Raw genomic sequence first — 142,842 nt, 5'->3', positions numbered from 1 at the left:
TCATTCGAGAGCAAGTGTCAAAATGGCCGCACTGCTTTATTCATATTCCACATAATGCAATATTAATCAGAATACCGTGTTTTGACTAGTGGGGTTCCATAGAACATATTATTCTAAAGACAATTTAGGGGTTGTCTTCCCCTTTAAAAACAAGAGCTGTAAAGTCATCCTTTACTTAATGATGATTAAAAAAAATAATTGTGGTGACAATTTTGAAGGATAAACTTCAGATGCACAAACACCTGTGGAGCTTCTTTGGACACATTATGACTTGACATTTTCAGGGGCGTTCCACTATAATTTGGCAAACACCAACTGTATATATATTTAGAATATTGCATATTTAGAATATTGCATAATTTCATGGTGGTTAGGGTATGTATTTATATTATTTATATTATTATTTATATATATTTGTTGTTGCTGCACAGTGCACACACAGACATTTCTTTTCAAGCTGAGTCCACAAAAAGAGCCTATAGGCATGAAGTAAGCAACAATTTGAATCTATTCGAGGGTCTTTGTCGACAGGCAGTAGCGACTGTCAGCATAGCAATGACAGCCTATAAGCAGCCTGCATGGCACCACATGCTGACGATCTAGAAACCTCAACCTCCAGTTAGGTAACACATTGCTCACAGCTTCCTGGAACACATTTCTCATCAGAAGCCAGGGACATACATTACACGAAGGCAATGCAACATTAGAATATAACTTATGATAGTTAGTATTTATATTGTTTCCATGTTGCCTTTTATAGGACAAGGATCCATTCCTTGAATTCAAATCAACTGAAAAATGTATATACATTACGTGTAGTATAATGCACTCATATATATATGTACATCGTGGTGCGGCGTGGCTCCATGGTAGAGCGGTAGCCTCACAAATCACAGGTTGTGGGTTCCATCCCATGCCATTGTGACCATGTTGAAATATCCTTGAACAAGATACTGAATCCCCTAGTTGCTCCAGATGTTGTTGTCAGTAGGTGAAGGAGTAGTCAATTGTAAAGCGCTTTGAGGGCTTATAAGGTGGAAAAGCGCTATATAAGTGAAGCACCATTTACTATTACATATACATATATGGCTCTAGCATGACTCGTCATTATTTTATGTGTTCTTGTTTACACAAGATTGCCTGAACAATTTGAACAGCTCCTCCCCCAAAAACATTGTTTTTTCTGCAGACATATAAATTGGAGCAGGTTACAAGCAAAACATCATACAACTGAAGAGGATGAGTCATCACTGTGGGACAAGCACAAAGCTGGGCAGCGCCAGTAGTGAGCCTTTGGCTGCTGTTGCCAACCTCCATTCCAGATGAATGCCTTTGAGTTGATGTGTTATCTAGCCATTAAATGCCTATGAATTGAATGAAATTAGAAGGTGTTTCATCTCTTTTTCCCAACAGATTTCCTCACCCCTCCATGCAACAAAACAAGGTCACGATAATAGCAACGGAAAGGGCAACGGGAGGGGCATCTGATGGAAGACGGGTGGGAGGGAGGGAGAGCAGGATGTGACCACTAACTCCATCTAAGCCTGCAAACAAAGCACCTCTTTGAGGCTGACGCATCAATGCCCTTCACAATGCTTTCACTTACATTCGCACGGCTATATTTGTGCAAAAGAAAAGCTCAGTAAACTAAATCTTTTCACATGCAAGGGGCAAGAGCTTGCTCTGTTTTCCTGACTTGACTTGAACTACAGGAGCTTGGATAAACAGGTCAGGAGGAAAGTAGGTCGGTGTGTGCGGGAAGGCAGAAGAGAGGTAAAGGAGAGCTCACGAGAGAGTGGGGCACTGGGGGGGCAACATGCTCATGAATGGATCGATGGAGGTTAGGATCCATTTGTGTCATTCTTGTTGATCTCCTGTGACAAAGATGCTCTTGATCAACAGAGCGGAAAACTTTGATCTCACGTTACCTGCAGAGTGGAGAAAATACATCAGGGGTTATCATTAAATAACAAGAGAGAGCTCAAATAAATAAAGCTACCAATACTGATAAATATATAAGAAAAATGTCTTTTGGATCACCCTTGGTGAGAATTTCACTTTAGAGGTTCTGATGAATCAGATGGCAAAAAAAAGTCAAGCCGTTCTTTACATTTTGTCAAATGAGCAGTTTTGAAATTGTATCACTTTTGTTTGCCTGATGGAGGAGGATGACACATTTACACATGCTGTGTGCGCTTCAGTCTCATTGAAACTGGTCTGAGGCAGCCAGCAGCATGAATAGCAGAACCGCAACAGGGAGTGGCGTGGCCCACATATGACCATATAAACCCCCCCTCCACTGTTACCACCAACTTCACAGCCATTCACCGAGCCTCTCTTGGGTCAGGCATGCACGCACACTCGCATGAACACGTGAGAGCACAGAAGCCCTCGTTGACCTGCTGCCTGTAGCGTCCTTTCAAAGTGATGTAAGAGGAACGTGCATGTCTTATGAAACTGTTTTAGTGTGAGTATGGCTGTGTGTGCTTTTTGTCATTTCCCCTCCCCCAAAAGTGTGCCAACCAAGGTTATTTTAGTTAACTAAAACTAACGAAAAAAGCAAACCTAAAATTTAAAAAACTATTTTGTTGACGGAATAAAATAAAAACGAAAATGCTTTTAAAAAAACGAAAACTAACTGAAACTACATTTTATCTTTACAAAACTAACTATATAGCAAAAATGTGCTTCATTTAGTCTTTGGTCATGCATTTAATGCATGAGCCTTTGGGGATAATTTTAAATGTGATTTTAAGTAGATTAATTTTGATATTAACCGGAATAAGGACATTTGAAAGTGTGTCACACAAAAGTGCAGCAGCCAATAGAAAAGCACCTTCAGATGACGTTGTTTCAAAGTAAAACTAAGCATTTATAAAATAACTAAAACTAATAAAAACCACCACCTTGAAAACTAATTAAAACTAACAAATTTTAAAAACCAAAACTCAAAACGAAATAAAAACTAACTAAAATGAAAAATTCTAAAACTATAATAACCCTGGTGCCAACATACTGTATTATGAAAATGTGACTTTTTAATTGCTTGAATAGTAATTAAAAGTTGAGTTTTCAGTACCAGGTGGCCCATCAAGTGTGTAATTAAGCAACCTACTTAAATAAATAAATAAATAAAATAAAATAAAGAGAGATGCGGCCGGCACGGTGGCTGACTGGTTAGCACATCCGTCTCCCAGTGAAGAGGACCTGAGTCCGGCCTTCGGCCTTCCTGGGTGGAGTTTACATGTTGTCCCCGTGCTTGCGTGGGTTTCCTCCCACATTCCAAAGACATACATGGCAGGTTAATTGAACACTCCAAATTGTCCATAGGTGTGATTGGGAGTGTGATGGTTGTTTGTCCCTGCTAAGATGAGAAGCACCAGCCAAAGACATGCATGAATCTGCAGTAGCAGACAGTCAAGAGTGTTTGAGGCCGAATGACTAATGATGGAGGCCCAGAGGGCACAAAGAGCGAGTGGGAAACGTGGAGTGTCAACAAAGAGCCGACTGTGTCTTTCACCCCCGTGGGCTTCCTTCCTCTTAGGCCACAAGGCCATTGGCTAACAGCAGCCTACGGGGGAAAAAAACATTTGCCAAGCATGCAGCTCCAAACCAACACACACGTACACGTACATACACCCGCACCTCCCTTCTCCGACAATGGCCCAACATACAGATTGCATGTGAGAAGTGATGAAAGAAAGGGTAAGAGGTACAACTTCACAAAAATGCCACAAATTCTGTTGTGTGTTGTGTTTCCATTGCTTCTTGAGTGCTGCTCCAACTGTGCCCTTCAAAGCCTTCCGTAATCTCACCACGGGATGGATGGCACCAGTATGTGCGACACTTGAAAAGAGGACATGTCAGGACACATGCGATAAGGAATCACAATGTTTGAATGTGATATTTTGGGAGGGTTTCACTCATAGTATAGAACACTGTAAATAAATCATCAACCTAGGCATGCATGTTCAGGGTTGCAGATGAGTTGAGTCTATCCGAGCTCATTGCAGGCAAAAGGCAAACTGCATACTGGCCTGGTCAGCAGTCAATAATAATAGTCATCATAATAATTTATTAGATATATATATTTAGTCACACACCATGACTAGAATGATATTAAAGACAAGAATAAATCAGGTAAAGCAATAATACGTTTCATATCTTTGACAACTTTGATTTACTGCATTGCTACATGCCTTTCCTTACATTATCTTACAAGTCTACACATCTATACAAGTCAGGTTTCAAGTGGAGCCCATCCCAGCTGTTGGCAGGAGGCGGGCTACACCGTGGACTGGTCCTTATTGCCAATAGCAGGCAAGGCAAGGAAAGAGCATATTTCATACACAGGGAAACTAGTTCAATGTGCTTCACACAACCAAAAGAATAACATAGTTTTGTTTTTGTTTTTTTATAATACTTTAACAAACAGAACAACTGCAGACATTCACAGAGTACAAAGAACAAAAATAGCTCATTAATATTACTAAAATAATGTACATTGCCAAACGTTAACCAAAAGATTTAAAAACATTTAAAAGCAAAGGAAATAAATACAAAGCAGCTTTCTGAAACTATTTTAAAAATGCTTAAAATACCTTGATTAAATGAATGCGGGTCTGGATTTAAAACCATTTATACTTAGGGCTGACTTCACTTTTCAATGACAAGTTATTCCATTTGCATGCAACATAACAGCTAAATGCTGCTTCACCATGTTTGCTTTGAAACCTGGGCTCCATTAATTGACCTGAGTAGGGCACATATAGATAGACAACCATTCACATTTTGACCTAAGAACAATTTAGAGCCTTCAGTGGTGCATGTTTTGAAAGGAAAGCGGAGTATAAAGATAAAAATAAAAAATAAATCCCCAAACTCAAAACTACTCATCCACCGTTCCATCACTACACTGCTATGACACGCAATAATAATGATGCAGCCAAAAGATTCTCAGAATAAATATTCATGAGACTTATTTGTGACTCTACTCATGATGGACATTTTGACTAAAAACAACACAGCTCTTGTGTTGGACCTCATTAGAGAGTATGATTGATTGATTGATTGATTGATTGATTGATTGATTGATTGATTGATTGATTGATTGATTGATTGATTGATTGATTGATTGATTGATTGATTGATTGATTGATTGATTCTAAGATCAACTTTTGTGGAAAAAATAATAATTCTGTGTATTACTGTATTTAAAAAAATATTACTGTATTATTCACATCATAGTTAAACTAAGCTGTTTTTTTTTATTAATATATATATTTTTTTTTAAATCCAATTAAAAAGAAGCATAACTAAAGGTTTTATGATACATCGTGACGCCCCATTTCCTGGTAATGCTCACTGAGAGCATGAAAGTAAAAATGAATCTTGTTTTGTTGCTTTGTTTTGATTGTGTTATTTGTTCAGCTTGACAACATCTACTGGAGTGAATACATACTTCCAGTAGAAAGGGGAAAGACTTGTTGTGTAGGTTGCAAAGATATTACACAATAAGCTTGCGCTGCGACTGTAGTTAAAGTTGAGCAACATAGCCACCTGTGTTACCCTGAGATCAGGGCTGGGTGAGTGTGGAATGTTTGTTTTGATTCCAACAGGGCCCCGGTAAGGTGTAATGTGTGTCTGTGTGTGCGTTCATGCATGTATACGTGTATGTGTGTGTGCGTGTACATGAGGGGAGTGTTAACTCATGGCAAATCAGCCTCACTTGCCAATGTTTTTGTTTTCAATTCCTCATCCTGTGACTGAAAATTAGGTCACATGTCGTGTGTTTCAGCCAGAGTAGAGTCACAAAAGACATTTGTAAAGATATTTTTAAAGCAGTCGAATTTAGCTCATAGCGCTATGGAAAAGGCCTTATTCATTTAAGTCAGTCGACCTTTGCGAGGCAAATGCGCATGATTCAATACAAAATGACTTTATTTCCCTGAGCTCCATGGAAATGGCAATTGGTCAGTGCTTGCTGTTGACTTTGGAAGCGCGCCAGCCCGAGTGACCTTGCGGAAAGTCACAGTCATACGTGTTATTGGTGCATACAGTGCGTGTGGGTGGGCTGTCAATATGGTGTTAAGAATGCGCAAGGTGTGGTAAGAGCAACACTTGTGTCATGATGACAAAGCTCATCGTACACGTGTTACTTTCAAAATCACTGTGCACGGAATGCGGCGGCCATACATGCAGCAACAGAGGGCCAATGGCGTGTCATGCAAGTTTGTTTATAACAAGCTTTCACGGTTATTTGCAAGTCACCATGGAATTCTATTAAACAAGGTCAAGAATAAGTCAACATAACATTAACATAACATTAACAGACCCAAGCCTTTATCTGGATTCATAGCAACCTTACATGTGCATGTAGATTGTTCTTTGGTCAAATGTTGTTTGGATAAAAGTCCATTAAGTTATTAAGTCAAGAGAAGAAATAAACAACAACTTCTATTGGTCCATTCATGGTTCAACAACACGTGTTGGGAATTTTGTTATTCAGCTCCTTGTTAGAGAAAAGCAAGTTTACTTTTCTCAAGAATGATATTTTTAGCAAATCTTTTGTGTTCATCACTTCATCACAATTCTAAACGAGTTTTCTGCATTTTTATGGATTCCTCTTTGTCATAGAATCTTACCAATTTGTTCTTTAGGATATCTGAGGATACATGTTTAACTTCAACTGGTAGTTAACTAGAACAGATGTTCTTTGCAGCTTTAACAGTCAGGATTCCTAAGATTTGGTTGTGCTGTCAAGATATGACAATTGTTTAGTTACGTGACCGCACTTTGACAGAATGACTTGTCAGCATTATCAATGCAGGTCGCAATTCTTAAAAGGTGGACATAATATCATCTGAAATCGTCACTTTTAAGATGGTAGCCTATGTTTGTTCAATCATTTCCATGGTAGCTTCACCGTGCACCATTTTCAAGCAACAGATACCAGTTGCACACAATAGCATTAGCTAACAGCATAAGTGTTAGCTTCTGATTAGCAGCTCATACTGGAACGTTTGGGGAAGACATAATTGCGGGGTATCAGGTTTTGTTGATTTCTCTGCTACATGCAAGTTAGACGTTGTAGTGACGGAACTTTGGGACAATGGGGAGTTCCAGGTAGGAATGTTGGTTTTGACGGACTGGACGGAAGTAGTTTGTCTTGTTGGCTTCCCTCCCGCATGTAAGTGAAGTGTGTCGTTACATTGAGAGCTGATGTTAATAAAGCCATCTAGAATTGCATTAATGTTTTTTTCTTTAATTAATCATGAAAAGAATCGTGTTTCTTCGTCTCCCTAAACATATCTTACTTTATCATCCGCCATTTATTGTGACTACAAACGTGCGTGTGACGTAGTATCGGTCAAAACGTGCAACGTATATCCGGTCTTGTAGTCTCTTATTCACAAAACCTGTTTCCATCGCCAAAATGAGCATTTTCCTTTTTTCGATACGCTTCAAAAACCACCCCCTCCAAGCGTAAAAACTTTTTTGCGAATTTTAGGCCTTTTTTCAAATTTCTGGCGTTTCCATTCAGTTTCTTTTTCGCAATTCTTGAAAATTCAAATAAAAATAGGTGGATGGAAACCCACCCATTGTTGTCTTTTTCATGCTCAAATTGTAGTTTACACAGCAGGTTGCACATGGGCTGCATTCGTTTGTGGTAAATGTCGGAGTATAAGCGTGGACTACACTCGGGGTCCTAAAATAGTGGTGACGAAGTGATGACGGAAGCATGATTAACTCATTCGCTGCCATTGACGGCTATAAACGTCAAAAATTCATTTGAACTATTTCTATTAGTTTACATTTTTTTGCCACTTTTGTTAACAAGAGTATGAAAACCTAGAAAAAAATGATTGTACATTTAGAACAGATATAAAATTTGTGATTAATCGTGAGTTAACTAGTGAAGCCATGCGATTAATTACAATTAAAAATTGTAATCGCCTGACGAGAGCAATATTAAAAATTATGGGTGTTAGGCATTTTCATTTACATTTTCAGTTACAAAAATCTAGGTTTTCATACTTTTGTTAACAAAAGTATTTAAAAAAAAAGTTTAACTAATAGATATAGTTAAAATGATTTTTTGACGTTTATTACAGTCAATGGCAGTGAATGAGATAAAATAAAATGACGTACTAACCGACTGTCAATTACATTTTGGAAAATGCCCACCTCTGTTACCCTGTACTATAATCATTATTATTCATAAAGACGGTTGTGTTATATCAAATTTAATTGTGCAAGTCTGCCTAATATGGTGAGTGGAAATACAAGGTAGTGCGGAAAAGTAATTCATATTACATTGTGCCAATCTTTTGGCTTACATTTCTCAAAATCTTTATTGGCTCTTGCATTTTCAGCTGATATGGCACTTTACATGCAATACAGTACTAAAAAAAAAAAAAGTTAAATTTATAGAACTTCAAACTTAAAAAAAAAAACAGTCAATCTACTCTGCATTTTCACGTGGCATCAAACCATGCATGGTGGAAGCAGAAGGCAAAATGTAGGTCAACTCCTCCCAATTTCGTCAGAAAGCCCCCACCTTTTCGTTTCACTTGTCCACAAAGTAACTTTTAAAGCCCCAAAGCCTTGAGTGAACCCACCCACGGTAAAACAGCGGTTTGTGGGGTAACAGGGAAAAGAGGTGAAGTGGGCGTGGCCCATGGAGGCAAAACGAGGCTGCAGCAAAGCAGGCCAAATGTTCAAATATGGCCCTCCTAGAATGGCTCTGTCCCCTGGACACCTTCCTCTCCTCCCCTTCCATTTTTTCCACCCTGATGTACTTGAGAGGAAATCTGCTCTGAGCTCCAGGAATCCTGACCATATACAGCGCCAGCTGGATCACAAAACAGCAGACTCGACTGCAGTCACGTGTGCCGCTTGGCTTTGCTTCCAACAGCCGACAGCAGGAATGTCATGTCGTTGTGGCGAGCCCTCTCCAGAGCAGCCGTTATCAATCAACACTACAGGTTGTGTTTTCCCCACTGTTAGTGCAGCGCCATTACAGAAACAAGGGCGCCTTTTAAGGAACCACTAACAAAGGTGGGGGTTTTGGGGGGGTTCTGGAGCATCAGAGAGAGCAAATGAACAGAATCACAGGGAGGAACGAAACAATGATGGCATGAGTTTTATTTTCTCCCCAGACTGGAATGCAAGGCCGATATTTGGGGGGTCTGGCAGCAGCTGAGTGCGCGGCCACGGGCGGGTGTATGACTACAACCTTCCGTTATGAAAGCAGTTAGGGCAGTGTGTCACATGTTGGCCGAATTACACTTTTGATCCATTGATTCAGGTGATGTCTTCATTTTAAGCATCTTTTTAAAGTTCTGAAAGTGGTTGCAGTCAGTCAAAAGTCAACATTATTTTGTGATAGGATCATAAACGGAACAATAGCCAATCAGGAAACGACCTTAAGTTTGTGCTGTTGCTGGACAAGACTAAAGGAACAATTAGTTTAGCTAAGGGTTTGTATAATAACATCTTGTCTCATAATGTGTCGTTCACCATGTTAAAAATGACATGAAGAAAAGTTAGCAACCACAACATAGCTATCAGATAAGCTTACAGTTAGCTACCTAGCTTCTTCTATTTCTACTTTTAACAAAACTCAATCTTCTTTACCTTGTATTTTTCGGCATTCTGGATGTCCTGCAGCACCACGTCGCCTCTCACAGGTCAGTCTTGGTACTGTAACCCCCAGACGTGTTTTGGTTGAAGAGAATCACAATTGTTGTGGGTGTCTGGTGTGCTGTGTTGTGGCGCTTTGAGTACACCACGCACTAAGAAGAGTGACACACTTACCACATTTTTTTCCCCATAATGAGGGGTCTCTCACATTTAGAAATCAGCTAGATGGTAAATATTGGCACATATGCACTAACTCTCTTTTGTGCGTGATGTTCTTTCAGGGAAACAAAATCATAAATACATATTCTTGAAATACATGCCCATGTGGATTATATTATTATTGTTATATTGCATTATTGATATTAGACACAATCATCATAACAATGGCGGACCCTTGTTTTTAATTTACATTTCCTTTAGCTCTCGTGCTATTAAAAGCAACAGATCAACTTCAGAATGTGTCATCTTTTAGGACTGGTTATGTAAAGTACTGTGCAAAGGTTTTAGGCCACTATTAGGTCAAGTCTAAATATAATGTATCAGTCTCTCCAGATGAGACTCCCTTAACACTGGAGCAGGAGCGATGGGCGCAGAATTGGGTTATTTACAATAACATGCTGTAAATAATGAGACTATATACAGCATACGTATTGTGTTTATCATCATTAATGTTATTTACTGACTGGCTGTTACATTATCATACTTTCGCAATTCGGTTTAGCTTGGTTGCTTTGTGGGTTATTGACTACTGAAATAATAGACATTTAATAATGCCATCTGTAACACTTTGATCTGTACTATATAATATTTTACTCTATTAAAATGATTTTGTGGGAAAGCTAAACTGAAACCACAAAGCTAATGCTAGACCAGGGGTCACCAGGCTTTTTGAAACAGAGAGCTACTTCTTCGGTACTGATTAATGCCAAGTTTGGAGTTTTTACCCTTAATCAATTATTATTATTAATTGTGAAACATATAGTCATCTTTGCGAAGACAATGATCACGTTAATAATTTCTCACAATGATCTGACAACATTGCAAACAGACAAAAATCAATATGCAACACTTTATTACTGTTCATCTTTGCAGTGCAAATGACATAACAAATAATCATGTCAGAATTCGACAAACTTCACCAAACGCCCTCCTGTAACAGAAAAAAGACAGACACTATACTGTACCATCTGCATATGATGAAAAAAGACAAGCAGTGGTTGATTAATAACTTCTGTCATAAAAAATAATCAGTAATGTCGCCAGATAAAACATCAAACTAGCGTTTCCCTCAACTGTTAGCCTTCTTCGAGAAAGCGCATGCTTGCATTCATCTTCCTCCTTCCACTGGCCACGCCCACAACCCACTCATCCGATCACAGGTCTGATCTTATAAAACTCGGGCAATAGTCCATGTGGCACCAATTCAGGATGACTACAATACATTTTTTGCAAATCAGTCACTCTTGTATTTTTTAAACTGCATACGTATCAACTGTAGGGAGTAGCGACCCTGCAGTTTGGTCATGTATATTGGCGGTAAAAGTTTTACATTTACTTGAAATTTCATATATATCAGCAAAGGGTTAAAGGCCACCCTCTGCCTCAGGCAGTGTTACATGACTCTGTTTCACCAGTCCAACATAATCACTCGTGACCTTTGACTCTTTTCCGACAATCAAACGAAGCCAAGCAGTCACATGACTGCACACAACATCTCAGAAACAAAGTTTTCAAATATGTCTATGATCATTTATGTGAAGCAAAACAGATACAGTAGCATGTGGCTCATTCACAAGAGATAACGATCTACTGTGTTGAGCTTACAAACTGGGAACAATTATTTATCTGTGCTTGCCTAAAAATATTACATTTCAGCCTACAAGAACTCCATTTCGAGCTTGTGATGTTTCACGAGTTTAACAAAAGAAGGCTAAAATTTAAAAGTCCTTTGTGGCCTTAATTCATGTTATTTTATGAGGATATGACTGATCATCAGCCTATCCCAGCTGGCTTCGGGCAGTAGGCGGAGTACGCCTTGAACTGGTTGCCAGCCAATCGCAAGCCAACTGATCATCATTTTAGTTATAATTATGCTATAACATAATTATGTTGGAATTTTTATGCCGTACGTGAATTTGCTAATTCCTAATTTATTTGAAATTCATGCACTCATTAAAAATGATAATAATTCAGTAGTTACTCAATATGCGAGTAGTTATATAATAAATAAGTAATTCCTTGGAGGACTCATCTTTACTTTCATTTGAGTCACATTATTCAAAGAAAAGGATCACGAGTAGCTGGCAATCTGTTCCATGAATAGTTTACCAGTAATGGGACATTGTGACTTCCTTGGAATGATGTACAAGTGATCATTTGAAAATGTGAAGACTGACAATGATTCTGAGATTTATAGAAATAATCAGTTTCCTATTTATTACGGCAAATCATAAACATGATCAGTGTGTTTTCATAAGTGAATATTATTAATGAGGTAATTGAGCAAATGTGTCATCTGAGAAGTGTGTATCAAACTGGTTAACCTTCTCGTTAAGTAGTTGAATTGTGTTCTAAAGTAACAGTACTGTACTCTTAGTTGAGTACAATATTTGGCTTCTCAGCCTATGCCAGGTACTTTCCACAGCTTTAAGTTTATGTACTCAAAGACTGAACAATGATATTGGAAAAAGTGAAACATGCACGTGCACATTCAGGCCTTCCTGGTAGGATCTCTGGCAAGATGATTCACACAACAAGGAAATTAAATCACAGGTTTAACTAGGAACTCAAGTCAAGTGAAAATATTCAGAATAAGGATGAAGCTGAGATGAGGTGATGAATCATCCTCTTCATCTTTGCCTGTGAACTGAAAAATTTCAGAAGAACAAACTTTATGAGTCATTTCATATAGTGTGTCCTGCGTGCTTATTTTGCATCATGAGGAGCTGTAGCATCTCTAAACCAGAGCATACGGCCAGGCCGGCTGGTCATCCCACATTGTGCAGGAGGACTTGAGGTTTACACAAGAAAGGGGATACAGTGGGAGGGGAGGGCAGATAGTGTGAATTTGATTGACAACCAAGATGTCAAATTGGCCTTTGCGTTGAAATGTCACTTGGGAATACAAAAGTTTGTTCAAACACAAACACGCCCACCAGCCCGGAGTGTGTCACAGCTTGACGATATGTGCCACGTAGCCACGTGGACCTACTTTCTTATCCAGTTCCATCCGGTTTGGTACAGGGCAGGCGAGAAAGCGAGCGGTCAAGCCTCAGGTGAGTGAGACCTGAGAGGCTCTCGACATCTCAGTCCATCTTGTGTGAGACTGTTTCTGGCTTCGGGTTTCACAAGCATAACATTTCCTAAGAAGGTCAAAGGTTAATGTTGATCGGGAGCAGCTGCTGCAGCAATGGAAACACAACCGGACATAAGAATTTGCACAGCTCATACTGTACCAGGGGTGTCAAACTCATATTAGCACAGGGGCCACAAGGAGAAAAATATATCACCAAGTGGGCCAGACCGGTAAAATCATGGTATATAACGTAAAAGCAATGCAAGTCGTCAGTTCTACACAGATTTTCGCTATTTGCAGGCCAGCCCTAAATAGCGGGGCTCAACTATAAATATATTGTTCCAAAAAATATCACGAATGCAAATGGAACACGGCAACAGTTTATATGTTATATCTTCCTGTTTTGCACATACAGTATATTGTTCCCAGAATGCATTGTGTGACACAGTTAATGAAGTTATAGGACGTTAATCCATGGCATATGTCTTTGTGTTACCAGTAGCTGAATGTGTGTCATATTCAGCACGCTTATGTTGATTTTTGGTGGTAGGCAAATTCGTCATCGCTGACTGTTTACGGGGGGTTGGTGGTTGTTTTGGTGAAAGTGGGAGGTTTTTAGGCATGTGTGTGTGTGTGAAAAGGTATTTTGATTAGTGCGCTTAAGAGGTATTTTAGTGAGTATGGAAATGTTTTTGGTAAGTATGAAAGTTTTTTTTGCTATAAGATTTCATGGTGGACATGAGGCATTGTTTAGGTTTGTGAATGGTGAATGTTATTTTTGGCCTATACAAGATGGATGGCCATTCTCGTCATCCAACTTGCATGGTCTGTCTCGACGACACCTTTGAATGAATCCACAACACAAAACAAAGAATTTTACTGGTAGTCTCAGCCCGAGGGGAATTCTCATGAACAGTCAGTGTCGAATTATGCGAAGACATGCTTTTCTTTTGTTTGTAAAATAAACCTGGTATGCAAGTTCAGACGCCAATAACAGAAGGGCAGGTTCCTGTAATGCTCAGCCTTGTACAGAGTGAAACCACCAAAATGGCCTTTGGGGTGATAAATGTGGGCAAATGTGTTCAGACATGGGAGGACACATGCCAGACTCACTCACAACATGTGAAAATGTGTGATATGGGGAGACCATATAAAATCATTTGCTTTTATAGTTTTACCCCTAACATACACTTATAACACATTTAAATTGAAAAAATCACACTTAAATGTACTAAAACACACTTCTGAAAGTATTCAATTAGCACCTGTTTTCACTCCCTTGTAGAGGTGATCAAGTCTGCTGCTTTGAGCTATTTGTCACTCCCTTGTTGAAGTTGGCTGTAAAACTGATACACCAAATTCAACGTTTTATATTTAAAAACCAAAATGTTCAACTGTGTCACTAGCTTAATGCTAGCATAGTATAATGCAAAATGCCGTAGGAAGGCTAAAGGGAATTAGCATACTGTAGATATACACAAATTTACAGTTTTCGATCAAATATGCAGTAAGCAGTGTTATTTCAACACTGTTAGGACAAAAGGTTGTACTGTCAGAGTACATGTTCTTGAGTGTTGGGGACTGGGGTAGATGTTGGGCATAACCTGAATACCACTAACTTGAATGTTAAACTGACCACACCCTCATTTCTGGTGAAGGAGAAACTTTCCAATTTTCCAGCGCGCTGTCGACATTTCAATAGCGATAAATAAAAATTGGTGCTGTTGGAATGACGTGGCTCAGTGGTAGAGTGGTCCTCTTGCAACCAACCCTGAAAGCATAAGTTGGATCCCAGGCCAGGGTGACTACATTAAGTATCCTTGAGCAAAATACTGAAACCCCAGATGCTTCTGATGCTGTGTCAAGTAGTCAAAATGTAAATGTAATTGTAGGGCCTTTTGGGAGGAAAAATGCAACATAAATGAAGTGTCAATTACCAGAGTAAAGTGTGGTTTGGGTTAAATTTTTAACACTGACACTACACTAATAAATGTTTAAACTAGGGATGCACGATGATGCTATTTTCAACCGATACGATAAACCAATAATTTAGAACATGCTGATGTCGATAACCAATAAGTAAGTCGATAATTGTTTGCAAAATTAACTTGAATACAAATATACTTTTGAATCCTACTATATGTGCAAATACATTGAAACATTGTGTAAAGCACCATACAGCTGAATTGTATTGATATCTCTGCTTCAAAGACAACCAGTAACTAATTTTGAGTCCCCCCCCCCCCCCCCAAAAAAAACAACAACAACAAAAAAAACAGCGAGGGTAACATTTTGGGGAGTGTTGTGGAATTTTCAGTCGTTAGGTGAAATGAATAAAAAATTTGTCTTTTGGATTTCTTTATGTTTGAAGTTTCAAATGTACACACGTCTTACAGAGCAGTCTACAAGAAGTGATCTGTGAGAGTGTGCGCAGTAAATGATTATAGGAAGGTTTTTATGCAGCCTGGTTAGGTTTTGGTAGGCGGAAGGGAGGGTCAGCTAGACGGGAAAGCAAGCAGTCTGTTCTGAGCAGGCTTATCAGTCAAGGTCACTTCGATGTTGCTTCAAGTACAAGAAGTGAAAAGCCCATTGTTAAAGAAAATACAGGTGTCCACAATACAGTATAAACTTGTTATGGTAATACAGTACGTGTTAAATAGTTATTTTCCATAACAGGACAATAAAAAAAGCCCACACTGGCAACTGCCATGTCACCATGATGCATCTTCTGTCAACAAGATGTCGCACACATTATGACGTCACAAATTTACAACGCTACCATAGATAGGGGAGGGGTTGAGGAGTTTGGCACAACTTGAGCCACAACCACAGCAGATGGACCAACGTGGCATGTCTAATATTATTGGCGGATTTCTTTATTATCTGGTTTATCTGTTTGACGTCAAATTAGTCGATAATTGCCAATAATTATCGGCCACCGATATTATCGTGCATACTTAGTTTAAACACCAGAGTTAAGAGTAGTTTGGCAGAATGAAATGTTTAACACTGATACCAGTGTAGAGTACTTTCAACACTACTCAGTGTTTACCAGTGTAGATTTTTAACACTATACAGTGTTGGAGTAACACTGGTTTAGTGTAAAAAATTAACGTAAAGTGACAAATTTACACTCATTGGTGTGGACACATATAAACACTTTTCTAGTGTTGGATTTAATACTCTCAGTGTTAATCTAACTACAGTGATTTTTCTGTGTATAGTCAAGTCAAGTCATCTTTATTTATATAGCGCTTTCCAACAGCCTTAGCTGTTACAAAGCGCTTTACTGAAACACAACATAAAACAAACACAACATAAAACATTAACAGCAATACCTACATAAACTTTTTTTTTTAAATTGAATAAATTAAAGAAAAACAGCACACACAAATAGAACATAGAACAATACTCACCGGCAATTTCTCTGTTCTGTGGTAATAACAACATATTGCAAGAATAAAATGTGGTACTTTGTTACTTTGTGAAATTGTATCCTCTTCTTTAACCTCTTCATGATGTTGGTGTATAAGCCACAGGCCTGGATTCTTCATGGGCCTCCTCCATGCATGGCAGCTTTATGGCCAGCAAGCTCTCAGACAATTGTATCTCATGCTTCACGTGATTATATCGAGCTGGTAAACTCCCCTCAAGTTCCTGCATCCTCCTCAAGTGTCCCTCTGAAGCAGTCGCGTGCGATTTTGTGAAAGTGCATTTTGAGGAAACACAATGAAGATATTGAAAAGGATTTTGCTGGAGTAATCAGTGAGTTAACAACACAATCCGTGTACACAGTGGAGCTTTTTGGGGCTTACAGAAGATCATCCACCAGAGCACATTGCTTCACAGCCACAAATATTCTTGCGGTCAACGTGCTTGCTTTAACCTTTTTTACAGCAGATAATCTGACACGGCATTAGTGGGAAAGTGACAGGCTGAAGTGATACGACTGTTAATTACACATGGAGACGAATCCGGGCAGAGGTGATTTTCACATCATCAATAATTATGATGTGATATATTTTGGATCGTAAGCCGTTCCTTTCCTTTTCCATGCATTTTCTCTTCTCATCATTCTGATTTATTAATTTTTTTCTTCTTGTATAATATGCTGTGTGTTTGTCATATGGACCTGAGTCTAATCAATAAACTTGAATTTAATTGACACAAGTTGAATTTGGTTTCATTAAACTAAATACTTCTGGACCTAATTGGACATAAAGTACCTTAATGTTTATTTGTACTTTTTTTTGCACCAAACAATTGACTTACTTTTTCCATATAGTTTGAAATATCAGTTTTATGTTTTTATTTGTATTTGTTCAGGTTTCACAATCCAACACTTGTGTCCCCTGCATCAACTATAAATCAACACATACCAGTTAAATCTCATTTGCATCCTGCTACGAGAAGGTGGTTAAATTTCCCTTGAGCAACAGGTCCTCAAACTGGACTAGCTGCAATTTGACCAACACACACACACAATATGTTATGATCCCCTAAGCTTCTGGGAAAAAACACTGACTGTGTGTGTGTGTGTGTGTGTGCGTGTGTGTGTGTGTGTGTGTGTGTGTGTGTGTGTGTGTGCTTGCCTTTGTGCCACGTGAGTTGCTGGTTAAGTAGGTCAGTCAGTAAGTCAGGAGTGGCAGGCGAGCAGAGCACAAACACAAGCTAACTCCATTACCTCACACTGTGGATTAGTGTCAACAGGCCCATCCATCTGTCTCCAGCCGGCCGGGTTCAAGTGACTGTAAGTGGAGCAGCCTATGGACTCACGTACCGGGCCCCATTTCTAAGCCCGCAAATTTAGGCAGATTTCCCAAGCCATCTATTTACTCACAAATAGATGCACTCAGTGTGAAGTGTGGGTCTGTTTTAATTGAACACAAATCTGACATACTCGCAGGAAGTCACGACTCATTCTGTTGGATGAATGGCAACAGGTTGACTGTACCCTCTGCTGTTTAACGGAAGAGCAGTTAATTGTTTTGTCTGTCACTATACTGTACATCACTGACAAAGATAGATGAACAAAGATTTAATTGTAACTATTTTTGGGCCAAATGAAGTGTCAATTGGATGACTTCACTACTGATGATATCTCACGGCCCCCCGAGGGCAATCGCTGCTGTAAGCCATGCACGTGGACACGACAAGGTGTGTCTATAGCAGGCCAGTAAGACAACACCCATAGTCTCTCAATGTTGATATTGTAGCGCAAACAGGCAATATACAAAAGGTGGACTTCCTGTTTCTTCCACAGGTCATTGGAGAGCGAGCTGAATAACAATAAAAGTCAAAGAGAAAGCAATAACCTCATAAACAGTGTCCTATTGCAATCTATCCGCTTTGTCCGATAAAGCACTAAACAATTAAATAACAACTATGACAGAGTGAGGGTTTGGCAGACTCAACTCAAACTATATCCATAGAGCACTTTAAAACAACCACTGCTGTTTTCTTAAAATGTAACTTAGTGGCAACAGATACAATGAAAACAGCAGAGGCCCCGATATTGAACCCTGTGGACCACCATACGTTCCGTTCTACATGTGAATTCATATTGCCCCTATTCGCCCGACCACTTTCTTTATTGACTTGACATAGTTAGTATGAAGGGATTAAAAAATCCATCCATCCATCCATCATCTACCGCTTATCCGGGGTCGTGTCGCGGGAGCAGCAGCTTTAGCAGGGAAGCCCAAACTTCCCTCTCCCCAGCCACTTCAGCCAGCTCCTCCGACGGGATCCCAAGGACATGACCGAAACATCTCTCCAGGAAGGCGTCCAGGAGGCATCCGAACCAGATGCCCGAGCCACCTCACCTGGTGGAGTACGGAGAACGCGGAGGAGTAGCGGCTCGACGTCCCTCCCGGATGACCGAGCTTCTCACCCTATCTCTAAGGGAGAGCCCGGGCACTCTGCGGAGGAAACTCATTTTGGCCGCTTGTATCCGGGATCTTGTTCTTTCAGTCACGACCCACAGCTCGTGACCATAGGTGAGGGTAGGAACGTAGATCGACTAGTAAATCGAGAGCTTTGCCTTTTGGCTCAGCTCCTTCTTTACCACAATAGACCGATACAGAGTCCACATCACTGCAGACGCAGCACCGATCCGCCTGTCGATCTCCCGCTCCAACCTACCCCAACTCGTGAACAAGACCCCAAGATACTCATCCCCGACCCGGAGAGGGCACGCCACCCTTTTCCGACTGAGGACCATGGTCTCGGATTTGGAGGATTACAAAATATATTAACAAAATCACACGATGTACCATCACAACAGTCACAACTCGACTATTGAGCACATTCCCTGCAATCAATGATGGCCAAGTGGGGCATCTCATCACGAATCATACGACTCGGGGGGGTGCCTTGACCTCCGCCAAACCCCTGAGACTAACTCACCAAACCCCTGAGGGTTCGATCAAACCCAGGTTAAGAACCACTGAATATCAAGATATGGCACAACATTGGTAAATGAGGTTATGGTGATAGACAGTTTTGGGCCCGCACTTGACATGTGGGTACCTCACATGTTAGGCCACGTTAAATTTTACAGGGCACACAAATGAATTAGATTTTATTTATTGACAGTAACAACTATATCTCAAAATAATAACTAGAGATGAAGCACTACTTAAAATTCTATGGCTGATTAAAGCGTATTAGTGTGCATTCCTAAAACAACCCTAAAAGTGAGTGACACAATTATGAAACCGGAGCGGTCGGAAAAAGGATTTCTCAGTAGTGCCTCCCATTGCCCCACCTACTGCTCGCCACTCAGTCATTCCTCCTCTAATCCAAACACCTGAAGGGGGGAGCAAGGAGGGTGAGCTGCAGGCCCCATGTGAGTGGTTGCTCACATGCGGTCAGCGCACAACGTGTTACTGTAACACCCTCACTCAGCCCCGAACCGCCGGTTACACAAAGCTTGGCGCTACAGACGAGCGTTTATGCAAACACGCCGCATCAAGGGCACACAACAGTGCAAGTGGAGCGTTTACAATACCACCTGTTGTTTATGTTTGCTGGGTTAACAGCATGTAACTAAAAGCTCCTGCGTGGTCAATAGCACATAATAAGATCCTAGTGGTTTGAAGTGTTTTGATGAATCGTCATTGCCATAGCGACCCAGAATCAGTTAGTGTATGCTATGGTTGTGCTGTCTGTGGTCATGGTTGCATTAGTTGTGGCATATTCACATAACCTAACTATTGGCACAGGTAGTGTAGCACCAATTTATGAGCTCCGCGGGCATGTGTGGGGCATGTCTTCGTTTTTCATTCATAAATATAATATAATCGGCTGCGTTCACATGACCCACAAGAGCACAAATCTCTTTTGTTGTTTTTTCAAATGCACCACTCTGCGCCCGCTTGAAAGTGTCTGCGAAAATACCTAAACTTGGTCTAGCCTGCCGCTATGGACATTTGCGGTTGTAATTTTTGACGACCTATCTAGTAGACTAGGAAACGTCGTCGGAGAATTCCCTGATGTCAGATGTCGTCACAATATGCCCCCTCACTCAAAATGGCACCCCCCACACTGAGGATGCCGCCCTCTATGCAGTGTGTGATCTCTGTGCAGTTAGGGGCGGCTTTGGTTTTAAATTATGAAACTTAATAGTTCTCCTTTAAAGTGGAAGTCAACCTTAAACATTTCTTGACAATAATATGTTATATGTGACTTCCCTAGTCTAAACATGACATTCTGACTAATATTACATTTGTGGAATATGAGTTATGAAGGAAAATCCAGCTGTTTTTATCCATCTGAGGGTGCGGCCATTTTGCCACTTGTTGTTGACTGAAGATGACATCACAGTTGCTAAGGGCTCAGGCAACAACCAAACACAGTTTACCTGTTTTCCGAAGCTGCACTGTGATTGGTTGTTACCTGAGCAATTGCGATGTCATTTTCGCTCAACAGCAAGTGGCAAAATGGCCGCACCCTCAGATGGATAAAAACGGCTGGATTTTGCTGCTTATCTCATATTCCAGTGACGCATTATTAACCAGAATGCCATATTTACACTAGTGGGGCTGCATAGAACATATTATTGCCCCCCCCCCCCCACACCCAAAAAAAGGTTGACTTCCCTTTTAAACTGTTAGGTCCTTGTCAGAGTTTGGTCCGCATTGACGGCAGTAAGTCGAATTTGTTTCCAGTGAGAGTTGGACGCCGCCAAGGCTGCCCTTTGTCACCGATTCTGTTCATAACTTTTATGGACAGAATTATTAGGAGCAGCCGAAGCGTTGAGGGGTTCCGGTTTGGTGGCCTCAACATTGCATCTTTGCTTTTTGCAGATGATGTGGTGCTGTTGGCTTCTTTAAGCCGTGATCTCCAACTCTCACTGGAGCGGTTCGCGGGCAAGTATGAAGTGGTTGGAATGAAGATCAGCACTTCCAAATCCGAGATCATGATCCTGGGTGGTCGGGGATGAGATCCTGCCCCAAGTGGAGGAGTTCAAGTATCTTGGGGTCTTGTTCACGAGTGAGGGTAGGTTAGAGCGGGAGATCGAAAGGCAGATCTGTGCAGCGTCTGCAGTGATGCGGACTCTGTATCGATACGTTGTGGTGAAGAAAGAGCGGCGCCGAAGGGCAAAGCTCTCGATTTACTGGTCAATCTACATTCCTACCCTGACCTATGGTCACAAGCTGTGGGTCGTGATCGAAAGAACAAGATCAATACATACAATCGATACAAGCGGCCAAAATGAGTTTCCTCCGCAGGGTTTCCGGGCTCTCCCTTAGAGATAGGGTGCGAAGCTCGGTCATCCGGGAGGGACTCGGAGTAGAGACGCTGCTCCTCCACGTTGAGAGGAACCAGTTGAATGGCTCGGGCATCTGGTTTGGATGCCTCCTGGACGCCTCCCTGAAGAGGCATTCCGGGCATGTCCCACGGGCGGCAGGCCCCGGGGACGACCCAGGTCACGCTGGAGAGACTATGTCTCTCGACTGGCCTTGGAACGCCTTGGGATCCCGCTGGAGGAGCTGGTTGAAGTTTCCCTCCTAAAGCTGCTGCGTCCTCGACCCGACCTCGGATAAGCGGTAGAAGATGGATGCATGGATAGACTTCCCCTTTACTATAAGTAAGAAAAAAACGTTTTAAAGTCTATATTGGAAGTGTGTGCTGTGTTTCAGAAACAACACAAGATAGTTAAACACCCACACGCTGTGACAAAACATGACATTAAACCATGATTTTGCTCAGGAAAGCTTGGTTGACTGAATCTCTCTCACCACTCGCTCATGACTAAAACACACACAAAAGAAAAAGTGTATATAGAAAATGTTTTGGGTGAAATGTGAAGTCATTAGCCTATACATTAGAAGGGTTGTTCGTTTGCATTAAAGAGATGCTAGAAACGTTTATTTTCTATTAGCATCGAGCTGGCGATTAGTTTTGAGGTTGTGATTAGCATCGAGCTAACAATTATCGCGTTTGATTGCAAACGTTAGCGTAATAGTGTATTCTTTATCATACAGCAAACAATTGGGACACAAACTTTTATTGTATTTTATTTCACAACACCATGTAAGTCTTTTTTTGCCTTCTTGAGTCATCTCCCCGGTGAATAAAGTGACAAAATTGATTGAAAGAGTTATCTGTCTAGCTACAGCTGGGACGTAGCGAGGGCAGAATAACTTCACTCTCAGTCGTGAGCAAGTAGATGCTATAATGGTTGAATTTTTGTCCAATGTGTTGAAAATGAGAGGCATTTGAGAGCCTGTTACATTCTCGGAAAACTGTTAGCGAGGTCATGTGAGCTCGTGAGCACGCTTTCAAATTTTTTGTGACCTCCTTAAATGTTTTTCAGCCATTAACTTTTCGAAGAAGCGCTCCCATTTCCAAAAAGGCATGCTCTTTTAAAGGAACTCGTGAAACCCCCAGCCCCGCCCCTTTTTCAATCACTTCCAAATAAGTCATATTTTAATCACTGAAAGCTTCAGTTCAACAATAAAGTAGTTGCATTTAGCTGATGTAAAACTTTCACATGTTAATCAAACAGGCTCCAACAGAGGCAACACAATGAACCGGCATGCAATAAAAATAAGCTGCGGTGTTGAATGTTGACTGGAAACAAGAAAGAAAAACAAAAAATGCTATCAGGAAGCACTGAAATAAATTAACGGTTATATGGTATGTGCAGCAGTTGGCAGAGCCAAGGTGGGGTTCTCAGTAAAAAAAAAAGGGGGGGGGGGGGCTGGGAAGCACAGCACGTGAAGGCTGGGAGTGTGTTGTCTAAGAGCCATGTGCTGAGGCCAAGCGTGTGAGTGACACAGGCCGTTCACTCACCCTATGCATTGGGGAGGCTCACTCTTTCACTTGCCACACACGCACACTCATTCACGCACACACACACACACATGCAGTAGAAATTCAACCATAAAGATATTGTGCACGAGCCAGCCTGCTTGGCTAAAATTAGACAAGCCAGCTAGAAACGTACAAAGCACAGAACACACGCCTAAAAAAAAATTACGGTCAATCATAATAAGAGAGCAACACGATGAAATGTACTGTAGTTCCTTATTTAGTTGCAGGGAGCCTTGAAAATAAGTTTTACAACCACATATTGGGACTTTTTCTGTTTCATTGTATTTATTATTTATGTATTTATTTATTTACATTCATTTTAATGTGTGTTCCATACAAAATATGTATTTTATGAACAAATGGGGGAAACCATAATAGAACATTGCCATTAAGTTCATGTAATTGGAAGGTAAAATCAAATCAAACTTTATTTATATAGCACTTTTTATACATTAAAATGCAACTCGATCAAGGTGCTGAACAATTAAAACATCCATAGTACAACGTTATATTATTTTTTAATATTCTTCCCAATTTTCTGTCATTAGTTGATTTATATATCAAAGACATTACGTCCACCCATTCATTTTGTATACCACTTATCTTCATTAGAGTCATGGGTCAGCTGGCGCTTGTCCCTGCTGACTTCGGGACGGGCGACCAGTCCAGAGTGTAATCTGCCTTTCTCACCTGAGAAAGGCTCCAGCACTCCATGACCCAAAACAGGATAAGTGGGATGGAAAAAAAATGAAGGATGAATATACCTGTGCATTATTTGTAATAATCTAAATCATGATGAGATATATTGATTAAAAATAAATATTGATTCTGTCAAGTGAAACTGGTAGATGTTCACACAATTCATAAACATAAGAGTTATTGTTAGTGTGGACATACTCAAAAGGTGCCACTGTTTTGGTTAGCAACTGAGTGCAGATGGGTTTCACAAGCAGCTATGTCTTTCCTTGTGTGTCATAATAAGGTATATGAACTGTGGTAATTACAGTCAGCACCCATTTTTCTTCCTGAGTGGCAAAAAGCAGGGCGTGTATCATGTCATGAATTGAGACTTGGAGAGGAGGCCGCAGTTTGAGAACATTTAGTATGCTGGCATTTATTTCAGAGCATAAAGCTGATAAAAGGTATGTAGGCTACACAGGCACATACACGTGAGTAAATGTATGAGTTCTGCGTAGAGGAGGGGCGGAGGCTCACATCCAACCCGTCATGCAAACATTCAACTGTACATACATAATAGTATGGCGCAAGCACTCAGTTTATACACGATTGTGAGGTATGCGTGCACGTGCGTGCGTGTCCGCTTAGAAGACATTCAAATGAAAGTCCTGTTGGATTTCTCATTGTGTGTGACGCACATGTGTTTGAATACGAGTGTGACCTTCAGCTTCCTCTTCTAGGAATGGGGAAGAAGTCTGTGTTTATCAACTGCGTGCACATGCAAACAGAGCGCTGACCTGGTTTCCAAGCACATTTCTACAGCCAGTGGGCACAAGTGAAACATCTACAGTAAACCGAGGCTTCAAAACAAAACATTAAATCCGACACAGGACGCAAACATATGCACACAGAGACTCATCTGGCTGTTTACTGTAAACGCAGCTGAAGGTCTTCTTGGGAGTTGAGGTGGAGGGCAGCTGTCTGTCTTCTGTTTTTACAAGTGAATATTGAAAAGAGATTAGGTTTAGGAGGAAAATGGTGAACTGTGAGACAGACTTCTAACCACTATGGCACCGCGTTGTGCCTGATTACATCCAGTTATGAGCAAACAAAGTAGAAGAAGGAACTCAGGTACAATCTTACTATCACACAACATGACTACAATGAGTTTATGAGGCATAACGGATGAGGTAGTAATCATTTTGAGATTTCAAATGATGACTTCCTACACTTTTAGGTCAACAGAGGTGAGCGTCATGGATTTTACTGACAGCTGAACTCCATCAATCCTCATTAGAAACCTGCGTGAGCAATTTCCTCGACAAATCCAGATAAGACCTTGAAAGTCTCGCCATGTCTGCAGGGCCCACCACACCAAAGACAAAGAGGGCATGGCGGATACAACATGCACTTTGCACACATGGCGAAAACCTCACTCGCATACATAATGCATGAGAAAGTGTGCGATGAGTGCAGTGTTCTGTTTCTTCTTAAGAAACGCTGACCTGTGTATCCCAACCAACAGTGAAACCGTTGCGAAACCTCTGTCCCTCTCCTGAGTAGGAATTTTTTTTTTTTTATATATATATTAGCACGTACGATGGAAAGTCATTCCACAAAGAGAGTAGGATATCAATGCTCATATGGCTTTCCATATATGTATACATGACAGTTCATTTAGAAAAGAAAAAATAAAAGAAAGAAGCAACTTTACATTTGGGTACAGTGGCTAAAATAATGCTCCCCTGAAAGTAAGGACACTATATAAACGACTCATTTAATATTTGATTGCGTTTCCAAACCGAAAGTTACCAAGGTGACTGCAACCAAGATGCTGCCTCCAGCTGGCGACTGGATATCGGTACAGCCGTTTTAAACAAGCCTGCAAGTGGGTTAAATTTAACTATTTACCACCATCTAGTGGACTTTTTTCTGAAAGCGCAGCAGGAATTTATCTATACTGTAGTCATTTATTACAGTACATACCGTGCTTTGCTTTTTATTGTCATTGTTCTGTGTGTTTTTTTCTGTGCGCAATCACTTCACTTGCACAAATTTAATACTATGCGATGCAAAATGTGCATAAAAGTAATGTGCCCTGTGTTTTTGTTGATAGCAGTGCAGGCATGTAGGAGAGACCAGGGCTAGTTGTATCACTTTTTACAGTTTTATATATTTCTTGGAATCAATACATCATATATAAATGCAAATACAAAATGTATACCAGATGAAAGACCAAAGTCTTAAGCATATTTTTGTATTTGTGTTATTTTCATATTTTGTGTCAGTGCACATTTATAAGCCATCAAATAGAGGGAGTGAACATGTGACAAGTTTCTCCACCAATGGATAAGTTGTCACACTCTATGGCAGAGGTGGGCATCGAGGGCCGGAGTCCTGCAGGTTTTGCATGTTGCCCTTCTCTAACACAGCTGATATATGATCAGCTCATCAGCAAGCTTTGCATAAGCCTGATAACGATGCTGTTGATTGGAATCAGCTTGTGTTGGAAATGAGAAACCTCCAAAACCTGCAGGAGTCCGGCCCTCGAGGACCGAGATTTGCCCACCTCTGCTCTATGGTGTAAGATGTCTTACTAGATTTTGCAACTAATGATACAAGGACAAAATTATCGTTGTTCTCCTGTTTTGTTATGTTTTACAGCCAGAGAAATTATTTGTCACTGATCTTGAAAATTTACCGTAGTCATTGAGCAAACTTTAAACATTAAGTATTATGAACTAGATTAAAGTCCGTAGGAACTACTGGCATGGTTGTCACAGCTCTCAGCCTCAAATGCCTGTTTTGCTTCCCTTGAACTGGAAATTTGAGATTAAACTGAACTTAAAATAAAGCATTTTGGTTCATGGATGGATGGTTCGTCGTGAAACTTAAACCAGTCCTGACATGTGGCCATACTGTAGTTCCAACAACAACTGGAAAATCAATTTTTAAACAATGAAACAAAACCTGGGAAACTATTTTCCTCACACTTCAGACTATCATCTGAAGAACAATTCTGGCGTACGAAAACAGAGTTGCCAGAGGTGCAATTTTCATTGGCCCATTCTTTGCATATGTGACAAACAAACCCCAAAATGACTGAGACAAGTTGCCCCAAACTACCATGTTGGCTAATACTTGCTCTGGTTTAAAGTTATCTTAAGACAGAGCAGTGACTGAGGCACGACAAGATGCCTGAATATCTTCTCTTAACGAGTCCACATGGTTTGCTGCAAGAATTTGTCTATGTGCGACGCCTGTTTCAAAATATATGATGTTGAAATATTTTACTTTGGGTTGTGCAAAACAGATAATTGGCACTCATCTCAGCTCACAATGTGCTTTTCTCTTCGAAGACAGGACACAGGTCTCCCCGATTTAATCCAATTTGTTCAAAGTGTGTAATGTGCCTGTAACAGCCGGTGTGAGTGTGCTCTTCACAACAAAACAAAATAAAAATGAAAATTTACATAATTATTGAGATTAACTACAAGGTATGTGAAATGGGTTTAAGGCAGGGTTTGCCAATACAAGATATAGATTGGGATATGTCTTTTTTAAACATTGTTTATTAGTTTGTTTTACAGAGTAGACATTCTCTTTTAATAGACAGGATGTTTACTAATGCAGTCAACCCTAGCAAACCATATTGAGTCCTTGCCCAAGTTATATTATGTCACACTTGTACAGTAAGCATGTGACCCATCTCACTAGAAAATTCCTGTCAGCATCAAGTGACGTCATTGAAATGATAACATGTACAACTTGTTTTCAGGCATTAGTCAACATACTTGAGCAGCAGTTTCATTCAGGATTTACACGACTGAACCACTTCCATTAAATATATCGGTTAAAGAATTTGTTAAACATTCAAAATAATCTCAATATCACTACAAAACAGTAACATTTAAAATATGGCACCCATTTTTTGGCTTAGACTTTAGAATTGGCTACCAGGTACGCAGGCAACATTGATCAAACAAAAGGTGCAATCAAAATAGGATTAACGTGAACAACAGCGGGATTAAAACATCAAACAACGAAACATATAAACATTGAAAGGTGCCATATTGAAAACATGTTCCTCTTAAAAGCCTCATGCTGTAGGTACAGTATGCGCATCCCGTCCTGTCCATCAAAGTCTCTATTGCTGCCATGGTTACCAGACTGGGGAATGCCGACCTTCCGGTCAGGGCTGTCAGCCAAATATGCCAAATCTCCCGGCAACAGCGGGTGCAGTGAAACTGGCCAGGGAACATGCTGCTTTTCCGGGTAACTACGTCGCCACCCACTTGTCAGCTGGCATTGGTGCGGTGACGTGGGCATAGCACACCTTGATAGGATCATAACGCGCCACAGATGACTTCTGTGCTCGTCACGCACTGCAGCATTTGTAGGCCACATACATTATGCGGATACCTGATGATGGGAATTGAGAAGCTGTATCCCACAAAGACAATCTACCTTTACAAAGTTAATAATGCTCTGTTTTGTTGTGCCTAATGAAGTGTGTAAATGTGGATATTCCAACGCAGTTCAGTCCTCCAGGAAGTCACAATACATCAGGTATTTAAAGGTTCAGTCCCCTTTGTAGTGACAATCATTCATAAAGTGCTTTTTTTCTTCTTCTTCTTTTTTGCTACATCTTCTTTGCTACCATAAGAGCTTCACATTTTCTCCACTCGGTTACCAGGTTTGTCTTTTCTCTTGGTTTATAGTGGTTCTATTTTGTGTAGCGCCCAAGACTGGAAGTGGCTCTCAGTGGTTTCTTCTGGCCTTTGTGGAAGCGCCGCAGGACAAAATCAAAGTTTGACGTCGTTGACATAGCGTAGAAGACGTTTGCTTTGTCTGGTATGAGCAACTCTGAAAACACACGCAGAATGTGAGTTAGTGATCAAAAATACACCAAACCCATCTTTCTTCTACAGAAACGTGCTATTTGTGCCGTTTTCAGTTGTGGATACAGAGATCACACTAATCCATTATTTATACAACTAAAAACTTTCAAATTGAATGAATTGATGGAGTTTCACCACCTTAAAATAATGTATAAAGCCCAACATGAAACTTTACCAGTTAATATACAAATGTTATTCGATTTTTATTTTAAAGGGAAAGTGAGTGAACAGACATTTTTTCCAAACCTAAATACAGAACAAAACAAAAAGAATTATGCTTTTCAACTCAAGGTGTCAGTTTGTGGAACAATCTGGATTGTAAAACAAAATCTTCTCAGTCTAAGTATTTTTTTTTTTAATCTATAAAAGCACAATTACTGGAAAAATATATATAGCACAAGGACATGCTGTTCAATTAATTTATAATTGTTACACCATGTTGACTGCTCGCTGTCATTCATTTTGTGTGTGTGTGTGTGTGTGTCTTTGCTATATTGTAAGGCCCATACACGTTTGTTTTTCCAGGTTTAACTACCATTGTGGGGACCGACTTGTAATTGTGGGGACATTTTGGTTGTCCCCACACGTTCAGACCACTTGTTGAGGGTCAAGCCTTGGTTTTAGAGTTTAGGTTTGAATTGGGTTATGGTTGAGGTTAGAGTAAGGAATGAGGATAGGCAATCATTTTTGATGGTTGGGGTTAATGGAAGGGGCTAGGAAATGCATCATGTCAATGAGATGGCCCCACAAAGATAGTAAAACAAACCTGTGTGTGTGTGCGTGTGTTGATCAGGGGCAGATACAACAAGTTTCTTTCATTTCTTTTATTTTAAAGAGTGAAATAAATTTTTTAATTGAATTGAATTGGTCAAAAGGACAACATTTGGTGATTACAATCACCTTATAATCATATAATTGCAATATCCTTAATTAAGATTACCCAAATCACCTCAGTAATATGAAGTAGGTGGCACTACTGTAAACACTAATCTCAAATTAACTTCACCTGACTTCAAAATGAAGTCTTGCCTTTGTAAAGACAGAATTGTTGCCGTAAAGTCTTCAAGTGTGAGTTCTGACCTCTCTCCTGCGAGATGACCTGTGTTAGAGTGAATTCCTGCCAGTTCATGTGATCCAGGTGATGTTTCTCTAAAACCCGCTGAATCACATGTGCTGTTTTGTCCTGGCTGGTCAACTATGAAAACGAAGACGCACACAGAACAAAGACTCAAATAGATGATATGCATGACCCATTTTGTGTAAACATCAACCATGCATGACATTTGAATGACCTTCAAGCACAATACGATTCAACGATTATTAAGCCTTAATAATGTAAAAAGAATTTTTAAAAAAAGGGAAAAAAACTCACCAAGACACTCTTGTACATGTTGCCATTGTTGTGGCCCAGGTCCACGCTGACCCTCACAATGCAAGAGTCGGCGCTTTGCCGGTTGTAGACAGGCAGGGAGGTCATGGACACGGAGCGTTTGTGCTGGCAGGCCGCCGAGGGCGGAGGAGTGACACAAGAAGTGGCAGAGAAGCAGAGCGAGTCCGAAGACGAGCCGGAGGGAGTTTGGGAGTCTGGAGACGAGGTCGTCGAGGAGCATGGAGAGGAGGATGATGAAGATGAAGAGGAGGAAGATGAAGAGAAGACCTCTGACACATTGTTGCAAGAACTGTGGAAGGACTGCAGGAAATAAAATCAGAAAGAGCAACGTTTCATGTATTATTATTAAGAGGTATCAAAATTAGTGCATTCATTTTGAGTTACTTTAAAGTTCCTTTTACGACACTCATTTTTTAACGTGCGATTAATGGCCACAGTAATACTAAATTACAGTAATAAATGTAATAATAATGCATATATTTGTGGAGACTGGGTTCAAGTTCTATTTTACAATTTTAAAAATGTGCAAAATTTCACAAGTCACTGTTTTTTTTTCTTTTCTTTTTTTTATTTTTTTTTTTCAGGAGAGCTCAGTATTGTTCATTCGATTTGACATCATCATTGCTCTCCTTTAAAAAAAAAAAGTATTTATTTTTTTAAATATATATACATATATATACACACATATATATATATATATTTTTTTTTTTTGTTTTGTATGTGGTTGAGCATTTGCATGTGCGTGCATGCGTGCGTGTGTGTATTCATCAGTTCACCTAAAGCCCATTAAAAAAAAAATCCCATACTAATAATATAATATAATAATAAATTGCCAAATGCAGAAACATCAATGTAAGTTATCACGATGTGGTGGCTCTCGCTAACAGACAGAATTAAGTAACCAGAATTAGGTTAAAAAATTCTATATACGTAGACCATGTTTCTATAAATTTTGATATTTGGTTTTTATTTGAGGCAGATATTTTTTCCATTAAAATGTGATTTATGAGGAGGTTAGACCATTGGTCGATATTCAGAGTTTGTTATTTTTCCAGTTAACAAGAATTGTTTTTTTTGCGATAGTTAGGGCTACAAGTGTAGATTGAAATTGTTTATGTGGTAAGTCAGTTGTTGTTAGGTCACCTAGCAAACACAAGTTTGGAGATAAAGGTATCCTACAGTCCAAAATAGCGGAAAGTTTTTCTAAGACTTTAGTCCAGAAATACATAACCGGAGTACATAACCATAAAGCATGAACATAAGTGTCTGTAGTGTTTTGTAAACATTGGAGACAAATGTCGGAGTCTGAGAGTCCCATTTTCTTCATCATATATTGAGTAATGTATGTTCTGTGAATAATTTTATATTGGATAAGTTGTAAATTTGTGTGTTTTGTCATTTTAAATGCGTTTTCACAAACTTGAATCCAAAAGTCAGATTCCGGAGCTATAGACAAGTCTGTCTCCCATTTCGAGATGGGTAAAGACATTTTATCAGTATATGAAAGTAACTTATATATTTTTGAAAGTTTTGTTGTTGTCGGAGAAAGCTTGTTAATATCTTTAGCTAAAACAGGCGGTTGGAGCGTACCCCGAAGTGTTGGAATTTTTTTCTTTATCATATTTTTAACTTGTAGATAATGTAACTTAAGTCACTTTATGTTAAAGATTAGAGAGCTCTTAATATGAAAAGAAAAATGCACTGAGCTGTCACCGTCTAACAAATGCAATTATGTCATCTAGTGGCAGAAAAATGACCTCAACACAAATCAATATCACACTCGTTTTTTACAGTATAGTACATTTTTTAAATTATAACTCAATTTTATAAACTATTATGAAATTACTGAATCAATGACTAAAAGATGCAGTCATATTTCTTTCTATTTGATTAATAATAAGTTAACTATTAAAGTCATGCCATTAATTCCGATTACAAATTGTAATCACCTGACACAATAATATCGGCAACTTCTTTAAAACAAAGCAAAAAAGAAACCTGCAGTCTGATGGAACAGGCGGCGTTTGGAGAGGACAGATCTTCCAACTCCGAAGCACTCGATCCCGAAGACGAAATACTGATCTGGTCAGCTGGAAGCTTTTTGGATCCATCGCTCATTGTCAAGAGACTAAAAAAAGACCTTGCGTCAAGATTATGTGAGGCCTTACAAATCTTGTGTCATGAAGACATTTTTATGGCACTGTGTGAATGTGTGTGCGTGTATTAATTTGTCTGGCCTCATACGGTCACATGATACTCACGAGGAAAGTTTCTTAGTGAGTGTTCTGTGGCTCCAAGTAGTTGGCGAACACACATCCACGGGAGGTTCCAACTGTCTTGAAAGTTCATAACTGTAAAATACAAATTAGAAAAATGGATGAGATGTAGATTGATGACAAAATTGAGTCACATGCCTGAGGCCGGTAAAACTGATGGTAAGATTTAGTGCTTATCGAGAATTGTCTGGTCTTGGTGGATGTTTGCATTTCTAACACTAAGAAAAATATAAACACAATTTATGAGTCAAATATCTGAGACTTTTCCCATCCCAAAAAGCCTATTTCTCTCAAATATTGTTCACAATTCTGTTAGTGAACACTTCTTTGCTGAGATAATCCATTCCCCGGCAATCAAATAAGCATCATATTTTCTTGTATTTAGAGGTAGCATGCAATTGGCTTGGTGACTGCAGGAAGGAATGTCCACCAGTACTGTTGCATGTGAATTCAATGATCATTTCTCTGTCATATGCTATCTCCAAAGGCTATTTTCAAACAATTTGGTGGTACATTCAACCAGCCTCTCAGCAGCACACCACGTGTAAAACACCAACCCAGGCACCTTGACCTCAAAGATTGTCTGAACCATCTGGACAGGTGCTGCAACAGTTTGCATGGCTGTCATCCTTATTTTAGTTTTTCATAATATGTAACTACTGACGTTCAAGCAAGTGTTTCCTCTTGTGAATGATTGCTTCACTTATGTTATTTGAACTTTGGCAAGAAAAACAATTCACCTTTCTTGATCAGTGAGCAGTTTATGTCCTTGCATCCAAGCGGCAATTCTGCGGTAATGAGGCAGGTTGAACTGAGTACAGGACACTTGCAGCTCACGGATTTGTGACAGAACCTCAAACTCCTGCAGGAACAGAAATGTTTTGATAAACAATGCCAACAAAAATGCTCATTTGGTATCCTTACTGGAACAACAATTATGTTAGCCACTAGGAATGTAACGATAATGGCAATATCGTGATATCGCAATATTGAAGTTGCCACAATATCGTCGTCATGTCATGATATTAAAAGCAGAACATTGTGAAAAAAAGAAAAAAAGCAAGGTTGTATTCCATTTGTGCTGTTCTGGCACCCTCTGGTGGGTTGTGTATTAATGCAGTTTAATTTTAATTAGGAATGTTTTGGCCACTGTGGCGGTTATCACTCCTATAAATCAGTCATAACAGCAAATATTTTTCAACATCTCAGTAAAAAAAAAAAATATATATATTACTTTTGGCCCACTGCAGCCCAACACAACATTGTGAATTACATAGACCATGATGCTTTGGGCCACTGAGCCAATAGGCGCACATGACATTGACATGGTCAAGCCTATTTCTATGTCACTGCTGTTATTATGTACAAAAACCCAACATTGTGTTTTTCCCAATATCAGCTTTTTAAATTTTTTTTAATAAATTCATTTATTTATTTATTTTGCAATATCATGAGTTTTTACACAGTATCATGACTTTTTTATTTTATTTCACCAACCGTCCCACAATATTGTGATATTTAACGTATCGTGATGTCTGGATATCGTTACATCCCTATTAGCCACATTGTACAGTACTTAAGTGTTGTGTGTAAAACAAATGAACAAGATATTTTGGAGGTGTAACAACTCACCCTCCTCCTCTTCTCAAAATTTATGAGACCAACCTGTGAAAAAAAATGAATTTTTACAAGGTTGTGCGTAGCTGCAATAATAAATGATTAATCCAATCAAATAAATAAAGCAAACATGTACAACTTCCTTCATTTTAAGCAGCGTAAAGAATATGAGAACATAAATCAATCAGTTTAATTCTGGTGCAGTGGACACACAACACAGAAATGTACTTTCTTAAAGGTAATCAGAACCTTTTTTTTTTAAATAGCACAGGTATTTATAGAAATGCATATAAATGATTAAGTATTTTTGCTCGTCTACATGAGTAAAAGTGGAAACTTGACTTTCAGAATTCTCCTTTAACAGCGTATATTTGTCTTGAGCTATAAAAAGCAGTGTGGGAATGAGTTTTCCACCCTATTTTTGTTTTGCTTTGTTCTGTTGCGCTAGCTACTGACTGACTGTATATACTGTAATTGCCCCACCGAGGAGATAATAACCTTAAATCATTTCATACTTCCATGTAATAGAAAACAAAATAAATGATGATGTAAAGGAATGGAGCAAATGTAATGAATGACATTTAAATATTTAAATATTGGTCATAGCAAGTTATTCTCATGTTGCACTTTACCTCCACTGTGTCAGGCAGAGCTGTGTCTAGCATGGTGAGGACGGTCAGGTAGGTGCCCAAGTAAGGCACCACGCCACTGGACGTATTCTGCATAGAGACAACAAGTGGTTTATTGGGCTACAGTAAATCTGTGGCTTGTAATCAGATACACTGTAACTTTTTCATTTCATGTGTGTCCTACTTTCGTTCAAGGTATATTGCTGTGCGTTAGTAGCACAGCTGGCTCATGTTTCATCCCAGGAGTCTGTGCAAGATGACTCAGAAAGCACTCTGCTCCAGTCTATTATTACTGGCCTATAATCCTGATGGATCGCGGGCCACTTGAAACTTGCTTAGCACTGAGCAGGGCCAAAGATACTTTTGGGTCTCGGCCATGTTAGACACACTGCACACTGATGGGAAATCATCTTCCGCGTGGAGCAGTATAATTATCAGCGTGATTTTTGCGTGGGCCATTTTCAAAACAGATCCTGCCATCAAAGATGACATTACAACATGTGACAATGCATACCTTAAAATACATTTGTAAAACTTTGAAAGTTGTGAGGCAAAGCTGTCTGGATATGAAACTGCTTGGATATTTTGGGAGAAATATTATCCGTAGTCATTTGACCTCCGACCACTCCAAGAAGTTCATAGGGTGGCTATGTTCACTAGAATGTGAAGTAAACAAAATGATAGCAAAGTAAAATTAGATTTAGATGGGTGCATAAATGTTGATAACATGCCTGCACGCAACTATGTCAACTATAATTTCAGTTTATAGAGTAAGCTCTGACCTCCAAACATGTCGGGAATGACTTTTGCCGGGTACACATTAACTTGAAAATCCTGTTTAATTGTTTTCCTTTTAAAGCACAGGTGTCAAAGTCCGAGGTTTTTCCAGGTTTCCCTCGTCCAACACACCGGATTCAATGACCAGTATCATTATCAGGCTCCTGCAGGGCTTGCTAATGAGCTGATCGTTTGAATCAGCTGTGTTGGGACGAGGGGAACCTAAAACACATGCAGGACTCTGGTCCTTAAGGATCGTCCTTTGACACCAGTGTCTTAGAAGGAGCGAGACCACGTTCATTTCCTTCAAATGCAATATGTATAGATCATCGAGTGCATAAGTGTGCAACAGTGACCTCAGTGTAATTAGTCGTTTCAGAGTAATGCTATTGAGCATAGATATGGTGATGCCACTGAACTGAAAACATGATCCTTCACAATAACTAAAAGAGAAAAGTCAATGTGCTCCGAACAACAGGAAGTTTCCCGTCATTCATTTACAGTTACATACTAAGTATGTATGGTTTCAATGTACTGTATGCCTCGCCTCTAACGTAATGCTTTGAAAAGCCTCAGTTAAGATCACTAAAGATCATTTTTCAAGGAATGTAGGTGGACTTGCTCTGATAAACATTAACTTTAAAAAAAAATGTAGGTAGGTCAAAAAGGCTGTTCTTCTTGAACAATAGCACAGTATTTAAAAAAAAGCTATTTACCGTACTGAGCAGAAAATTTCAGGGAGTTTTTATTTGCTGTAGTCATACCAGTGTTTGTACAAGATAAGTTTGCTACATACTTTCTAGAATTAATTAAATGATTTCATGAGAACGAAGCACACCCACAACCCTAATGAGGATTAGTACAGATGGACGGACGGACTCATTTGGATTGCTGGAGCAATCCAAGCTGACGTTGAGTGAGAGTGGCGGGGCACACACTGGACTGGTTGCCAGCCAAACACAGAATAATATCTTTCATTACACTCATTATTATTAGCATTTTCATCATTATTCAAATTTACTTTAGTCTGTTTAAAAATATATTTTTTTTTTTACAAGGTTTTAATTGCAAGAATAATGTCAGAGAGAAAAGCAATGCTGCCGTGAAATCACCTTAATTGAGGCCCACTGATAAGAACTATATATATATATATATATATATATATATTAGAGCTGTCAAACTATTACACATCTTAAAATTTTGATTACAGTAATTTCTGGACTGTAAGCCGCTACTTTTTTCACTTGCATTCGACCCTGCAGCTAATACAAAGGTGCGGCTTATCCATCAGATCACAAGGGGGCGCACTATAAAGGAAGCGCAAGAGCGTCAGGCAGAGCAAAACAAACCAAGTGAGCCCAAATACAGTAGGAGAAAATTTGCACTCTCATTATGGAAAAGAAAGTCGTGAGAACCCAGTGCGGTAACATTAAAACACCTGCGGCTTACAATCGGGTGCGGCTTATGTGTGTTATAAACTTTTAGTATTCCCCAAATTTAGCTAGCGTGGCTTATGGACAGGTGCGCCTTATAGTCCAGAAATGACTGTACTGTATGATTAAACCCTTAATTAAAAATACTTATCACCATTTTTTGCTCGTCAAATTTGAAAAGCACCTGTCATGTATTAATTCTTTTAACATTAAATGTTATGAGGATGTCTTCAACATTTTTTGATCCACTGCACACTCTCATCCTCCTCTTTTTGTTTATGTTTATGACAATGACATCACAGTTGCTCAGGGCTCAGGTAACGACCAATCACGGCTCACCTGTTTTCTTCATATTCCACAATAGACAAGTGGGGCTGCATAGAACATATTGTAAAGAGGAATTTTGACTTAACTTCCAGAGAGGAAAGTCGGCTAGGGTCTGCAGATTTTTGCCAACAATGGCATAATTTTTCTATTTTTAGTGAAGTGGGGAGGAAGGGTCAATTGAGTGATGCTTGTTTTTCAATTTTGGTCTCACCTCCACCAAGAGTTCTCTATTTGTCAGAAGACAGTTTTCATCAGGAAAGGTTTCACAGAGGTTGTCAAATGTAACCATGCTGTCCCTGCAAAAACAACAGTGAGTTTGTCAGTGATTAGCGCCACACCGAATACAGTAGTTGATTTAATGACGAATTGGTATACTTTATAATAGTTGAGAGCACTTTAACCAAGATCAAGTGTTATGTCACAGAGAAAACACTTTTAAGTTCATCTTTTATTATCCATGACATTTTACTAGCTTGGTGCAATGGTCACTGATGTGCTGTGTTATGTGGGTCATCCAAAAGCAGGTCATTTGCTGACACTGCTCTTGATGAAGGTTCACCACCCTCATTAAAAGAAAAATGATGATACACAACATGACTTAAAAGATAGTAGCGGAGGCGACCTGTAAATTGTTGTCTTCAAAGGGAATGAAATCTGACTTGACCTGCTAACTGCAGCCCAGGTCTTTCTCAGTCTGTAGACCGCATTGGACTGAAGAGCAGACAGGATTGCTTTGAGAGATGAAAAGTTCTTCAAATGGTGGCACTCCTGCAGAGAAATACAAAAGTTACTGGATATGTTGACACGCCTTTTAATATGGTGCATACAAAATGCATATAAGATGCGTTTGCAGCCCTTCACTTTTTTCACATTTTATACTACATGTTTACAAACATATTCAAAAATTACAATCTCAAGTCGTTTTAATATGAAGCCACAAGGTTGGCAAATCTTTTTTGGGGCAGTTTTGCCATTCATCTTTGCAGCGTCATCAGGCTGGATGCGAAGCATTAGTTCATAGCACTTTTTAAAAATCCTTTTTCAATATATATTGTTTAAATGAATGTATTCTATTTTGAAATAATGCCGTAAAAGAAAATGTGGAATACGTTCCAGATGCACAGTAAATGTTGGCTCACTCTCATTACATCCTTTTTTTGCCAAATACTTTTTGGAGCATGAAAATAAACATCTGCCTGGGAATTAGGACATTTTCTAACAAAAGAGACTCTATTATGTCATAACCAGTTTGCCTGTTTAACTCATTCACTGCCGTTGACGGCTATTGACGTCAAAAATTCATTTGAACTATTTCTATTAGTTTAACATTTGTTCCACTCTTGTTAACAAGAGTATGAAAACCTAGAAGAAGAAGAAATATTGTACATCTAGAACAGATATAAAATGTATAATTAATCGGGAGTTAACTATTGAAGTCATGCGATAAAAAAATAATCGCCTGATGTGATTAAAAAAGAAAAGAAAAGATTATTAAAAATTAGGAGCGTCAGGCGATTACATTTTTTAATCGTGATTAATTGCATGACTAACTCACGATTAATCACAAATTTTATATCTGTTTTAAGAGTACAATTAAAACATTGTAGGTTTTAATACTCTTGTTAACAAAAGGGTAAGAAAAATGTTATAGAAATAACTAATAGAAATAGTTTAAATGAATATTTGACGTCTATAACCGTCAATGGCAGTGAATGAGTTAACTCAGCGTGTCGTACATTAATTTTGATGTGTGGCCATAAAAAGAAAATTGGTCATTGAAAAAGTGCAATGAAAAGTATTACCATCAAGTAAACTTCCCAGAATAGACCCAAAACCCAAATACGGTATGATTACTTGTACATGCAACCAGTTGTTGGAATCAAGAGTAAAAGTATTCACCTGTGCTACTCTGACCCACTTCTCCACGATCCGAGCTCGTTGCGGTGGTGTAGCACATTCAGGGCGGCAGAGCAGGGATATGATGACCAGGTTGGTGATGGCGTTAAACTGTGCAATGGTTGCCCTGATGGTGGGGGACATGTTCTCCTTCTTGTCCCTTTGTGACCACATGCAGCCCAAACACTGGTAAGGAGCCACTTTGACAAATAAAGCCTGGCAACAAATGGAAAAAAAGAAGAAAAAAAAAGACATCCAAAACTAAATATTAACAAAGGTTTGAAAGTTATCAAAAAAGTTCAGGCAAATTTTCTAAAGTAGATTATTTATTGTCTTCATGAATGCAGGGATTTAATATTTAAGTAATTAAATTTATTTACTTTTGCAATGTTACACAAAAAATCATCACAATTTATCAAATGAAACAATTCACTATGTAACTGACTGACATGTTGCGTGACAATAGTGTTTAAGAAAGACATAAATTTGTTTACAGAAAGTGGTCTCTGTTAAGAAGACATTTGTATTTGTTTTTTTTAAAAAATACACAAAGTACTCACTGTGAAGAAGACACCAGTTTTAATATTTTGTTTCAGTGATGTACAAAAAGGAAGTATTTTCTCAATGAAAAAACATCAATTTATGTCTTGTGTAGTTTTATCGTAGATTATCATGGATTTATTACCTGACCAATACATCGATAATCACGGTATCGTTATATCGTGAGATAATTGTTATCGAGAGCCTTGTATCGCATATCGTATCGTATTGTGAGGTACCCAGAGGTTCCCTCCCCTACTAGTACTTTTGATATAAACAATTTCCCCCCAAAAGGAGACAGATAATAAAAATATATATAAAAAAGACCTATATATTCTAATATAGCATTTTTTTAATTGCATGAAATCAATGGCAAATTGATAACTTGAAAAAAGGTTGGGTATCAACCCGCTACTGATATTTGGTTCCGGTACTGATATCTGAGTTTTGGTCCATCCCTAATGAAAATATTAGGCACAATACGAAGCTGTGCATTTTTAGTAACTTTGAGTATCCAAGATGCATTGTATTTGCCCCGATCATCTCCGCTCACTTACAGAATCCATGCGGGTGAGTTGCTCTGCGATGGCTCTTGCCGAGAAATCCATAATGTCCCCTTGATCTTGTGCGTGTTCACATCCTAAATCCTCGTCACCTGAAAGCTGCTCATGTTGTTGCACATCTGCCTGACAAGGGCTCGCACGTGTCTCAGAATCTGATGAATGAGCAACAGGGCAAAATGAATATATGCATCATGAAAATCTAATGATATGCTCGACAGTACATGTTGGAGCAGCACCTTCTTTCTGGAACCTCCGGAGCAATTTTTCAGTTTGCCCGGCCAACGAACAGAAGTTGGGCTGACGGTGAAGTTGTTCGTGCACGGCAGAGCTGATTCGAAGGTGATCCAAAAGAAGTTGCAGGCCAGAGTGCAGCGGAGGATCCCTCAAGTCCTCACTGTACTCATCCAACCATGTCTGGACGAAGGCCAACAGAGGACTGGGGAGGCAGCGGGAAAATCATTACACATTCTTCCGGAGAGGTTAAAGACTAACATGCATATCCATATTAGACTGGACATACTCTCATTCTGTAACTATGAACAATGATTTTCAGGATTAACACAAAATTGATTTTTTTTTTTTAATCCACCTACCCTAGGTTGCATTCACCGTTTTCCAATTCTGATGCTGCACCGTCTCTGTAGGAGGACACAAATGATATGCAATTATCTTTTCTTCAAGATGTTTTTGTCTGTCCATACGTTATAGCAATTCTCCTCCCGCACTTGAGTCACACAAATCGCATTGTTGGCCTGTCGTTACGTAATTGTTGTTGTTGTTTTGTGAGCATTTCAATAATTATCACCTGCAGCTGCACCTACTTAATATTACTTTGAGGCAGCCATTTAAAAATGACAACAATAATGAGTATGCAGTATGACAAGTGTCAGCTTTTTTTCATGGTCTTCAAGATCAATGACTGAAAAAAGTTAAACGATATGTACAGTAGCTGAATTTATATATTGGTCACATTTCAGCAGGTCTTGTTGTTTCAAATGTGTTTCTTTGCTTTTTATTCCCCAATTAATCACTGTAACTAAATTTCTCTAAACATCTCATTCATCATGAAATATAATCTATGTAGACTGCAAATTAAAAAAAAATGTAAAAAGTGATTATACCTTTGAAAGATGAGCTCTAGCAGCTTTTCCGTACTGGTGAAGGTTCTGTATGTGGAAAGGAAGATCCTGGCGTAGTCCTGTTCCACACTGTCGGCGTCAAGGAGGTGACTCGCGAGCATTTGCAGACGGGCAGCCTTCAGGCGCCGCACTTTGTTGGTTCGGTACTGGACGAAAGCGCATGATGGATTCAAGTTGGGGTCGGGCGAGGACAGTTCGGGCACCCGGTGCAGTGTGATCCCATAGATGGCACCATCCTCTGATTCTTCACCCCACTCCTGCACTGGGTTCTGCGGATTGGGGGAGGATTCACTTCAGGATGATAATGAAGTTGAGCAAGCTTATCTATATAAAATATATATATATATATGAAACTGATCCACTATAACCACACAATGTTTGTTTCATATTAGAGGACCAACAATTCAATGATTAATAGGCAATTAATCAATTATCAAATTAATAAATAATTATTTTGATAATGGACTATATGCCACGGAGGAGGCGGGACTTCAGACTTCCGGGTTTTCACCCATAAACTTTGTTTCGGTTTCCGGTTTGCGACGTGTGGGCCACGTCCCAGTACATGCGCTTCCGCCTTTGTGCCCCTCGGTTGCGTGTTCCCATCGACGGGTGCGAGGCTGCGAGTGTGTAGTGTCTGTCTCAGTGTCCGAAGCATTTCAGATAGCCGAGACGCGGTTGGGGGGCGCAAGGGGTGGGGTGCGAGTGTTGGAACGCAGCCAGCAGTGGCCAGAAACGGCGCTGACGTGTAAGTCGGAAGTCGGAAGTCGTGGCATCTACCCCATAGATGATAAACTTTGTATAATGTCAAAGTGTTCAAAAATCCTCAGAATTTCTGCCTAAATATTCAGTGATTTCTGTAGTCCTCCATCTGCCTTTATTTTGGGAAAGAATGATCAACTTTTGCCTATTTTCTGGCATGTTATGTGCCAAACCAGCAAATTAAATATTCATTATTTTTATTTTATTATTTTTTATAATATCCTGCATTGTCAATTAGGGATAGACCAATAATCGGCCTGGCCGTATATTGGGCATTTTAAGGAATATCGGTATTGGCCTTTGGGGGGGAGGGCTTAACAGAGCTATGGTATTTACTTCTTTAAGTTTCCATTTAACTTTTTAAGACGTATTGATAATGTTGGGACTTCCCTAAACATTTTTTTTAGAAATTTCAAATGAAGTATATTCTCTAAAAATATATATATTTTTTAAATCTACATTTTGAAAAGTCTGAAAAATTGTCCAGTAAGCATTAATGCTTTAAGACATTACAACAAAGTTAGGATTGGCATTTGTATTTTAAAAAATATTGATGCAAAAAAAAATATCAACCCTTTTTTACTGAAAAGTAATATCGGCTTCAAATATTGGCCTCCTTGACTACGAATAATCGGCATTGGTATCTGCCCTGAAAAAAATTGATCTATCTCTATTGTCAATTTGAAATAATGTCCTGTTTTTTAATATAGGGAGGGAAATTAAAATGTGCTTTTAATGTACAAAATACTCGACAGACTAATTGATTATTAAAATAATTGTTTGCATTAGTGGCAGCCCGATTTCATATTAGCTTTAGAGTCTGTGCATGTGCTGAAGTGTTGGTTCCAGACTCCAGAGTTTAGAATTACCTAAAATTTTCAAGAATCCTTTAGTGGTTGACGCAAATGTTTATGGGCAAATACAGGATTAGTAAAAGTTTCAGGTATCTAATAACACATAGAAAAAGGACACCAAAATAATGTCTAAATGTCAGTGAGACAAAATACTGCATGCAACAAAAATCTAAGCCCATTATTAAATGTGTAGTTTCAGAAAAGCTATAGTAGCCTACATTAAAATATATACAGCTCAGTATACGTACTGTATATAGTTCATTGTTGTAGATAAGGTTTTCAGTATTTGGTTAGACATGTATGAAGGTAGGTAGTAAGGTTAACATGCATGCGTGACCTCCCTTTACTCTTGAGCAGGAATCTGCCTCTCTTGTACGTAGATGGATGGATCCCTCAGAGTGATATCTTAGAAATATGTCACTAGAAAAACTACGGTAGCTAGCTTATGTTGACCCAAGAAATATGCACAGTACGTACATAGCTGTAAAGTATGTGCAACGTTATCTACCTCAGTGATTAGGAACTAATCAATTTGTGGGTTGTATATCAATGTCTTCTTGAAACACGCTGGATAGCAAACGTTCATATTCACGGAAGAGGTCCGAACAGTTTGTACCACAGCATCACCAGACAATACGCATCAGACAAAAGGGTCAGCGTAACTGAGCACACTGTTCGGGTTGTATTTGTTTGAAGTCTATGTGCAGAAAAATGACAAAGCACTTTTGCAACATCATTTAGATTTACTGGTCGATTTATTAAATGGGATCCATAAAAACAAACTATTAGTCAATAAAAACATAGCAGAAACAGAAAAAAATGGTTACCGGTATAGTATTCTGGATATATTACGCTCAAGATGATTACAGTGATGGAATAGCTCATGTGCATAGTCACTAGGGGTGTGCCAAAAAATCTATTCTCATAAGAATCGCGATTCTCATTTAGTATGATTCAGAATCGATTTTAAATGTCCCAAAATCGATTTTATTTAAATTATTTTATACTGTCTTCCTTTTGTTTGTGTGTGCCTTTATTGGGAGCGCTGTCCATGTTGTACCCAATTTGGCCACTTAGGGGCAGTGTGGTTCCACGCGATCTGATACACTGTTTAGTTGTAGCCACATTAGAGAGTAGAAGGAAAAAGTCAGGTTCAAGTTATTCCAATAAAAGTTGTTTTTTTGCAGCGTGGGGCCGTTCTTTTGAGTGATAAAAGTGCCGCGAGTAGAGCACTGATTAGCATTAGCGAGTCAGACTGGAGTAGATCATTACGATTCCTTGAACATCTTTAAATTGAAGCAAAAATCATTGTCAATCACATTATTTTGAATCAAAAATCGTTCTTTTAATCAAAAATCGATTCCAAACCGAATCACACACCCAAAAATCGGAATCGAATTGAATTGTGAGACATTCAAAGATTCCCACCCCTAATAGTCACCTCCTTTAATCCCACTTGAGCGAGAGTGAATTAGTATCAGACTTCGGACAACTTCACTCAGTTTACCTGAGGAACAAATGATGGTGCAGGTGAGTTCTATAAAACCCTGACCTATATTCTACTAGTTGAGTAAACCCATTTAAAACAACATAAATCTGTCTTCACACACTGTTTTGCATTTGTCCTAAAAAAAAACCCTCATCTACAACACACAAAAAAAAAAAACACTTGCAGTGTTCTACAATTAAAATCAATTCATCAAAGGTTTTAAAATGCGTTATATAACCCTGGCGCCAATAACAATTTGTGCATGACTCCCAACTAATCCATGTGGTGCACATGTCCCGCCTCACAAATCTATACAGCTGCACGCAACAGATGAGTAAACATGCAATGTTATTTATTATGCTCCACTAGTCTGTATTGACCCACACAAAACCTTCGAATGCTCAAGTTGTTCTTAATCTATCATCATCGCCATGCAAAGACTTACAAATAGATCAAAAGTTGAGAAGAAATGCCCCGTGACACTAGTATCACTCACACACACACGCTCGCATGCACACGTACACCCATTGTCTCTCGTAGAAACGAGTGGTTTGTTTGCAGAACAGAGAGGAAACATTGTGAGCTACGTGCATTGTCCGTGATGCGCTGGTAGCGCTAAGCACAGCAGTCAAATGGAAATGAAGCGTAATACATTGACTTTAATCAACAATCATTGCGTTGACCTTCTTGCACGCATTCCCAAGGTCATCTCGGCCTCATTAACTCATTCACTGCTATTGACGGCTATAGACGTCATAAATTCATTTTGAATATTTCTATTAGTTTAACATTGTTTTCCACTTTTGTTAACAAGAGTATGAAAACCTAGAAAAACATTTTTTTTGTACATTTAGAACAGATATAAAATGTGTGATTAATCGTGAGTTAACTAGTAGTCATGCGATTAATTACAATTAAAATTTTGAATCACCTGACACTTCTAATTTTTAATAATCTTTTCTTTGAAAAAAATCTTTAAAAAAAATATTGTAATTATTTTTCCAATTTTTTAATAATCTTTTTTTTTTTTAAGAAAAGATTATTAAAAAATAAGGGTGTCAGGCGATTACCATTTTTTATCGTAATTAATAGCATGACTTCACTAGTTAACTCATGATTAATCACAAATTTTATATCTGTTCTAATACAATTTTAAAAAATCTAGGTTTTCATACTCTTGTTAACAAAAGTGGGGAAAATGTTGAACTAATAGTTATAGTTCAAATGAATTGTTGACGTCTATAGCCGTCAATGGCAGTAAATGAGTTAATGGACCTCAAGCAGTTTGCACCTTTTGCAAGGGGTGTAAAAAAAAATAAAAAAAATCCAGAACTGGTGTCAGTCACTAAACACCCATTTAAAACCCAAACTATTTCCCGTTCAATGTGGGCAAGACATCCAACCAGCACATACACAAAGTGACCCTACAAGACTTAAGAGTTGTGACAGGACAACTCGTGGCTGCACACAATGCCCTGAGGATTCAACTGTTCCCGGATGAGAAGAACATTTATTTTTAACTTATAGTAACCTCCCAACTCACTTGACCTGGCCTCCTCTGATTTTTTTTTCTTTTTCTCAATCTCAATGGGAGTCAGATCCGTTTTGAAGGTGTGGACGACATCAAGATGGCTGATGGGGATGGAGCTGAGGAGGATCCGACAAGAATGCTTCCAGGGTTGCATGAAGGCGTGGCACAGAAATGTGTTTGACTCCAGGGCGCTTACTTGGTGGATGAAACTTGTACTTTGAAAAGACACCAGTCGTGGAACTTTTCCAGCAAACCTTGTATGTACGGCAGCAATGAATGTCATCAGTACTTCTTTACAAAGGTAACAGTGCAGTGAGACTCTTAAGCATTTTTTAAATGCAAATACCCCCAGACCACTGACTCATCTCGAGAAATTACAAATGGAGTCCCATTTGTAAAGACAGCACACAGCTTTATTTAACTGAGCATTTAGATATTTTAAACCCTATAGTATGTGAACACAACTTGTTGCGGTTGTATTGCGATTTATGTTAAATGTTCACTATGCACACAGGTGTGGACTCGAGTCATGTAACTTGGACTCGAGTCACGAATTTGACTACTTTAGATTCGACTTGACAAAATGTTAAAAGACTTGCAATGCGACTTGGACTTCACCAACAATGACTTGTGACTTCACTCAGACTTGAGCCCTTTGACTTGAAAAGACTTGCTTCTTCCATCAAAACAAAAAGATTAAAATGCATATTAACGAGTAAGCTCCTCTCAGTGTGTGCGCGCGTGTGTGCGAGCTGGGCTGACAGCGCCATCATTTAGACATGACAGGGAGGCCGCAAAAACGCAAACACACGTCGCCTACGCTAAGGCAAAGTTCAAAATAAAGCCGACTAAATAATACATTGACACCAATGCAACAGCCTTGGCAGATTTTACTTTGAAGTCTGCCTGCATGGTGGCGTGAACGCTAGCTTAACTACTTACCTTTTACATTTTGGCTTGCATTATTGACGTTTTTATTGAAATGACATATTTTCTACCACCATTATCATAATGCCACCCCGAAAGTATATTAAATAGCAAATTTAGGACGCGAAAAACTGCTAAAGTTAATTACGCCGTCATTGCACGATACAGTACAAGTCTCCGGCGTTTGTGGCTAGTAGTTAACTGTTAGCATTAGCATCGGGTGCTGCAACAGTAGTTTGACAGCTGTTGCTTAGCTCGCTGGCTTTTCTTATTGTGGACCTATGCTACTTTGGAATCCACTCTCCCTGTTTAACACCTGGGCGTTATTTGACCATTTTTTGGCTTTTTGTTGGTTCTGACCAAGCCATTTCAAAATAAAATAACGTCCAGGGGTTAAACGAAGGGAATGTGCCCTAAATTGCATTTAGATGTATTTTTCATTAATAAAAAAAAATATATATAAATAGAACGGTGCCTTCATTTATAATTATTTTATAAAACACAAGCTTTAAAAACAAAAAAACATAAAAAATGTCCAGTATGGCCATTTGGATTTTAGGAACACAACTTCAAGTGCATTACAAGTGCAATATAACGTAAGGCAGGATACCATTTTATTTTATACATGGACCATGTACAAAATAATTATGTATCCTGCCTTATATTGCACGTAAAGTTGTGTTCTTAAATCCTAATTGCCATATTAGACATTTTATACAGTGGAACCTCGGAGTTTGAACGTCTCGAAACTCGTACAATTCGGACATCAAACAAAAAATCGGAGTAAAAATGCCTCGGAGTTTGAACTCATTTTCGGAGTTCAAACACCCAAACAAAGCAAGCTAAGCCGAACGTACCTTGAAAACAGGTAGCCGAGTGAAGCCGAGCAATGCCAAAAGCTCACATTGTGGTACAGACGTTACACTGCTCATTTCCAGTCAGATTGTGAATACTCCCGGAGGTGCTGCAGACTCGCGAGTGCATTTTGATTTTTCCACGACAATTTTCTTTGCCATGGGCTCAAAGAAAGTCAACAGTGCCAGTGGAAGCAAATAAAAAAATACAGTGCTACGAACAACAGTGGAATTAGGAAGGAGATTATCGCGCAGTTGTAACTACCGTGATTACTTCTATAAATAGTGGCACGAGGACCCCCCTTAGCTGTTCAACAACGTGCCTGACGTTAAGAAACGCACGTAAGGACCGCTTAGTAATCTAACAATATGCCCAATGTAAAATACACAAACTCAGCACTGAACTAAAGTTAGCATTAACATAGCATTTATCATCCACTGATGCCATCACACCACAACAGGTAAGTTAAGGTATTTTTATTGTTTAAATACTGTACTGTACTGTAAATGTAAAAAACATAAATAGAAATTGAAATAGGAATTTTCTGTTTTTGGAGCTTGGGAACGGATTAATTGCATTTACATTATTTCCTACGGTGAAAAATGTTTCGGAGGTTTAACAATTTTGACTTTGAACACTTTGCAGGAACAAATTAGTTTCAAACTCTGAGATACCACTGTATATATTTTTTTAAATGTAATAGGCAAAATTTTGTAAAATAAATTAAGACAAAGTTCTATTTATCTGATTTCATTATTTTTTCTTTTTACCAATCCAATCCGTGACTTTTGTGATCCGTTGCACCACTAGTTGTTTGGGTACAAAAACTATGAGGTGGTTAACAAAAAATGCATTGCAGTATGTCAAAGATTACATCACTGACGAAGAGGCAACAACTTCAAACTTCGTTCAACATCTGAAGTTGCACAAAGAACGGTAAGTAAGCTAATGTCAGTTGTTTATCGGCTAATTATCGTTGCTAGCTGCGTACTTAATGGGACTGTCAATTCACTGGTAACACATTGCAAACACAGAAATCTGTTCTGGGTTTACTCACTGAGTCCCTGACTCCTACTTTGATGCTCACCCCAAATAATATAATCTATGATGTTGTTAAAATGACTCGAAAGGACTTGAAACTCAAAAGTGTAGGACTTGTGAATCGCTTGAGACTTGTCAGTCTTGACTCGGGACTTGACGGCAAAGACTTGAGATTTACTCCCACCTCTGCTATGCTGTGGAAAGTAAGTTTATGTCTGTCTTGTAAAGTCTTATATAACCTGTTGCTTATTCACAATGCACTGCACATATATTTAAATAGTGTATACATACAGTACAGTATGTGTACCTATACTCATGCAGATGGGATTTAATTAAACCACTCAAAATTATGGCTTGCATTGTAGTAGTAGTTTCATATTTGTGATGTTTTGAGTAGGGTTTTAGTAACCTTTTCACTTAAGAATAAATAATATGACTCTTTCCCCAATCCCTGACGTGTCAAACGAACACATTTGGAACATAAATGATTTTATGTTCATGAGCTTCAAGGGTATAAAAGGACATTTTGCAGCGCTCTTTGACTGGCTGTTTTGCTTTCAATCTTTCAATGACAATAAACATGTCTTACCATTGTGAGCTCCCATTTTCCCATCTCGCTTGGTTTCTTACGGAGAACGACTTTCCATCTTCTCTGGACTTGAAATGAACTTCCAGTTGACGAGACGGTCCCTTTAGGGCTGCATGCTTGCTTACGGTAAAACTTTGACAAAGTAGCCTACCGGGTCACATTAGCGCTTTTTATTAAACATATAAATTTGTTAGAGAAAAGTAGAAAGTGTTGACTACATTATAGGAGAGCATTAAAAACGCCAAGCGCTTGGTGTGGCTGGTAGGGAGTTGCCGAAACTGGCTACAAGGATCTCGACTGGACACACCGGCTGCTGCGGCGCGACTCACTGCTTTTTTATATAGGGGGAGGGGGCCATATTTGGGGAGAGGCGGGATACACGCTAGTCGCCAACCAATTGCTGTCTTTTCTCATTCCTCAGTTAAACCCACTCCCTAATCACAGTACAGTACTATCTGTAGTGCACATAATAATTTTGGTTTGGTTCTCAAAAGAGAAGGAAGATGTGTTTTTTTCCCACAAATTCAAGACATAGGTATAGGGTTTAGGCTACTGGTGAACATAATGAACAAAGTGTAGCCTTTATTCTTTCTTTCTTTTTTCTTTTAATCGAATCTGGCTCTCTTAAGGAAGTGTTTTTTTAGTTTTGATAGTTGTGCTGGACCAGAATTGCTCAGCTTGGAATTACAAATCATGCAGTAAGGACACTGACTGCCAGTCCCAACACTCATCACATCTATAAATTTATAGAGTACATTAAAACAATCACCGCTGTTTTCTTAAGATGGAACCCAGGGGCAGCAGAGGCCCCAGAATTGAACCCTTTGAAACACCACACAATCCATTATGCATGTGAATTCATATTGTACATCTCCGTCCGACCACTTACTTTTTTTTGCTCAAAATAGTATGAATAGATTACAACTAAAGGAATCACACGACATAACATCACAACAGTCACAAGTCAACTACTGAGCGCACCAAGCACAGATAGGCAAAAGTAAAGTAAAGTAAAGTACAGACATATGCTTTCAAATGCAGGGTGTAAAAGAAAAAAAAGTTGTAAAAAGAAAAAAAAGTTAGTAGAAAATTAAATACTCAAGCATTGAGTAAGTACAAAATGATACCTGAATAGTCTAGTTAGAACAATAAGGAAGGATTTGTACTTTGTGTAGTAGGGGAGACCAGGGCTAGTTGTATCACTTTTTATGATTTTATCTATTTCTTGGAATCAATACATCATATATAAGCAAAATGTATACCAGATGAAAGACCAAAGTCTTAGGTATACTTTTTGTATTCATGTCATTTTCATACTTTGTGTCAGTGCACAGTTATAAGCCATCAAATAGAGGGAGTGAACATGTGACATGTTGCCCCACCAATGGGTAAATTGTCACACTATATGGGGTAAGATGTCACACTGGATTTTGCAACTAATAAAACAAGGACAAATTATCTTTTTTTTCTCCTATTTTGTTTTTGTGTTTTGTTTTTACAGCCAGAGAAATTGTTTGTCATTGATCTTGAAAAATTACCATAGTCATTAAACAAATTTTAAACATCAAATATTATGAAATAGATTAAAGTCCTTAGGAACTGCTGGCATTCATAGCTCTCAGCCTCAAATGCCAGTTTTGCTTCCCTTGAACTGGAAATTTTAGATTAAATAGAATTTTTTTAAATGAAGCATTTTGGTTAATGGATTGATAGATGGTTCATCATGAAACTTAAAACAGTCCTGACGTGGGCATACTGTAGTTCCAACAAACGGAAAATCAATTTTTAAACAGTGAAACAAAACCTAGCAAACTAATTTCCTCACTCTTCAGACTCATCATCTGAAGGGTAATTCTGGCATATGAAAACTGAGTTGCCAGAGGGGCATTTTTCATTGGCCCATTCTTTGCATATGTGACAACAAATCCCAAAATGACTGAGACAAATTGCCCCAAACTACAATGTTGGCTAATTATTGCTCTGGTTTAAAGTTAGCTTAAAACAGAGCAGTGACTGAGGCATGACAAGATGCCTAAATGTCACCTCTAACGAGTACACAATTTGCTGCTAGAATTTGTCTATATACGACACCTGTTTCAAAATATATGAAGCTGAAACATTTTACTTTGGGTTGTGCAAAACAGGTAACTGGCACTCATGTCAGCTCACAATGAGCTATTCTCATCTCTACACAACCCCTGACTATTTTTACAAAGAAAAGTAGTATTCCACTTTTTCGTTGCGTCCTGTGGTGGAGAAGAAAATTACAATGTGACAACTTACCCGGTCTCCCCAACCCCACTGCTGTAAGATAGCAAATCTAACATCATCTTATCCATTTTTGTATGGTGTTGGGAAGCACCACAAATGGTCAGAACATAAAAGGTACTAAGCTTCCTGTTGGTTGTAGTTTAATTTTTGAAACGGGACCTCCTTGGCCTCTAAGAGTTCTATCAATGTTTCACCTCCACATTGTTCATTTAGACCGGACATGAACCATACAGACAGGTTAACAATCCTAACCCTAACCCTAACCCTAACCCTAACCCTAACCCTAACCCTAACCCTAAGGAAAAATTATCTTAGTAAATATTACGAAATTAACCATATTGCACTCATCTGATTGTTTTCATACTTGTATTTTTTTCCCCATTTATCTTATTACTAGATTATGCAAAATCATTTTTTTTTTTTAAATAAAACAAATTATGAAAGCCCAGTTCAGGGCCTTTGATGTTGGTTAGTTGTCATCTTAAAATGTGGAAAATGCTTATTTTAATCCTCACAGTACTTACAACTGGCTGTTAACACTCAATGCCAAAACTGCTTGATCAAATAAGATAATTAAGTAATAAGTATCTTAAAATAAGCACAATGGTCTTGCCTGATGATTTCATTTTAAGTAAAAAATAACTTGTCAAATCAAAATAAGCACATTTAGGTTAAATTTAAGAAATTATATCTTACTTAAGATTTCAGTTTTTGCAGTGTACTGATCATTGCTTAAACTGGGTTGTCTGCCATTAAACGAACGACGAGACAACATGTGCCATGCAAAGAGGCAACGCAAATATAAGTTTAGGGGTGCTGACAGTGCTGAGGTTCCGGCCAAGAAAGATAAATGTAGTTGTTTTGTACATTTTAACGCAATCTCATTACCATGTTTATGAAAGAGAAGCATAACACTTTTTGGTCATGGGCATCCAATCTTTAGCTTATTAGTAGCGCCTTGGCTTTAATATTAACACACACATACAGCTAGAGCTAGCTTCTCCCATTCCAATTCAAACAGAGGATAGTGGTGCTCATCCCTGACCACCTGAAATGTTTCCTAGCTAGAAAAACAGTGTCAGCTAACTCCTACCTAACAACATAATTGCTGTAATTTTGTTATAATTTCAACAAAGTCCTGCATGCTAACACACTTCTCTAGCTTGTTTAATAAAAACAACAAATAACCTTTTCAATTTTAGGGGTGCTAGCATTAAATTTAGGGGCGCTTGTGCACCCCAAATATGGGCTAGAAATGCCCATGACATACAGTGGCCTATTATATTTCATATTGCTAACTACTGATGGGTAACTAAAAGGAGACACACTGTAACGGAGCACATCCTAACTGTTTAATGAAGAACATGATTGCGTATTCTGTTGCAAGGCTTTCCCATAAAGGCCACGATCAGATTTTTTGTTTGTTTAGAAAAGTAAATAAATTACCTTTATATAACAATATCGTTCCGAATCTTGAAGGCTATTCAAACTGTGTGCTCAACTGCGAGAGCCCAGTATAGTACAGTATGTCCTTAACTGCATGACCCACTGTATTTGCATATGAATAACATCTTTTAACAGTAAGACGGGGACTTGAGCCATGGCACTGAGGACTCAAGTCAACTCAAGTCAGTTTGAGGACAAAACTAAATGACTTGAGAGAGACTCATCATAAACCTGGGAGACTTGGGAATCGACTTGAGACATGACTTGATTGACCCGATTTTTGTTCCTTTTATGTTTGTTTGAAATATGAAATAAATTATACCATTAGTTTTTTAGATAACGTTTTATAGGTCTTTCTTATGATAACAACATAAGGTGACTTATCACATGATTTGTCGTGAAATGTGCATGACTTGAAGGTTGCTACTTGAGATTTTCTTGAGACTTGCACATATGACTTGATCCCATCTTTGTTTTTCATTAATGGATTCTTGGAATTCAAAGCCCTCAGAGGAAGACGAGCACAGATGTTACAAGGTGTCAAGGAATGCAGACAAGCAGTTCTTTATCAACACAAGAGGCAGATACTTGTTACAAAGTACTTGCGTTCATATGACTGTGCCCAATCATGCTTGTTAGTGGCTCCCATATGCCTAAAAAAAGTTTGCAACAGTTCAAGAATGGCAGCATAAACACTTTTTTCTACAGGTATTCTTTTTTCCCCCCCTCGCAGGTACAAATCACGACTTTTACAGATAAAATTTTAAATTGTATTTAATTATGTTTTTTTTAAGGTGCAATTTTTTGTCTGTTTTTTTATACAGGTACAAATCACGACTTCTATATACTTCTATATACTTTATATACTATATATATATATAAAATTAATTTTAATTATTTAAAAAAAATAAAGGTATAATTTTTTTGTTTGTTTTTTTATACAGGTGCAAATCACGACTTACAGATACAAATCTATATTTTTTTCTGCAGGTACATTTATTTATTTTTTTTACAACAATTACATTTTATTACTTACTAGTTAGTTACTTTTGCACCATATTTACCTCTATATATTTGTAGTATTTTAAAATAAATGAATATATATTCACAGTTAAATTTGCTGAAAAGAGCAAGTTTTCACAAAGAGAAGTGAAAAGAGCATCTACCGGTACACATCATTAGAATATCACCAATATTATTTTTTTTTAATTATTTGTTGAGTATCTTAATCTGTTATGTTTTGCTGAGAGGACAAATGGATGAAATGCAGATAGCGATCATTTATCATATGACAATGTGGTCATGTGGGCGCAAACTAGAAAAACAACATTCTCAATAATACTTCAGTAAAATGTGTTCCTTCAGTCCCCCTATGCATGTTTACCATTGAATTTGTAATACCATCCATCCATTTTCTGATCAGCTTTCCCTGAAATTTATGACGGATTTAGTCAAAGTGAGGCATTGTTAAAAGGTTTCTTCTCTCAGGTGATAGCTAGCACTTGAAACTGCCTTCATTATTGCCCTTTGATATTTAAATATTTGACATAGATATTCACTTCGATATTACCCACATGCTGTTTGTTATCCTTTGGGTTGCCAGGAAACGGTGGCTCATATCAAGTGCATACCAGCCCGTTGTAAGGGCTCCACTCAGGCGTTCTCCATGGAGATTGGAGCGAAAGCCACCCCTCACTGGCCAGCAGGCCTTATTAATCACTCAAGACCGATGACGCACAATTGCTGAGAAAACAACCTTTTGTGAGGTGACTCCTGAATTATCAGTCAGAGTGCAAACACAACCAAATGAATTCATAGATCCTGCAGCACACATGAGGCTAACACTTGTTCGTAACCCTGAATGGCGTCAGCACTGCTACAACAATCGATTCCAAAGCAGAGAAACAATACAGTGTAGACTCTACACTGTAGAGGCTGTAAAAAGTTCGAGGCCATAAATAGTCACTGAGCTTTCCTTCGAGCACCATTGGGATGACATATTCTTACAGCTGCCAAACAAGTTTCATAGCGCACTGTTCATAACCTGGAAAAATCGTACATTGGGAACTTGGGACCGAGGACTCCCTGTAAAATTCCCTGCATAAATTTATAACTAATTTACTGCCATAGAAAGGAAAGGCAAACGGATGTCTCAGTAATCAACCAGCAAAAGTAAACATAAGTTTGAAAGTCAATACCTCTGTATCACTGGGAATATGATACCTTGGTTGCAAGCTGATAGGCTTTTGATTGAAAACTATAATCACTATATAGTTATTTTACATATACATATATATATATATATATATATATATATATATATATATATATATACACACACACACACACACATACGGCTTGTGTATTTTGTTTCTAAGCAAATGCTGATTTTTGAAGTACATTGCTGTATTATATTGGAGAAAACAGCAGTTATTTTGGCATTTCATTGAAATCGCACATGAAAGTTGCTTTTAAACCGGGACCATGTATTGTAACAGTTTAACCATAAACTTCTGCTGAAAATAAAACGGGCAAATATCCGCAGTTATATTAGGAGGAAAACCCAAACCTAAATAAAAAAAGGACTTGCAAACTGTTAACTTGACTAATAGGCAACATACTCCGCTTTGTACTAATATAAGGGCTCAGATGTATGCTGTCAGACATGGACGAAGGATGCATAGTTCAGCTTGAAATATTGACGGATTGGCGATGACGAAAGTGTGTCCCGATTGTTGATTGCCGAATGACAGACACTCAAAATTCATCTACGCGCCCACCTTTGATAATGATAACGACAGAGATTAAATGAATGTACAAAACTAGTGCACTTTTATTTCAAAAACATTTGCAATTCAAGCCATACAAAGAAGCAGTCAGAAAAATGACCTTAAACGCAGTACAAAATAGGTTTCAACACATCAGACGTAACATGCAGCGTGTACACAGCCTCACCTTGGTCGTACAATGGCTTTGGAGTTAAAAAAAATATATAAAAATCCTAAGTCATGGAAGATCCTACATTTTCAAAGAAAAACTTAACTGTCAAAACTAAATATCACACAAATACAGATTGCTTTACAGTTTACCTTCATGTACTTATTAAATATGGAAAAATATACATGAGCTTTTACCTGCAAAAAAAGTATTAATAAAATGGATGTTTACTACACTGCAATATACAATAGGCTTAGACATTGTTAAATGAACAAAGCTGTATAATAAATAAATGTGTGATATACTGTACGTCTGCTTTCCTTAACATAAACCCTCTTTTAGACTGCTCATATATATAGATTTAAATATATATATATATTTTTTTAAATGTGATTAAAACCTGAGGGTTCCGAGAAGCATCAGGACCTTTTCTTGTGCTCTTTTGATCGATCGATTCCATTTGCCAAATCACACATGAATGCCATCGCTGCTGGCAGGGAGGACATGCTCTACTGAGCTGGTGCATTCTTGTTCTTCTTGTTCAGGACTTTGCGGAGGCTCTCGGGCATGAGGTATGGCCTCTCCGGACTGCCATCATTCCTCTCAAGATCCTCCACTGACGAGAGAAAGAAAAGATGTTTACTTCAGACATCATGGAACCGCATTACTTGAATGTGTTTATCATTCATAAAACTATCTCTAAGACTACTTCAAAACAGCACATTTGATCTTCGAATCCTGTTGCCATTAATTCTGCTTTATTATATCAAGTACAATGGCAAACATGTGAAAAGTTGTGAGGTGTTGCCATCAAACTAGGTAGATTCACAGTAAAAACTGAAATGCAGACAGTACAAGGCAAACCAAGCTTCTAGGTCATCAATTGTTAGTACAGGTCAAACATTTTAAAGCTTCTAATTCTCAATTCTAAACCTTTACATTCAAAGATGCATTCAGACGATCATCAAATTAGGAAAGTAGGCACATAAGTGGTGTCAAATGGCTACTGGCCGGCAGCAGGAATACATTACAGCCAATCACATACCCCAAAAGCTTTTATCCATCACATTGAACACTCCAGAAAAATGGAGACATTCCACACAAATCATTTGGAGACGCGTTGACAGTACCAATATTCTGCCGTCTTAAGATGACTTCCTTGGTCAATAAACTTCCCTGTTTCGGATACTTGCCACTTCTGAGCGTGCCCGTGAGACATGAGGCTCAAACCGAGACCCGTCTCTTAAGTTTCAAAGTCAAATCTAATCTTTGTCTATGAAAGATGTGTCCTCCTCCTTAAATTGTTTCTCCCCATTGATTTCTTCATCCTGTAGATGAGCAGAAGATGGTGGACCGTCCGCCTTGTTCTTCCAGAGAACCTCGCGGAGAGTAGTGGACATGTAATAAGGCCTCGCTGCTGAGCCATCATTACGCTCCAGGTCTTCACCTTGATTTGTGTGGGAGTTTGTGTGTAAATGTGTGCGTGTTAGTGAATGGATGAGACGTTTAGTTATGAAGTCAAGGTGAGAAAGAAGGTGTTAAAATTGGCAGAAAGTAAAGTAGATGGAAGTGCGTTGAGGGACGTGAGTGGAAGGAGGGAAGAGACAAAAAGAGAAAGTCAAATAGCAGGCAAGCAAGCAAAAAAGTTACCACAATCACTTTTCAGAAAAATACATTTTGAAGACTTAGTAAGCCACAGAATGTTATTTTTTTGAAATGATAGCTTCATTAATTGCTCTCTTGTTAAGACACCCATTTTCATGCAGACAGCCCAACACCAAAAGCAAAGCAATAATTCAAGGATGAAGTTCTGATCAAGTCCCGAACAACTTCCAAAACCTTTTTTCTATTCAAAATACAGTATTTGCAAAACTTGGTGTTTAATGTAGTTTTATGTGATGAACGATTGTTAAGTGACCAGTGAGGAGGTTCTACTCACAGAAGCAGAGGAAAAGTGTGTCCACGCACATAGCGTACACACTGAAGAATCCATGGGCAATGAGATAGGAGCCAACCACCACAGTCTAGTCAAAATACAGGCATAAAAAAAATAAAACAAGAGTTATACATGGTGAGAAAGCTCCTGCATCATAATTTATTGATGATTATGTAATGATCAATTGTATTTATAAATGACTCACCAGGATCGGTACCCAGTAGTAGTGGAGATGTGGGGCGGTATTCTCAAAGGCCTTCACTCTCCCAGAGAAGAAGAAAAAAGCAAAGACCCCTGTAATGGGAGAAGCAAACAAGTTTAGCAGTCCAAATGCCACAATGGTGTCATTGTCTTTTCATCAAGATCAATGAGTTCTGATTTTGTGACGTCAAACTAAAAGTTATACAATCAGCGTATGTTTGCACAGTCATTGCTGTGGTTTGTAAGAGTGAAGGCCTCAGGCAAATTTCTAATCAAGCATGAAGAACACAGACGACAAACACTCACCCACGAGTCCAACAATGAGCAGTTTGCCCAAAAACAAGAGGAAATCTGTCACTTTGTCCAGCACAGCCACCCTAGGAAATACAATTAAGTTTTTTAGAACCACAAACTGCATTCAATTTGATTTATATACACACACAATAGAAGAAAAACAAAACAAAAACCTGATCATATTCCTCATGAGCAGGAAGAAGGCATCTCTGGCAGACGTGCAGAAGTTTTTGCCATATATTGCCACCTAGTGGTCAAATGCAAAAAAACAAGTCTTAGCAGAAAGGCTAGGTTCCAGGAGTTGGATCAAATTAAAATGCAGACAACTCACCATAATGTAGGCGTTTCTGTTGAGGAACTTGATGCATTTCTCCAGGCACCAAAAGCAGCACTTGAGACAGCACATGAGGAATCTGGTACACTTATTATGGGCTCCTGGAAGGGAAACAATAAAATGTGTGCCATTAAGAACATGGAATCTGTGTACTTTCTGAGCGAGGCATTTGCAATATCTCTATCCTTTTTAACGGATGCCTCCCATGCAAAAGTCTTACTTTGTTTTAATTAACCGGGTCAGAGTAGTGGCTTTGATGTAGTAAAAAGTACAATTAAACTCCAAATTACTTCATTTAGAAAGATACAAAAACATGGGGAAAAAAAGACTGTAGTAAACTATAACGCTATAGTGCTAATAACAATAATTTTATTTACCGGTAGATTAATCTTCTTTTTCACATCATGTCAAAAATAAACAAACATTGGCATATCTTATGGTTTTATGACGGTCATGCTCTGCAGCAGGTGTCAAACTCAAGAATTGTGCGCTGTAGATCTGGCCAGTCACATCATTTATCATCACAGCAAATCTTGTCCATTAACTTTCATGATTCTTGGTAAAATCTCCCCAAATTTAAAATTTTCTTATGGAATAAATAATCTTCAAATATTGCAGGACCCCTTTTTACAGTAACTAGGACAACTTTAATCCTTGACTTCTGATTTTAAAACAAGTTATTTGAGGGAAACCGTAACTACAATGTGGCCTGCAACAAAAATGAGTCTGAAACCCAGTTTAGAGTCTATCCCAGGAGTCACCAAATGGTGCCCTGTTCGAAAACTAGCTCACTAGTGATTGGACATTGTGATTTTCCAGTGATGTTGTACAAGTGAACATTGGCAGATATTTATGCGAATAAAGTGCTGCATATTCTCATCTCTTTCCTAATGACTGGGGAGGGGGAAAATCACCGTTAGTGTCTTCAAACAATGTTTTAAAATCTAAAGTAGTGACTAGTCTACATAATATTAAAATGTCTACAAAAACTGCCCAACCTTTAAGTTTATGGTCCAGATACTCCAGCAGAACTCTAATGATCTGGATGATTGAAAGGATCAAAGAGCCAAATGCCAGGGTTCCTGTATGATACCTAAAACAATACACAAGTTATTCAAGCCACATCTGGTCTGTCAAATGAAGGAAGATGCGCTATAAAACCACACCTGAGAGATCTCCCAAGAGAAGAAAATATGGGGAAGGAAGGCATGTCGTCTGGCTTGACAAAAGCCCAGTAGTAGGAGGCAAAGGCCCCCGCCAAGGTCATCTGTCCCAGCGCTGTGACAAAGTTGGCGCACCAAAAGAAGAGGAAGACGTTGTAGAACTGCAATCCGATCAGGTATTTGTGGTAAACCGTCTCTCCCCCATAGAAGGCAAAAAGGCACTCCGAGTCGGGGCACTGCGCTTTCATGCTTGTGGTTGTGTAGTTCTGCGCAGATCAAACCATTAGATTAATTGGCCACAAAGGAAGACATGATGTTCCAACATTTTACAAACAAGCTGACTATAAACCGAGAGATGGTTGGACGCTTCATTATAAAGTTCACAAAAGTCGACAACTCACAGCTGGATCGCATGTTTTCCTTGAGTGCTCACATGCCGTCTCGTTGAACACTTTGTAGATGGGTTCATTTGAAGTCGACAGGAAACTGAACAGTTATGTCAAGGACAACCATTATGAAGAGAATAATTGCTACAAATGAGGCAATGACGCTCCGTTATGGAGCAACTACTTGAGGTGTGACAAAAAAAAAAAAAGATACACAGCTGTGGTGGCCCAGTAGGCGATGACTATAGCCAGAAGGAGAAACGTGAACAGTGGGTAGAGGAGGGAACACATCACATGTCCAATCGTCCTGTGAACACAACATCACCATCACTTCTTCTTTAAATTATTTACCAAGTCCCTGGTAGCTAAATGTTCTGCGCCATTGTTTTTCAAGACATTGCAAGCTACAGTTCAAAAGTGATCTCTTACTTGCTGGCTTCTTTGATGAGTGCAATGGCAATTAGGATCCTTTTCCTGAGGAAGATGAGTAGAAGGATGATGATAACTTCTACTATGGCGAGAATGATCACTAAAAGGACAAAGAGCAGCGGTGAGAAACGGCAGGATTGGAGAACATCCATTCATTTACTATACAGTAGATTTGAGCTCACAAAAAAAAAAAAAAAAAAAAAGTACAGTTTGAAATGGTCAATTCTGATCTTGTGTTTCCATTGCAAGCCAAATAGCAGCAACCAGGAGTCCTGCAGGTTTCTCTCTCCCAACACAAGCTGATTCCAATCAACAGGATCGTTATCAGGCTTGTGCAGAGCTTGCTGATTATATAGCAGCTGTGTTGGAGAAGGGAAACATCCAAAACCTGCAGGACTCCGGCCCTCGAGGACCGAGTGCGCCCACCCCTGGGCTAGGTAATAGCGTGACATACAGTACCACAACAACAGGATACATTACAAGGAAGGCTGTCTATTAATTTGCGTTGGATACATTTATCGTGGAATGTGGCTACAGAAGCAAAAAGGAGTTTGTTCTTCGAATTCCAATTATATGGTGACAGAAGTGAAGGGCGTCTTTAAACCAATCAATCGACCGTGCTATAAACAGCCCGACATTGAGCTATGCAAATAAAATAAAAAAAAGTGAACATATACAGTAAGCTATCCTTTACCAACAAAAAAGGTAGAGATACTGAGGGATAATCGAAAAACTAGACTGACTGTGGATGTTGTGATTAGTTCCCCAGCTGATAGTTCTATACACCACGCTGCATACTTTGTATGCAGAACACTGACAATGTGCACTTCTCGGTGGAAACAGGGCTTCCTAAAAGTGGATGATTGCAAGATTATGTTCAACTTACTGAAGGCCAGCCATGTCTGTCTGATCTGCAGGTAGACTGAGAAGTCTGTCTGAAAGCCAAGATCTTGCAGGGTCACATCAGCACCAGGCGTTCCCTTCAGGGCAGCGTACTCCATGTAGCAGTGGAAGATACCTAAATAAATATTGTGTTTTTTAAAAATTATTATTTTGGCAAAAATTAGTTATCTATCATGCAATTTTAACAACTAAATCATACCAACAGCTGTCTCTAATATTCTGGTTACCTCATTTACCTACAAAAGATCATTTTTACGACGGTGTTTAAAATATTATGGGTTGCATGACGCAACTCTTGTATGTGATATTAAACTGTAACTAGAATTCATCAAATGTATAACCAAGTATTTATTTTAAAAAAACATGGATGGGTTTAGTATTCAATAAAATACTAATTTTCAAAAGAAGCAAAAACATACAGTTCCTTTATAAACGCACAGCCCCGGATGTTCAAAAGGGAAGGAAAAACTAAAGAAGTGAAACGTGGGAAATTTGTTGTGTTTGATGAGACCAAGACTGAACTTTTTGGACAGAATTGCAAAAGGTGCAAACGCAGCACTGCTCTTCACTAAAAAAAATACCACAGTGAAAACATGGTCGTCAGCATCATGCTTTTGGCCGTTCCACCCCCTGCTGTAATGTGGACCTTAGACAAGGTGGAGAAAATTATGAGCGGTTCCAAATAGCGTTGGCGCAAAAGCGTCAAGCTTCTACTAGAACGCAAACAAATGTCAGAAATAACCTACTAGAATAGCTGTAATTTATTTGGGCTTAATCAGAGGCACATTACGCCGACACCCTTGAAGCACGTTCAAATGTGAATGGTTACTTCTGAACAGTCACATCCCCACTAGATGGTGAGCACATTTGCACAACTACATGTTTTTTTTTGTTTTACTTCAACTTTCAATAAGATTTTTGTCATGGAGTTGTATTGTAGGACACATGAACAAAGAAATTATATCACAAAAACCAAACATTTGAACAAGGGTGAGAAGACTTTCAATATCTCCATTCCATTGTCAGTATAAGTGCATTTGTGACTTGCCGTGGTAGGTTTATGTATCATGATTGCTAATGGTATAGGCTACTGGATTTTTTATTACTGTATTTATTTGGTGTGGAATTTTAGTTATTCCCCCCAAAAATTGTAACTGCATAAATACATATATTTATGCACACAGTCAATATATCCATGAAAGGAATTTATCCCTAATTTGCTGGAATGTAGATGTTTCTGGGGTTGGTGAAAGATTCTGGTTGGTAACCCGGTGGGTAGTAGGTGATGTCTGGTCGGTGCTGTATTTCACTTTTCTTTCTTTGATCCTTCCTCGGGTCTCCTGACAACCTCACGACTCTAGCTGGATTCTGAATTATTCGGTTTAGGTGAATGGTATGGGATTTTTAATAGGTTTAAGTTGAATTAATGAGCACACCGGCACATGCAAAAAAAAGAAGGAAAAAAAGAGAGCAATGATGATGACATGTCGAATCGGTAAGATTACAGAACAAAAAATACTGAGCTCTCTCTCTCAAAAAAAAAGAAGAAATTACTTGATTAAGTCTTACCATATCCTATCACTATTATCACCAAGGCTACCATGACCCAGACCATGATCCCTGCCAGGAAGCGCAGCAGGACGATGAAGATCAGGCTGAGGACGGTTGCAATAACCAAACCTCTGGAGAGAGTGAGGAGGTAGAGCAGGGAAGGGAAGTAAGCCATCAAGCTATGCGTTCTGCAGAAGCTTTCAACATTTTGAAAGGCATCTTACATCAGGATCCAGTACCAAGACTGCGTGTAATCCTCAAAGATTTTCATGACCACCTGGCGAGCTTCAATAACCACAGTTGCATTTCTGCAGGGGAAAAGAAAGAAAGAAAAAAAGACTGAGCTCATCTTTACGTATGATTTGTATAATTTAAAGCGGAAGGTCATAGCTTAACGAAAATATTTCAGAAAACTATGGAAGATCACGTTTTTTTTCCAGTGTAATAACGCCAGCACTCACTTCACTCCATCTAAAAGATCCTTGGCATCTCTCATTTTCCCAGTTCCATCATCAAAGTGAGAGTTGTTCCCTACAGTTATCACTCCTCCTTTTTGACCCAAAGCTGGGAAGCATCTACGGGTGACTGAAAGAAAATTGAACGAGGGGGAAAACTTGGTCAAACTGTATTTTATGGGCAAAACTTTGCATGCATGCATGGGACATGTACTTGAAACAAGTCTAATAAAGTAACTGTTTTTCAAAGAAGTGGGGATGGAGTAGTTTGCTGATACAAAACATGGATTGATGGTTGAATTACTCATTAGCTCACATGAGATTTGATATGCCAGTGTGTTGTACAGAAAAGAAAACATTACAATATCTCCATTTCATGCCACAGCGTGAGCACTTCATGTAGGGATTTTCATAAGTAAAAACCTCACAAGCCAATGTATTTGGCAATATTTTACAAAGTTTAAGTCAATAGTAGAAAAGGTGGGGGAATATCCACTGGTATCACTTCTGATATATGCTCTAGACTGGGAAAATAAGTCCTACATGGCATTTCCCCCAAAAAACTGAAAAAAAGAAGAAAAAAAAGCAGAAGGATATTTTTATCAGTCAATTGAAAAAAGGAATGAACTCACAAGGTTTGCTGGGGGTCAGCATGGCAGGACACAAGCCTAACTTGAGGATTTCGGTTATAGCCTAAAAAAAAAAAACATGTTCAAACTGGTCAGACATTGTGTGAGGGAACAATTATATTTCTAACATGTCGGTGATAAAACTTGTACATGATACTTTGAAAGTTTATTAGGAAAACTGAAAACCCACCATCGAGTTAGTCACACCTTCCTTGCAGAAGGACTTGTAGTAGTCAAAGTCCTTTCTGTTGCTGTAAGCTTTGATCAACGTCATGAACTTCTCAGGGCACTTCTCCACACACATCTAAAAGGGGAAGGAGAGTGGCATCAGTGCAGGAAATATGTAGTCATCACTAAGCCACAGTTGACAATATGGTGCACAACAAGACCTGTGTAGTGTGGGAGGGGGGGGAATAACCTGTGTGGTTGGACACTGGAACTCCAGCAGCACCATGGGACTGGCACACTTCATGATGTTGAAGTAGAATAACAATGGCTTGTTCCTGGTAAAGGAAAAAAAAACAACACCACACAAATTCACATGCTAGTGTGAGCCATTTACAAGTAAATGAAACGGAATATGAAGCCTCTTGTTTTGTGAGGATCTACACCACCTCTAACTTAAAATCATCTAGGATAGGATCCATTTTATTCATGACCAGGCTTGGGGATTAACGGAATACATGTACCGCCGTTACGTAATCAGATTACAAAAAAAAAATGTAACTATTCCGTTACAGGAAAAAACATGTAATTAGATTACAGGTACATTTATTAAAAATGGGGATTACTTCAATAGATTACAATTTCTATGATGAGAGAGAGTGCGAAAGAGAGAGAGCGAGCGAGAGGGACACAGCAACAAAGAGCGCATGCACACCCGCGCGAGTGGGACCGTTGCTACTTGTCGGGGAGGTGGGAACGAACGAACTGACTAGTCGTGTCCTCCACACGCGGGCAGTTTGGAAAAGCTTCACGGACGGGAGGAGGAAATAGCGACCGGTATTGACTGGAAGTTACTCGGCGCGAAAGTTTGAGCTGAGAGTCCAGCGGCATGCTACGCGCTGTAGCTTCTTGCTAGCTAGCCCACAACCATAATGTGAGTTACACCTTCCAAACAAATCTTCCTCCCACCAATTCTCTATTTAAACATCATGCACAACATATACACGGCTAAACTTGTGACTGGGATAAAAGTTCATTTTGCAGTTGATGTCACACATTGTCATCCTCATTGGATGACTATCTATCTATCTATCTATCTATCTCGGTGTGGTTGCTTTCAGTGACTGTTCGAAAACAGCATATGGCCTTCAATCAATCAATCGCCTACATGCTTTTTAATTACACAAGGATTTTTGCTATTTGTCGGCTGCCCTGGTCCCTATCACCCGCAAATAGTAGGGGCACATTGTATAGAATATATATTGCGGTGATATTTATTTTGTCTTCATGAGCATACTCAATATCGGAATAATCCAAAAGTAATCCAGTTACATTACTTTGATATTATGGTACTTGGATTAAGTTACTAACTACATTTTTTCAGCAGGTAACTTGTAACTGTAACAGATTACATTTTAAAAGTAACCCTACCAACCCTGTTCATGAGCCCCAAAAAATAAAGTGCATTTGGATGGATGGACTACAAATGTTAACGAGGAGTACAACAGCACGGCCGTAACACTAACTTTAGCATGTGGGAGGTACTCACTCGAGTGGGGTGCCAGCCTGCCCGCAGAACTGGCCTCGGCTGTCTGTAGGATAGATCACCTTCCTGGGGTCACCCTGTGACCAAGCTTAAAAATAAAAATAGATACATAAGTAACACCAAAAAAAAAGCCAAGTTATTATTGTTGCAGAAAATATTTGTGCTTGTACAAAAAAAATAATCTTACCAAGTATTCCAACTGCAATATATAATAATATGGCAATAATGAAGAAGATGCAGCACACGATGTCTGTGCAGCCCCTGGAGACGAGAGCATATTTTTGAGGATTTAGGGTGGGGGAATTAATCCAATTTCTGATAAAATCTAATCATTCCCCTCTCACCTTTTCTGGAGTGGGCCCTTGAATGTAGGATCATACTTCCTTGGCTCGCCTGTATAACAGAGGGAAGTTCATTCAATCTCTGAGTGAACTCAATTACATAACATCCTTTTACTGTAAAATAGTCACATAGAAAACACACATTGTAATCAAAACGGACACATTGAGGGACCTTTAAAAAGGAACCTAATTTAGACATAGGCATATATAGCAGTGCGCTCCCGTCTTCCTCCCATTTTCCCTACAGGCAGACACGCCTGGCAACCTAGCAAATTCCTCCCTGGTGACTAAGAGAGAGCAAAACCAGAGAAAGAATGAGTAAATGGAAGATGCACTGCCACTAGAGGTCACTTAATCCTTTCTTGTACTACATTTTAAACAGACAATGGAGTTGCTTGGTTTAAACTTATGCTCAAAACAAGATTGAAAGCAACTACAAATTTAAAAACACATACTAAATGTGAAGTTATTGCCTTCACAATGGAGGTCACATTGGTAAATTAGTTGGATTGCGAAGTACTTAACCAATTCCTACTTCACACCGTTAGCCATAGCTACAAATGAGAATTGTTCAACGTTGGCAAATGTCTGTGCTCTGATGCGATTCGAATTCACTTTTAAGTGTTAAGCGCAAGATAGTGTAAAATTCAATATACCGCAAAAGAAAATGGCTGCCATGACTACTTGAAAAAGAAAGCTTATGAGTGTCAGTTTCATATTTGAAAACAGAGGAAGCTGTGTTATAACCAGCACAGGAATACATTACCAATATTTGATTGATGGATATATAGTATGCAGAAATGGCTCACAGTCTGGAGTCCAGACAAATGACAGTAGTCTTTGCATATCAATTATGGATGCTTTTAAGAGGATTAATGCTGCAGCAAGCATTTATCAGAGTGGCTCTTAGAGAAACCACTTCCTGAAACATTGTGAGTGCTTCTTGTTGTCTATGCACGCTATGATGCCATCGTGTTGCTTACAGTTGATACTCTACAAAGTTGAGAGGAATGGGAGCTAACAAGGCCTAGCTTTGATCAAATCCATCCAGTGCTTTCTGTACTGTATATTTTTAAAGCAATAGATCTGTTTTAAATGGTCCAGTTTGTCAGTGGTAGTGTATGACTGCTTCAAGCCAAAAAGAGACAAAACAACAATGGTCCTTCACACCTGCATAATCAGCGGTACACGCCTAAACTTCTTCCACAAAGCCTGTTGTTAATGCTACTCCAGTATCACACTAAACATTTCATCACTGCTACATAATACACAAATATGCTTCAAGGGTAATGCGAAACTCAAGCAGGAAGGGTAATTACCATGCTTTCCATAATATTCGCCTTCCTCGGGCATCTTGAAATTCCTTTCTGTGGCTAATGTTGAAATGTGCAGACAACCCTTGTTACTTCCCTTCCAAGGACACTTATCTGGTGCTTTATTTCCACTTGTGTCGTTTTTCAACAGGCGAGCAGATGCAAGAATCGTGTGGGTAGAAACCAGTCTAACCTGTCCTTGAGCGCCTGGCCAGTCAACAACGCTCCACCTTTCTCTTACCCCCCTTCCCTGCCCCACCTTTTAATCCTGAAACAAGTGGCTCTTCCCAATCAGTGTTCCACCTGTGTATCTCCTCCCACCTCTAAAAGAATCCCTCTCTCACTTGGCTTCTTGTTGTTGGACTCCAGAGATCAGAGGAGACGTGTATACTCATCTGCAGGAAGTCAGGGAGGGACACAGGAGAGGCGTGTCTGTGTGAAAAGAATGGGAGGGAACCAACTGCTGGTGGGTAAAAAGAAAATAAAGGAAAGTGTGTTGTGTGTGTTGATGTGATCAGAAACATGTGTTTTCTGAAAAGCTGGGGAAATTTGGACTTCACTTGTTGTTTGTGGAGCAATGATTGGACCCATCTCCATTGAACTTCTGATAATGAGATAAATTGCAATTAATTTGCTTAGTAGCGTAACTTTATTCGGATTCACTCCTATTTTTAAATCTCAGTGTTATTCTACGGAAGTTTATTTTTGTGGTGTTGTGTTGACAATCGCTGTAATCAGCAGTCGAGTCAGAAAGATGGTGAATTAATTCATGATTTTAACAAAGAGCCCACAGTGTGACTAAATGGGTATCTATAACAGATGAGGACATTATGGAACATGACTGAACTTTTCCATTCCATTTTGTTTTGCTGAGCAATTGAACTGCGAATGGACCTACCAGTTCAGAATTGGGCTTTACGCCATCATCAAACCCTCTTGTGCAAGATACAATTAAGTTACAACAGACATCCTGTGAGTTTAAAAAAAGAAGAAACAAAAAAAAAGGTTTGAGTGGCATTTCTAAGATGCAGTGGCGTCTGTGATAACAGTTTTAAAAAGCTAAAAGCTTTCTGCAAGGCGCTAATCCAATTCCCCATTTTGCAACTAGACAACTTGTAAAAATCAAATGACATTATTAGGTTTGAAAATGTCATTTATTTCCTGTGTAAGAACATTGACCACTTAAAAGCAAAGCAATTTTCATTTACAATTGCAGCTAAAACTGGTTGTGGCGCAGAACAATTGCAAAAACACATAAATGTGTTTCACCTTAAAAATAATAATTATTATTATTAAAAAAAGATTGACAATTTTTTTTAATGAAGGGGAATTTACATCAAGCTGCCATTTACAGAAAATCCCCCTTTTCACAATTGACATCATGTTACAACCAACGCAAGTGTTTACACAACATTAAGAAGTAGAAAAAGTTTGTCTTCCAGTTGGTCTACCATTAACATAGAGTACAGTACAGTACATAGAGTATATTTTTGTTTGACCCTTGTGAGGATAAGATAAGCGGTCAAAAAATGGCTATCAGCAGTCAGTAGATGAGCTGCTGCTACTTTTGATATCTCAGTGACGGGCCATGCTGCATTTGTTACCTGGAGCTTTAGTGGCTACTTAACCGACTTAGTCCCACATTTAAAGAAATCGACTGTTAGGAATAAAATAAATGAATACAATTTCAAGGGACAAATATTGGAATTCAGGTTGCAATTGAAGGTTACTACTTCTGATAGTGTTTAGGAATGCAGAGAATGCCTTGCTGGTTCTGACGTTACATGTTGAATGTATATGTTACATTATGTACGAAAGTGCAAGTATGTAAAGATTGAGCGGACCGAATGACTGGATGATGGATTGGAGTTAAGGTTAGGATTAGGGTGAAAATGGAGATGCTGGCCCAACATCTTGTTTTCCACAGTGTAGATTTATATCATTCTTCATGGTGTGAAACACAAAAGATGGAATCAATCGCATTAACAAAAGTAATACAAACATTTATTCATTACACTTTTTTTGTGTTTGACAAGATCAGGCTGTCAGCAGTTGAGCAAAAAAAGTTTTTGTAACGCATGCTTAGTTTCAAGGCAAAAAAAAAAAAAAAGACACCACCAGGATTCCACAAATAGCAAGTAAGTTTCATTGTTTGCATTACAGTGGTTAACCGTTTATCTGTACTGCCAGCTGCCAAAAATGCAAACATTTAGTAAAAGTACTATGTAATACATTTTTGCCAGGTGATAGATTGTGCTGTTAAATCTCATTTGAAGTGATATCAACTGATGTAGCACAACTGTGTTAGAAGACGTTGCTTTAAATTATTGAATGGTCTAGTTATTGTTCTTGAACTAAAACATTAGCTTGGAGTTTGCTAAAACAGTTGTTTGGTTTATTAAATCCTGAATAGTAACAGTCTTTGGCGTATTAAAAAAAAATAAAAATCCTGATTGAATTCCTAAACATCTGGTAAAGTCATCTTGTAAATTAAAACAAATCAATAAGTAAAAATTTGTGGATGTTTATTTCTGAAAATTATATCCTGATACACAACACAAAGAGAAATCAATGAATTGGGTTTGAACACCTGTGTAGTCTTAAAGGCCGAGATCAGGGGTGCTCAAGTTTGGTCCTCGACAGCCCCTATCCAGTCTGTTTTCCATGTTTCACTAACACACCGGATTCATGATCAGAATCATTATCAGGCTTCTGCAAAGCTTGCTGATTAGCTGATCATTAGATTCAGCTGTGCTGCAGGAGGAAAACAGGCTGGATAGGGGCTCTCGAGGACCGAACTCCAGCACCCCTGGCCTAGATACACCAATTCGACGTTGGACAGCGTTGGGCCGACATGCGTCGTATGATCAGTGTATAAATTACTGTCGTGAAGTTAGATCGAGTTGGAATATGTCGGGGAGCGAATTTGCGTTTCCAGCAAATTTGACATGTTGAATCGGCGTCGGGGCATTTGATCACTGTGATTGGCTGTTAGCTAGCGAATCAGCACACGGGGCAAGAAGAGGAAGTGACGAACGCGGATAAACAGTACTGATGGAAAGCCTGGACCATTTTTTCCCCGCTAATTTTGCGCATCGTCACCCTGCTGTTCCCTCCGCATTTGAAAGTACAATGTCACACGCACATACAAAAAAAGAGAGAGAGAGAGGAATGATGATGACATGTCGAATCGGTAAGATTACCGAATGAACAATACTGAGCTCTCTCAGAAAAAAATATGTCTGTCTGGACAGAAGATCGGGAAGATGACTTTTGTCTCTTTTGTTCAAGAGAGACCGGAATTGTATGATATTACCGTTAAAAGGGTATGCCGACAAAGGTATGAAAACCAAATTATGGTATGACATGAAGACGCGACTGGATATAGCAGTTAGGATTTACTTTTATACTTGAGAAGTATAGCAACTGTTTGTAATTAGTAAAAGTATCCGATATGCATTGTTTCCGTTTTTATATCCTGCCCCCCGTAAAGAGTTTTCCAGTTGCCTTTAGGAATAATGACTACCGCCGCCGATGGTATGGAGGGGAATTACTTCTCGCGCATGCGCTGAAGGTACGTAATAGTCGGGGTCGGTGCGGTGTGTATATATATATATATATATATATATATATATATATATATACACATTTTTCTATGCGACATGCCGACGTCTGGGCCGAGGCCTCAGGGGGTAGACGTTGGTCACATTTGGCTGACGTCGGATTGGTGTATCTAGGCCTGAAGAGAAACACGGTGGGGCTAATCTGGGGAAAGGTCTTAATTTGATACGGAGAATAAATATTGAATTCTAGAGCAATGGAAAGAATTATTGTGGTTCAGATCCTATCGTGCTTAGTGCCTATTCTACATGCCAATGGTTATGATCCATCTCTATAGTTCACAGTATAAATAAGTACACCCCATTATCTAAAATTAAGCTTTGTGAGACTACCACTGGTGTGTACTCATTAAATTTGTTTCTTGGCAAAAAAAGAAGAAGCATCTATCTATTTATAGATCTAGCTAGCTATGTATAGGGGGTCCAGTGTGGACTGAGCGGGGGTCAAAATGTGTTTGGTATTTTGTATAGTACTGCAAATGCTGAGAATAGAGTTACCAAAAGTATGACAAGTAATACACACGAGGCAAAAACTGAAGTGTTCTCTTTTAAAGTTTAGACTGACTGAACCGTGGGCAGATTTTTATAACATCTCAAATGTGCAGCTGCTCCCCTTCCTGTGTCCCACATATCTTTTATTACAGGCTGTTGGGAGTTGAAGTCCTCACCAAGGAAACATCACCATGATGATGGCCTTGACATCTATTACAACTCAACAGGACTCTTCAATGGCTTTTTATAGACAACACTGTCCGATACTTTGAGACAACATTGTCAAATGACACATTCCAAAATTGAATGTGTCTAACACAACATATTTGGCTGGCAGAGGGGAAAAAAACCTACTAGTACTTTAACATCTAAATTACCGACCAGCTAGCTTAGCCAGTTGGCACGAACCCCAGTTAGCAAACTCACGTGATCCTGTCTGGGTTAGGACCCAGCACTTTAAGCAGAAACAGGTGGCTACAATTATAGAGAGTCTTGGTTGTTTGTGATCAGTGGGTAAAAAAAAAAAGTTGTACTAAAGCTCAGCAAACAACAAAATAAATAAGCCCAAATCTAATACTCTAAGTTAACAAATCTAAGTTAACAAATGACATGAGACGGGCGGTCAGGGAGAATTCTAATCATGTTTTCAAAGCACTATTCTAAATATGGCTTCTAATTACAGCCCATCTGAAGCAGGGCATGGCTGCTTCAGATCCTGTCATTGTGGTAAGTTTTTTTTTTTTTTTTTTTTTTACAACTGAAATTACTCCATCATGTGGAGTCCACAGCTCAGAACCAATGAAAATATTTCTTCAGTGGCAAGTTCCAGATTTGTTCAACATTGTGGGCGGTATGTTTAGGAACTTTCCATCCGAATGTAAAAACTGGCCAGTAGATTTTTTTTTTCTCACTCCAGCCTAAGACAACAAAAGTCATCATACTTGTACCTCTAAAAATGACTCGAACCTCTATCACTCTTAAATTCACATTAAATCTGTAGATTCAATTTTATTTTAGTGTGATTTAAATATTGCTTGAGAAGGATACTCTTTAAAATGCCTAGTGGCATTGATTAGTTGTTGTTTTTTACATTAAAGGAGAAGTCAACCCAAAATGTTGTATGATCAACCACTACAGTAGTCTAAACATGGTATTCTGATTGATATTACGTTTGTGGAATATGAATGAAGCAGCAAAATCCACCTGTTTTCCTCCATCTCAGGAGGCGGCCATTTTGCCACTTGCTGTCGACTGAAAATGACATGACAGTTGCTCAGGGCTCATGTAACAAACAATCACGGCTCAGCTTCAGAAAACAGGTGGTCGTTAACTCTGAGATGGATGAAAATGGGTGGATTTGGCTACTTAACTAATGCTCTACAAACACAATATTAATCAGAATACTGTGTTTAGACTAGTGGTGCTGCATAGAACGTGTTATTGTAAAGAAATATTATTTTGGGTTGACTTCCCATTTAAACAATAGCGTAGTGTGTTTCAATACTTCGATTCATTTATATTACACTGCATGTATCCATGTTAGAAAGCTTAGGAGCCAATGTCTTCTTTTACATGTCAATGGCATACACTCAAAACTTCATAACGGATATTTTTGGGGAAAAACACAAAGTATATCTACTTTCACCCAAGCACCCGTTGGTCCCTTCTAATTACAGTCAATGTAAAATACAAAAAAAAAATGCTTTGTAAATTTGTATGTGTCCGCTGGCTGTACTACAGCCACGCCCTGCTCAACTGTCAATCAAGTATCACACATCTTTCTCGTCTGCCCATGTTGTGCCATGAAATCATCCTTTCTCTAGCCACCAGATAGCTCATGAGCTAACTGGAGCCCTGCTTGACATCTTCCACTTGGTGTTGTGTTAGTGTGTAGTTCCACATAACAGACACTTTAGAGAAAGTCAACCGTGTCAGCCTATGGCTCAACTACATGACAAATCAGCACATACTTCCGGGTAGTTAAATATCCTACAGATAGTGCTTAGGCTTCAACAGAATATGGTAGCTAGACTAACACAAAATACATAACGAATTTAAATAATGACACCAAGATGGTCTTGTTGTTGACATCTTGGGATATTTTTTTCAGGGTTTAGTCAAAGCTAGCCACATTATTACTGACCCATCTTGTAGCAAAGCCGCCAAACAGAGGCGTCAGCCAGCACGTAGTGTCTGACGTCATATTATTGAAACAAATTTGTTTACTGCTTCACACTGCCCGACTAGTTGCTCACAAGCATGTAAGCATGTGAGGACTGTAAAATATACACAGTACGACATTTTTTGAATTTTTTTAAAACATTTTTACGACCATATGTCTATGGCTACGACGAGGCAATAATTCACTGTTTCCGGTTGTGCATGTGGAGCCGTCTAGGTATTTGACTGCCGTAGCATGAGAGAAACCAATCGGGCACGTAGGGCAGTGCAATTAATCAAAATTCAATTACGGTTTCGATTATTGCCCTCCATGATTACAAAATTGACATATTCAACAAAAAAACGATTATTAATCATTTCTTTTTTAGTTGTTTTGAGCTGTTTTAATTTATACATTAGCACTTTTCCTTATTTAAATAAATAATTTTAGAAATTTTGTTTAGTCCAAAAAGAACTTGCATAATTATAGAGTTTCAAACATATATATATATATATATATATATATATATATATATATATATATATATATATATATATATATAATTTTTTTTTTTTTTAGATTTAAACATTTTCTTGTTTTGTGCCAAAAAATAAATGAATAATTGGGATTTCAGTTATTACCAAAAAGCAGCCTACGAGCAGGTGGAAGCAATGAGATACAGCGCTTGTGGTCTTGGATTTTGTATGGCATAAACTGACGTCACAGACTGTAAAATCAGATCTGTGTGTTTGCCGCTGTACAGAGAGAGACACATCCTGTCCAAATCGGATATGAAACTACCTCCCGAAAGTTGTCGCAATCCGTCCTGTAAAAATCGTATTTCATGTGCTTTGTGACTGTTCAGAACACAAAAGGGCCATCCAGTTTCAATCAGGATGGGCTAAAAATCGGATTTTGGCTGGCAGTTTGAACAAGGCCTCTACAATTCAGAACTACACTGTTCCCAGTCTTTGCACTTATTTTTATCAATTATATTGAAATATGTTTATTCACTCTCATTTATCAAGGTAATGCAGCTGAGAACAGTTTCTCTTTTGCAATGGCCACATGGCTGCAAACATCAGTGAAACCCCAGTAAAAAGAAAATAAAATACAAAATAAGACATATAAAACAAAGCATTGAGATTAGAGATGTCCGGTAATCACAATGAACCTCTGAACTTACTGCGATGGTATGGCAACGTTGAGCTTCGCCACTTGGCGTGGAGCCGAGTGCGTTCAGGGCAAGATATGTAGAGGTGATGGTAAAAAGTACAATGAACCAAGTTGTGATTACCGGACATCTCTAATCACAATACATTTTAAAAATCCTGTCACCCAACCCTTAACTGTTAGTAGACGAGAGAGATGACAAGAGATGAGAGTCTCCTTTGAGGTGCCAAGATCATAGATGTTGCGATCAGAATGTGCAATATGTCACTCACTACAATTTGAGTTTGAAAATAAACAAGCAACTGTAAATCTCCAACAAGGCAGAACGAATGGTTCAAACTTGGTTCATTGTACTTTTTACCATCACCTCTACATATCTTGCCCTGAACGCACTCGGCTCCACGCCAAGTGGCGAAGCTCAACGTTGCCATACCATCGCAGTAAGTTCAGAGGCACCAACATTCTCCTTCCGACAAAAATATAAAACGGGGATGATTGAAAAACTCCTGCTTGTTACTGTCAAGAACATCAAAAACTGTCCACAACAGCTGAACAGTGAACATCAAACAACAACAAAAGGGGTGGCAAAAATTTATGAGAAAAATGAGTGAAGCTCTTCTAATAGGCAGTCATCTCAAAGACACCATCTTTGAAGTTGAATATTACACCAATGTATTTTTTTTAGAATATGTTCCCTTTGAGCACAGACCTAAAAAAACAACAATCCAGTAACGTTCCTAACAAACTCGAACACACTGCAACCACGACATGAACCAAGTTCAGCCTCAAAAGATGACATTGCCGACCAACCAAAACACATCTTCGGTTTAGCTCGCATGATTTCATGTATTGCGGATTGATCAGCCTGATGTTTTTACTGTGAGAAAAAAAAAAACCTGAGGAAAGTTGACCAAGTTTACAAACCAATCAACTGACTCGGACCAGGAAGGACCAGAGAAAACAAACTTTAGACGTGAAAAGACCATAACCAAGCAAGTATGTAATCTTTGCTATTTGAATTATTCGATAAATATAATAATTTTTTAGATAGGATAAGGCACAACAGAGGACCAGATGGAGATGAGTAATTTGCATACATTGAACTGTATCAAAATGCTCATAAAACTATCTATGCCCAAACTAAGGATTTGGAAACTACAAGTTTCGCTACCAATTGCTTACTATGAAAATGACCTTAATTTAGTCAAGTATTCAAAAAATGTGTTTCTATAATCACTTCTTATTCCGAGTCGTGATTTCAGCAAATTAATGTCTGAATAATTCAAGTGTCAAGATCATCACAGCCATCAATGTTGGCTTAAGAGCAGGACAGTGTCGTGTATTGATATAATTAAATTATTGTGTTGATTTTCAGGGATGACTCAAGGATGATTCAAAACACAGTCATTTCTTCCAAGGAATTTGCAGCCGGATCACCACTGACAACAATGTTGCTCTCTGAAGAAGAATCTGGTGTATTTTGGACATTAAACAATAGACATACACACTGTACAGACTTTCCATTGAACCATTTTGCCCATGCAGTATGTAAATACACGACACAACATATTTCTTATTTTTGCATTTTTATTTTTATTTGATACCACACAGCACTGTATGTTGAAATGTGGGAATGATGGCAGGTCTACATTAATTACAGCAGAACAACACAAGAAGTGGGACAAAGGCGCAGGGAACAGCTAGCTGTAAAAATGGACCTCATACCCATGTTGAAGGTTTGTTTTTTTATATAAGCTGTGCTGCACCCCGTACAAAGCTGGACGTCAGCTCAGTTGCCTGCCATACCAACGTGAGGAATGTGGCAGCAACTGGACAAGCGAAGGATATTGTTTTAGGACACTGAGCCGGAGCCCCACAACACGGGTTACACACCACTCGCATGAATTTAAACTCTATATTCCTGCGTCTTATTTTGACTTGCTTGGGTTAAAAGCAGTAGCTAAGTTCCAAGTCTGTAACTGTAGTTTACTATCACTGTATTTGCACATATACAACGCAGTGGCACGAGTGAAAGTGGTCCGCTGTTTCCAGCTAGCCAGTAGAAGTAATAAACGAACGCATGGCGTTAAATCACCATTAAACATGTGGATTTGTTTACGTTATTGCGAAGAATAATGCAATTTGGTGCGGCTATGTTTAGAGTGGCTGACACGTCAACTCGCTTTTAATTTAATGCTGGCCATCAATTGTGGAACATCTACAGCAGCGCATGAAATAATGAAGTTACCGTATTTAGGCTTCTCTTCTAGTTCCATGGTCTCCGAATGTTTCTGGTCACACAAAACGGCTCATAGGCGACGGCTTGAGTGTATTTCCAGCCTTGGGAGTGGTAATCGTCAAGGACTTCTGTCCATTTGAACACAGGGTAAAAGTCCGCTCCAAAATCTTGACTGCCCTACTACCGTTTAAAGGGGTATTTCTCCCAACAAGAATGATGACCAATCACAACACAGTGTACACTTGATTGGCGTGGATCTTAGCCAATAAGTAACAAGGAGCGGGACGTGATGGTGTTTTGCTTCTTCATAACAAAACCGTTAAGTGGCAGAAGAATAAAGGGTTGGTGCTACTGTACTGTGGATGTATTTATTTATTTATTTATTTTAATTCTCGTTCACATTCTTAATCAATTTGATTTTTATATTACCACAAATAGGCAAACAGCTACTCAACACACACAGAAAGGAGATTATTTTTTTTAGTTTTAGCTATTTGCAAGCAGCAGTAATCTGACACCAAAAATGGCCCCACCCTCAAAGTGGTGACATGGCATATAGTTTATTGGCCCATAAAGTCCCAAGCAACATTAATTATAAATGCAAACTATTTATTTGTAATGTAGACGCAAGCCTACCATTGCCTGAGTTTACCCACTACTCTGAGTCACGACAGCCTGCAGAGATAGAAGATGCTTACGCAGTTGCCCTATTTAAGCAACATTGTGACAACCACATTGAATACAAGTTAAATTGTGAATGTGATGTATTCTGAGCAGTTGGGAAAAGCCTTGCAATTGGTGACGAGCCTGCTGCTTGACCAATGTCAGTCAGATGGATCAGCTCAAAATGCAACAATGATCTTTCAAGTGATACATTAAAGACCTTGTAAAATGGGTTCACTTTTTTTTTTTAAATACATTACACATGTACATCTTACTTAACATACACTAAATTCTAGTGTATCATTTCCTCTTCTCACTTGTTTCTTCACCTCACACACCGTAATGAAAATGGCCGTTCTTTTGGAATAGGTAACATACTTTGATGCCCACTGAAATAAGGTCTACTGAGCTATGTTGAGGTTTTGTATGCTGACACCGTGTGTATTTTGGTCTAATTTAAAATTGTATGACTTTATGTTCAACTCCAGAGGTTCCACAACTTCTAAATTTAGAGAGGAAATCATTGTAGAGCACAATTTAGATACAAGTGCAGAGAACCATAAAGAACCCACTTAAACATTAGCCGTTTTCTCTAAAAGTAGTTAAAGTAGTAGCAGTTTGATCTTCTTGCTTTTGGTTGCATTTTTAATCATAACATCATTTTGACAGAGGCTTCTGCTCACAAAGTTTTAGTTCATTTACATGCACAGTATTGTGTGTTAAAAGTATTGTGAAAATAAATATAATTTGCAAAAAGGAAAGAACAAAGAAAAATCCCATCCATCCATTTTTTAATACTGCTCATCTACACTGGGGTCATGGGTGCGCTCGAGCCTATCCCAGCTGAGTTTGGGTGAGAGCGGGCAACATTGAACTGGTTGGCCGCGACTCGCCAGATTACCAAAACACATACTGACAACCATTCACACTGATTTATGGACAAGTATCAATGTTCAATATGCTTGTTTTTGGAATGTGTGCCTGGAGAAAACCCATAAACAAGCACTGGGAGATATTAAGAATTCAAACCTCTATACTCTATGAGGCAGACACTTGTCTGTTGTAATGCTAAATATAAACATGTGAAGTTGATAAATTATTTGCAGGGCAGATTTAAACGTACAATATAAACTCCAAACTGGATGTGGTTACTCACACGTGATCACTGTACAGACTATAGTACAGTACACGGTGAATTGTACAGCAGCATGCCCACAACTGTTTGTTTTTGTACTTTATTGTACACTTTTTTCCCTCTCCTGGCAAGTGACAATCGTTTCCTGTTAGTCTCACGCCCCTGCTAATGGGCCAACCAGGATAAAAGCAGCCAGTGACGTAACCAAACTCATACAACGGATACAACAAAAAGACAAGTCTATTTATTATTAAATGCCAGACATATATTATTGGTAAATCTTAGACCAATTACATGAGCAGAGAGTTAATTTTGTGAAATAACAACTTGTGTAAACAAGTTTAGCCACGACTACATAATGTCACGTCTTGTACGTGATGACGTCACTGGCTTCGCTGTCAACCTAAGACCGAAAGGTGGATTCGACAAACGTTTTTCTTCTAAAGACAGGTAAATTAATTTAAAGAGGTTACTGCATATTTTACTTATCTGTCTAACAAATCAGCATGCAATGGAACAGTATACATAAGACAATGGTTGTTTTGTTGACACCAAATGTACGAGCTAGCGTTGTTAGCTAATAACAACAGTAGCATACAGTACGGTGTGTTAGCCAAGTTAGCCGAGTTAGTTTGGTGTTAGTTCATTTCTCATTGAACATTCCAGATAACATTAACAATATGATTTTAATGGCATATGGCTGCACCAGTCTTGTAGCAATATATTTAACACATTGCCCTGATCGACCAAGCTAAAGTTGTGTAAACACACAGTCAAGGTTATGACACTGCATGCGCATCTTCCTTTTACTGCTGACGTTATTTTACCTATTTATTTAAGATGTTATAGATTTAACTGTTTTGACTTTTTAGACATTGACTCGCATTGAATCATGGCCCTGAGGAACGTGTGTCGCCTCCTGGCTCAACCTCAGAGATGTGCCCACCTTGCTTTCGCTCGAGCTCAGGGGACTGCAGCACCTGTTAGGCGGGGTAAGTCATCGAGGGGAAAAAAAGCTAATTTCAATGTGATTCATTTTGATTTATATATACATGCAGGCATGTATCCGAAATTATAGAATTATGCCAACTGTCCGAGTACTTTTGAATAATGATGTAATTTGCATGAAATGACAATAATCCCTAAATGGTGGATGTCATATTTTTGTAATAGCTCTGATATTGTCAATTGTCCAAATACTTTTGGACACAACTGTATAATATTCATGAAAAACACACAAAAAAGCTACATATCTTTTTTTCTCAACCACCATACTTAATCACTTTTTCCCCCCCAGATGCAGAGAACATTAAGAAGACCAAAGCAAGTATGTGGAAACAGTTCTGGATTATTTTTTTGAAGATAAAAATATCTTTTAAGAATTGAAGGTTGACTCCAGTGTGGTCCTATTTTAAATGCCGACAGCAAAAGTCCAGTTCAACTGGCGTGATGCTCTGGACCTGGAGGGCCTGCTGACAGAGGAGGAGGTCATGATCAGAGACTCTTTTCGAACCTACTGCCAAGACAAACTGATGCCACGCATCATTTTAGCAAACAGAAATGAAGGTAAGATTGTTATTGATGATATCAGTTGAATGAAAGGAACACAGTCCATTAATGGGTTCTATTTTATTTAGTGTAAAACCTTTGCCATTCAAAACACACAACTTGTGTTATTTTCTATCAGTGTTCCACAGAGAAATAGTGTCCGAGATGGGAGAGCTGGGTGTCCTGGGTCCAACCATTAAAGGTCAGTGTCAACACGCAGTCTACTTAATAATCCCCTTGTATGGATGTGACCATGACAGACCTACACACTTGCTTTTAGTGAAGCATTTTATTTTAAATTTTTGTTGTTGGGCAGCCATTTTAAAACCGGAAAATGTTGCCTGACACGAGCTATCTGATCTGATTATATTTGAATCTGTTAAGTCAGCATGATTCTTGTCCTATCCTGAATTTGATGTAAAGGTTACGGCTGTGCGGGGACAAGCTACGTTGCGTACGGTTTGATCGCCCGAGAAGTGGAAAGCGTGGACAGCGGCTACCGTTCGGTCATGAGCGTGCAGTCGTCGCTGGTCATGCATCCCATCAATGCGTATGGCACCGAGGAGCAGAAGCAGAAGTACTTGCCCAAGTTGGGTAAGAATGATCTGGCTAGTTAGAAACACCCACACAGTGACTAAAACTAAGAAAAAAAGTTTCTTGTTTCTATGTTTAGCTCGTGGAGAGATCCTAGGTTGCTTTGGCTTGACAGAGCCAAACCATGGCAGCGACCCAAGCAGCATGGAGACCAGAGCAAAATACAACCCGTCCAGTCGGACCTACTCCGTCACGGGCTCCAAGACGTGGTATGTGCGACCAGTGTGTGGGTCAAACTGGAGAGATTTTGGAATGAATGTCCCCGTAACATAGTAGCATCTCAAATCACACCTCACTCGTAGCCTCAATTGTAAAACAATGTAATAAATAGGTTGCTGGTAACAGTATCGGTAATATCTGAACAATGTAAAATATAATCGTGATAGCATTTAAAAACAGCCTTGACATTGCACTTTGGATTGTCAATGTTAGGTAGGCGTTAACTTTCTTTTGTGAAGAACTCAACTGAATAATATTTGAGAGCCATTTGATGTTGCTTTTTCAATAGTTGTGTGTTTGCTTTAAGACAAGCAACACATTTTTAAAACCTTAACTCTTTCACTGCCATTAACGTTTATAGACGTCAAGTAAAAACCTACGGAGCACTGCCAATGACGTCTAAAGACGTCATCCAATTTTTTTTTATTTTTTTTTTGAAATGGGTGCGGGCAAGGCTTCCGGAGCTGTGGTGAAAGTTCCCAGCCGGTCTATTGTGCCTAATGACTATTTTTGGCCCCTAGAGGGCAGCGATGACTCTCTTTTGACAAGATCGGGTGGGCGTCAGTAGAGGCGGAGCTAGAGCGTCGCGCAGGAGATGAGAATGGAAGACAAAGGAAAAATGGCGGCCGGTCGCGAGGAGCTCACGCCCGAGCCGTTTTTTTCAAAGACCAAAAGCATCGCTGAAAGAGCACATTGTTGACGACGATGATCATCATCGATGATGAAGATGAGGGTGGTGACTCCGTGGTTGGGAAGCATTGACGCGGCAGTAGAAGACGTTAGATGGAGCTAGATGGAGGAGGGAACGGGCAATGGCGAGCGTTTGCAAGCAGCTCTACACTTACAAGACGAAAGGCATCGACCAACGCTAAAATAGTACATTGATGACGACGATGATCATCCTCGATGATGATGAAGGTGAATCCGAGCTTGACGGCGAAATTGGAACCGCTGACGCGGCGGCTATGACGGTGTCGTAACGCGGAGCGCAACCGAGCACGCACAGGCTGACGTTCGATCGGACGACGGAGAGTGCCCCGAGTCCAATGCATATTCATCGGAGGAAGTGTGTACAGTCTGCTACTTGCTTTTTATTCCCCGGAAAAAAGGCCGTCAAGAAAGTGTAACGTTTGCACGCAAAACGGACCAATGCGAAAGTGAAAGTAAACTGTTGTGCGAGTCCTGGCGTCTCCTTGCACGCAGGAGAGCGTTACAAAAGGAAAAACTGTATTTGAAGCATCCACATAATTGTAAGTAGTACCACAGTTGCACACATTTGTAAATAGTTTGCGAAATTGTTTTGTCAAATTGTTACACTGTTGAATGGAAATAAACGTATTTTGCAATCAAAAAACACTTTTTCATTGTTGGTGAAAGCGTTTTACAGAAGTAAAGCACTATTTAGGTGTTTGTGGCATTATTCATGGACAAAAAGAAGTGTACAATTCACTAGAGTGCATCAAATAACATCGTTTCACAAAAAGCTCTTTTTCTCCGTTTTTTGTTTCAAAACAGAGAATTTCAGTGAAAGTAACCATTTTCTATTGTTGATTACTGAAGAACGGAATAAGGTAGAAACAAACTTTTTTTTCTGATGAAAGCTGAGAGTCCAATCTTTCATTTGGTAGTGTGTGTGTTTCCATAGTCCAAACACAACATTTTCTGTGGACCTTGAAAGATCACTCAAAATGCTTAAATCGGCTGGCAGTGGGGACAACCCGTTTCTGAAAACGTCTGGCAGTGAAAGAGTTAATATTTGTGTTTTGCTGTATTTTCTTCTGCCCCTGTCGTTACGAAATGTGTTTGAGCCAAAAATACTGGAAATTTCTCTTGGCGTCATGCAGGCAAAAATGGATATTATATATATAATGTATATTTCTCCAACAGTGTCAAGTCAAGGCACTGTGTTGTAACAGACTGTGCAGGTGTACCTAATGTTGTGGCCAGTGAGTGTATATGTGCATTGCATCACCTCAACAATAGTAAGAACATTTGAAAGATACTTTTTGATTATATGACATATACTGTAATTATTACATACAGTTTCATAAACTATCAGCTATTTAAAGGGACTGCAACATGAAAGATCAACTTTTTGGAGCTTTTAGCCACGTTAAAATGCAAATTCCTCACCAAAAACGTGACCAAAGTTGTGTTATCCTCCATTCGCCTCTGTATGAGAAATGATTCTGCTCTGCAAGCACCAGCCCCTCCCAACCTGAGAAAACGAGCTGTTGGCGCGATTTGACGTCATTGCGTGCGGCCCCACGCCTTCACCTTCTCTGCGGACTAAGCGCACGCCCACTTTCTCTGAGACTTCCTCCATGGGATAATGACAAGTAGCCTTTATCAATAAACATTCTGTCCAGATAAATTCAAAGCAGTCAATTATTCGTCACGTTTGCGATGCCAAAGTGCAATGAAATGACAATTGGCTGTCTTAAAATCCATTGGCTGACACTGGTGTAGACTACAAGTAAAACATTTGCGCTGATGAATTTAAATGAATGGATGGTGTAGTGGGTAGTGCGCTCGACCCGTAAAAAACAGTCTCTTTAAGACCACCTGAAATGTTATATGGTGGTGGACGGAAAAATAGAGATATTCAGCTAATTGTCAACATTTAAGTAGATTTTTCAGGTATCTCTACTTTACTTGAGTGGGTTTATTATGACTACAGTCACCCTTAACATTTGAAAACATGTCAGAACATTTTGCTCCTTAATTTGTCAAAATAGGTTTGTTACTTTTTTCAACCACAGCGGATACACGGCATACAAAACATGTAAATCGCTGGATTTCAGGACTTGCGACTTGCTTGGCTAACACTTGTAAAAGACTTATTACTCGTCTTGATTTTCACTTGGTAATCAATAGGCTTCAATTGATATTGACAGTTAAACAAGTAAGGAAGTTCCAAGCATAAAAGGTCTGAGCCAAGTTGGTTGCTGGTATTATACATAATTGACAAGAACATTTATTTCACTTTGTATTTATGGACATTATAGAATCAGTTCAGTTTACCTTAAAGAAATTGAACCCGTACTTCTATTTTTACCAGTCTTTTTTACACAAGTATCTGCACTTGTACTTAAGTACAGTTTGAGTACTTTGGCCATCTGTGGTTATCATTTCTGACCTATTTGCACCTAGTTTTTCCCACCTCTTTAATTTCTAATGTCAAAATTGAAGTGTAATGTTGCCAAATATTCACAAGGTGGCAGTCTTTACACTTGAATTAGTGTATGTAACTCACTGCAAAGGATGATGATGATCTAGCATACAGTCGCATTGTACATTCAATGTTTAACCTCTTTACAAAAGTGGGTGTAAAATATGCATATTCAAGTCAATGTGCTTGAATGGATTTTCTCCGCATTCCCAAAACATGCACGTTCGGTTAAAGTTACTGAACATAGAATATTCTATTTCGAATCGCTACTGCCACCTGCTGACAAAAAATGAAACAGCACATACCGTTCTTCACATACACACCACGCGCATTACGTCACATCCGCAGTCAGGGCGCGGGAAATTCGAACCCGAATCCAGTCTGAAAGCTATTGGCCAGAGGCTTGCAGGAGTACCCATTGTGAACAGCTAAGGTGTTATTCTATTAATTAGAAGGCATTTCACAAATAAATGGTCAAATAAAAAGCTTATTGTAAAGTTATTTTTGGGGAAAAAGTTCCATATTGCAACTTTAACTGAGAGTAATATGACTCAGATTGGTTATTTATCTACCTATCATTTGGGATAGGCTCCAGCTCACTGGCGACACTGAGGACAAGCGCTATACAAAAAGGAATGATGGGTCTGATGGATGGATGGATATTTTCACCTGGTGCCTTGTGTATTTAACAAGGCTCAATACAAGCTATGTTTACAAAAGTCACCACGCATGAGTGTAATTCAAAGTCGCTCCCATTTACAGGATCACCAACTCCCCAGTGGCGGACATCGCAGTGGTGTGGGCGAAATGTGACGACGGCAAGATTCGTGGCTTCATCCTGGAGCGAGGCATGAAAGGCTTGTCCACCCCCAAGATTGAGGGAAAGTTCTCCCTGAGAGCGTCCGCCACCGGCATGATCGTCATGGATGAGGTGGAGGTTCCAGAGGAGAACCTGCTTCCCAACGTGTCTGGCCTTGGGGTTAGTGGAGGGAGACCTTTCGTGTTGATGTTGGGGAGGATTCCCGACATGTTACGTTGCCGTCTGCTTCCAGGGCCCATTCGGCTGCTTGAACAACGCTCGTTATGGCATTGCGTGGGGAGCTCTGGGGGCCGCAGAGTTCTGTTTCCATGCAGCTCGGCAGTACACACTAGACAGGTTAGAGGAGTCATTTCTAAATGTCCCACTTGAGGGAGTTAAGGTGACACGCCAGCACTGTGTTCTCGTCCTCTAAACCAGGATCCAGTTTGGAGTGCCGCTCGCACGGAATCAGCTCATGCAGAAAAAGATGGCTGACATGTTGACAGAGATCACCATCGGCCTGCAGGCATGTCTGCAGCTGGGAAGACTCATTGATGAGAAAAAGTAAATAACGTTGACCAAATGGTCAGTCTGCAACAAAGCGATGTCGCTAATCCAAGCGTGTTGGTTTGTGAGCAGAGCAGCTCCCGATATGATCTCCATGCTGAAGAGGAACAGCTGCGGTAAAGCTCTGGACATTGCCAGACAGGCCAGAGACATGCTGGGGGGGAACGGCATCGCAGACGAGTACCACATCATCCGCCATGTCATGAACCTGGAGGCCGTCAACACATATGAAGGTGAAGGGTCACGAAATCCATGAACAGATCCCACCCCCCCAAAAAAAATATTTTTTAGACTTCCTTTATTTAATTTTTAAAAAGCTCCGGCTTTTGCCACCCAAAGTAATGTCCAAGGGACTAAACATGTTACTCCTGTTCTTCCCACCATCTCCCCATCCTCAGGTACGCATGATATCCATGCATTGATCCTGGGCAGAGCCATCACCGGATTGCAGTCCTTCACTGTGAACAAATAGAGCTGAATTCTTGTTGCTGCTTTCAACCAACTGGAGTCTGCTGTCTGAAATTAACTGTAAAGGTCACTTCTGTTATATGGCTAGAGAGATAGAAATATTTTTGTAATTTGAAAGCTTGTTTTCATTTTATATTTTGTTTCATCAAAATGACAGAATGAGGAAGTTTTGAAGTGAACATTTGATTTGCTGTTGGTTGCTGATTCAGCTCTCCACATCTCAACTCTTAAAGTTGAACTGTTGACGAATGACTTATGATGCTGCAGCACTTTACTGGTTCTCGTCCTGAGATGATCGTCACTGCATGATTTGTTAAAGGTCAAGTTTGTATCAGCGCTTTTGAATAAAAAGTATTTAGTAACTCAGTTGTCAAATGTGTTGAATTTGGAGCATGGTGAAAGACTCCAAATCTGAAATGATCTCTGCCAAGGTAGCTGTGTTTTCTGTGTACTCCATCTTCCTCCCACATTCCAAAAGCTTCCCACATTCCAAAAGTTCAGAATAACTGAAGATTCTAAATTGTCCATAGCTTATATGTTTATGTGTCTGATCGGCTGGTGACCAGTCCAGATTGTAGGCCCCCTTGCTGGGATCGACTCCAGTACAGCATGTAAAAATATTTGGTTGAAAAGTTCACTGGTTCATTTAGTTTAGAACAGGGGTGCTCAAGTTCGGTCCTCGAGAACCCCTATCCAGCCTGTTTTCCAGGTCTCCCTCCTGCAGCACAGCTGAATCTAATGATCAGCAAATCAGCAAGCTTTGCCGAAGCCTGATAACGATCCTGATCATAAATCAGGTGTGTTAGTGGAGAGAAACATGGAAAACAGGCTGGATAGGGGTTCTCGAGGACCGAACTTGAGCACCCCTGTTCTAAATTAAATGAACCAGTGAACTTTTCAACCACGCCTGGTTTAGAACATCAAGCCAACGAGATAAAAGTGACATATGTTATGTAACAATATGTATAATATATTTAAAGTCACTCTGCAATGGGATGTTTGGCGGGCCTCGTTCATCAGGACTTTTAAATGTGGCCCACTCAAAATCAGGAGAGTGCATGGCAAATGTTGGAAGACGCTCTCTATGATGCAGATGGCAGTTACATAAGTGTGTCTGCATGTGCCACGAGAGGTCTCACACACTCAGTGTTATCCTCTGGGATGATCACGTTCACAGCATCCTGACGTACTTGTGGGCAGAAACGGCAACTAACGGAAAAGCACACCCGCTGGCCTCAGTGTGAATTCAGATGAATAAGAGGCAGGGTACAGCTTAGACAAGTCGTCAGCCAATGGTGGGGCTGTAGAGAAAAAGCCATTCACACGGCAGGAAACCGCTCTCTAAGGATTATTGAGCCACTGAGAACTAGATTGGGCACACTCATTTTTAAGGCCAGAAATGAATAGAGAAAAAGGCACATAGACAAAATTGTTGTTACTTCTCAATTACAGAAAAATACACAGTAGTCGCAGCGATAACTGAATCTGACAAAAGTAATAATAAATGAAAGTTTTATGAAAATGGAAACCAGACATTGCTTTAGAATTGTGTTTCTGCTTCCTCTGGTCCATGTCTAATGAGGTACTCACCATTTCTCCCAAACAGCACAGAGACTACTTGTCATCCTTTACATGGGCTGATTGACTGGTTAAGTTTGAAGACACCTGTTATGCTATTTAAGAAGACACACCTTGGTTAAACATGGTCAAAATATTTTCATTCGAGTGCCTTTATTTTCAACCAGGCTTGTTTCATTATTTTATTTTATTTCATTTTTTTTAAATAAGTTGAACCCAAATTTCTAAAACAATGTCTGATTTTAATTGGTTAATTTTCAGAATTCTTTAAATTCAGATTCAAATTATTTTTGTAACCACTGTGCACCTTAAAAACAGTTGGGTCAAAAGTAACCCAATTATGGATTTTAAAAAAATGGACCGATCCACTTTATGGGTTGTTTTATACAAAATGACCCAATTTTTTTGACCCAAGTAAAGGATCTGACCTGATCTTATCCTAGTTTGGATAATGGATGGATGGACATGGAAAAAAGTCAAGTGACTGGAAGTCCCTGGTTCAGAAGGTTCTTTTCATTGTATGTAGTGCAACAATAAAAATGAAAATGACATGTCGAGAACTGTAAAGATGATTAACCTGACCTGATCTATTTTTCAAACAGGCAAACAAGTCTTGTATTGCATCCCAACAACTGTCTGGAGTTTCACGTTTACTCCTGAAGCAACTTAGTAGTGGTGAAGCCCTGAACAGATTTCCAGTAATTAGCAGCTCATCACTGTGCATACACGGGGGTGTGGGGGCAGCTGGGGGTGGGCAAGCAGATAAAGACCACCACTGTATTGCTTGTCTGCAACTTTCAAGTGGAGGGAATTAAAGAGCTGCAAATCCCTGGCTGTGTTTGTCCTGAATAGCTCTTACATAAGGAAATTACTCTCTCAATTTTTTTGTCTTCGTTTGGACCTAAGGTTTTTCATCTTCTGGGTATGTGTAGATGTGAGTCACTGTGTCTATTTGTGGCCCAAATGGCCTGTGTGTGTTGTGTGTCCTTTCAGCCGTGGATGACGACGGCGGCTGACGACGGCGGCTGACGTGATGGTTGCCTTGCTGCATGAAATCAAGTGAAGTGTGGGAAATAAAGAAAACTCTCATCTCATGCCTCCTCGACAATTTTCTCTCATGCATTTTGATGTGGCAGCCCAACACTCAGATACTTTGGATGACAGAATTAATCATCGGGGATTAAAAGCTACTTGTGATAGAGGCTCAGTCACCATCATAAGCTCAATGAGACTCATAATTGCCCATCCCTCGGATACTTACACAAAGTATATGGCACTGGGAGGAAATCCTCTGATTAAGCCTACATTTGTCATTTTCATTTGATCAAATGTGACCATTCATCCATCCAAAATATCAGGTCTGTTAAAAGTTATCCATACACTTCTCAAGCTTTTTAAGACATAATAAAAATAAAAACAAAAACAACTTCCCCTGCAACCCTATCCCTAGCAATAAACAATACACAATGTGAGGAAAAGCCTACTAGAAAAGCTGAACTTTGGTTAGGAACCTGTGTGGCTCTTTAGTCCCTTTTTTTTTTTTTTTTTTACATTTTTGCTTCTTTTTTTTTGATAAACTATTTTTCAAATGAATTAATGATTTAGATTTTAAGAAATAATTAAATATTCCCAAAAATGTTGTGAGAAAAAGATGTCTAACTAAAAATGTCTCAAAGTGATCATAAAATGCCCAAAGGGGGAGAGGAAAAGCAGAAATTTACAATAAAATGTCCATGAAATTGCCAAAAATGTCAAAAACTGGAATCAAAAAGTAACCTAAAGTATCCAAAAACAAAAGAAAGGCAGAAAATTACCATAAAATTTTGGAATTACAAAAAAAAGGAGTCAGAAAGTAACTATAAAATGTCCAAAAACAAAAGAAGAAATCCTGAAAATTACTGTAAAATGTACACAAAATGTTGCAAAAAAAGTGAGAAAATTAATTATTTTAAAGAAGCAGAAAATAAAACATTTAAAAAGTGACTATAAAATGTTCAAAAACAAAATAAATCCCAAAACTGACAATAAAATTTGCTTGCAAAAAAAGCTGCAAAAATGTAAAAAAAATATAATAAAAAAAGCCATTCAATGACCCAAAAATGAAAAGGCAGAAAATGACTATATGTCCATATATTTGCCAAAAATGAAAGGCAGTAAAGTCTAAAAATTCATGAAAAACGAAGTATGAAAAAAATAATAATCCAAAAACTAAAACCAAAAGGTAGAAGAAAATAATTATCAAAGTATTGGATGCTGCATATATTTGTGTCGTTTGTGGTGTGAAGTGCAGCTCTAATTAGCTCTCAGGCCCTCAAGTACGATAGACCAACACTAACATACTGCTTCCTTAATTACAATCTTCAAATATTTTGCGGCTCCAGACAAATTTTGGGTTATTTATTTGCCCTAAAATGGCTCAGGAAAGGTTGCTGCCTGGTTAGGGTTAATCAGACTCACTGTAAAAGCAGGTGTGTGCAGACTCCCGTTTAGCATGAGTTTTAATTTAATTGGCTAATGACCAACAGTCGCATGCCACTTATGAGAGGGTGTGTACACACACGCCTCTTTTTTTTTTAACATCACAAAAGTCTTATATTTGAACTGGGGTGTGTAGACTTTTTTTTAATACCCACTGTTCAGACACCTTAATGTTTTGTTGGTTTTCTTTCAAAATATAACATAAAATATTGAGATCTTTGACAAAATATTGTGCTATTATTGTAGCCTGTGTAAATAGACCAATTATCTGTAGTTGAGATAAACCAATTATTATTTTTTTTAGTTATTTTTAGAGTTAGGGTTAAAAAGAAAAAACAGAGAAAAAGAGAAATAAACCAAAATAAAAAAGACTGTTCAGTAGCTCTTGTGAGAATGAAAAAATCAAAAAGCAGATCACGACATATGAATGACTCCCAAGCCAGCAGCTTGTGGCGAACTTGAGGGAATTAAGGGCAACATAAGCCCGTGGTGAGCGGAGGCGTGTTGATGACATGACGAGAGTCAGTGCCTCTGCTGGCTGAGCGGCATCGACCAGCAGCTCCTCGCTGGGCACACATGGACCTGCAGCTCTAACACAAAGAAAGGTGAGACTTTTGGACAAAAGTCACATTTCTAGTCCAATCCGATGAGAACATCTCTTTTTGTCCTCGCGGCTCCACTTCATGAGCTTGAATTTTTGAGTGGGACTTGACGTGGAAGGAGCAGCACTCTATGTCCAAGTGACAAGGAGATAAGAAAAGAAGTATCTTTCTTTCCCCAATCATGAACGGATACAATTTCAGCATGTGGAACTCCACGGTCGAAGCCCACGCCCATCCGCACTCCACGTACTTAGAGGAGCCGCTGTACAAGCAGTACAAGCCTGTGATAAAGGAGCTGATCCCCCTGCCCAAGGCTGTGCTCTACCTGCTCATGGCGGTCCTGGTGGTGGTTGGAGTGGCATATGCCATTATTGGACATCTCATTAAGGATCTGGCCATTGATATTGCAGGTGTGTTTGCAATGTTTAACCCTTTTAATGATGATGTTTCTTGAGTGCGCTTTCAGTCCTTCTTGTGCGTGCCTGCAGCTGACTTGTTTTAAAACGTCATATTTTCATAGACCTAATTGCAGGAAGTGCAATGGCAACATTAGGTGTGATGATTCTGAACGGAAATGCTAAGGAATTGCCAAAACTTGAAAAATAGTTGGATCACATGCACATGCCCTTTACGATCTGATCGACTGGATCGTGATCAGACGGTGTCTTGCATTTTTATGCAAAATCGGTGATCGACTGTAATGTCATAATTTGCGTTATTGAGCAATGGCATCATTGATCGGATCTGCAAAATAAGACATTACAGCAAAAAAGAACTGAAAAAACTGAATTACTGAGGATGTTCATGCATTTTTTTGAAATTAATATCAGAGAAGGAGATGTGAACATGTAAATATTACAGTACATTTTATTTAACTCATTCACTGCCATTGACGTCTATAGACGTAAAAAATTCATTTCAACTACTTCTATAAGTTTAACATTTTTTTCCCCCACTTGTTCATAAGAGTATGAAAACCTAGAACAAAATGTTTTATTGTAAATAAAACTGACGCAATTTAAAAGATTATTAAAAATTTGGGGCGGCAGGCGATTGTTTTTATTGTAATTAATCGCATGATTAGTTAACTCACAATTAATCACAAATTGTATATCTGTTCTAAATGTACAATAAAAAAATCTAAGTTTTCATACTCTTGTTGACAAAAGTAGAAAAAAAGTTAAACTAATAGAAATAGTTCAAATAAATTTTTGACGTCTATAGTCGTGAATGAGTTAATGTTACCAGCATTTTTAAAATCATTTTTTGAATATTTTTTCTCATGCATTTCAATAGGCATCAATTATAGGTAGCTTTTCACTATGACGGGTGGACTGTAAAGTTGCTAAATTGGATATATTTTGCCTTCTTCTGATCAGTGATTATCTTTTTTTTTTCTCCAAACTCGCTGATCACCTCCAAAAATCCTAATCATGTAACGCCTCTTTGTTTTTTGTTTTTAAAAATACAATAAATAAAGAAGTTATTTAAGTGGACATACTTCTCCATCCTGAACTCATTATCCCTCTCATGTTCAGATTGCATGTTGGGTCCACCTGGCAATGAAGACAAGGACCAGGACAACAACCCACAGGGCCAGGCCAGTCACCCCCCGCCACACCCGTTTGCCCACAACGCCTTCCACGTGTGGGACCAGGATGACGTGGTCATCCCTCTGCCGCTGGACGACAGCCCCGAGACCAGCCCGCTGTTGCTGGCCACCATTCCCTACATCCCCTCTTTCTTCCCACACCTCCACAGCCCGACAAGTCAGAACTCTCCTGCTCTCCTCGACCTGGAAGATCACAATCCGAATTGAGAGGACCCTGATCGCGCAAGACGGCTTACCCAGGTAGAGTCCATCAAACAGACTGACATTAAACAATGAATTATGGAAACGATGTATGGAGGTGACTTCTATTTGCATACAGTGTCAAAGCCTCATGCAGACACATCAGGAGATCAAACCGCTGTGTGCTTGTCTTTCAAATCTGCAACGGTTTCTGTGAATAATGCAACACTCAAGACTGCAGTTTGGACTTTGCAAGTAGTGTATTATATTGTCAGTGCCAGCGTGTCTCTGCACTTTGTATCACATTGTTGTTACTCTACTGGTCAGACTCTTGTGCTGACCTCTGAATTCAGTCTGCATGTCAGCCAGGCGGCCATTCAAACCTTTAAAGTGACCAGTTGGCCTTCGTACACACTTCACCAAAATGCTATTTGAAGTCGCTGGGGGATTAACCTTAAGACGAAGACTTAAGGAGTTCCAGGGAGTCCACTTGTACACAACAAGAGTTAATCCTGGAACCACGTTCTGTGCAGGGAAAACACGAGGTGTTCCCCAGATGGTGTGCGCAAGACTCAAAGCACAAACGTAAACTTACAGTACACCGAAAGAAACTGTTATTAAAAACAGAGATGCACTCCTCTATGGAGGACTAAAAATGCCAACATATAAAATAAAGTGAAAATAAAAACGGATATAAACCATATCATTCAAAAATTAAATACAGAAAATAATATGAATGAAAATAAAGAATAAAAAATAAAAACGAGATTCCAAAAATAAAAATAAATGTAGAAATAAATACATAAAAAGAATTAAATGTCAATCAATAAATAAAAACGCTCTGCACTCATATTTGTTTCATGCTGCAGATGTCAACATGAAGTGCATCATGAAATATTATTCAAATGAGAGGGCGGTCCTAATTTTTTCTTGGGTCGAACTATTCGCCTATTGGTTGATTGACATGTCGGTCTATGTCGGACTCTGCCCGTTCCACAGGCAACAAGGGAGAATTTACACACACGAAAGAAACAATTGATTGTTTACAGGAGCTTGTGTGAAGTTGTCGAGCAACTCAAGTTGCAAGTTGTGGTGACAGTGGACAAGATAGTCGGCCATTGCTGGAGCTCTCCATGCAAACCGGCGAGACTTCCTTGTTCGTCAACCTGCTAATTTCCATTTATATGTATTTAAATTAGTTTTTTATTTTACTTGTATTTATTTATTTTGGCATTTTTGGTCCTCCATACTCTACAAGTACAATACCCTTCTGGGAGCACTTATTGCAAAATGTTGGAGCACATTTGTTGGAATTTTTGTATGTTGATCCAGGGGTCAGGGGGGAAGAAATGGTTTAACATGGCACGTGCCAACAATTTTCTTAAAAAAAAAAGTATATGCTCATAAGGAATAAAGGAGCATAAAACTCACTCACACTCATCAAACATATGGTTCTTTCCCTATAAAAACAGAAATACAGGCGACTTCAACCGGTCAGCACAGTATGAAAAGCAAGTTCAGTGACTGTGACAAATTGGCTTTCTAACTACTTGTTTTAGAATCTATATTTTGTTCTCTGGAGGGCCTGCCCAAGTGTGGAATTAAAGAACCCTGTAAATCTTTTGTGATCTTATTTCTGGAAACGAGTCTAGAAGCAAGCCGTTCTACACCACCACAACAGTGAGGTTAGATTACATCCCCCAACACAAAGTTTCTTCGGCGATGGCAGGATCAGCTAGTCGCATTACAAATGGGGTACTGAAACTTTGTGGGTCCAACGTATAGACCCCTTCAGTGAAGGCATTTTTTTTTTAATGACCTCCTCATTAATCATAGGCAACCCAAAATGCCATGGGAATGATTTATCATGAAAAGATTTCAACCTAATACTCACGATTTCTTAATAGAAAGTAACTTAAATTCATCTGAATTACATTCAATACATTTTATTGTGCGCTGCTTCTACATGGCTGCAAAGTGAGGGCAGCTAGTCCCCAAAAATCGTAGCAGCTGGTGAGTTCAATAAACGAGCAGAATTATTTAATTTTTTTAATTGTTTCCATGTGATATGAAATGAGCCTGGTGGAAGGCAATTATGGCGTTAAATGGGGTGAACATAGCCCAAGACATGGTTGCCATGCAAAAGTAGCGCTTCATAAGAGGTTTTTATTTGGTCCAAAGGTGAGGTAGTGTTGACTATGTTTGTTTCATTGGCGCACTGGTCCCCGTGTTGTAGGTATTCAATGATCCAACATTTTAAGCGGCGCCACAAGTTACTGCTCACAGACCCCAGTTAGCAACACAAGAGTGTCAACATTTTAAAAATGGCTAGATCAAAATATGATGATGAAAATCGAAAGGTCATTTGTAAGCAATCACTGGGATTACAAAAGTAGTAATATTGATCATGACCAAGGTGGATAAATGGAGGTGATAAAGTAACTTGAGTAGGTAGAGCTGGTACAAACTTCATCTTAGTACTTAATAACATGTATGCAAAGTCAATGTGTTTCATTAGTTGTACAAGATGTCGAGTCACCCAGAAGTCCATATAAGAGAGAAGCGTAGCAGTTTTACAGTTTGGAAAATGTTTATTTTATTATTTAAAAGGAACCTGATTTACCTGTACAGTTGAATTTCTTCTTATGACAGAGTGGTGTTGGTTCCTTGGTTCTTATTTGAAATTATAGTGTATACAAAAGCCTCTCACCTGATTTTAAAAAGCCATAAAATTTAATTGTACTTAAGTTATGGCTACAGTGACAGTGTGTTTCCAAAATAAAAAATAACAAAGGTCTGTACCAAACTCAGGAGTCCAGTCGACAAATGGGGCTGTCATAGACCATCTGTAGATTGACCTTGTGTCCCACCAGCTCTCTGATGTTGTTAATGCCATATTTAATCATGGTGGGTCTGTGGGACACATGAGAAGGCTGAGTCAGCAGCAGCTCGCGGAAGAAGAGGGGATTACTAAATATGGTTTCCTACGAGACTTTCCTCAACTCCATAACAGCCACAAAATTGACATCAAAACGATCATCAGCAACTATGTATAAAATAATTCACTCATTCCGATGCTAGCTGATGACTCACTCTACATCATTCGTCCGGTTACAATTAAGAAACATAGCACAACGCATTTCATTTATTTGTTTACCTTTCCAGAGACAGCCCCCATGCAATAACAGATACATCCTCAGGGAGACCCATAGGCAGCAGCATCTCCGGTCTGAAAACACCAGAGTTCCCCACTTCCACCCACTTCTTTAGTCCTGTATGTACAGAGAAACATCATACGCATTTATGACAAACTATCCACTGTTTCTGTTCAAGCACAAATGAGGAACAATAATTAACTCTTTGGTTGACTCTCATTGGTACTGAACATTAACATTAATGCTGCGCTACAGCTAAAACCTTCATTAAAGAGTTCTTGCGCATGTGCAAGGTAGCAGAAAAGAGTTGTCTTTAAACTCAAAGTCAGTGTACCATTGAAATGACTCAAAATATATCAATGGTGTGAATAATTTTGGGTTTAGTTGTCTTGGAGCAGGTGTGACGGTCAAGGAGGAGAGATGAATACCTTCATGATAGCTGAACACCTCCATACTGGGCTCTGTGTAGGGGTTGTAGGCAGGCTTGAAACGTAGTTTAGTAATTCCTTAAAAACAAACAAAAAAAGCGAAAGAGGGTGAGAAATGCGTGCATCTTTGATTCTATTTCTACTTAGTGTCAGATGAAAATGATACAAATTGCTCAATCTATTAGAATATGTGAAAACGCATTCTAGTGCCAGGTCTTTTTTTTTTTTTGTCCCTAACGGCCTCATGGTCTGACTGATGTGAGTAGACCTTTTGAGTTGACCTTCAATTATGGCATTGAAGTTAAAGTTGTTAAAGGATTCAGGGATTTCATCTGTACATTCTAACCTAGTTTGGTGAAGAACTGATGCAGGACACCCATGAGGTCCCCCAAGGTGAGCCCATAGTCAGCCACCACGCCCTCTATTTGGTGGAACTCAGCCAGATGGGTGGCATCTAACGTCTCATTCCTGAAGACCCGGTCGATGGAGAAGTATTTGACGGGGGTGAACTTCTCCTGGTGAAGAAGAGACACGGTTAGTCCTCACAATGTGACGCACGAGCATGCTGAGGTGCTATTTAGACTCTCTGTACTTGTCACAGCTTTCCAGGAAATGATTGAACCCGAGTTCAGAGATTGCTCCAGTTTAGCTGCCAAGAGCTTTAGTGAGGTCAGACGTATTGCATGGGATGTGAGCAGGTTAAGTCTGGGTGCACTGGAGCAAAAGCGGTCTCTAAATTGTTCCGCACAGAACTGCACGGGCACAATGTTTGTAAAAGCATTATATGTGTAATTCCGTCTTTCACAGTCCAAACGCGAGCATGTGCAACTGACCTGTTGCGCAAGTTTATACAGCATACGTGCACTGACTGCTGTAGTGTGCGTGCGGAGGATATTCTTCTGGGCCTCCTCAATCTTCCACTCGTATTTGTACCTGTGGGGGCAGCACAGTGGAAGAGCAGTCAGCACTGCTGCCTCACTCCAGCAAAGTGTAGCTTTGAGCTCAAAGTCTTTCACAGCTTTCTTTTTCAGTAAATGTAGTCAATTTCCATTTTGGATGAATAAAGTAACTATCTATTTACCTATATCTATACTAGATTACCAAATGTATTTGCTCAACTGCCTCGACTCGAATGTGAACTATTGTGACATTCCATTCTTAATCTATAGGGTTTAATTCAGTCCACCCTCTGCAGTTTTAACAGTGTCAACTCTTCTGAGAAGGCCTTCCACAATGTTTCTGAGTTTTTTTATGGATATCTTTGAACATTGTTCCAGATGCGCATTAGTGAGGTCACACATTGAAATTGGACAAGAAGGCCTGGCTCGGCCTGAGGTCAGAACTCTGTGCTGGCCAGTCGCGTTCATCTACACCAGGTGTGCTAGGAAAGATCTACTTTTCAAGCAACCAACCTCCTGTGATTGACCTTTTTCTTTTTAAATTAGCATCTCCCGGCATGCTACCACACCACATGGAACGACACGACACGGCCTCCATTGCATTTCCATTACAACAGGCGCGATGGGGGCGGGATCATTTGAACTATCCAAGCTTGCATGCCTGCAGTGTGTGTGGCTCTGCTTCCAAGCTAGCATGCCTGCAGTGTGTGTGGCTCTGCTATAATATTTCACGGGTGTCAAGTCGCGCCAATATTGAACCGTATTTACAATTTCATATGGACCACCATGGATGAAATATTGCAATCTTGATTTCACGACCGGCTCGCGAATTTATTTCTGAATGGCAAGCACAACCTCATTTTTAACTGCCGCTGGAGCTCTCATTCAAGTGAATGGGAATGTACGAACAGACAAGCGGTGTGCACTCGCGATTTTTTTTTTTTAATCACAATCATTACAAATCCATCCACAAGTAGCATTCAAATTGTAAATATAGTTCAACGTTGTTGTAAAACATAATATTTATTGAATATACTAAAATGCAGGAAGCGCCTCTCGCTGTTCAAAATTCAACAAGGAAACGGTGAGTAATTCATTCGTCCATGTTAGGTTTGTTTGTTTACCCCTGGAGTCTGCGCTGGCTTCCTGGTTTTGTCACAGCTGCATATCACGCCACAAACACAATGTTGCTCTGTGATTGGGTGGTTCAGATCGGTGGAAATCAACGGGCTCAAATACCACGTGAATTCAACTTTCAGAGCAAGGTTACTACGGTGTCTCAGAGAGACCACACTTTGCAAGCCTACCACCAATTACTTTGTTTGCGAAAGTTCGATGTGATAGAATTCTTTTTTTGGCTGGCGTTAAGAAAAATTATGCAACAGAAACAAAAACGCCTTTTCGAAAGATGTAAAGCGGTTCTCGGAAAAAGTGATTATACAACTAAACTGATTTTTTTTTAAACAGCTTAATATTTCTTTTTCTTGACTTTCTTTACAGAAAACAGAAGTGGTTCAGAAAATGGATAGATGGTTACTTAACAGTTTTCATTTGTTCCCAATACTGACGTGAATGGAAAAGAAACTTTTTTTTAATGCATTTCTTTACTTAGTAAACACATTGCTGTTATTCTAAGCACATGGCATGCAGGTTTTCAGTCTTTAAAGCAGCTTTGTGTGAATAAGGCATATTTTGCAATGCAAAACCTTATTTGGCTAATATCTATGGCATACTGAGCACTAAAACCTTGATCTCATTGACCCCACATGTGATTATCTCACCCTTGTGAACCAAAGCCGCCCTCCGAGTGGACCCTCTTCACTCTCTCTAAGTAGTCCTGTGGTAACTCAAGGGCGAGAGCAGGGTCTGAAAATGCAGTACAATGACTCTTGATGCAAAAAAACAAACAAACATGGAAGTTTACTACAGGAGAAATATGCGACACACTCGGTCTCACCGGATAGGAAGAAGGTGTCATGCTGGTCTCGGGCTGGGTGCTGCTGTGGCTGAAAAAGGGAGTCAAAGTTCCAGAAAGAGCTCTCTATGAAGTTGTTGGTTGGCATCTCAGTGAAACTAAAGACAAAGGTGTTCAGCACATCAGTGTTGAAATATGTTTTGCAGATTGCTTCATAACAGAAGAACTCACCCCATCTCCAAGAAAATCTGCCTGAACTGTGTTCGCACCTTCATCAACGGATGCAGGTGGCCACAGTCAGGGGCCACACCCATCGCATCAAAGTTGTACGGTTTGAAGCTTTTCTCTTTCCAACTGCCGCTGTGATGCAATAGATTAGAAAGAGGTCAAAGACAGAGATGTTGTCATATGCTTTGATAAATAACATTCAGTCGACTTTATTATAATTCAATCAGCGACATTAGGCACAATCTAACGACAACATTGTTGTGATAGACATATGCAGTTGTGTAGAAAATCGTCTAAACCATTTTTACTAAAGGTACACTGAACTGAGAATTTATTTTGCACTAGGTACTGTAATACTGTATACATCTCTTAATTTAGACCAATAATTTATGAAAGGACTTAACTTATAAATACATGTTCATTTCAGTCGTCATGCTTGTGCCGCCCTGCCTTTAGGACAATTTCCCCATCTTTGGAACTGTCCCCTTTAATGGGCGTTCAGTGCTCTGCGTCCTCTGTCTGAAACCCTTCACACTGCCACTGACGGACAGATGAGGGCAGACGAGACGAACACCAAAGTTTTGCAAAAAAAAAAAAGCATTTGAACTGAAGATCTGGACTTACGTGGCAATCATCTCAGGGGTGAGCTCTGTCTCCTGTTTGGTGATGGTGGTGCTGAAGGAGTTGCCTTTCGTGATCCAGTAGGACTTAACCGTCCTGAACACATTGATAAAAAAGGAATCAACTCAATCTCAACTCTGTGGTTGTGACTCACCCTTGTAACTCTTCAAAATAAATGATGCTGTTAAGACAGTCCAGAATTTAAATCAGGAATTAAAGCCCACTTGATTTTTGCTGATAAGCTTAAAATATTTTTGAAACACATTTAAGGTACAAAAAGGTGCTTAATTTAATAAGTTAACTCTCCCTAAGTGAAGTAAGTGGAAAAAAGCATCTATACTACAATTTTTTTTTATCATTTTACATTTCTCTTCGTAAGCAAAAAGATTGAGTGTGAACACTGTTAAGTCAATCAGCACCAATTCTAGCCTCATGCAGACTTGTCCTCTACTGTCACCCACTGGTACATGAAGAAAATACATCCACAACTTACACCTCAGCAAGAAGTTTTCGCTTTTTCAGCTCATTCTTTTCTTTCTCATCCAAGTTTGAAGAGATGCCTTTCTGAACAAGAAGCAGCTTCTCTCTTACCTGGTCCTCTATGCTGTCCACCTGTGGAGCCAAACAGAACCACACAAATAAAATAAAAAAAGACATCTTCCCAGACAGAGGAGTGTCAAACATAAAAGATACTGTACACAATTATATACCCTCTAAAAGACATACATACAGTTCTGAATATCCTGGGCCCGCCTTCATGCCCTTTGTCCAATCGTATCCACTTGTTGGACATGGCCTTGCTGAAGCCAATCTTTCCAAAGGACAATTTCTACACACATAGACAAAAACTATTCAGAATCAGAAATAGCATCGCACATGAGCTGCCATTTTAACCACCTACTAGTATTTAAAGGTGTACAAAAAATATTTGCAATAATATATCAATATTGTGTTTGTAGAATAAGAATTAAGACCAATAAATGTGCCCGTTTTAAGCCATTTTAAGAGGCTGACATCTTGTGCAGCACAATCCTGCAGTCGACTGAAATTGACATCAAAGTGCCCTCAGGCTTGCAATGTGAACGTCATGGCTCAACTGTGTTCTATGGGTATGGTCAAGCAACGCGCAATGCAAGTCTGTCGTTTTAGTCGACAGCAGCGTGTGGTAAAACATCAGTCTCTTAACTGGGTTAATTCTTATTCCACAAACACAGTATTAATCAGAATACTGTGCTTAGAATACTGGGGCACATAGAACATATTATTGGAACGATCTTTTTATACTTGAGTTTCCCTTAATGTGTAATTATAGGTCAGCCTTACCATTAGGTCACTTTGGGTCAAACCCTCCAGCGGAATAGAGTTGAAGACCCGAGCTTCCTGGCTGCCTTCCTCAGCAATCTCCTTGCCCTCCTCTGTCAGCTCCCAGTGTTTGGAGGAGCGCAGCTCAGCTGAGATTATCTGAAGGCCAGACAACACACAATGCATTTAAAAAAAAAAAAAACATTTGTATATTAAGTAGTTGTACCAGAGTCGCCACAGCCAATCATCCTCTTCTATCTCCCCCTTTCCTCTGCATCTTCTGCTCCAACTCCAGCTTTCTTAAAGTATTTTCTCACCATATCCACCTCTTCGGTTGTTGCCTCAAACCTGGCAGCTCCATTTCCAACATCCTTCTAACAATACCACTGCTTCTGCACGTTTAAACAATCTCAATATGGCGCCTCTTGCTTTGTGGAAAGCCTTCTGACAGTAGCATTTGAAAAATAAGAATACATATCATAGATTAATGAAAGGATCAAGCCGTTCATATAGACATCACTTGGCTTATAATATGTAATGTTGACGGGTTGGCCAGGCTACAGTATTAGATTTGTTTCACACATGATTAGAAACTCTGCTTTGGTTAGTCCTCCTTTCCAGGGCGAGGTTTAGTTTGGGTTAGGAGGATGCATGCAAGTTTGGATTGGAATTTTGACAACCGGCAGTAATTATAATTAGTCTCAATTTTGTTTCCGTAATTCGTTCTCATAAATATACTGTATTTCATTCTCGTAATTTGCAGTCAGACACAAAACCGCAAATACTTACTGTACTCCTACGCCGTAGTGGAAAGAAGTACACATTTATAATAAAATTGTATGGTGTCTGTATATTTGTGTTGTTTTTAACAAAACATAGACCACCTTATGCAGAATACTGTACATTAAACCTGTCTAGCAAACAACTCTCATCTGTCGTCTTGAACCTCATTGCATCAGTCACATTAGAAATGTTGACCTGACTTCCGCTGCACTTCAAACACGGAAAACTCACTTCGCCGAGAGACTGCAGACTCTTCACGGCCCCCACTACGACCTGGTGGTCCACTCCGAGGCTGTAAGCCACATTTAGGCTTTCAATGCCGTCGTCCGCCTTCTCAATACGCTGAAGAAGGGTCTCCACCACACGCGTGTCCGCCATACCCGGTTTCTCCACTCAGCTCAAAAGACCGGAAATGACGTCCCCGTTGTGCATGATAGCTTATTTTTCTGTACTTAACATTGTTTGTTTATAAAGTAATCACCCTGTAAGAATGTTTTGTAAATGTTAAATGTATACATATATTTAAAAAAAGTTTACGAGGGATTTTTTATTATTATTGTAGACGAGTAAAGAAACGACTGAATTACCTTTTGAGGAAAAATAGTAGAAATCGTTTTTGAAAGCTGCTCTACGTGTCATCTAAAATCATTACATATTGCAGAAATTATTTAGCGTGTCAATTTATGTAGTTAACACTGCATACAGTAAAACGGGAAAAACTAGGAAATGTATGTATTCACGCTGCAAGCTATAAAAAAAAAACTGTTTTGGGTTGTTTAAGAGTTTTGATTTTAGACTAATGGATTGTATTGACGTCCTCAGAATAAATCTCATATACAGTCCCCTCCAAAAGCATTGTAATAACTAGGTCACTCAATTCATTTAGTTACATTTTCTTCCCCTGTCCAGTAAACTCTTAACCGTGGTACAGAGACTAAACAGATATGTTCTCTTTTCGTTGCTTTCGCACAAACTTTATTTTAGCTTTTTCCACCGTGCGCTCAGAGCAAGCTCACCCGCTCTCATTTACTCCCTGAACACCGCCCCCTGTGCCAAAGTGCGGTACTACAATACTATATCCCCCATAATACTATTCTTTAAGGGGCCAGGCTTGGCCGATAACACTTTTTGTTTTTACTGCAGACATTCGGGTTTCAGATCAAAAGACGGATACAAGACAACAGTTCAAAATTCCACATTTTATTTCATAGTATTTAAATGTTGATGTGTTAAAGAGAGACCAACTACTGGTGCAGTTAGCAAGAGACATCGAACAGGTCGGCCAAGGGTAATGAACAGCAGTTGATGACAATCATTGTCATAGCTGTGAACTAATAGTCAACTTTTGAAGGGCCGTGGGGAAGTTATCACAAGCCACAGACCAAGAGAATAAATGTTGCTTACAGGCTTGGGGTTCTCTGACATTTAACAGTGAACTGCACTGGAGTATTTATATGTACATTACAGTATTTCTTGTGGCCTAATGTATTTCAGTTGCCTTAAAGCAGGGGTGGGCAAACTCAGTTCTCAAGAGCGAGAGTCACACAGGTTTTGGATGTTTCCCTTCTCCAACACAGCTATCCATATGGTCAGCTCATCAGCAAGCTCTACAATAGTATAATAATAAAAAATCCAGTTAATTGCAATCACAATAGTATAATAAATAAAAAAATCCAGTTAATTGCAATCAGCTGTGTTGGAGTAGGGAAACCTTTAAAACCTGCAGGACTCCTGCCCCCTGAGCACAGAGTTTGCCATCCCCTGCCTTATTGTCTGTGCAACGGTCACAGCCACCTGACATGGTTCACTAGTTAAAGCTGCCTCAACCCCCCCTCCTAATTTTGTAGTTGCTTAAAACCTACATGAATGAATCATTGTTATTACCCTCACAAAAAGTGGTGAAGTCAACAGTCGGACACAAAAGTTTTAAACAATCCATTTATCAATACAAAGACACAAAATAATATCCACAAAATAAAAATGTACTTTAAGCACTAACGTATATTTTCGAGCAACCTCCTAACATATGACTAGAAACTACAAAAAAAAGAAAAGACAAAAGCAAATATTCTGTATCTACAAGTTTGGAGTAGTTACAAGTTGTCATGCAACTTAAAAGCAAAGTCTGCACCACGCATGAGATTTCATACTAGTGGTTTTATAAATACAAAACTAAAATGACAAACATGAGATTATCAATCCTGTGAAACATCCCACCAAGCATAGCCAATAACTCAGTCTGATCATGAGCAACAATGAACCAAATATGAACAAAGAGCACAGAGGACATTGAAGAGAACAGGTGAGGTAAGCCATCAATCACATTCGTCGGAGAAGGTTGGAGGCAAACATGATGGAGTGGGAGATGGCGCTCTGATATTCCACACAAGCAACTCAGTCTATCTATACTGGTAATTTCCGCTGGAATCTCCCTTGTTGTAGCTTCCAGGATTGTGGTACTGAGTGTGGCAGGTGCTGAAACCCTGGCTTTCGCCGGCACCCTGCGAGTTGTAATTGGACTGGTTGTTGAAACCTTCCCAGGGAAAAGCGCAACAGGTCAACTCAAATGCAACAAATTCTCCAGTCATTTACTTTTGTGATTGCCGGAGGCAAATTTAGTTAATATCAGGGATTATCAAGACTTCACTCACCATCATAATTGTAATCTTGGTTTCCTCCAGCACCACCAGTCACCTGGCTCGGGTAGGCGGTGCTGTAAGAGTATCCACTTGCACCTCCCTGGTGAAAATTCTTCTTCGCCTGACCATAGCCCTGGCCATATTGTTGGTTATAGCTTCCCTGGCCGGAAGCATTGCTGCCCTGGTAGCTCCCTGTAGATGCACTATTCATACTCGAAGGAGCCTGAAAAGATGACTTCCCGCCCCTGGTGGGTGGTTTCTTTTTGGGCATTTTGGCAGCAGCCGTGGTATTGTAGCCATCATCAACACCATAGTATGAACCATATGAGCTTTGTGCCGATCCCTGTGTTGTACTGGCCGAAGTGCCACCTGAAAGGCCACCTGACAGCCCACCACCTCCATTTGCACCACCATTGTTGTAGTAATCTGAGAAATAACAGTGTGACAGTTTTTAAACAGGCAGCTGGCAACATACAGAAATTAAATCACACCATGTAAGAATGCAGTAATTAAATGGAAAAAATCACATTTATTTAAAAACAAAAACGTGATGGAATTTTCTATCTGGAAACATTTATGATAAAACCACTCTTAAAAAAAGAATCATGCATTCAGTGCAGCCATGGTTGAATAGTCCCTTTTTTTTTTAAAGCCCCATTTCATTTGCAGTTCAGGAGTAATCATGGCAAATGTACTATGGTGTATTAGGGCCACCTATAAAGATATATATATATATATATATATTTTTTTTTAGAGGGGGTAACATTCCGAGAAAAAACTCACAAATTAACGAGAAAAACTCATATTTGCGAAATTACAAAGTGGCAAATTTGCAAGAAATGCACTTGCAGATTTACAAGAAAATCTCAGAAACTTGAGAGAAATACAGTGTACTGGGATGTTTGTGACAATACCTTTCGGTCGGGTTGTCAAATAAGGAGATAGTAATTGCTTTAGCAGAAATTTTACTTTGAAGTGTTGGGTACAAGTCGCTAAATTGACTCATTCCTCTTGCATTTACTTAAATGTTTGCTAGTTCTTGATTGGTTAGTGTTAATCAACTGATAGGAGTCTCCATCCTGCCTTTTCCTTTTTTCTATTAACCACCAACAAACCTTCATGTTATATAGCTTCCTGGTGGACAAAATCCAGCTCCTCGTCCAGACCAACTCGCTAGTTTCTGATTTTTCTCTCTCGCAAATATACAAGTTTATTTCTCGTAAATTTATGAGGTTTTTGTCTCTTGCAAATGTGTAATTTTTAATGTCACAAATCTGAGTTTATTTCTCGTAAATTTGTGAGCTTTTTTTCTCGGAATATTACACCACCTATAAAAATACGTGGCCCTAATACGCCGTCGTACAAATGTCACAAATGAATGTGTATTATAAAACTGTTCCTCCGTGTTGTTGAGTCAGCAATATGTAAACAGGAAAAAAAGGCAGTCTGTGTTAATGTCTCCATTGTATTGTGAATCCCTTTATCCACTATCACAAAAAAGGGGCGTCTTCTAAAATAAATCCAGCTTGTCCATGCAGATGTTTGACACATCCACATTACAGAAGACGGTGACTTATGGTTGCATGTATGCAGAGGCAGATCATCTCGCCGAGGCTGCAAGTGGACTAACAAAATAGGGTTATCTTTTTTTTTTTTTATAATTCCAGGGGTTGCAGTCGTAGAGTTGAAGGGAGTTCTGGATGCAGCTGGAACACAACTGAATTTTTTTGTCTTCTCTACTATATTTTTTTTGCTCATTTTTTTTTAAGCTTGGGAAGGATCTAATTCTGAAACTCTTGGAAGCCAGAGAAGTCTGAGACAAAGTCACCTAAAAAGTGAGACAAGGCAGAGAAGGGGGGAAATGTCAAAATTAGTTTTGCTTATTGGGAATTTGTTCTGCCTTAAAAGTAGCAGTCAATTGGACTCATTGAACCAAATTGTATTCAAAGTGACTTAGTGCATGTTTTTTTCCTTTTAAGATTTCCCCCCTCCTGTCACACTCAGGAAGGTCAGTCCCCAGAAAAGCTGCCAAAAATAAGAGGGGCTTGGAGGGGGGTGGATGGCAGGATGGGGCATAGGATATGGTTTGGAGACGTACTGTATTTACAAAAAGTAATATGAGATAAAGGTCTTAAACAAGTTCACAAAATGTCACTTCTTATTCACATATTTCTGCATGAGATGTGAAAAGTATTGCACATACATAATAGTAGCACACAGCAGTGTGCTCAAACTCAGACTGAAACTTAGATTTCTCACATTGTAACAGTGACAATTCAGTAATAATTATAAAAAAAAGAAGAAGATAGGAACACTTACTGTATCCAGACATGGAGTTGTTGCCATAACCATATGTCCCGAAGCCTGTCGAGTAACAAACTATTAGTCAATTGCGACCAATGAGGAAAAATAATTGATGTTGTCAGTAAAATCAATGGTTCTCTGAGGAATTGATTCCCAACGGGCTGTTCAGTCACATCGATTTTAAAATAGATTGGGGATGATTAAATGTGCATCCAATGTTGGACTGTAATTCATATTGGACATTGGCTCATTTTAAAACTTGTACACTTGTGTTTTACTTAAATGTGCAGAAGTCTCGCGTTGTTGCTATCGCCATATGGTGATTAAAATGTGTATTATTTATGGAGGATCAAATGGGACACAAACTCCAGTATGTGATGGACGTGATTAAGGGCTTGCCTTTGAAAATGTGACAACTTGACAATTATTAGGTGAAAGCATTGAGTGCCTATTTTAATTTGTGCAGTTTCTAATTTCCATCCATCCATCTTCTACCGCTTTACCAGCTCAGTGACCTTGTGGTAGAGTGTCCACCCTGAGACTAGGAGGTTGTGGGTTCAATCCCTGGCCGGGTGATACCAAAGACTATAAAAATGGGACCCATTGCCGCATTAAGGGTTGGAATTGGGAGGTTAGATCACCAAATTATGCCAGAGTGCGGCCCCTGCTGCAGGTCACTGCTCCCTCAGGGGATGGGTCAAATGCAGAGACGAATTTCGCCCAATTTAGGTGGGTGTGACAATCAGTGGTACTTTAACTTTTATCCGAGGTCGGGTAGTGGGGGCAGCAGCTTTAAGAGGGAAGTCCAGACTTCCCTCTCCCCAGCCACTTCAACCAGCCCCACCGGCGGGATCCCAACTTGACGTTCCCAGGCCAGCTAATAGACAACGTGTCCTGGGTCGTCCCCGAGGCCTCCCGCCCGGTGGGACATGTCCAGAACACCTCTCTAGGGAGGCGTCCAGGAGGCATCAGAACCAGATGCCCAAGCCACCTTAGCTGGCACCTCTCAACGCGGAGGCGCAGCCGCTCGACTCTTTATTCCCTCCCGGATGACTGAGCTTCTCACCCTTCCCAAGAGCCATCTTGGCTGCCGCCCAGCCCACTATGCACCCGACCCCTTTGGCCACTCACATCAGTGGTGAGCCCATGGGAAGGGGGACCCTGCCTCTTCGGGGTGTGCGCCATGCGTTCGCCAACGAGCCCCACCTCGAGGCCTGGATCCATTGGCACGGAAGTGAGTTTGCAATTAAATTTTTTTAATTGCAGAGAATAAATTCCTGGTCAGTTTACCAATTATAATCTGAAATGCTCCTGCAAGCATAACTACTGTATTTATGAGTTAGAATGACAATATAAATGTTTTTGAAGGTTAATTTGGATAAATACATTGAACGGTTTTACTTTTAAAAAATTGGGCTGGACTTAAGACCACAGAAAAAACTATTTTGCAAAGTTAGACCAATTGAGAACCACAGCACTATGAGTAGTAAAAAAAAAAAAAAAAGCTGCTTTACCTCCTTGGCCACATCCCCCTCCGTTATTGAAACCCCTTCCCCTTCCACGTCCTCGTCCCCTGCCTCTGCCCCTGGGCATAGTGGCATCACCAGGAGGTCCCATCATGCCATAGCCTTCGTTGTTCTGAATAGGAAATCAAGAACAACATTGCAATTTGCATTTTCAATTGCAGCAAGGACTGAGATTTTTGCTTACCATTGGAGGTCCCTTTTTCTTTTTAGCCACTTCGGTCATAGAACCCTCAGGGAAGAGCTGCTCCAAAGCCGCCAATGCTGCGTATGCCTTGGCCACTTTCTTGTTGGATCCGGTCCCCTGGAACTTTTGTCCATCAATTTCAACCTCCATAACGAAGCGCTTGTCATGGCTGCCGCCAGTCTCCGACATGAGTTCATATTTTAGGCCGCGGCGCTTCTCATTCAGCTCCATCACCGGGTTTTTTCCGTGTTTGGTCAGGATTGGTCCCTGTTGACGGGCGGCCTGAAACATGAGAGGCCGGTATTGAGTGTTGTAGTATTGGAGCATTTTTAAGAGTACGAGTACAGAATTATCGGCACTGGTGCATCACTACATGGACATGAGTTCTGTACCTCTGCAGCATCAGTAGAATCTGTGTTGAGGGGTCCTGTGAGCACGGGAGAAATGTCAGCGTCTGTTACTACTGGCTTCACATCCTGCATTGTGACTGGTACTGTGGTTTCTTCGGTTTTTACAGGCTCTGGAGTTTTTACTTCCACCCCTGTGGGTAAACCCATGTCTTGTAGCGCCTAGATTTTGTATAAACAGATGCATTGCACTTTAGTACAAAAACAAATCAAAAAAATCTGTGGGCTTTGAAGTGGCACTTTCCATTTTCACATTCAAAATAGTCTTAGGTTAAATTTCTTTACAATTGATGTAAACATTTTGGAAACAATATCAGCCAGCAACTTGACCCATTAAAAGTTTGTGTCAACTGACCGTACCTAAACAAACGTGTCCTGAGCCAACTCACCTTGACAGCTACATGTAGCTTGGCAGTCCGTTTGGAAGGACCGGAAGCCTCAAAAGTCTTGCCATCAACTTCTACAGCCATTGTGAAGACGGGAACATGAACCGGGCCGGTCTGGGATATCAGCTTGTACTGGAGACCCGGCTTCAGTTGGTTGAGTCTCATTAACGCATTCATAGCCTGGGGAGGATCAGACTTCTCCTCTGCAGCTGGTGGGCATAGGACAATGAGATTTATTTATTGTAAAGCATGTCTAACAAGACTATAAATTCAAATACGTACAAGACGTATAAACGATCAATCAAGGAGAATATAGACAAGTAGTAGTTTTATTCAATTCAACCCATGAATATAAAATACAGTAAACAGTCCTAGCACAGCTCCTGCCTGTTGTTCGGGGAACTCACTTTTCAGTTTGCTCTTCAGCAGGTTGGGTGACTGACTTGATCATTGCATAACCTCCCACTTCTCTGCCTTAAAAAAAAGCTTGCTTTTGTTGCTATTGCAGTATGCTTCTGGTTATTGTCCATCTGCACTGTGATGCACCGTCCAACGAGTTCTCAAGCATTTGGCAGAATATGAGCAGATGATATTGTCTGAAAAACTTCATAATTCATCCTGCTGCTTCATTAGCAGTCACATCAATAAATACAAGTAGTTCGATTTCTTTATTCATCCACTTTTTGAACCACTTATCAATTCAATTCAGACTATTCATCCCCTAGGTTCAATGAAGAAGCAGCAGCAGCTGAACAGCATCACATTTAATAGAGTAGAAAATAAGTGAAAGTATATTAATTATACACACAATATAAAATACACAATGTGGGTGGTGGTGGACTGCAGCAGCTGCTTACTGGAGACGATCATCCAGGTGCAAGTGAGAGGAAAGTTGAGTAGCCTGAATGTGGGGCTGCATTGTGTTGAAGGCTGATGAGAAATTAACAAACAGTAGCCTGGCGGAGGAAATAGTAAGTTCCAGGTGTTTGTGAATGGACTTCATAATAAAAATGTTTGCATCATTGACGCCTCTGCATCCTCGATAAACAAACTGGAGTGGGTCCATCAGGAGGTCGGTTGCTCTGATGACGTACTGTTTTATGATCTTATCTATGGCCTTCATCACCAGCGAAGTCAGGGCCACTGGATGAAGATCATTCAGTCTTCGTTTGGGGTGATAGGGATGACTGTGGTAGTGTTTCCACACATGGGGGATGTTGTGACTGTTGGAGTGTTAAAATACTCAAGAGACCGGAACACACCTCCTAGTTGCCCTGCCTCAGGACTCGGCTGCTTATGTTTTTAGGGCCGGGTGAGCTCCTCTCCCTGTTCACAGAGGTGATCCCCTGTGGGGAATCTTTCTTCCACTTTGCTTTCGCACTCCATTTTAGCAGTTTTTATTTGACCTCCTTTATGTCTAAGCAGTACGTGATGAAAATCCCCTTCTTTTTATTAAAGATTTCCTTGAACTCCTTGGTGATCCAGGGTTTATTGTTGGGGTATATAATAAATGTTTTTACAGGAATAATACTGTCCAAACAGAACAAGGTCTGATGCCACTGTGTCATGAAACAACCCTTTATGCCATTAAATTTTGTCCCCTGAAAATTCTGTAACAATTCGGTGTATCAATTTTATAAACAAATGATACTCCTTATGGGGTTGTAACAGGAAATAACCGAGAAGCAATCACTTATATCGAATCTAACAAATGAAAGAACACGCTCTCCTCCACAACCAGAGGAAAAATATGACTACCCTTTTCTGTTCTTTAGTAATCAGCAATATAATATTCTAGGTAGGTTTTATCAAATGTTTCTCTCAAAAAACTTACAGAATAAGCTTTTTGTGAAACGCAAGAAACATTAAGCAGAACAGTGCTTATTTATAGTGATGCTAATATTTTCGCATCTGAAATCTTAATAGTGGTTGCATTCGCTAAAACTAGTTTAAGGAATGGCTTTGATAGCAAAATAATGTATTTACCGGTATACAAGAAACACAAGCCTTGAGCAACGCTAAACCACCAGAATGGTACTCACCAGAATGACACGTCAATCATGACACCTCAAATGTATCTGGCTGTTCACATGGCGACCAAGATCCTCGTCATACATCAAAGCTCTCTGCTGTGCTTTATCACATTTGTGACACACATGTACTTCTAAGTTTTTTAACTGTTGGGGTGTAAAATGAGTCAGCATCCAACAAAAACTTCCACCATTTTCTTACATTGAAGCGCATGGGTGAGAGCAAACTGGGCAGATCGCAAATCTAAAATGGTGCATCTCTGCCACCTACTACCAGTTGTGCCTCAAAGCTAAAAGTCTGACGTTAAAGCACCTCATAGTGGTGGTAATGCCATGATATGGGCATGTATGCCTGCCAATGGAACTGGTTCTCTTAATTATTGATGATGTGACTGCTGACAAAAGCAGCAAGATGACTGAGCAATATTATCTTGCTTATATTCAGCTTCAGAACTCAATGGATGGTGCTTGACAGTGGAGATGGCCAATGACCCAAAAGTAGGTATGTTCAATATCACTTTTTACCAGACCGACACCAGTCCACGTATTCATCAATACCGAGTACCAATACCTGTAGTACATTTGATATCACATAATGACAGTATAGCTCCAACTACTGCCGTAGAGGACTTACTCCATGTCAGATTTTCTGTGCCTTCAGTATCCGTGGTTGGTGTTAGCCTCCATGAGTACTCAATACCTTAAAATAAGTTCTATATTAGCCCAATACCATACTCGCTCAACCCTGCCTGGAAGCATACTGCGAAAACAACTGGGTGTTTTTTAGAGGAAGTGTTTTTTAGAGTAAAGAAGTGGAATGTTCCCAATGGCCAAGTCAATCAGCTGACCTGAATTCAACTGAGCATAATTCCACTTGCTAGAAGACAAATCTGAGGAAAAATGCACCAAGAACAAGCAGGAAGTGAAGATGGATGGAGTAAAGGTCTGGCTGAGACTAAGGCTACGTTCACACTGCAGGGCGTGATGCCCAATTTGGATTTTTTGTTAAATCCGATCTTTTTATGTACTGTTCACATTACAAAAACAAATGCAGCATCTAATGTGAACGCAACGTGCCCGTGATGCGACTCAAATACGCAAAGAGCACACGTCGAGTGACGTACACCACAACGACGACGTCACTTTGCGGTGTTCACAAAAGTAAGTATTGTCCCAACTCGCAACGTTTTAACGCCAGCCAAACCACTGAGGCAAGCGACTTATCAGTGTCATTTGCAAATTTAGCTGTGCACAATGCACGCTACAGATTGGTGGACTCGCGGACTCGTTACGCAGACGTGTTAGGAGTTCGAATCATATGTCTTGTCTGCATACATTATGCAAAATCAGCTGTGCACTCTTGGTTGGTCGACTGTTTTCACGCTCGCTCCTGGTTGCCTGCTATCCTCGACTACAAAAAAATTGGCCTTTATAACTGACAACTTTCTTTTTAATTAATGGGGAAATTTTTTTAGATTAAAATAATCGATTCATTGTTTTATGAATTCAGTTTGAGGGTATTTATAGCCAAATAGGGCAGATTTTTTTCCAAATCAAATAATCGATATCAAATCAATTTTCCTTTTTGAGCATGATATCGATTATTTGATTTAAAAAAAAATCTGCCCTATTTGGATATAAATACCCTCAAAACTGAAGCCGACTGTCTGTTGTTGAAGCACAGCTTCTTCGTTTCACGGAGGTCTTTAGAGCCAAAAAAGTGAGAATTGTGTCGATGTCCCAATATTTATTAACCTGATTGAATATATCCTTACAGATACTACACACACCTCACCACGTAAGTCTAGTAAAAGTAACTTACATTTCTTTTGTAGTTTTTTCTTCTTCTTATTGGGACTCTTGTCTTCAATTCCCTCCTCTTCCTCAATGGGCCGTTTCATCGGTGGGGCATATGCGGTACTGGGTGGGATTTGCACTGATCACAAAAATGTGTGTTTGGGGGAGGGGACAAGTTATTTCACTTGTATTTGAAAGTATTACAAAATGAATAAAATAGTCCTCTAAGTCTTAGCTACAGAGTTTGTTTACCTATATAATCAATTGGAGGTCCAGGAGTTTTTTTGGGTATCTTAGAAGGAAGCGGATCCATTCCAAGCACTTTGTGAAGCTGTCCAAAGGCTGACAGCCTTAAGGCATGCTATAAGAACACAATGAAGGGTAAAGGTTCCATGTTGTGAATATGCTCATCCCACAGGATATCCTACTTACTTGTGCACTCAATGTGATGTCTTCTCTCTGTTGGTAGTCCAAGTGACATATAGCATCCGTGGGCTCCTTCTCACAAGGATCAGCGATTCCAGCTGCATCTATAGGAGAAGAGAAACTGTATTGATCCACCTTTGACATATTGACAATGAGCAATATAATTACTCAGACAAAAGCTTACCTGGCATCAGGATTCCTGAAGCCAGACATTCTAAGACTCTGCGCAGTGCTTCTCCTGCCATCATGGGCCTGTTTCCTGTGCCAATGGCTTTCTCACAGATCAGCTCCAATGGCTACAGAACATAGGAGATTCTTAATTTTTAAGCATCTTAATTAAACATATATAGTCATACATTACTTGCTAAAAACTGTCAACACCGCTCAGTTTCAAACAAACTATGGTAGTCTAAAACTGCATTAGAGCAACTATTTGATTTGATTTATAATGAAACCCTGCTATATCTTGCTTCATAATTCACAACCCAACTGTATTTCAGATTTTTAAACGATTATTTTCATGGGTTTTTACAGTATGCAAGCAAGTCTAAATTTAAGTCAATACAACTTTATTTATATAGCCCCAAATGACAATAAAGGTTTACATATGGAGCATGTCTCAAACCACACTCATCACTTATGAAGAAACCATTTAAATTTGGAAAGGTTTGCCATCAGTATAGAACCACAGCACGCTTGGTACCAATGAGCTCAACTGGATGGAGATGTTGCTAGAAAATATATGCATAAAGCAAATTTTTTTCCCTCTCTCTCCAAATTATAACTACTTTGCTTGTTGGGGGGAATGCATTCCACAGTAAACAAGTTCAAGTATGACTAATAACGCTCTTTTTTAGGAAGACAGTTATAAAACAACACTTTAGAATGGTAAACTGCTTCTTATTACTTGACTAGACTACATCTATACAAGTGACAGACAATATAGTGGTATGAAATAAGCATCAAATTAAAAAAATGCAATAATGCAAACACTACTTGTACAGTCATAAAATTCGCTATTTACATCGCCGAAAAACATATATGGAAGGGCACAACATTGAGCTAGGCGATATGGGCCACTCCTTCCGCAATTTTTTCTCACAATTATTGCATGATTTTTTAAGAATATCGTTTTAAAATTGCCAGTTCTTAAGCATCTACTGACAACTAAAGAAATAGAGAGTAGTTCAACAAATGAGATTTCAAGTACAACAAATGTAGAATAAAACACTCTCACCCAGCCAGAAAGTGGGGTCCATGTTGGGATACGGGCACACAGGTCTCTTAGAACCCGAATGACGATCACACAGGAGCGCAACCCGTTGGCTCTGGCCTGAGGACACGATAAAGGAGGGGGGCACGGGGGATGACAAGCAAACGGAGTCAAACAGAAGTTATGACAGATGGAACGAAATACAAATCCATATAAAATTAAGTTTTAAAACAAAGCTACACAGACTATAAGACATTGGCGTATTCATTGTGAAAATATTTTACGGCAAAGTGAAAACAAGTTTTATGACCCATACTCAGATGTGAGTGATAAGTCAACTGACAATGGGGTTTATATAGCACTGTGATCCAAAAAATAACACATTCAAATCATGATTGAGCATCAACAAAGAGGACTTCAACGTAATTGAAGCTTTAAATGAGCCAGCCGTGTGAACCACTTTAAAGAAATGGAGAGATTGTATGTTGTCAGTTGGGTAATGCTAATGTCAGTGGAAGTTACGAAAAAGGGGAAAAAAACACACACGAAAAGAACAGTAGTCAAGGTGCAATATTCCTGATGGATTTGGGCACATTGCAACAAACAGAGCAGGGAAAGATGGGGCTAAAACTGCTGGAGTAATGAAGCGTGGATTGTTAACATAACCAAAACACCAGACAGACAATAGTATAATAAACGCTCAAACAACAAACACTTTATCCAAATTCTCCATTGTATACAATATTTCCTGTATGCAAACATATTTTACAGTCTTATCTATCCAGCTGGCAAATGAGACATCAAAATGCAGATACAAATTTTTGGGGCATAGATGTGACGTTTGTTTCTCTTTAATCCGCATTGAGAAGTGCTCGTTAATACGGATGACTAAAAATGCGACAAATTCAAGAGAATTAAGCCTCATGTTTGCATAGAGGAAATATCACAAATTGTAGATAATATAGAATGTGTGACTTGTAAACACAGCACACTTTCTCTTCAAAAGCGCTACATTAACTATGCCTCGCTTGCACAACAACTAGGTCTACTACTACTAACTAGTATGGTAATTATAGAAATATTGCACCTGGATACCTGGTTAGTCCCAAATGCCCATGTATTTTTTACTTATATGACTCGAGTAGCTTTTAGGATAAATGAATGCTGACAATTAAACAGCTGTGAGATTAAGAATAGAACTGAAATAGCCTTGCAGATGATCAAGTAGCTAACTTGAGAACATTGCAATGGCAGAGTTTTCAAGTAATCACTACAGGAAGTACACTCCATAAGAGACATTCAAGATAAATACAAGTGCCAAACGAAACACGGAAAGACAAAAAAGTTGAAACTACTTTTGTTTTAGAAACAAATAAAGACAAGATCCAAACCTGAAACCACTTAGCGTGGCGAAGAGACGCCAAGGCAGTTATGCATTTCTGCCTGTCCAGAGCATCCGGGGGATCGTTGACTGATAGCGTTTCTATTGGCAGGTGGAATAAGAAGACAAGGTACAGTTTGACCAAGGGGAGTTCTGTCATCCGGCCGGGGGAACACAGGCAGCTTTCCCAAACCACAGGCACAAGAGGAAAGGGGAGGGGAACTCCTCCACTGGAGAACCACCAAATGCTCTTAACCTCCCGAGGTGATAAGGTTTTGCATGTTATACGGCAGGAACAAAATCCACTTTAAACCAACTGGCAATAGTAATGTAAGGCTAAGTTGGCATTTACACATTTAAACGTGTATATGGAAGTTGCATTTCCATGGTTGCATCAGTACTGGGCTTTTTTCTGAGATGGTCAGGAGGTAGAGCCCCTCCCCTTTGCCTCAATACTGGGTACACTGCACTTTGCCCCTTCCGAGACAGAGAGCGGCCAGTTGGTCAAAGGTCCAGCGTCCCTAAAATTGACAAACTAGAAGGCTTGACAAAGAGAATCAGAATTGGAACCACAGGTACATGTTATCGGGTACACAAAAGGTGGGTATCAAAACAAGTCTGCACTGCAGCAAAACTGATGGCTGACAAAGACCCAAACTGGGGGTCACCATAAGCACAGGGTTGCAGATGAGGCCATGGTTTAGCGCCTCCGGAAATCTTAATCCTCATTTCCACCAAACGGTGAGGATGCATTCCGTACGATATGCACTTGACTGTATTTAAACAGAAAATATCAGTTGATAAGTTACAATGAATGAAAAGGAAACAAAATAATTAAAAATATATAAATGGAGGATTCAAAGTTGAAGAACTACTATGTACTACAGTGTTTCCCACACCAAGTAAACTGGTGACCACCCAAGTAGATTTCAAGAAAATCTAATAAGTAGATTTCAAATCTGTGGGAAACACTGTACTGCATTTTTGCTTTAGTGCTTACTCCTTTTTTTAGTTTCACGCCATCATGCTGGTAAACTGGGATCAGTGTCAGATTAATTACCTGTCCCCATCCGGTCTATATTCTGCTCAAACTTGACTGGAGTTCACATAACCCGAACCACGCTAAAGTTAATATTACCGATTGGTGGAAACATGGCTCCTTTTTTTTTTTCATTTAAAGCTGCGAAGAGATTGAACAACAAGAACACTTGTTGCTGCTAAACTACTATTAAAGATTGTATAAAGTCAAGTCAAATAGGTGAAAGCCCAATGATCTATGGGGGCTGCATGTGGAATCCATTTCTTCTTGTCCTTATCTGCAACCCTAAGCTCTTCCTGCGGAGAAACATTGCAGTCAAAAGCCCACCGCTGGATTAACCAACCAAGGACAGTTTTACGATACCTTGTGCTACTCATTTTTGCTGCAATGCAAACCGTTCAGTAATGATAAAACACATGCAAACAAAGTGGTCTCTTTTTGTGTTTGTTTAAATTCTCAGTAAGCCTTCATTTCTTTAGTGACCTTGACCATAATGAGCGAAGACAAATCCATGTCTTCAGCACTCAAGAAAGCTACCTGCACTATACTGTATATTGGGCCATCAAAAATGTACAATTACATTACATGGAACTATGAGAGTGTCTATAGAGCTATAAGTATAGCACAGTTTCATTATGTGACAGTGTATTCTCATCCCCTAGCTCCATTGAAGGCCCAATAAACAATATCATTCTAAGAAAAAAAAAAGTGGCAGTCCTTGTGGGCCTTACCGCCAGCAGCAACCTTCTCTATCTCTTCACGAACTAATGGGGACGTCAAGAGAATGGTGAGGGTAAGAGGGGGCTCCTTTGTGTTCTTGATGGTAATGCTGGCCTCTTGGATGTGCTGGCTCACAACATACAGGTCTTCTGTGACAACCTGCAAAAAAAGATATTGACAATTTCACTCTTTATCCACATGGTTCACCTTATTTCTTCTTTCACTTTATATTATTCAGCATCTGCGACTGCATAAGCTGATGAACAGATGAATAACCATTTGATGAACAGATAAACAGCTGATGAAAGAAAATTAGCTGGTGACCAATGCTTACTGCAAGTGTTTGAAAATTGGTCTTAATGTAGAACTTTTCAAAAACAACACCAGTAGTGTCTCCGCTCATATGCCCAAAAAAAACCCAGTTGTCTGAGTAAAGGCAGGATATTTACATAAAGTGTAAAGCACTTGCATCTAAAACCCCTATCCCACTGAGCTGCAAACGTTGCGTTTCGTCAGGGTTCGGAAGAGGTCGCATTTGTGTTTGAAATTAGTTCATTAATCAATTAAGTTAATCACTCTGGCACCCATGCACTATAGCGCCTGTGTTCAGGCAAAGTGTGCTCTTCTTGGAGCAGCACATGCAAATTTCAAAAATGAAAAACAAAAAGATAGCTTTGAGACATGTGCTGAACATATTTTCAAGATTGTATTTCATGTTTAACTAATATATAAATGATATAAATATATATAATCATAGTTTGAAAATATTAGCTCAAAACTCGCAATATTTTGGATAATATCGTCTAAAGAGTTATGCAGATGCATATGAATGTGACAATTCTTCCGACGTAACTATTTTTACGTACATTCTGAGAGTTTCGTTCTAATATTCGTTACTATGATTAGCATATGTCTGCACATGTACTCATACATTTTGGTGACAATTAGTCATGGTTTTTATTCACATGCCACAGTAATGAGACCGGTTGCACACACTTCCGCAATAAATGCCTTTTTCCCCTCTCTTTCTCAAAGGGTAAATATGAAACCTGAGATGGGTAAGAGTATTATCTAAATTACAGCAATACCTGACAACATCATACGCATTCTTATAGCACAATACACCAGAAAACTATTCCAAAATGAACAGGGCCGTGTTGCGTGCAAAGAAACCCTGGCAGGCCACAGGGCTAATAAAACGCTGGCGGAAACTCTGTATTTGTATGACTGTGTGAAAAGGGGTTGTTTTAACAAATAAAGCTCTGCTCTCACCTTAAGCTGTGTAGCCAGGTTGTCAGCCACCTTTGTTAGCAAAGTGATGGTTGGCTTGTCCTTGCAGAGGAGCACCAGCTCAAGGTCCAGATCTCCCTTCAAAAGAAGGCCTTTGGCCACAAGGCCCACCCTCATCACGCCACGCAGGGTGCGCGTGACTTGTTCTTTGTGCTCACTGTAAACATGGGGAAAGTCAAGCATGTAGGAGGCAAAACCGTCCTTAAATTTTAAGATTTAATTTAAGTAAATCAGTAGACACTCACGTTTCTTTATCAGCATCTGCACCATCACCGTCACACTTCTCTTGTTTATCCAGCCAGTCTGAGACTGCCTTGAGGGCTCGTTCTGTGTGGGACACCATGTTTTGCACATTCTCTAGTTCCTCTTGAGAAGGGTAGATGGCAGAATGCTTGGCCATCACGTGGCGGTCATCTTGCAAGAAAACACGCAAGGAACGATGCCGTAGTGGAGGGGCCTGGAGATGAAAAGTAGCAGAGGTGCGATTTTGAGACAACTACTACACAAAGTTTAGATTCATTATGAAGATAAAAAAAAGTCGGTGATTACCATCTTAGTTTCAGAGATAGTGGCACTATTTTAGGAGCAGCTGGTATGTTGTCTGCAGAGTAGGAAACACAAAGTTAATAGTATTCTTCAACAACATGTTCTAGAAATTTCCCACTGATAAAATGCATTGGTGAACCGTGCGGAGCTTTTCTTTAACAGGGATATGTAGTTCATACTATTTGTGTCAGAGAGAAACAGAGTTTGATAAGGTTAATATTTCTCTTTAACAAAATAAGAATGCATTATCACATATGATTGCTGCTTATCAGAGCCGCAAGGATGTGATGACTGGCTTAATGTGCATGTAAATACTTAATACATCCGCGTAATTCATTTCGTCCTGATAAAGCCGAAACAGCAACAGAACCGTTATGCAATCCATGCACATGAGCTATTATAAGCGACTACATAGCACCAAGCGGCAACAAGCATCTGCAATAATATATAATGACAAAATTGCATGTGATTAATGAATTGAATCTTGCACATGTATATTCAGCGTTTGACGGGGATTTTTTTTTAAGTCCGTGTAGAAACCCCCACAACCTCATTTGCAGTTTAAAAAGGGACGCCATTTTAATTCACACCAGTGATGGCGATGGCTGCTAACGTCAGCTAGCGTACCTCACAAGAATGCAGCTAGCTCATTGTTCGTCGAGGTTCTGACCGAGTTACAATGGGTGATGAACATGTACGCCAACGGAAACGATTTGACTCAAACGCAGAGGGGGAAAAAATCCCATTAAACTATCAAACGTCAACATGCACGAGAAAATGGCACCCAAACGCACCATTATTCAATGAACGTGTTAGCTTAGCATTAAACGTTTATTTCGTGAACAACTCTGCTCACGTAGGAAGACGAGAAAGTACTTTATTGGCGTCCGCAGTTTATTTTTATCGAATTGTGTCTTTATGCTATTCAAATGCTGTTAACGTTTAAATTCGTCAACTTACCCTCCTAGTCGTTTTCTCTGCACACAAATCTGTTTCGGCTGGAAGATCGCCGTCGATTTGTTTTTTTTTGTTTTTTTTTGATTGGACGGCAATGGACGTAGGCGGGTTGATGTTTTCTCCAGCCAATGGGAACAAGAAACGTTTCGCGTGACCCGTATGTCGTCACGTTCGAACCACTTACGTTATCGTTTCATGGCAAGAATGAATACTAGAAGCACGTCGGTCCTTGCTCTTCTTGCTCGGGTTTTGTCTTTTGTCCGCAATTTTTCACCTCATAAAACTTTCATTTGGAACAATTCTAATACAGGTATACTTGTCAGAAACTTTCACATTTGGCTTTTATTTTGTAGACGCCCACATGAAGTGGTGCGCTGTCCGACAATTTTAGTTTTACTTCTGTCATAAGTTGCGTGTGACGTGGTCTTGATCACGGCTAACGTTTCACATGCCGCCGGAGTTGTTGATCAGAAGAAAGCACATGTGAAGACATCATTTATTTTCACTACAAGAGCTATTTCCGCGACCTGCTCGCCTTAACAGAAACAAGCCTCTATTCCAGCTCTAATATTTCTCTTGCACCTCTTACTGATCATAGCCTTATCGCTTTGATTTTAAGAGCTCCACACACACACACACACACACACACACACAAAAAAAAAGACGACATCAAAATATTGGAAATTTAACGCCAACCTTTTAAATAATAGTACTTATTGTGATGGTATAAGATCCATTCTCTCTGATGTTATGTTTTTCCCCAGTAAATGGGAATTCTTCAAATTCAAAGTGAGACAATTCTCTATTTCCTTCAGCAAAAATATTGTAAGAGAACTTCAGCATAAGGAACGAGAACTTGTCCATCAGCTTAACTTTTACTGCAACAAACTAAATCCAACTGAAGAAGAAGAAAAAAATACAAACCCTACTAATAACACTAGATTAAATGTATATTTCGAGGTTAAAGGTGCATTTATTAGGTCAAGGGCTAAGTGGATAGAGGAGGGTGAAAAAAATACTGCATACTTTTGTAATTTAGAAAAAAAGACAACAGCGAAATGCCATAAATTACTTGATGATAAACAATGTTGAAACTGTAGATGACAAATTGATTTCAGCTGAAATATTTAAATTTGACAGCAATTTATTCCTTTAAAATTTTCTGAGCAAAAGTGCTATAGCTTTTTGAATAGTATTAAATGTCATATTCCCAAAATTGATGATGACTTTAAACAAAAATGGCAGAACTTGACCAGACGGTTAAACAATTATCTCTTAACAAGTCCCCTGGTCCAGATGGATTTACAGCAAATTTCTACCGTCATTTTTGGGAAGACATAAAGGAATTGTTGTATGATGTTGTTGCAGATATTTTTTAATCATGCAATCTCCCTCCTACAATGTGTCATGGAGTTACTATTTCCATCCCAAAAGCAGATAAAGTCAAAAGGATGATTGAAAACAGATGACCAATTCCTCTTAGAAATACAGCTTATAAACTTTTTACCTATATTTTCAAAATCCATCTTCAATCTGGTATCACAAATGTTGTAGCAGAAACTCAATCTGGTTTCTTAAAGGGGAGATCAATCCATAACAATATTAGATTGATAATTGATATTCTTGAATACATAGGGAGATGATACAGGATGATGGTTTTATAAATATTTTTTAGATTTTTATAAAATGAAATCTGAATCCAAAATAGATCATGTATAGTCATACCGAATAGGCAAATACATCAGACCAAATGCAAAAGACCATAATCATCTCTTATATAAAATTTTAACTCTTCCCTAATACAAACCCCTCAAGAGCTTGCGACATATTCATTTCAATTCTTGTGGGTCTAATTCTACCATTTTGATTTCAGAGTGTTTATTTGAAGATTTCCACAATAGAAGCATAATCACATTCATGTCACTGTTGTACACAAAACAAATGTGCTTTTTTTCCTACACGCTTGCACATCTTCAAAATGAGGTAAATACAAAGTTTTATGCTTTCTTCTTTGAAGGAGAAGTCAAGTCCAAATTTTTCAATAATATGTTCTGTGCACACCCATTTGTCTAAACAGCATTCTGATTAATATTGTCTTGTGGAGTATTAATTAAGTAATAAAATCCACACACTTTTATCCTTCTTGGTGGCCGTTTTATCACTTGTTGACTAAAAATGACATCACGTTGCCTAGGGGGGGTTAAGCTTGTGAACGTCACATGACCAAACCCAGCAAAGAGGTGAGCTGTAAAGTTCTGCTTAATTCATTTTCCTCACAGACAATATTAACCCCTGGGCGTTATTATAGTTTGATTAAATTCTTGTAATTTTTGCCAAAATCAGGCATTTTCTTTGAAGTGTGATAACTTATGAATATTTTTTTCACTTTCAACCGCTCAAAATGTTCACTAGCATCAGACCTATCTATACATATATAGTTTAAAAAAATGTTTTTTTTTAATGCCCTCTATGGACAATAATAGCAGTATTATGCTAACAGCAAAATTAACTATGCTGTATATATATATATAAAATAATATACTAATTTGAATATTTCATATGACATATTTAGAGGCTTAAATAAGTCCATAAGTCATAACAATAGAATTTTTTCTGCATATCCAGTTTTCACACAATGGCAGTTTTCCGAATAGCACAAAACTCTTGTAATTTTGCCAAAATCCGGCATTTCCTTTGAAGTGAGATAACTTAGTCATTTATGAATATTTTTTCACTTTCAACCGCTCAAAATGTTCAGTGGCATCAGACCTATCTATACATATATAGTTTTTATTTTATTTTTTTAATGCCCCCTATGGACAATAATAGCAGTATTATGCTAATAGCAAGACTAACTATGCTGTATATATATATAAAATAAAAGACTAATTTGAATATTTCATATGACATAGTTAAAGGCTCAAACAAGTCCATAAGTCATAACAATATAATTTTTTTATGCATGCCCAGTTTTTCACAATGGCATTTTTCTGAATAGCACAAAACTCTTGTAATTTTGCCAAAATCAGGCATTTCCTTTGACGTGAGATAACTTAGTCATTTATGAATATTTTTTTTCACTTTTAACCGCTCAAAATGTTCAGTGGCATCAGACCTATCTATACATATATAGTTTTTTATTTAAAAACATTTTTTTAATGCCCCCTATGGACAATAATAGCGGTATTATGCTAATAGCAAGACTAACTATGCTGTATATATATATAAAATAAAAGACTAATTTGAATATTTCATATGACATATTTAGAGGCTTGAATAAGTCCATAAGTCATAACAATAGAATTTTTTCTGCATGCCCAGTTTTCGCACAATGGCAGTTTTCCGAATAGCACAAAACTCTTGTAATTTTGCCAAAATCAGGCATTTCCTTTGAAGTGAGATAACTTAGTCATTTATGAATATTTTTTTCCACTTTAAACCGCTCAAAATGTTCAGTGGCATCAGACCTATCTACACATATATAGTTTTTATTTTTATTTTTATTTTTTTTTTTAATTCCCCCTATGGACAACAATAGCAGTATTATGCTAATAGCAAGGCTAACTATGCTGTATATATATATAAAATAAAATAATAATTTGAATATTTCATATGACATAGTTAGAGGCTCAAACAAGTCCATAAGTCATAACAATAGAATTTTTTTATGCATGCATTTTGTATTCATTTGTTAGCCTTTGGCGCCACCTAGTGGATTTTTGTTAACACTCTCAACACACAAATTCCTCTATTTTCATGTTTATGACTCGTCAAAGAAGCGATTGCATCAGTAATTACGGAAAATGCATTATAACACATCAGGTTTACAGCATATCAAAAACTGTGATTTATAATGGGAGTCAATGAGCCAAAATCGGGCATTATTACAAGAATTTCGTGTAAATCTCTCCCTCCTGTTTGGTAATAATTATAAATTACAGCATGGCGCCAATTTGAACTTCTACATTTTTTAACAATCCTGGTAAAATGTCAGGTCCCTAGTGTATTTTTTTCAAATGCTTTTTCTTTGATGAAACACAGAAAAACATAAAAATGCCAGAAAATGGACAAATAACGCTCAGGGGTATTAAACAGAAAAAAAAGCATGGGGTGGATGCCACAGACTTCCGACTTCCGGGTTTTGCACATAAGCGCCGTTTCCGGACATTGCTGGCCTCGTTCCAACACTCGCACCCCCACCCCTGCACCCCCCAACCGCGCGCTCCCGCTCATCGGGCGTCTCGGCTATCTGAAATGCTTCGGACACTCAGACAGACACTACACACTAGCAGCCTCGCACCTGTCGACGGGAAAGCGCAACCGAGGGGCACAAAGGCGGAAGCGCAAGTACTGAGAGGCGGGCCCACACGTCGCAAACCGGAAACAGAAACAAAGTTGATGGGTGAAAACCCGGAAGTCCCGCCTCCTCCGTGGCATATAGTCCATTGGGGGCACATAGAACATATAATGTAAATAACATTTTTGACTTGTGTTCCCCTGTCAGCAGTTAACTGAACATGTTTACAATTCACATTATTTTGTTCATTTGCTTTCTGATTTTGTGTAGTAGACTTCATTTTCAATAAAACTTGACACATTATAGGTCTACTTTAATAATCTTGAATTGCAGATTGTTCTCATAGAGGACAAGTGTCAACACAAACATATAGATTTTGCATTCACAATAAAACTGACCAGTTTGTGACAGGTGAGGGCCCTTCTCCACAATAGTGGGAAAAACCATAAACAACCCGAGCAGGCATCATTAGTCATTCATAATTTGAAGCGATCCCCCTTTGTTAAGACATTCAGAATATAAAGTCCTGACCAAGATGAGCAAGCCGAGGATTGTTGTCAAATGTCACATGGCGTGATGTTGGTCTCTTAAAACTTGGCATTGTTTTTTTCTGAGTTCTGAAAGGAGCTGGCATCCAAGCGGAAAGAGCGAAGCATACTTCCCCTCAAACTGGCTTGCCTTTTAGTAATCCTGTAGATCTTCTTGAGGATGGCCCGCCGCAGCAAGATATAGACCCATGGGTCCAGGATCTGGTTACAGGTAGCCATCCTAACACCGGTTACCATTAAGGCCCTGTAAGTGTCCCTGTCAGGACCCAGGGAGCCGCTGTAGGACCGGGTGGCTGACATAAGTCCAAAAACCTAAAGACAATTAATGACACAACTTTAGGGTCCTCCTTTGTCATACAATACTAATATAGCTAACATCATTAGCCTAACACTGTAGCATATAAACCATTCTTAAACATGATCAGAAAACAAATCAACAAACTCAATTTTCCCCAATTCGCCCTTTGCAGATTACTATGAACTGTGGATGAGTGAAAAACTATGTAAAGGAAAAACACAATTTTAACAAGCACTTTGATCTTTGTATTGGTATTATAAATTAAAAATGACTTATGGAACTATGCTATTAGGCAAACGATAAGTAGACCAATCAGTCAATCAATCAATTAGTCATGTATTGCAGGCATGAGCTTCAGATTTAAGAGAAAATAAAGCATTTAACTAGTGACACAAATGTTTAAGCTTTTACAAATCTTTGCTTTTAATCTTTGTGACTGTGTTCATAGTTGTGTACAACTACACTGGATGGTTCTGAGAGGAGGTGTAATTGTAATCTGGTCTTATTTAGTTACAGCAGTAAAATAACAATTGAACATGTGCATTCAAAATTATAGGGAAAGTCACATAAAGTTCTCTTATAAAGTGCATTTTAGGTTCATCTTGGAATCTTATTTAAAAGCTGAATATCCCTAATATCCCCTTTGTGAGTAATGTAGTTTCTGTTTGGTAATGTTAAATTGTAGCTTTTCATTGATTATTTTTACACTGCCCAAAATATATTTTTTTACAATTTCTTTGAAATCCCTTCAGAATAATTTGCTATGGTAATTTAAGTCCCTTACTTTCATGTCATGGGCAGCTAGCTATATTAGAGACACTTATATTAAAGCCAATACATGAGTTAAATGTATCAGCAGACTTATCAGACAGGGAATAATATAAGTATGAAATTAAGCCTCCATTGTTTAAGAAAGATGAATGAAAAGTGACAATGACACAAGGTACATTATTAATATTAGTGATTCCCAGCAGTTGTATCTCAGGAAATGAATGTACTGTGAAACAAAAATGTATATTTATTTACTACAAAAAATGTCTCATTGATTATCTATGCCAACAGTGACAGGTGACAAGCATGAAAATTAATGCTGAGATGGCAGAAGTTATTGTATATTTGTGAGTAAATAGATCCTTATGAAATATAATTTCGGAGTCATTTTCCCCTAAGGTAAAATATGTGCCTTGGCTTAATAAATGTCGTGAATGACTGAATTTTCCACGCTTCAGCTGTAACTTGAACTCACCAGCAGAGGGCTCCAGCAGATGCAGGAGGCGACCATGATGCCAATCAGCTGGACTACCATCTCAGTGTCGTGGGACCGGGCCGAGCTGCGCTGTGAACTGGACTTCTTCTTCATCTTTGCTCTGACTAGCGTAATCCCGCTAATGGTGTTACACACAAAGGCCACAGCCAGCGAGCTCAATGCCATCCCAGAGAACAGCGTAACAAAGGCCAGATCTGTGGCTCGAGTGCCCTCCATCACCCTGATAAAGCACCACGTGCCCGGGTACTGGTAAGTGTATGCTCCCAAGCTGAAAAACGGCAGCAGGGCGACACATAACGCCAACAGCCAGATGAGAGCTAGTGCCATCTTGGTCCGTGCGTTTGTGACCAAATGAGCATGCAGCAAAGGCCTGGTGACACCCAAGCATCGCTCAGCGGCCATAGCGCAGCCGAGGAAGAGCGGGCACAAGCCGAAAAACACCATGCAACAGCCCAACAACAGACAGGGGGCATCTGGATCGTTTATGAGATGGCCTCGAAAGCTGGAGGCAGGCTCGGCCAAGTTCCTAGTCCCTTCTGAGTATCTTCTGAGCACCAAGGCTCCATTGATGACATGCCCAGCCAGATCTGTCGCCACCAGAGAGCTGGCAAAGAGAAGAAAGGTGGCCTTTGACCTCCGCCGAAAGCGCTTGTAGGCTTTGGCCAGAATGATAAGCGCCACTATATTGAACACAATTCCAAGTGTCATGGTGATGCCGGCAGCTGTGGGAGTAGTTTGTGATTGGGTGATGTTACGGAATATGCGTCCCACTTCTGGCTTCTGCACCACCGAGCTGTCGTTGGAGGGCGGCAGGGGGGCAAAAATGCCCGAGGAGTTTTGGCGCTGCATTGCCAACATGTTGCTGAGCTTCAGGTCTGATTTAGTTCTTGTTGGCTGAGAGCGTCCTGAAGGAAAAACACACCATTAGCATGCTGAAAGGATTCATAGAGTAGCACTCACTAGAGCGGAGACATTCTCTAAGATTGGGGGGCGGGGGAACTTGCAATGTAGTTATGTGTTATTTTTGCCCAGCTACTTTGTGGGAAGTTTTTGCGTGCTCTGGACAAGATCAAGGAATTCAATTCCTTTTTGGAGGTGATTGTTAAAATTACATTCAATGTACACTTTAATCCAACTTTGTACTAAAAAAATGTTTTGTTTTCATCCTGAGCATGAATAAACTGCTGATCAAAACAATACCTATTGCCTAAACAATTTTGCGCTTGGCAGATGTAATCAACAGGGATATTGGTATACCAAGCTCCACTTTGTCTCCCGTTATACCAACAACGTAGTCATCTGAACATGTTCTGACAGTTTTGCTTTCTTTACAAATGCCATTGGAGAGGATTAGCACTCATAGACTCACTTTAATAGACCAGATTTTCAATTGTGTCGTGAATGTGAGCGGATCAAAACAAGGCAGGAATGTGTGAGGGCATTGAGATTTGCCAGTAATGTGTAATTAAATGCATTGTAACAAGAGTCATGTCCATCAAAACACACACTCCGGTTATTTTAATATGTAGTTCAAGTTGTTCTCTTTCCCAATAGTTTGATGCAAAGCCTTCTAATTTTATGAGATCCTTCTTCTTCTTTTTTTTTTTTTTAAATGTCACAGATTTTCTTGCATAATGCCTCCAGTAAATAGAGGGATTCAGCAATAACCAACATTAGTCTTTGACTGTTTTTAACACTAACAATGATTTATTTTGGGGGGCTGTCACTGGTAGTGTATGTTGTGTCTAAAAGTGGTGGAAAAGATTGAAAAAGTTGCAATAATAATGTTAGCCTACCTTAATTGCTTCATTGCTGTGAGCCAAAATTAAAAACACTGTATCCAGGTTTCAGTCGCTTCCAGACATCTTCTTTGCTAATTCCTCACATTGTGGCCCCTTTGCTGATTCGAGTTGGAGCAAGCAGCCTCCCAGTGACATTGCACAAGCATGTCCTCTGTTGCTTGACGGAGGCTTGCTGCTTTTATATGTGGGAACTGCAGAAAGCCAACATCACCTCTGGGTGTCTCACTCGAAGGAAAAACAAGTGACGTCCTTGCAGGAGAGACAGACCCTTTGGAGCACACGTAGTCATGACGCCACTTTATCACAGATATGTAATCATATGAATACTTCAATGGCTACATCAGATTCCATCATAGACTGTGATATTAAGACGACAGTGATAGTTAAACCAGCTGTACTGTATGTGAACTGTGATTAAATTGTGACCATTCTAATTTACTCTCACCCAAAGTGGAATCAGTCAAATCAAACAAACAAACAAACAAACAAAAAGCAGCATGATTAGACGCCACACGGTCCAGGTCGGAATATCTTTAACTGAACCTGCATCGGATATTTGCTTTTACAATGTTTACATATCTTTGCCAAAGAGAATTGATAATTCCGAGGAAGAAAAGCACTTCCTTTGTTGTCTCTTCTATCTCAACAACCACGAGAGCTTTGTGAACAGTTTCATGTCCACGCCAGCTGCTCTTTTTCCACTTTTATCACAAGTATCTCGACAGTGATCTGTGGTGAGCATAATTCTGAATAATAATGAACTTCCCAAAGAGACCACAGCTGCTGATGATACTGAGGACACCGCGATCTAACATGCTCACAAAGGAGACATTTGTGAGGAGAAACACTTCACATGAAACAAAAGTTGTAAATCCTATTCTGCTCATATATCGAGGACAGTAAGTACAGAACGAATTGATAGGAAAAGATAGAGAGAAAAAGAGCAAGAAAAGAAGCATGCATTTTTTTGCACACCAACATGAGATAGATCCTGCAATTTATCTTTATTTTTAATTAATCTGTCAAAACGGTGGTGGGATTCTGCACGCGCACGCACACACACACACACACACACACACACACACACACACACACACACACACACACACACACACACACACACACACACACGCACGCACGCACGCACTCACACACGCACGCACGCACGCACGCACACACACACTATGGATCTTCACAAAAACACACAGAAGAATAAAATTGGGCTGACTGTGCAAGTGATTTGAGCATGTGATAATACGAGAATTTTACTGTACAAACGAAAAACACTACATTCATACAAGATTCAAATGGGGCCAAAGCATTGGGATGCTTGGATGTTATGCCAGTAAATCTCATTAAATGTTCACCCCTGTGCAGCTATAACAGTTTCCACTCTTCTGAGAATACTTTCAAATTAGAAAGTGTTTGGCAAATATCTGTGGACTTTTTTCTCCATTTATCCAGAACGTAGATCCCGTATCCCTTGTCCAATTCCTCCCCCTTTCCAAATAAAATAAAAGCAGGGTGTCACTGGTGACTTAAGAAGTCATTGTTAATTAATTTGTTAGTTTATTAACTGAATCATCCACTGATAATGTTTCCAAAGACTTTTGTGATTATATCTTAACAATCCGCTGTGCATGGCAAAAACATGCTAAGGCATGTTAGCATGTTCGCTATATTGAATACAGTATTCTAAATTGTCCATATGTGTTAATATGTGAGTGTGTGAATGGTTGCTTGTTTATATGTGCCCTGCAATGGGCTGACTCCCAATCCGGGATGTACCCTGCCTCTCGCCCCAAATCAGCTTTGCTTGGAGTTCAACTTTGATCCTAATGAAGAAAAACGCTACACAGATGGATAGATTGGCAGTTTGACCTTACATGACCTGGAATACAACTCTTGATGTAAAAAAGAAAAGAACTCTCTACTTTGAGAAAGAGAAGCTGTCATGAGAAATAGCAAAGGAGAAAATAATCCTCAAAGGAAAAGACATTTGGCCAACAAGACAGCAATCCAGTCAGTTCTCCAAAATAACACATACTGTGAAAGAGGGAGGACTTATTATTGGCCATTTTATATTTATACTTTACAGTAATAGCACAGAACAGAAGCCAGAAAAGCAAGTAAAACACAGCTTTATTTGGAAGCATTTTTATAAAACACATGCAGTCCCTCCTCCTGATATCTAGTTTAGTTAGATTTCAGAATTAAAGGTAAACAAATCCTAAAGTAGTGTTGAATGATGGTAGTTTACACGAGCACAACATACTTTTTAAATTAAAACACAACATGTAATAATGGCTTGGAAGATACAAAATATATTCTGTCACTCGTCTATGTCTCGTGAGACAAATTTGCGAATCTCACCACAGTCTCATTTTACTCTCTCTATTGTCTCAAACGTTTCTCATGTGTTCTTCCTAAAATTTACTAGGAGAAATAAGGGAGACATAGAAATTAAAGAGGGAGTCATACCTGAGACTTAATGGAGATCATTTTGAGATCTAAGTTCAAGGAGAAAATGAGCATAAGGACAAATAAGTGAGACTATGTGAGAATCACATCTCAGTCTCATTTTACTCTCTCTTTTGTCTTTAGCGTTTCTCATTTGTTTCTCCTAAAATTCACTAGAATAAATAAGGGGGACATTGCAATTATAGAGGGGAGTCCAACGTGAGACTTATTGGAGATACTTTGGAGATCTCACTTCAAGGAGAAAATAAGCAATACTGAGATACTATTGAGCAAAATCTTAGAAAAAAAACCCGTTAATGCTCAAAGCTTATATTTAAAATCAACATCAACGGCAAATATGCTAAATTTATTAATTAATTAAAAGACACAAATCAACGACATTTTTGCTTGAATTATAGTTTTGAAAGCTTAAATTGTAGTTGCAGTTGTTTTTTTTAAGCATTTTTGTTCTTTTATTTTGATAATTAAAAGTTTTTTTCAATTTTAGTTTTACTTAACTAAAACAACCCAGGAAAGGATGCAGACATATAATCGTTTGGCTTTATAATTCTATAGATAATGAAAGACAAATGAATTTCCCTTTTGAGATGAATAAAGTGTTCTGGATCCAACTTAATCATAATATTCTTTGTTAAATTCAACAAAGCACTGAACAAAAATAACTTGAAAAAGTCACATTTTATATACAATTACTGTAACTAAAATTATCATTATACAAACAACAACAATGAGAAGTTCATCAAAAATGAAAATGAAACCATTATTAATTTTTCCCTCATGCAAATGAAGTGTTAAGAGAGGTTGCTGTATCATCCCAACACCATAGGGGGGCTGACGGTAGTTGTGTGTTGGGATGATACAGAAACCGCTCCGAACACTTCAACTACATGAGGGTGAATAGATAAAAGTTTCATTTTTGGCTAATTATGCTTTTAACTACAAAAGTGAAACAGATACTGTATCTGCCTTCTAACATTGATAAGTCATTTAATAAGTCTATTTTATTATTATTTTATTTTATTTTACATGACAACAAAAGTTAATGAAGGCTTTCTTAATCGTACTTTTTTCAACTGGTGTCCATCCTTCCATTATGCTACAGCGCATGATGCAAGCTGTAAAAATTTATTATTAAAAAAAAGCACAAATTAAAAATTGCATAATTTGTAAAAGCAGTTACCACGGCCGTATTAAGAGCTCTTTAATTCCTGATATCACAAAATTCACATTGCAATATGATATCGCTATAATTCACACCAATTCAGTTACATTTTGAGGACGTTTCAACAAGCAAAACATTGGTGTAAATGAAGCAATGTGATACATTGGGTTTTGTTGAGAAGCAATGCCAAATTTAGGCAGGATGAGAGTTGCAGAGATTTTGGCAAAAAAAAAAAAGTGTTCATAAATTACTCTTTTACAAATTGTATTTGTCCTTGTAAATGGTAAATCGACGCCTTCTTAAAATAATTGCCTAAGTCATTTTTTTTCACATTTTTCAGGAAACAAAAAATGTAACCATTTGCATCATAAGGAGATTTAGGCAAAAAAAAACAATTACTACGGCCTTTATTTTAAGAGAGTGATCATGGTACTTCATTTATATAGTGCTTTTCCACCTTACAAGGCCCTCAAAGCGCTTAACATTTGACTAGTCATTCACCTACTGGTGATGCAGCATCAGGAGCAACTCGAGGTTCAGTATGTTGCTCAATGATACTTTCGATGTGGTCACAATGGCATGGGATCAAACCCACAACCTCTGGGTTGCTAGACAACCACTGTACTACTCATCCACGCCACCACGTAATAAAAAATTCAGTCTGATCTAAGGCATTACCTTAAAATGTTTTTTGTTTTGTTTTTAAATGTTTTATTTATTTATTTAAATCACAATCACGATCAGTACAAACCAACAGATGTCTGTTTATGGTTATAGAAAAAATAATAATAAACTCCAAGAAACTAAAATGAGATTACTTTTTGATCAATAATGTTGATAGTGGCTTGAACCACAGATTTAGCTTCCGTCTGCACGAACATGGCGTGCGTGACATGTTCTGAGAATACTAAAAGATGAAAGGTCTTGATGAGGCACACAGGGAGTTCATTTCAACACTTGGGGGTCTTCAGAAAGACCTTTAAGGGACAAGTCAACCACAGCTTCCTACGATACATGAGAATTTATAACAAACAACATAAACACATACCTCAGGAAACACATGCAAAATTGTCCTTTTGCAGCTGGAGGATGTTTCTGTTTGTCCCTCTGCAGGACATGCCTCTCGGTCATGGTCTGTTTTAATGTAATCCTTTGAAAATGACTGGGCTTCTAACAATCTACTTTAAAATAGTAGCTCTACATCTACTGATATTTACATTTGAAACGAGCTGTTTAACACACACACACACACACACACACACACACACTTAAAAAAATGATCATATTTGGTTAAGTGACCCAAGACATCACCTTTGAGGAGTTACACCAAGCATATGATCATTGAGCAGTTTTAAGAGAAGTGAAGTGAAAATCTATTTTGGAGACATAAACATCTGGTCTTATTGAGGTCAAGAGGTATAAAAAATGGATGGGTCCGTTTTTCAGGTATGACCAAATTTGGTGTGTCATGTGACCTGCGTTCTGCTTTGCATCACTCATGTTTGACTGGGCCGATATAATCTCCACTGCTTTAGGCTGCTTAAATGATCATTCCTGTCTTTTACTTAATGCAGTTAATGGCTCATGGTTCAACAGAGGAGACCTGTTATCATCCAGTTGTTGCACTGCATGTAAGATAAATAAATAATAATAAAAACTACATTAGGGATAAGTAATGTAAACACACAATAAAAAAGCACTTTCATTTTTCATGACATTACACGGTACTCTCTTTTCTCCTGACCAACTCACTGATATTGTTGATTGCTTCATTGACTTGGAAAATAATATCCTTCTCCGACTCTTGATATTTTTCAATCAAATGCAAGTTAGTTGCAGTATATTTTTGGAAAGGCGACAGCGGAGATTCCTAGCACAGCTTGGGGTTGTTGGAATTATTCTTGTTAGTAGTACTTCTCCCAAGTTACAGAGCACAACATTGGACTACACCATATTTTTATCTGCTAAACACTCGTCCATTGTTCCACCTTTCACAAGACAATAAAAATAATTTAAAAAACGCATTCAGTACAGTATTAAGAGTGTTTTAACATAGCAATCTACTGGGCAAGTTGAAAGTAGAAATAAACAGATGTGTAGTCAGAAAGCACAGACCTCTGCCAAGGAGCATACTGTATGTAATGCAGCATTAATAAGGAGGTTCTTACTCTGCAAAAACGAAAATCTTAAGATATGATTTCTTAAATTTAACCTAAATTTGCTTATTTTGATTGACAAGTTATTTTTACTTAAAATGAAATTGTCAGGCAAGATCATTGTGCTTATTTTAAGATACTTATTACTTAATAATCTTATTTGATCAAGCAGTCTTGGCATTGAGTGTTAACAGCCAGTTTTAAGTACTGTGAGGATTAAAACAAGCATTTCCCACATTTTAAGATGACAACTAACCAACAACAAAGGCCCTGAACTGGGGTTTCATACGTTTAAAAAAAAAATAAATAAATCTAGTAATAAGATAAATGGAAAAAAATACAAGTATGAAAACAGATGAGTGCAATATGGTTCATTTCGTTATATTTACTAAGCTTCCTTCTTTCAGTACCAGCTCACTGGTCTAGTGATAGAGTGCCTACAGTAGTGCCTACCCTTAGACTTGTAGGTTGTGGGTTCAATTCCTGGCTAGGTCATGACAAAGAAAATGGGACCATTTACCTCCCTCCTTGACATGACACTTCGGCTAAGTTATCCAAATGTAAAAAAAAATACTCATGTAATTTAAGAAAATAGTTCTATTTATTACAGCTTGAAAAAGTCGACATTACTTGTTTTTATTCTGAAAATACTATTTTCAAGACCGCAGTGGTTGATATGGGCCTAGTATTACTTTCTTATTTTTCAAAATCTTACAGGTAAATTAAAGTTAAATTTTCTTGTTCTGTTGGGAGATAATTTTGCTTATTTGAAGTAATATTTTTTTTATTTTACTATATTATTTTCTTAAAATTTCTACAGTCTTTTTTGCAGTGTATACGCCTCCACTAAATTGAAAATCAAGCCAGAAGTTTTTGCATAATCAATCCCATCCATTTTCAATCCCAGCTGGCTTCAGGCAGTAGTCGGGGTACACCCTGAACTGGTTGCCAGCCAATCGCAGGCATAATCAATACAGACATTAAAACAACTTGTGACCATAATGACCTTTTGAAATAATTCCAGAGAAAGAAAATCAGGTGCAATTAGTGTATTTTCTTTACACTCAGTATTTCCATATTGGGTGAAGTCCATTTCTGTAATTGAGCAGTATCCCAAAGCCAGTAGGTAAACAAAATAGCAAATCATGTCAGAAAAGCAAATTCCTGCTTTAAAAAGTTACACATGCAAGCAAATGTGGCGTAATTGCCTGCTGGTCTCATCAGAAAAAGTGTTGCAAAAAAGACTGACATTGTAGTTACTCGCTGTGCTATGAGCAGACCCGGCTACAGAAAGAAAATACAAGGGGGTGGGGACCATTACATTTTTGGGGGGAGGGGGCACACTTCTTCATTCTAAATCTAATATTCCTCAGGCTGAATAGTGGCATTGTGACCGGGTATTTTTGTGGCGTATTTAGCAGGTCATAAAATTCACAAGGCTTCGACAGACATCAGGCTGTACAGTAGTTTGCTGGGTATTAGTGAATGGCTGTTTGTCTAGATGTGCCAGATCAATGGTCAGTGACCAGGCCAGCATGCCCAGAGTAAGACAAACATGCTTGCAAAGCATAAACAAGAAACAAACTAAACACAGTGTTAAGTGTGAATGTGCCATTGTAGAGGTGGGCCCTTCATTTCAAAAGAAACGTGCTAAGGTTGCACCTTGCGGTAAACCTCAACCATTATATGATATCCAGCACTTCAACTTGTTGAACAATAAAGGCTTTTGCACAGAAATGCACATATGGCAGAGATGTACAAAGGATCAGCAGCCCATATCTTGTTTTGACCAAACATCAACACTGAGCATAGAAACTGTGTTGTCATCATATATGGAGTGCAGAGCTGTGATAGAGAGCTACTTGTTTGCTGTTTGCACCCATGTTACACTCCAAAACTCAAAGTTTATCCAATAGGGAATACTAATAAAGGTAGCTTGCCACCGTGTTCTTAAAACAATTTGGTACAGTTTGTGAATTTCTGCTTTTTGATGCATTAACCAAGAGCAGATTACTCTTACAAGCAACATTTTGGTTGTAAACTGAGTTTGCTGATTCAAACAAGTTTATCAGTAGCCACACAGATGGCATTTGTCGCTCCTGTTGTGGTTCAAATGAATGGCAAAAAAGACCATTTGGGTGGAAACAATTTTTTGGTCTCCTGAGAGATAATTGTGCAAACTGTCAGGACGAGTGCATTCCTCACTCTGATAAGATCACTATTGTTTTTTGTTGGATTGTTTTCCTTTTTGTTTGTCAGTTAATACATGCTCTAGGTCAGGGGTGGGCAAACTCGGTCCTCGAGGGCCGGAGTCCTGCAGGTTTTGGATGTTTCCCTTCTCCAACACAGCTGATATATGATCAGCTCATCAGCAAGCTCTGCATAAGCCTGATAACGATCCTGTTGATTGGAATCAACTGCGTTGGAGCAGGGAAGCATCCAAAACCTGCAGGAAGTTTGCCAGCTCTAGTTTGTGCAGCATAGACACAACGTGCACAATTTAACTGCATCTTTGTCCTTGCCAGGGCAATCCAGGCTCCCCTGCTTTGGCAATTTATAAAATTGCTGGCTGGGCGTGCATGTCACTTATTGTGTGAGTGAGCTATACGCAGCATTTATACAAAAATGCTCATGTTTTTTCCCAGCATTTACCAAACTGCATGTGTATCAGATTTAATTTGTATTTACAACAGTGTCTCAAGTAAATCACACATCTCAAGTGTCGGAGATGCCTTGGTGCAGAAAAATATAAACTATTCTTTACTCCTACTTTTAGCCCAATATATAAAAATTGAGTTTAAATTCAAATGCATTCTCCTCTAAAGCTAGATTTGAAATAATAATAATAATAATAATAATAATAATAATAATAATAATAATAATAATAATAATAATAATAATAATAATAATAATAATAATTTTGCAGATTGTTTAAATAAATATAGACCATTATTTAAGCATCACACATCCTGTTTAAATGCAGGATGTTTAAATGCACAAAGAACACTATGCTGCACATTGCAATGTTCTTGTAGAAAATAGTGTGGGTGGCACCTTCTCGTTGAAATGTATTTTTATTAAACCGAGGGGAGCAAAACAGACTATTAAAAGCATCATTGTTTGAGAGCATTATAAACTGGTAAGAGATCACAATGAAGTCCTCAGTGTCCCATTGATATCAACTTATTTTCTGCAATGTGGAACAATAAAGTCAGGCAGTCGGTAACCTGGTTCCAAGATATGTGGGCGGATAAACAAGCGAGTGCCTGATTTGGAGTAATCACTCAACACATCTTTTCTTCACTCTCTTTTGGGCTTGACAAGCGTATGCCTCTTAAGACTCACTTAGAGCCTCCAGTCCTCTCAGGAATGAAAGGCTGAAATGATTCATTTTGCACATTTACATTCACATCACATTACATTACATTACATTCACAAAGTCATTTTCAACTAAATGTGCCCAAACACAGAACAATTCTGGTTGTGAAATACTGAAATACGGGGTATTGTCGCTGTCTGCCATTTTTCCTGAGTTGAGTGTGAATGTGGTAACCACGAAGTTGGCAGGTATGCCAACAATAAGTGTCAAACCTACAGTACGTCACAATGACGGGCCGGCAACTTAAATCAAATCCGCTCAAGGCTATTGCATGCCCAAGACAATCACAGATAGTCAAATGCAATATCATAGATACATTTTGACCTATGTTGTGCGTTAAATGAAGATAAAAATGGATATTGATGGCATGTGATGTTGAACCGAACCAGCAACCTCTTGTCTGTGAGGCAGATGTGCTACTTGGTCATTATGTTGCCACAATAACAATAACCAACCATCAATCCATTTTCTAAAATACTTATCTTGTTTAGCGGGGCAGGAAACTGAATTCTATGCTACAGGCAAAAGGAAGACTACACCCTGGACTGGTTGCCAGTCAATCACAGGGCCATTCACACTTTTGGATGGAAGAAAGCTGGAGGTGACAAATGTTTTGTTAAGACCTAGAACAGGGGTGCTCAAGTTCGGCGTCGGGTGTAGGGGGCATTTGATCACTGTGATTGGCTGTTAGCTAGCCAATCAGCGCACGTTTCAAGAAGAGCAAGTGACAACGCGGATAAACAGTACTCAACTCAACTTTATGTTTTTTCAGGACAGCACACGTGAATATTAAAGTCCCCCATAAAGAGGATATGATCATATTTCAGTATGATTTCAGCAAGAAGATTTGCAAAGTTGTTTAAAAAGTCCTTATTGTATTTTGGAGGTCGGTACATGACATTCAAAGCTGTGATTGATGTGGTAAATAGACAGCGTTAACATTTAAAAAAATATTTTTAATTTTTTTTTTTTAATAGTCGCCATTCCTCCACCTCGGCCCGACGTTCTCATAGTGCCCAAGTAAGCACAGCCCAGGCAGTAGTAATGCAATCATTGCAGTGGACTCACCAGCAACAGTCCAGGTCTCCGTCAGGCAGAGGAAATCTAAGTTGTTGGAAAGGAAAAACTCCCTCAAAATAAACCGTTTGTTTGTCAATGACCGCGCATTTAACAGCGCCATCCTTGTGGGAGCTGCAGGGGTGCATGGACCTTCCTTCAGGTGGTCTCGAGGAAGCTCCTTCAGAATCTGGAGGTCGGCACCGCGTCCAAAACGTGGAGGACAGCACGGCCGAAGCTTTTCGGGTGAACCGACGATCGGTAGCATCCAGGAGTTGACAGGGTCCAGGAAACGCCACAACGGAGTACATCCATGCGTTCGGGAACGAGAAGGGGACGAAGCTTTTCGCTTCACTAGCTGGCCGTCGCCACTGTCAACACCGGTATGAGCTGTTTACATTTCTATTTCATCCCTCCTGACCGCCAGGTGGCGGTGTTGAAACAGCACAGGGGATCCCGCCCCCGTAAAGAGGTTGCCGGTTGCCTTTAGGAATAATGACTACTGCCACCAATGGTACGGAGGAGAATTACTTCTCACGCTTGCGCTGAAGGTACGTAATAGTCGGTGTCAGTGCGATGTGTATTTATGTTATTTTTTTATGCGACGTGCCGACGTCTGGGCCGAGGTCACGGGGTAGGCATCGGTCACATTTGGCCGACGTTGAATTGGTGTATCTAGGCCTTTACAGATAAGGATCAAGCCTTTAGTTTTGGGAAAGTTGTGCATAAAATGCATGAAGGCTTATCTTCCTGTCTCAGATTGCTTATGCAAACAAATACAAAACGAGAGTGTTAACTGTAGTGGAAGAATTAGGACACAGTCTATCCAAAAATGTCTAATCTGTGTTGGAAATCAGTTCAAGTTCAACATTTTGCTACTGTGTTCAAGCTGTTTTCGTACTACTGACGACAGACTTATCGGAAGCAAAATATCAATGGAAAGCATCCCTGATGGAGCCATTAGGCGACGTCATGTGTTATTCCAGTCCAGCCCTTCCGCTGTAAGAGGAGGAGAGACTTGGCAGTTCAAAAGAGGACAACACAACACATGACACTAAATGCAGTCCTATGGACGAAAAAAATGTTTTTTCATCAACTGTCAGGACAACAAATGTGCCACAGAATGTGCCAATTTTTCCTCAATGCATATTTTCTCCTTCTAGGTGCTCATTACCTCATCTTTCTTAATGAAAACCTTTCTATTACTGGTGACTGTGCAAAGTTAAAACATGATGTCCAAAACAGGCATTACAGCTAATCTTTGAAGAGAAGGAGCTGTTATACGGGAAAGAAAGTTCATGATGATGACTCACTTGCCTCAGTTAAATAAACTCAGTAATATGTGGACATTGGGTTTACACTTACAACTATTTATTTATAACTGATGACTGCAGATCCCCCCCATATAATCCTGACAGAGATAGTGAAAGATTATTTTTATACAACTGACTAGTGAAAATAAACACATTTTCTAAAGAATTCTACAAGACCACCAGCCGTTTTTTTTATTGATATGTGAGTTATGGATGCGCTTCTCCCTAATAAAAGCCGATTCGATACATATCTCAAAGCGTGGTGTGTAATGCGATTTGAGACATACACATTTTAAAGTGGAATGAATCATTTTGATTCTGTACCCTCTAAATTGTCCATAGGTGTGATTGTGAGTGTTTATGGTTGTTCCTCTATTTGGTTAGATGAGATTTTCTACAAATACCATATTAGTAAGATAAACAAAGATGGTCAATTTCGACCTTGGCTCATAGTGAGAACATTGGAAGTCTTCACACATTATTCACATGACAGCAAACATTCTGACTCAGAGTTACAAGAAAGCCATTCAACGTTTGCTGCTCATTGTGGAATGAGTGACATTGACCGTCATTAGAGCCATTAAAAATTTGGCAATGTAGCACTAATGTGTTTCCGGCTACAGGAATTAAGAGCCCAGGATCATTATGGTGCTCAGCATTACCTCAGCAAAATGGTGAACACACAAACAACTTTTCTTTACGCTCCACCTGAAGAGGAGGTGGTGCTGTATTTAACTACATTTTTCAGGTAGCTGCACTTTATTTGAGTATTGATTTTTGGGATGACTTTTTGCATCCTACATTTGAACACAAAGTATGCATATTTTCTCTCCTTATAATTGACAGTAAAGATCAATTTTTATTTAATCATTTTTTACACACACACACCCTAGAGGAATAAAATATTTCTGTACTTTCAGCTTTTTGGGTTGCTATGTGCATTTATCAATTATGAATTCGAAGTGAAGAATCTTGGCAAGTTAGCTAGTTGCTATGCCAGCTGCGCTAGCATGTTACAACAAAAACAACAACAACAACAACAACCTTGTTGATTCATCACTTATTGTCGTACACTTTAACAACAATTTCAAGTTTTGGGTTGCTGGGAAAGGAAAATAAGAGACCTTAAGGAGGGTATTTGGAGAGATCTCAAAATTGAACATGTTGACCACCAGATCTATTTTTAGCCAGAGCTAGCCACGGCTAGCCGCTCTCGTATATTAAAATCACATTTTGGTAAAAGCATTTTTACCATCTTACAATGGCACTTACCTTAATCAAAATGGTCAGAACACTCTTTGATATAATTTGTAAATTAGAAATCCTTTCTATGTATCTTTGCCATTCCGGACACCTCTTTGTCCATTCCCATTTGACATTCCATGGACCCGTGAACGGCATACAGTACAATGTGGGGCAAATAAAGTTGTGTGAATATTATCTAGAAGCTTCGTTTCACATCTTTGTTCGCCCTAATTTTGCACTATTGTGAAGCGGTTTGTGAAAATCTGGAATGAATGAACAAATGAATGAATCAAAGTAACTTGTAGTAAGCAACACAAGCGCTCTTCAGCATTTGGTTGCGTTGTCTCGCTGTGCCATTTGCCCCACGAAAGGCGTGCTGGGTCGATAGGTGGGGGTCGGTGACGTCATGTGAATACTATGTATAAATAGCATAATTTGTCTATGAAATTGTCACCTGTACAGAGGAGCTAACACTCTAACAATGAGAGTGCCACTGCCACCTACTGTTGTGGATGTGAAAATACAAATCCTGTACTGAGGTCAACCCCCCCACCACGACCACCCACACACACATTGCACTACATA

General features: G+C 39.2%; 7 protein-coding genes and 1 long non-coding RNA gene across 12 annotated transcripts; 3 read left to right on the top strand and 5 right to left on the bottom strand.

Annotated features, from left to right (window-relative positions):
* Positions 1–27,493: 27,493 nt before the first annotated feature.
* On the bottom strand, positions 27,494–49,779 carry rgl3b (ral guanine nucleotide dissociation stimulator-like 3b). The gene is made up of 16 exons (XM_077558851.1): positions 49,478–49,779; positions 41,412–41,698; positions 40,884–40,928; positions 40,527–40,726; positions 40,285–40,442; positions 39,191–39,403; positions 37,956–38,059; positions 37,503–37,587; positions 34,758–34,844; positions 34,141–34,173; positions 33,249–33,370; positions 32,494–32,583; positions 32,231–32,360; positions 30,215–30,532; positions 29,923–30,037; positions 27,494–28,807 (listed from the first exon to the last, which is right to left on the bottom strand). Exons 1-16 carry the CDS (start codon positions 49,499–49,501, stop codon positions 28,668–28,670), a joined length of 2,151 nt encoding a protein of 716 aa, XP_077414977.1. The 5' UTR covers positions 49,502–49,779; the 3' UTR covers positions 27,494–28,667.
* A 6,224-nt stretch (positions 49,780–56,003) lies between these two features.
* On the bottom strand, positions 56,004–77,648 carry LOC144043754 (choline transporter-like protein 2). 3 transcript variants are annotated; one of them, XM_077557716.1, is made up of 22 exons: positions 67,784–68,127; positions 66,468–66,516; positions 66,311–66,384; positions 66,127–66,211; positions 64,831–64,915; positions 64,603–64,716; positions 64,416–64,476; positions 63,790–63,913; positions 63,553–63,636; positions 63,347–63,459; positions 61,761–61,892; positions 60,875–60,974; positions 60,660–60,752; positions 60,461–60,545; positions 60,063–60,325; positions 59,895–59,989; positions 58,894–58,997; positions 58,736–58,809; positions 58,575–58,645; positions 58,273–58,361; positions 58,071–58,155; positions 56,004–56,747 (listed from the first exon to the last, which is right to left on the bottom strand). In XM_077557716.1, the coding sequence occupies exons 1-22, from the start codon at positions 67,815–67,817 to the stop codon at positions 56,641–56,643; spliced, it is 2,121 nt and encodes a 706-aa protein (XP_077413842.1). In that variant the 5' UTR covers positions 67,818–68,127; the 3' UTR covers positions 56,004–56,640. The 3 variants fall into 3 exon arrangements, with proteins under 3 accessions (XP_077413842.1, XP_077413841.1, XP_077413840.1); XM_077557715.1 differs by lacking the exons at positions 56,004–56,747; positions 67,784–68,127 and adding exons at positions 56,868–57,578; positions 77,472–77,648; XM_077557714.1 differs by lacking the exon at positions 56,004–56,747 and adding an exon at positions 56,868–57,578 and having other exon boundaries at positions 67,784–68,143.
* LOC144043755 (uncharacterized) lies at positions 68,160–76,898 on the top strand. The gene is made up of 3 exons (XR_013291155.1): positions 68,160–68,243; positions 72,572–72,615; positions 76,599–76,898. It is a non-coding gene; the product is annotated as an uncharacterized LOC144043755 (long non-coding RNA).
* A 1,868-nt stretch (positions 77,649–79,516) lies between the features above and the next one.
* On the top strand, positions 79,517–86,989 carry LOC144044864 (glutaryl-CoA dehydrogenase, mitochondrial-like). Its single transcript, XM_077559538.1, has 12 exons — positions 79,517–79,710; positions 80,133–80,252; positions 80,558–80,587; positions 80,686–80,826; positions 80,948–81,010; positions 81,232–81,402; positions 81,482–81,611; positions 85,556–85,772; positions 85,846–85,949; positions 86,031–86,156; positions 86,232–86,392; positions 86,558–86,989. Exons 2-12 carry the CDS (start codon positions 80,153–80,155, stop codon positions 86,629–86,631), a joined length of 1,317 nt encoding a protein of 438 aa, XP_077415664.1. The 5' UTR covers positions 79,517–79,710; positions 80,133–80,152; the 3' UTR covers positions 86,632–86,989.
* Positions 86,990–91,175: 4,186 nt separating this feature from the next.
* On the top strand, positions 91,176–95,701 carry LOC144044176 (uncharacterized). The gene is made up of 2 exons (XM_077558418.1): positions 91,176–91,695; positions 92,824–95,701. Exons 1-2 carry the CDS (start codon positions 91,467–91,469, stop codon positions 93,102–93,104), a joined length of 510 nt encoding a protein of 169 aa, XP_077414544.1. The 5' UTR covers positions 91,176–91,466; the 3' UTR covers positions 93,105–95,701.
* farsa (phenylalanyl-tRNA synthetase subunit alpha) lies at positions 95,649–102,826 on the bottom strand. 2 transcript variants are annotated; one of them, XM_077558416.1, is made up of 13 exons: positions 102,640–102,826; positions 101,647–101,784; positions 101,054–101,152; positions 100,817–100,935; positions 100,327–100,419; positions 99,706–99,834; positions 99,517–99,632; positions 99,341–99,425; positions 97,494–97,593; positions 97,007–97,175; positions 96,661–96,738; positions 96,235–96,349; positions 95,649–95,990 (listed from the first exon to the last, which is right to left on the bottom strand). In XM_077558416.1, exons 1-13 carry the CDS (start codon positions 102,784–102,786, stop codon positions 95,885–95,887), a joined length of 1,494 nt encoding a protein of 497 aa, XP_077414542.1. In that variant the 5' UTR covers positions 102,787–102,826; the 3' UTR covers positions 95,649–95,884. The 2 variants fall into 2 exon arrangements, with proteins under 2 accessions (XP_077414542.1, XP_077414543.1); XM_077558417.1 differs by lacking the exon at positions 102,640–102,826 and adding an exon at positions 101,852–102,624.
* Positions 102,827–103,592: 766 nt separating this feature from the next.
* LOC144043243 (interleukin enhancer-binding factor 3 homolog) lies at positions 103,593–121,354 on the bottom strand. 2 transcript variants are annotated; one of them, XM_077556615.1, is made up of 18 exons: positions 121,257–121,354; positions 120,300–120,351; positions 119,996–120,207; positions 119,733–119,907; positions 118,472–118,619; positions 116,712–116,803; positions 115,345–115,440; positions 114,292–114,403; positions 114,114–114,211; positions 113,934–114,042; positions 113,707–113,820; positions 109,858–110,063; positions 109,454–109,630; positions 109,062–109,343; positions 108,866–108,989; positions 107,367–107,411; positions 105,060–105,473; positions 103,593–104,941 (listed from the first exon to the last, which is right to left on the bottom strand). In XM_077556615.1, exons 2-18 carry the CDS (start codon positions 120,300–120,302, stop codon positions 104,808–104,810), a joined length of 2,541 nt encoding a protein of 846 aa, XP_077412741.1. In that variant the 5' UTR covers positions 120,303–120,351; positions 121,257–121,354; the 3' UTR covers positions 103,593–104,807. The 2 variants fall into 2 exon arrangements, with proteins under 2 accessions (XP_077412741.1, XP_077412742.1); XM_077556616.1 differs by lacking the exon at positions 103,593–104,941 and having other exon boundaries at positions 105,322–106,875.
* A 4,139-nt stretch (positions 121,355–125,493) lies between these two features.
* On the bottom strand, positions 125,494–134,249 carry LOC144044243 (prostaglandin E2 receptor EP1 subtype-like). Its single transcript, XM_077558526.1, has 4 exons — positions 134,157–134,249; positions 129,460–129,733; positions 127,643–128,568; positions 125,494–126,410 (listed from the first exon to the last, which is right to left on the bottom strand). Exons 3-4 carry the CDS (start codon positions 128,519–128,521, stop codon positions 126,138–126,140), a joined length of 1,152 nt encoding a protein of 383 aa, XP_077414652.1. The 5' UTR covers positions 128,522–128,568; positions 129,460–129,733; positions 134,157–134,249; the 3' UTR covers positions 125,494–126,137.
* Between the last annotated feature and the right edge of the window lie 8,593 nt (positions 134,250–142,842).

Source organism: Vanacampus margaritifer, chromosome 2, assembly GCF_051991255.1.
Source record: "Vanacampus margaritifer isolate UIUO_Vmar chromosome 2, RoL_Vmar_1.0, whole genome shotgun sequence".
Classification (NCBI taxonomy): domain Eukaryota; kingdom Metazoa; phylum Chordata; class Actinopteri; order Syngnathiformes; family Syngnathidae; genus Vanacampus; species Vanacampus margaritifer.
Note: the sequence above shows the minus strand (reverse complement) of the source record. Positions and strands in the feature narration are given on the sequence as shown.

What these genes read in the sequence shown, in the direction of transcription:
- LOC144043243 (XM_077556615.1), bottom strand. An exon ending in GCAGATGCTGATAAAGAAAC is followed by an intron (nt 119,908 to 119,995) that starts GTGAGTGTCTAC and finishes CCATGTTTACAG; the next exon opens with TGAGCACAAAGAACAAGTCA. An exon ending in ACATCACATTGAGTGCACAA is followed by an intron (nt 114,043 to 114,113) that starts GTAAGTAGGATA and finishes GTGTTCTTATAG; the next exon opens with CATGCCTTAAGGCTGTCAGC.
- rgl3b (XM_077558851.1), bottom strand. Translation starts at nt 49,501, where the DNA reads ATGGGAAAATGGGAGCTCACAATG. An exon ending in ATTTTGAGAAGAGGAGGAGG is followed by an intron (nt 33,371 to 34,140) that starts GTGAGTTGTTAC and finishes CTGTTCCTGCAG; the next exon opens with GAGTTTGAGGTTCTGTCACA. An exon ending in CCTGTTCCATCAGACTGCAG is followed by an intron (nt 30,533 to 32,230) that starts GTTTCTTTTTTG and finishes TATTTCCTGCAG; the next exon opens with TCCTTCCACAGTTCTTGCAA.
- LOC144043754 (XM_077557714.1), bottom strand. Translation starts at nt 67,817, where the DNA reads ATGCCCGAGGAAGGCGAATATTATGGAAAGCATG. An exon ending in CTCATGAGGAATATGATCAG is followed by an intron (nt 58,646 to 58,735) that starts GTTTTTGTTTTG and finishes TGTATTTCCTAG; the next exon opens with GGTGGCTGTGCTGGACAAAG. An exon ending in GCTCATTGTTGGACTCGTGG is followed by an intron (nt 58,362 to 58,574) that starts GTGAGTGTTTGT and finishes CTCCCATTACAG; the next exon opens with GGGTCTTTGCTTTTTTCTTC.
- LOC144044176 (XM_077558418.1), top strand. Translation starts at nt 91,467, where the DNA reads ATGAACGGATACAATTTCAGCATGTGGAACTCCACGGTCGAAGCCCAC. An exon ending in TCTGGCCATTGATATTGCAG is followed by an intron (nt 91,696 to 92,823) that starts GTGTGTTTGCAA and finishes TCTCATGTTCAG; the next exon opens with ATTGCATGTTGGGTCCACCT.
- LOC144044864 (XM_077559538.1), top strand. Translation starts at nt 80,153, where the DNA reads ATGGCCCTGAGGAACGTGTGTCGCCTCCTGGCTCAACCTCAGAGATGT. An exon ending in TTTAGCAAACAGAAATGAAG is followed by an intron (nt 80,827 to 80,947) that starts GTAAGATTGTTA and finishes ATTTTCTATCAG; the next exon opens with TGTTCCACAGAGAAATAGTG. An exon ending in CGGCAGTACACACTAGACAG is followed by an intron (nt 85,950 to 86,030) that starts GTTAGAGGAGTC and finishes CCTCTAAACCAG; the next exon opens with GATCCAGTTTGGAGTGCCGC.
- LOC144044243 (XM_077558526.1), bottom strand. Translation starts at nt 128,521, where the DNA reads ATGTTGGCAATGCAGCGCCAAAACTCCTCGGGCATTTTTGCCCCCCTG. An exon ending in TCTGCTGGAGCCCTCTGCTG is followed by an intron (nt 126,411 to 127,642) that starts GTGAGTTCAAGT and finishes AATTGTCTTTAG; the next exon opens with GTTTTTGGACTTATGTCAGC.
- farsa (XM_077558416.1), bottom strand. Translation starts at nt 102,786, where the DNA reads ATGGCGGACACGCGTGTGGTGGAGACCCTTCTTCAGCGTATTGAGAAG. An exon ending in GTCTGCAGTCTCTCGGCGAA is followed by an intron (nt 101,785 to 102,639) that starts GTGAGTTTTCCG and finishes TCTGGCCTTCAG; the next exon opens with ATAATCTCAGCTGAGCTGCG. An exon ending in CGAAAACTTCTTGCTGAGGT is followed by an intron (nt 100,420 to 100,816) that starts GTAAGTTGTGGA and finishes CAATGTGTTCAG; the next exon opens with GACGGTTAAGTCCTACTGGA.